The sequence below is a fragment of the Microcaecilia unicolor genome, chromosome 7 (assembly GCF_901765095.1).
Source record: "Microcaecilia unicolor chromosome 7, aMicUni1.1, whole genome shotgun sequence".
Lineage (NCBI taxonomy): Eukaryota > Metazoa > Chordata > Amphibia > Gymnophiona > Siphonopidae > Microcaecilia > Microcaecilia unicolor.
This window is the reverse complement of record NC_044037.1, coordinates 48,173,356-48,317,534: the sequence shown is the minus strand read 5'-3', so window position 1 is coordinate 48,317,534 and position 144,179 is coordinate 48,173,356. Positions and strand designations below refer to the sequence as shown.

Genomic DNA, 144,179 nt, shown 5'->3' with positions numbered 1-144,179 from the left:
GCCCTCCATCCACCCTAGTCCAGTGACCCTCCTGTCCCCTGCCCTGCCCTGCATGCACCTAAACTCAGCGATCCTCCTGTCCCCTGCCCTGCATGCACCCATGTCCAGCAGTGACCCTCCTCTCCCCTGCCCTCCATCCACCCATGTCCAGTGACCCTCCTGTCCCCTGCCCTGCCCTCCATCCACCCATGTCCAGCAGTGACCCTCCTCTCCCTTGCCCTCCATCCACCCTAGTCCAGTGACCCTCCTGTCCCCTGCCCTGCCCTGCATGCACCTAAACCCAGCGATCCTCCTGTCCCCTGCCCTGCATGCACCCATGTCCAGCAGTGACCCTCCTCTCCCCTGCCCTCCATCCACCCATGTCCAGTGACCCTCCTGTCCCCTGCCCTGCATGCACCTATGTCCAGCAGTGACCCTCCTGTCCCCTGCCCTGCCCTCCATCCACCCATGTCCAGCAGTGACCCTCCTCTCCCCTGCCCTCCATCCACCTATATCCAGCAGTGACCCTCCTCTCCCCTGCCCTGCCCTGCATGCACCTATAGCGACCCTTCTCTCCCCTCCCCTCCATTCACAAATGCCCAGTGTCTCCCTTCTCTCCCTTGCCACCCCCTCCCGAGTTCGGCGAATTCAACTCCCTCCCTCCTCCCTCCCTCCGGATCCGCTCCCTTACGTCAGTGACTTCACAAATTCTTCGGGGTCGCTGCAAGCGCTGACTCTCCCCCGCTGGCGCTGCAGGTTCGCGATTCAAAATGGCCGCCGAGACTTACAAGGGCGGCCTCCAAGATTTCGGCAGAAGTCTCGCGAGGCCACCTCTGGAAGTCTCGGCAGCCATTTTTAAAATGCGAACCTGCAGCGCCAGCGTGGGAGAGTCAGAGCTTGCAGCGACCCCGAAGAATTCGTGAAATCGCTGACGTAAGGGACCGGATTGGGAGGGAGGAAGAGAGCCGGCTCACGCAATTCAACAACCGGCTCGCAAGAGCCGAGCAAAGTTAACAACCGGCTCTTGCGAGCCGGTGCGAGCCGGCTCCAGCACACCACTGCTTCTGAGTCTGTTCCCTTTCATCTTCATCCTATCCTTGTTCCAGAGCTTCCTTTCAATTGAAAGAGACTCACCTCCTGTGCATTTATGCCGCATAAGTATTTAAATGTCTCTATCGTATCTCCCCTCCTGTCTTTCTTCCAAAGTATATATCACCTCTCTGACCTCATGTGCAACTTTCTTTAAATTAGTCCCCTTATTTTCTAACTCATCTTACTCTCTTACATATCTATATGTTCCATCTTTGCTTATATCCTATGCTATCTATGAAAATGTTTTATGATGTATTGTGTTAATGTAAGTAGTATACTATGCCATACTTTATTTTAATATTTGTACTACTGCAGTGGTGTACCAAGGGTGGGGCGGGCGGGCGGTCCGCTCCTCGCCGCTGGAGGGGTGCTGAGAGCAGCCACGCACCTGTCGGCTCCGCTGTTTCCCTGCTCCCTCTGCCCCGTAACAGGTTACTTCCTGTTCTGGGGCAGAGGGAGCAGGCAGCCAGCGGAGCCGAGAGCTGCGCGGCTGCTCCCAGCAGCCAAGAATGCACCTGGGGAGAGGTTGATGCGCTGGGAGGGGTGTCATTGCGCCGGGGGGGGGGGTGTCGTGATGCACCCGGGGGGAGGGGGATGCGCATCGGCGATCTGCCCTGGGTGGCAGCCGACCTAGGATTGTCACTGTACTGGTGTAATTGTCTATTGCTTATGTTTGATTTATTCAAAAAGGTGGTAAATAAATCTTACTAAATAAATACATATTGAGATCTTTAAGTCTGTCCCCATACGCTTTATGAAGAAGACTACTGCCCATTTTAGTAGCCGCTCTCTGGACTGACTCCATCTTGTTTAGAACTTTTTGAAGGTGTGGTCTCCAGAATTGTACACAATATTCTAAATGAGGTCTCACCAGAGTCTTATACAGGGGCATCATCACCTCTTTTTTCCTACTGGCCATTCCTCTCCCTTTGCACCCAAACATCCTTCTAGCTTTTGCTGTCATCTTTTCTACCTGTTTGGCCACCTTAAAATCATCACATATGATTACACCCAAGTCTCTCTCCTCTTTTGTGCACAAAAGTTCTTCACCCCCTAAACTGTACCATTCCCTGGGTTTTTGCAGCTCAAATACATGACCCTGCATTTTTTAGCATTAAATCTAAGCTGCCAAATTCCAGTCCGTTCCTCTAGCTTCGCTAAATCCTTCCTCAGATGGTAATTTTGAAAAAGAACCCTAAACGAATGCTATACTTTACATTTTTGTTTACAAAAATCCATTGTTCAAATGTGATAGACACTTTGTGAGGTTGTACCACTAAAATAATCTGGCTGCTCTTTACATTATACATCTTTGCTTTCAGCTGACTTCCAGGACCCAGTCTTCTAATGCTAAAGTCCAATGCCTGAGAGACTTTTGGCAATACAGCTACCGGCAGTTGTAATTTTAAGCTTATTCCTTTATGTTATAGTAGTGGAAGAGGCCTGTGAAAAATGATGTGCAGTCATCATCTTCTGAGGCTTGAACTGTGCTGTCCCTTCTACTGCCCCTGATCTGGCTGTTCTTGGACTCATGCACTGATCAACAGATCCTTCATTGCAGCTCATGGTATGATGGTGCATAGCATTGTGTGCTATATATCATCCACCCATGCATGTGCTCTGAAACATACGTGATGCTCAGAAACCAACTTGTCATGATATATTTAGAGATTTACCTCATAATGACTCTGAGTGTATTTGAATTTACTGGCTGCTTTGCCATTTGGATATCAAATAAAGTTTAATTGTGACTTTTGGCTTTATCCCTGTTCTAGAAGAATAACACTGTTCATAAGTCTAGTCAGGAAATCTCAAGGTGCTTTTGTGAGCATTTTGTTTACTGCATTTCACCTACCTTAAGTAATCGGACTTTATGCTCTGGCAAAGCTCAAGTTGGTCAGTCACACCATGTTCTCTAAGGGACTCTTCTCTAATTTCCAAGAAACACTCTCTCCCCTCCTACTCTCCAGTCTTGCCTATAGACACCAGTGTTTTAAATTGTGCCCAGGATGTACGATCTGTGTGTGGGTGGTGTCTTGTTGATGTGTGCTGCAATGGTGTGAACACATGCACATTCCACTGGCCTTCAACAGATATCATCCGACAGCAAGCACACTATCCCCAGGATTATATAAAGTTAGATGCCCAAATTGCTGACTAGGGCATAAATTTGTGCACATAGAGGCGATACTGAGACAGTGGGAGGCAGCCCGGCTAACTTCCGCATTTGGCGGCAACCCAGAAATTCAAAGCTGGGGTCGTATCCAGCTACCAGCATTGAATTTCCAAGGTTTTTTTGGCCACTACAAACATAGCCGTTTAAGTCGATATTCATCAGCTAACCTGCTAAGTTATAGCGGACAAAAACAAATCTGTTATTTATTTGGGTCTATCTGGCCACTAAACTTAGCCGGTCAGCCAATGAATACTGGCGTTAACTGGTTATGTCACGAGACATAGCCGGTGACTGGGCTAGCCGCTAAATGATAATATTCTGCCGAGATTGCCAGCTATCTCATGCTGAACATTAGCACTTAGCCAGCTTAAGGCTATTTAACTGCCCAGGAGCCGTTTCTGGTCAGTTAAATATTTTTAAATATTGGCCGGATAGCTTATAGAATAGAGACAGTTATGTGCCTAATGTAATTGTTAGATTAGGTGCCAATTGGCATTAAGTACCAAAAATAACCCTAAATTAGTGCTAATTAGCACTAATTTGTAGTTATGTGTGGAACTGCACTTAGGCGCTATTCTATAATCATGGGGGCCCTTTTACAAATGTGTGCTGAAAAATGGCCTGCAGTAGTGTAGACGCATGTTTTGAGTGCACACAGAATCATTTTTCAGTGCACCTGTAAAAAAAATGCTTTTTAAAAATGTTTGCCAAAAATGGACATGCGGCAAAATGAAAATTGCCGTGCGTCCATTTTTGGTCTGAGACCTTACTGCCAGTCATTGACCTAGCAGTAAGGTCTCATGCGGTAAACAGGCAGTAATGGTCTACGCACGTAAAATGCCAATTACCGCCGATTACCACCCATGCATCAGAAAATAAAAATATTTTCCAACACATTTAGCGGATGTGCGCACAAGGGCCACGCGGTAACTCAAAATTGATGTGCATTGGGCGCGTGTAGGCACCTATGTAGCTTAGTAAAAGGGCACCTTAGCACCTAAATGCTGTAGCACACAACTACAAAGGGAGCGGGCCCATGGGCGGATCAGGGGTGTGTCTTGCAATTGCATGCATAAGTTACAGAGTACTATCACTTACAGGTACAACTGCTGTCTTTAGGCGCCAGCACTTACACCAACCTTTGACATGGCATAAGTCTTGAGCCTAAAGTCAAGCGCTTATATGCTGATTTACACCCTAATCTATTGCACCCTATTCTATTGACATTACAGTATTGGCACTTAGGGGTGAATTCTATATATGGTACCAAAAAAATCGGCACTGAAAAAAGCGTGCTGCCTTCACTTCTGGTTCGCCGCGACTTGGATGAGAGGGGAGGGCAGGGGAGGGAGCGTGCTTAAAGTTAGATGTGGTTTATAAAATAGTGCTCATGCCCAGGATTCACGCCTAACTTTAGGCATGGCTACTTGCACCAACCGAAATGTGGTACAAATGTATGCACCTAAATTAGGCACGTTTCCACTGTTTTTCTGGAACACCCTTTATTCTATAATTACACTTGTTAATTTTAGGAATGCCCCCATTCAGTCCTCCCATTTCCGCACCCCCTTTTTGAACTTGTGCATAAAATTGAGGTGCCAATTTCAAGCCAATTATCAGTGTTAATTAGCTCATCATTCAGTTTAATTGTGTGTGCAAATTGATCATGCGCCCAAATTTGCACGCATAATTTTTAGCAATTTTTATAGAATTAGGGGGTTAGTGTCCATATTTTTGACACCTAATTTTTGGTACCCTTTGTTGAATCTACCCCTTAAGAATACTACTTCTCAGCTATGTTCATTCAGAACTTCAGACTGTGACCAAATTTCAAGAAGCGGATCAGTGGTTTTCTGCAGTTGAGTCTCATTTTGAGAATATTGAATCTAAGCTTCTTGTAACCCTCTAACGTTTTTGCTATTAAAGGTAGCTTGTCTATTCATGCAATCTTTAGAGAACTCTTTCAGGTCATATAACTTGACATTTCTAAATTTTCCAAAGACATACTACTTATCTACAGAGATGATTTTGAGTCAGTATTTTAAGGAACTATGCTATACTGAAAATCCATAATCCAGTGACAATACTGTATGTGAAATAAGATTAGAGGAATATCGTAAAAACAATTTTAGAGTTATGAGTCCAACTTGGTGGAACTGCTTGCCTGTATCTTTAAGACAGGTTCAGAGCGTTGCCTTTACAAAGGACTGAAAACATTTTTATTTCAACAAGCTTTTAATGAGTAATGTTTAGTAACTCCTATTTATTTTGGAGGGTTATTGCTTGATATTTAATTTAACTAAGGTTGATTTTGTTTATTTTAATGTCAGAAGTATATGTTTTATTGTATTGCTTATGTTTTTAACTTTACATGGGGTCTTTTTACTAAGGTGTGCTGAAAAATGGCCTGCAGTAGTGTAGACGTGTGTTTTAGGCGTGCACAGAATTATTTTTCAGCGCACCTACAAAAAATGCCTTTTTAAATTTTTGCCGAAAATGTGCGGCAAAATGAAAATTGACGCGCATCCATTTTGGGTCTGAAACCTTACCGCAAGCCATTGACCTAGCGGTAAGGTCTCATGCGGTAACTGGGCAGTAATGGTCTATGCGCATCAAATGTCACTTGACACGTGTAACTGCCACACATCAGAAAATAAAAAATATTTTTTGGGCGTGTGTAGCAGATGTGCACCAAAATTGAAATTACCTCAAGGGGGGGTTAGGTCTCTCAGGGGTCCTTTTACGAAGGCGTGCTGAAAAATGGCTTCCGGTAGTATAGGCACGGGGTTTGGGCGTGTGCCAGTCCATTTTTTTAGCATGCCTGTTAAAAAGGCTTTTATTTTTTTTTTGCCGAAAATGTACGTGCGCCAAAATGAAAATCGCCACGTGTCCATTTTGGGTCTGAAACCTTACCGCAAGCCATTGACCTAGCGGTAAGGTCTCATGCGGTAACCGGGCAGTAATGGTCTATGCGCATCAAATGCCACTTGAGGCGTAACTGCTGTGTATCAGAATAGAAAAAATATTTTTTGGACACCCGTAGCAGATGCCTTCCAAAATTGAAATTACCTTGAGGGCCATGCTGTAACCAGACCGTAACTCCAATTTGGCGTGCGTTGGGCGCACATAGGTGCCTACGAGGCTTAGTAAAAGGGCTCCTATGTTACTATTGTAAGCCGCCAAGAACTTTCTTTATTGTCCAGGGTAGTAGATAATGCAAATAAATAAATAAATAAATAAAGGAAGTACTATCTTTATCAAAGCTGAAGGAAATAGTTCTGTTGACTTGTTATTACCTTCCTACTAGGAGAATTTTGGTAAAGAAGCTGGAGGGTAAGCCAGAGGGGTTAGATCTCTCAGGGGTCCTTTTACAAAGGCGTGCTGAAAAATGGCTTGCGGTAATGTAGGCGCGGGTGTTGGGCGTGCGCCGATCCATTTTTTAGCGTGCCTGTAAAAAAGGCCTTTATTTTATTTTTTTGCCAAAAATGGACGTGTGGCAAAATGAAAATTGCCACGTGTCCATTTTGGGTCTGAGACCTTACTGCCAGCCATTGACCTAGCGATAAAGACTCACAGGGCAACTGGGCAGTAATGACCTACGTGCGCCAAATGCCACTCGGTGCGTGTCCATTACGCGTGCCCAAAAATAAAAAATATTTTTCAGATGAGCGTATCTGACGTGCGCCAAAAATGAAATTACCGCAAGAGCCATGTAGTAGTTGGGCGGTAACTCCATTTTGGCATGCATTGGGTGTGCGTAGACACTCGGCTTAGTAAAAGGGCACCTGGGTTTTTTGAGAATTCCCAGATAAGCAACTCTTCTGGTCAACTTTCAGAGCGAGATGAATAAAACTGCAGTTCTAAAAGGCATATTTTGAGAGAGATAAAAAGGAATTATCCAGTTAGAGTCTCCTAACTTCCTAACGATGGGGCCCTTATACTAAAGGGTGTTATGCCCTACTGCATGCTTAGCATGTGAAAAACAGGCTACTGCAAAACAGGGTAACTGTATGTTTGCCTGTTTGCATACGTTAAGCACACATTAACTATTTTTCAAAAATAATGTTGTAGAGGGGGTGTGTCATGTGTGCAGAATAGGCATGGAAGCATTAACCAGCTAGCCTGTTCAGATTACCACACGCCAGGGGCGTATCTGCGTGGGGCCACAGGGGCCTGGGCCCCCGCAGATTTCGCCCTGGCCCCCCTCCCCGCCGTCAACCCTCCCCCGCTGCTTACTTTTGCTGGCGCCGAGGTCCGACCCGCAATCTCCGTTTTTCGTCTTCCTCCGTGGCCATGCTTCCAGGAAGTAACGCTGCAGTGCTGATTCGTTGAATCCAGTTCGGCGTCTGACGTCAGACGTCGAACTGGGGTCAACGAATCAGCACTGCAGCGTTACTTCCTGGAAGCATGGCCACGGAGGAAGACGAAAAACGGAGACTGCGGGTCGGGACCTCGGCGCCAGCAAAAGTAAGCAGCGGGGGAGGGTTGACGGCGGGGAGGGGGTGGAGAGAGGCGGCGGCGGCGGCGGCGGGGGGGGGAGGGAGGCAAAAATGTGCCCCCCCTCTCTGGCTCTGGCCCCCCCTACCGCCGGATTCCAGATACGCCCCTGCCACACGCTAACTGGCTAACGCTGAATTAACATGGGAGCACTTAGGTCCTCCTAAATAGAAAGCAGTATGTGCTCTCATGCTACTTCTTTTGAAAGTCCCACACTAGTTAGAAACATTAGCATGGGACCTGCAAACAAATAAAAATAAAAAAAGGCCTAAATACTGCCATGTACTTTATCCAGGTATTCAGCATCAGTTACTATCCAGGTACTAGCACTGAATATGTGAATTTCTTTCGGCTATGGTAGCTGGATTTAAAAAAAGAAAGAAAAAAAGAACTATCAATTTGGCTTAATACTGAGCTGCATAAGAATATTCATAAGTACAGCTACCAAGAAGGATTTATCCATGGAGCGGAGTGCACGGGAAGGGGTGTAGGGAAGGACGAGTGTGGAGAGATACTGGGGAGCAGTAGAGTGAGTACATTTATAGGTTAGTAGAAGAAGTTTGAACAGGATGCGAAAACGGATAGGGAGCCAGTGAAGGGTCTTGAGGAGAGGGGTAGTATGAGTAAAGCGACCCTGGCGGAAGACGAGATGGGCAGCAGAGTTTTGAACTGACTGGAGAGGGGAGAGGTGACAAAGTGGGAGGCCAGCAAGAAGCAGATTGCAGTAGTCTAAACGAGAGGTGACAAGGGTGTGGATGAGGGTTTTGGTAGAGTGCTCGGAAAGAAAGGGGCGGATTTTACGGATGTTGTAAAGAAAGAAACGACAGGTCTTGGCAATCTGCTGGATATGAGCAGAGAAGGAGAGAGAAGAGTCAAAGATGACCCCAAGGTTTTGAGCTGAGGAGACAGGGAGAATGAGAGAGCCATCAACAGAAATAGAAAATGGGGGGAGCGGGGAGGTGGGTTTGGGGGGGAAAATGAGAAGCTCGGTTTTGGTCATATTTAATTTCAGGTGGCGTTGAGACATCCAGGCAGCAATGTCAGACAAGCACGCTGAAACTTTGGTTTGGATGCAAGGTGAGATATCAGGGGTAGAAAGGTAGATTTGGGAGTCATCAGCATAGAGATGGTAGGAAAAGCCATGGGATGAGATTAATGAACCAAGGGAAGAAGTGTAGATAGAAAAGAGGAGGGGACCAAGAACAGAACCCTGAGGTACGCCGACAGGCAGAGGGATAGAAGTAGAAGAGGATCCACCAGAGTGAACACTAAAGGTGCGGAGGGAGAGGTAGGAAGAGAACCAGGAAAGGACAGAGCCCTGGAATCCAAGTAAGGACAGGGTATCGAGAAGTATGCTGTGATCGACAGTGTCAAAAGCAGCGGAAAGATCAAGAAGAATGAGGATGGAATATTGATCTCTGGATTTAGCCAGTAATAGGTCATTGGAGACTTTAGTAAGCGCAGTTTCGGTTGAGTGGAGAGGGCGAAAACCAGATTGTAGTGGGTCAAGAATAGCATGTGAGGAGAGAAACTCAAAGCAGTGGCGGTGAACAGCACGCTCAAGTAATTTGGAGAGAAAAGGAAGGAGGGAGATGGGTCGGTAATTAGAGGGACAAGTAGGGTCGAGTGAAGGCTTCTTAAGGAGAGGTGTGACCACAGCATGTTTAAAGGCAGCAGGGACAGTCGCAGTGGAAAGTGAGAGGTTGAGAATGTGACAGATAAAAGGAATAAGAGCAGGAGAGATGGCATTAAGAAGGTGGGTGGGAATGGGATCAGAGGAACAGGTGGTACATTTGAGGAAGAAAGGAGAAGTGTAGTTTCCTCAATAGTAACTTCAGGAAAGGAGGAAAGGGAATGAGGGGAAGGAGAGAGAGGGGAACGGACTAGTGGAGGGAGAGGTGGTGAGGTAGAGAAAGCAAGGTTTATCTTTTGAACCTTGTTGTGAAAGAATTCAGCAAGGGTCTGAGGAGATAATGAAGATCCAAGTGATGTGAAGACACACAAGATCTGTGCATGAGAAGGCACGGACATTATTGCTTCCAGGGTCCTGAAGGGACTGAGGAAGAATAATTCCTCTTCTCAGCTAGAATCTTCAGTACGTATTACAGAGGAGAATGGAATGTATTAATGTGTAGCTTTGGAACATATCATTACTGATTCCCAGCCATTTGGAGAATAACATACGAATGAGAAAGCTCTCAGTGGAGTTTTCCATCTGTCTATCCATCTGCCCTTTGAAAATCTGCACAAACACAGAAAAAATACATAAATTTAGCATTTTCTTTGCTTTCTACACTGTAGGAGTTTTGCACGCCCTTTCCTCAAAAATATCTTGTTTATAGATCTTCTATTTTTTTTTTATCCTCTCATTTCTGTCTTTCATGAGAGCATGCATCTCTTTGCTGTATTTGCAAATGAAGCAGGAAGCAATCTATTCCAAAGTGAAATAGGTTTTGCAACTTAAATTATATTTGCGCCCCATGCAGAGGCACTGGAAAATAAACTTGTTTTCTTCTGCAGTCGCTGATCCAGCACATAACCTAGCACTCCCAAGCTGTATTTATAAAATTTCACAAGCTTCTCAATTTGTGTCAAGATTTCAAAACATGTGCCTGAAGCTTGTCTGATAATCGCAGAAGCAGGCAGGATACTTTTTCAGAGGCATCAAAATAAATTTCCGTTGATGGAGTTGATGTTGATGGTGTCTCTATGGGGATCACTCTCACTACATGGTCAAATGTGTGTAATCATAAATGAACAGCAGTGGAAAAACTCCAAATTCCTGAAACATAACTGGTTTTCTTCTACCAAATCCCGTTTTGACCATAAAGGAAAAGTTGCAGATGTATAACATAGTGGATTCCACTCTGCAAATTTCTGGAGCCAGGGACTGCCCTGAAAAGCCAAAACTCAGTAACTGTTGAGAATGTAAATATGAGAAAAATCAAAAATGCTGATTTCTTTAAATAAATCCCCATGATGTAAGTCTTGACCAAAACTAATACAATGCTGTGTTTTGGCTGAACATATCTCCCACTTGATACTGGGCCCAATATTCGGACCGCAGGAATTAGCGCCCAGATATTCAATGATGGGCTATTTCTGGTGACCAGCATTGAATATCCGGTTTATTTTTGGCCAGTTTGAACTTAACTGGCTAAGCTGATATTCAATGCTGGCCAGTTAAGTTCAAACCGGCCAAAGATATGCCACCTATTGAGCCGGCCAGCCGCTGAATATCGGTGTTAACTGTCTATGTCACACGACATAGATTGTCATCTAACTAGCCACTAAGACCTAATATTCAGCTGAGATAGCTGGTTATCTCGCATTGAATATTAGCATCTAGCTGGCTAAGAACTATTTAACCAGCCAGGTGCTGTTCCTGGCCTGTTAAATGGTTTTGAACATCAGGGGGGACGGACGGACGGACTGTGTTTTTGACTTTTGCTACAGGCTTAAAAATGCATCCAAATGTTAAATGGCTTCCACATTAAGAAATACACAGTAACTACAGGACATTTGTTGAGATAGCTTAGTTTAGACAAAAATGTAAGTTACTGTGTCTTGCTTTTTTAGTCCAGTGAAAATCCGCCAAGGCGGGACGCCGAAATCCCACAAAGAGAACAACAGTGAAAAAGAAGTGGGAAGTGGGCCACTAACTCAAGAGACCAAGACAATAATCTGGGGTCATAAGCATTTTTATTAGTTAAGGACTCGATACAGATCTGTGTTTTGGCCACAGGCCTACTTCAGGAGTCTTAAAAAAGACCTTTATTAAATGTCAGCGTGAACGCTGAATCTGTGAGGTCTTAAAAAGACCTTTGTCACATGCCAGCATGAGCGCTGAATCCGTGCATCTGTGGATAGATGGTGAATTGCAAAGTAAACAAATTGCTTTCCTCTGAACAACCCCCCTGTCTTACATGTTTCTCACCACTTCAGATAACCCAAGTCTGCATTGCACGAGGGAGGGAGCGACGCTGGATCTGGTGCTCACAAATGGGGATAGTGTGTCAAATGTCCGAGTGGGTACACACCTGGGAAGCAGTGACCATCAAACGGTTTGGTTTGATATGATGGCTGAAGTGGAGGGCGGCCACCCTAAACTCAAAGTCCTGGATTTCAAGCGTGCTGACTTTAGTAAAATGGGGGAATACCTGAGGAAGGAGCTGATGGGCTGGGAGGACGTACAAGAAGTGGAAGGACAGTGGTCCAGGCTGAAAGAAGTAATAAATAGGGCCACAGACCTTTATGTAAGGAGAGTAAATAAAAGCAAGAGAAAAAGGAAACCGATATGGTTCTCCAAGCAAGTGGCTGAGAAAATAAAGGCTAAAGAGTTAGCGTTCCAAAAATATAGAAAATCTCAAGAAGAGGAACACGGGGAGGAATACCGGATGAAACTGAAAGAAGCCAAGAGAGAGGTACATCTGGCGAAGGCGCAAGCGGAAGAACAAATGGCTAGAAATGTAAGGAGGGGAGATAAAAATTTCTTCAGGTATATTAGTGAAAGGAGAATGACTAAAAAGGGAATTGTGAGACTAAAAGATACAGCGAAACGCTATGTAGATAATGATGAAGAAAAAGCCAATTTGCTAAATAGATACTTTTGTTCTGTTTTCACTGAAGAAAATCTTGGAGAAGGACCACGAGGGACTGGCAAAAGTACACCTGAGAATGGAGTGGATAGAGCACCGTTCACGGAAGAGAGCGTGTATCAACAACTTGGAAAGCTAAAGGTGGACAAAGCCATGGGACCGGACGGGATCCACCCCAGAATATTGAGGGAGCTCAGAGAGGTTCTGGCGGGTCCTCTTAAAGATTTGTTTAATAAATCCTTGGAGACGGAAGAGGTTCCGAGGGATTGGAGAACGGCGGATGTGGTCCCTCTTCACAAAAGTGTTGATAGGGAAGAAGCTGGAAACTACAGGCCGGTAAGCCTCACTTCGGTTATTGGAAAAGTAATGGAAGCGATGCTGAAGGAAAGGATAGTGAATTTCCTGGAAGCCAATAAGTTGCAAGATCCGATACAACATGGTTTTACCAGAGGGAAATCGTGCCAAACGAATCTCATTGAATTCTTTGATTGGGTAACTGGAGAATTGAATCATCGACATGCTATAGACGTAATCTACTTAGATTTTAGCAAAGCTTTTGACACGGTTCCCCACAGGAGGTTCTTAAATAAACTCGATGGGCTGAAGATAGGTCCCGAAGTGGTGAACTGGATTAGGAACTGGTTGATGGACAGACGACAGAGGGTGGTGGTAAATGGAGTTCGCTCGGAGGAGGGAAAGGTGAGTAGTGGAGTGCCTCAGGGATTGGTGCTGGGGCCGATTCTGTTCAATATATTTGTGAGTGACATTGCCGTAGGGTTAGAAGGTAAAGTTTGCCTATTTGCGGATGATACTAAGATTTGCAACAGAGTGGACACCCGGGAGGGAGTGGAAAGCATGAAAAAGGATCTGAGGAAGCTAGAAGAATGGTCTAAGGTTTGGCAATTAAAATTCAATGTGAAGAAATGCAAAGTGATGCACTTAGGGAGTAGAAACCCAAGAGAGACGTATGTGTTAGGCGGGGAGAGTCTGATAGGTACTGAGGGGGAGAGGGATCTTGGGGTGATAATATCCGAGGATCTGAAGGCGACGAAACAGTGTGACAAGGTGGTGGCTGTAGCGAGAATGTTGCTAGGCTGTATAGAGAGAGGTGTGATCAGCAGAAGAAAGGAAGTGTTGATGCCCCTGTACAAGTCATTGGTCAGGCCCCACCTGGAGTATTGTGTTCAGTTTTGGAGGCCGTACCTTGCGAAGGATGTTAAAAAAATGGAAGCGGTGCAAAGAAAAGCTACGAGAATGGTACGGGATTTGCGTTCCAAGACGTATGAAGAGAGACTTGCTGACCTGAACATGTATACCCTGGAGGAAAGGAGGAACAGGGGTGATATGATACAGACGTTCAAATATTTGAAAGGTATTAATCCGTAAACAAATCTTTTCCGGAGATGGGAAGGCGGTAGAACGAGAGGACATGAAATGAGGTTGAAGGGGGGCAGCCTCAGAAAAGATGTCAGGAAGTATTTTTTCACAGAGAGGGTGGTGGATGCTTGGAATGCCCTCCCGCGGGAGGTGGTGGAGATGAAAACGGTAACGGAATTCAAACATGCGTGGGATATGCATAAAGGAATCCTGTGCAGAAGGAATGGATCCTCAGAAGCTTAGCCAAAATTGGGTGGCGGAGCAGGCGGGGGGAAGAGGGGTGGGTGGTTGGGAGGCGAGGATAGTGGAGGGCAGACTTATACGGTCTGTGCCAGAGCCGGTGATGGGAGGCGGGACTGGTGGTTGGGAGGCGGGAAGTACTGCTAGGCAGACTTGTACGGTCTATGCCCTGAATAAGGCAGGTACAAATCAAGGTAAGGTATACACATATGTTTGTCCTGTTGGGCAGACTGGATGAACCGTGCAGGTCTTTTTCTGCCGTCATCTACTATGTTACTATGTTACTGTTTTCAAGGACATAGGGGGAAAGAAACCACGTCCACTTCTTGTGTTTCTTCAGCATTCACCCCCTTTTCTGTCACTCCCTTCTAGAGACCTGCACGGGAATGGGGTTCGCGCGGGGATGGAAGCAGTTTCTGCAGGATTCCTGTGGGGATAGAAACAATTCCTGCGGGGTTCCCATGGAAGTGTAAGCTACACCTACGCCAGCCTCTCATCTACCAAGTACCAAGTTCTTTGAGTGTTGTCTCCTCCTCCTCCTTGCTTTAACAGCACAAATGCGAAAAGTCTTCCATTAAGGAGGTGGAAGAGACACAAACGATGAAGGAATTCAAAAAGGCATGGGATAACACAGAGGATCTCTAATTAGAAAATGGAAGTTATAAAAAACCTAAACTTAAATGGCTGCATGTGTGTGGATGTGTCGACTGACACTTAGATGGCAACTCTGGCTGTGATTAACTAGGGCCGATACCGGGCACACTTGTATGGTCTGTGTCTAATATATGGCAATTTGGTTTAGGATGGGCTGTAAAGGGCTTAGACAGCAACTTCAGTGGCTGGAACATGAAGACAGTGCTGGACAGACTTTTACGGTCTGTGTCTCACAAATAAGACAAATAGACTAGAGTGGGCTTCGACGGCAGCTATTGTGACTATTGGACAGACTGAATGGACCGCTCAGGTTATTATTTTCCATCACTTACTATGTTACTATTAATCCTCTTTGCTTCCGGGCTGATGCGCAGACCACAGCTCTGACACAGGCACAAGCATCGGATGCCACCTGACCTACTGGCACGTGCATGTGGTGACCTCTCAGCACATGCACGTGCCAGTAGGGAGCGTAGCTAGGTGGGGCCACGGGGGCATGGGCCCCCACAGATTTAGCCCTGGCCCCCTCTACTTTCGACCCCCCCCCCCCCGCTGCCGACCCTCCCCTGCCACTTTCGACCCCCCCTCCCGCCGCCAGGTTCCCAACCCCGCCAGCTGAAGTCTTCTTCAGCGTCAGTCTCCGGCCAGCAAAGGTACCTGGCGGCGACGGGGGAGGGTCGGCGGGGAGGGGGGGGGAGAACATGGCGGGGGAGGGTAAAAAATGGCGGGGGGGGGGGTCAGCAGCTGGGGGAGGCGGGCTAAAATGTGCCTCCCCACCTCGGGCTCTGGACCCCTCTCCTACCGAGGTCTGGCTACACCCCTGCTCAGCACACAGTGCCAGTGAATCAGAGACAAATCTTCAGTGCTTTTTTTGTAAGAAAAAAGGTACCAGTACTCATTTATGGGCAGGGCCACCACCTATGGCTCCACCCCTGATAGCCACACCCATGTTAGCCACACCCCTTATACCAACCATGGCATATATAAACAGGCATCATTGAAAATATTATAACAGTATAGGAGAAAAAAATAACTTGAATTTTTTCATTATAAATAATTTCTGCAAGATGTTACAGCTCCAGTATACCCAGCGCAAAATAAGATAGCAGATGTAAATTCTCAAATTGGTTGTATTCCAAACACTAAAATGAAAATAAAATGATTTTTTCTACCTTTGTTGTCTGGTGACTTTGTTTTTCTGATCATGTCATTCCCAGTCTCTGATTATGCTGCTCCCTACCTGTTCCCTTAACTCTGTTTCCAGGGATTCCTTTCCATTTATTTCTTTACTTTCCTCCTTTCTTCTTCAATTCTTGTTGAGGATGGGTAAAATTCCAGTGGGGACGGGTGGGGATGGATATGATTTCTGTCCCCATACAACTTTCTACTCCCTTCTCCACACACTCCACTCCCCTAACATTAACCCTTTCTCATACCACCCCATGCATCCCTTCTCACCTCCTCCAACATTCAGTCCCTTTCACACCACCACCATTCACCCCCTCTACACCTCAGTAACATTTCAGCATTCTCTCTTCTCCAGGGGTGTTCTGGTAAATTTTTAACAATGGGCTCTCTCTCTGGGCGTAGCCAGCCCTGCAATTTGGGGGGGGGGGGGGGTGGCAGGGGCAACACATGCCTCTCTACCCCCCTTGTGCAGGCACGCTAGGCAACCTTTGGTGGCAGGGATGCCGAGCCCCACCAGCCAATAAATGAACTGCCACCACTCCCCGCTCTTTTCAAATTCCCTGTTGAATCTTTCAGCAATTTGACTTAATCACTGAAAAATTCAATAGGGAATTTGAGAAGAGCGCTGTAAAGCAGAACCATCACAGTTTTGGATATTATTTGGAAGATTTCAGTTTATCCCTCGATTACTGAAGGAACTGATGAATACTGAACTTTGAGATGGACAGATTCGGTACAAGTTACTCAATACTGGAATAAGCTAGTCTCCTGTGGAGTCTATTTGATTTACGATTACTCCCATCAAGTTCTGTTCAAGTTATCTATTGGATGGATGAATATTGTGAGACATTTATGTGAATAGGTCTCTATGGCATGTAGCTGCATAAATTCATTTGCTGTATAGTGAATGTAATATACAAGTATGTACATATCATCACTTCAAGGGAAAGAATGTGACAGCATTTTAGTTAGGATAGAGGGTGAATGATTGTGAGAGTGCGTATGTGTGGATTTGATACAATCAGCAAGGGGAAATTGTATTGGCATGATTATATACAAGATTTTATTAAAGGAATAATTTTGGAAGTAAATAAAATTGTATAAAAAAGAAATTTTGTGGTTACTTCTTTAGGGAGGCAATCAATATGCATGATAGATTTTGCATACACTGCATTATTTAAATATATTTTATGCATGTTCATTAGAAATATTCTGAAAGCTCAATTGGTTAGGGGATGGGAGGAGGCCAGTTTGAACACATCTTGCCGCACACCAGTGGCAGTAATGCTCACCTGCAGTCCCAGTACCTGCAGCACTAACCTGGCACTGGGTCAGGTAAAATTTAAATATACTTGTAACCTTATCAGGCTCATTTTCAAAAGAGATAGACGTCCAAAAAGTGAAATAAGTCAGCATTTGGACGTTTATTTCACAGAAATGTCCAAATCAATATTATCAAAACATCTTTTTGGATGTCTTTCTCTGAAGTCCGTCCAAATCTCAAGGGGGCGTGAAAGAGGTGTGTTCAAGGTGGGACTTGAGCGTTCCTAAGACATGGATGTCTTTCAGCGATAAGACTAAAACTTAGACATTTTGAGCTAGACCTGTTTTTATTACAAATAGCTGCAGTGGGAACTGAACCCACTTCCCCAGGATTAAGGTCTGCTGCACTAACCACTAGGCTACTCCTCCGCTCAACACAAGAGATGCCCCAAATGACCAGATGACCACTAGAGGGACTCGGTGATCACTTCCCCTTACTCCCCCAAATCACAAAACATTTTTCCAAACAGCACTTTCAAAAGGAAAAGATAGACTTTTTTTTTGTAGAACATGACCTTTCCTGTTCTGATTTTAGACGTTTTACAAAAAACATCCAAATTCAGACAGATGTCATATCCAAAAGTGCCCCTTGTGCATTTGACTTGCCCAAAGTCACAAAGAGCAGCAGTGGGAATTGAACCCATGTTGCCAGGATCAAAGCCCAATGCACTAACCATTAAGCCACTCCTCCTCTGTTTTGGATGTCTTGCATTTGGACGTTTTTTTTATTCGAAAATTGACGAAAAAAAGGATGTCCAAATCACAGACACGCCCAAATCACAGGACATCCTTGGTATTTTCGAAAACGAAAGATGGACGTCCATCGTTTTCCAAAAATGACCTTCTTCTCGCCTCCAAATTTGGACAATCTTTGTAAAACGTCCAAATTCCGACTTAGATGTTTCTTTTGAAAATGCCCCTCCACGTGTTATAATTTGTGCTTTCCAGTTCCCTTAGGTCTTCAAATGCACACTTAATGGGTCCTTTTACCAAACGGCAGTAAAAGGCGGCCCACAGTGGCACTGGTGCGCGGGATTACCATGCACCAAGACCACCTTTTACTGCCATGGGTAAAAGGTAATTTTCTTTAAAGGGCCAGTAAATGGTCATGCGCTAACAAAACACATTGGCATGCAGCCATTTGCTGGAGGAGCCTTTACCGCATCCTATTTATCAGACATGGTGCTGACGATTACTGCCAGGTACACCCCCTCCCCAAGTGCTAGAAAAAATTTTAAAATTTACTAGCACTGGAAACAGCACACACTGGAAGTCGGAACTATCGCCAGGCACCTGCACAAACCCAGCAGTAAGACCGATTTTACCATGCACAAACTGGGCAGTAACCTTACCGCCGGGTAATAAAAGGGCCCCTTACATGCCTCATCTCAGTTACACCAGAATTGACTATTTTCTTGATTTCAAAGTCTCTTCTTCCTTTTGTTACTGAATCCTCTATTCTAGGTACTCAGATCACGCTGCCATTTCAGTTACTATCTCAGGAGTTACCCCACCAGGTAGGGGCTCTTTTTGGTCTGCTCAGAGAGGAATCTTTCCTCTCTTTATTAAAACAATCCACTGCAGACTACTGTGCAAATAATAACTTTGCTGATTATCCTATAAATATATGATGGGATGCTTATAAAGCTACAATGCGTGGAGTTATAATTAATCATACTGCAGGGATTGCAAAAAAAAAAAAAAAAAGAATTAGATGACCTTGAGAAGAGTATTAGAAATCTAGAAAATGTCTACCTGCAGTCACAAGATAATAAAGTCTACGAAGAGTTGCTTAAAATTAAGTATACCTTCAATCAATATATATAAAAGGCGAGTGTCGTACTCACTCGCAAATGCGCAGTAGAGACCTTCTCTGCCCCGCCCCGTGTCAATACGTGATGACGGGGACGGAACAGAGAGGGTCTGTACTGCTTATTTCTGAGGGAGGGACACCACCGTCTAACGCTCCCCCCACCCGAGTCGCCATCACCACCCACCTTCCACCCGGCCGGGCCCTCGCTCCACTATTGAAACAGCGAGGGTCCGGGAACGCAGCACTGAGCTCTGCTGAGCTGCCGACATCGCCCTTCCTTCTTCTTCTCTGCCTCTGTCCCGCCCTCGACGACGTTACGTCACACGAGGGCGGGACAGGCAGAGAAGAAGAAGGCCGACGTCGGCAGCTCAGCAGAGCTCAGTGCTGCGTTCCCGGACCCTCGCTGTTTCAATAGCGGAGCGAGGGCCCGGCCGGGTGGAAGGTGGGTGGTGATGGCTCGGGGGGGGGGGGGGCGCGAATTCGGAGGGGGAGGGGCAGCAGCGAACTCGGCGGCGGGGGCGGGCCTTTCAACCCCCTCTTCCTATAATAGCCCGTTTTTACGGGCTCAAAGGCTAGTATAATACTAAGTAAAGAGGCAGTTTCATCTATCTTTTTACAAAAATCCTTTTATTACACAGAACATAATAAAGCAAGGCATATGCTTGCACAATATCTTAAAACTAAAACAAATATCGCTCCAAGATTTCTTGTATCAAGGATGCTGGCGGTGTAGCACACTATACTGACTTGGAGATTGTCCAGCAGTTTTTTTGAAGTTCTTCAACAACTGTACAGCTCAGAAATAACTCCTTGTGACTCATGTTTCCAGATCTTTTTAAATAATAATGCTCACCCTTCACTTTTCCCCTGAGCAAAGAGCATCTCTTGATGCAAAATTTACATTGTCAGAAATTTTAACCACTAGTGATGATTTGCCTAAAAACAAATCCCCGGGTAACGATGGTTTTACCGTTGAATTCTATAATGCCTTGGCACCAGATCTTAGTCCCATACTCCTAATACTGTATGAGCGTATGATTCAACATAATGGAGAGATGGGTTCTTTTTTGGAGTAAAAAATTGTAGTTATACCTAAGCCGGAGAGAGAGCAGGAAAATGTTTCAAACTATCGCCCTATTTCTCTTATAAATGTGGATAATAAAATTTATGCCAAAGGGTTAGCGAACCGATTACAAAAGGTCTTACCCTCTCTTATACATCATGATCAAAACAGTTTTGTAACTGGAAGATTACCTTCTGATAACTCTAGATTATTTTGGAACATACTGGCACACTCTATTGATGATTCCCCATTAATTGCACTATCTTTAGATGCTGAAAAAGCATTTGATCGCATTGAATGGGCTTATCCTTTTAAAACTCTCTCCTGGTTCGGATTTAATGATCCCTTTATAAGCATGATTAGGTTGCTTTATACCTCTCCCCAAGCATTTGTCTGTGCAAATGGCATTTCTTCTTCAAAATTCACCCTAAAAAGGGGAACTAAGCAAGGCTGCCCCCTCTCACCACTATTGTTTAATTTAGCACCTGAACCCCTTGCAATCTCCATACAGGCCAATCAGAATATATCAGGTGTTGAGTTACGTGATGAATCATTTAAGTTATCCATCTACGCAGGCGACATATTAATGTATGTAACCACTGATTCTATCCCACCATTAATACATTTTCCAATATCTCAGGTTATGTCGCCTCTCACAAGGGCCCTTCAGCGCCATGGCCTGAACCCCTACATCTATGCAGACGATGTCACCATCTACATCCCCTTTCGTTCTTCCTTAGCCGAAATCTCAGCAGTAATTCAGCGTAGTTTCACCATCATGGACAATTGGACAAGCACATTCAAGTTTAAATTTAATCAGGGAAAAACGCAGTGCCTCATCCTCTCCTCCCAGTTCAAGAAGTCTATTCCGGGCATGATTACTGCTCAGAACATCACCATTCCTGTCGCAGCCAGTTTGAAGCTCCTTGGGGTCATTCTGGATCCCCATTTGACTCTTGAGCTTCAAGTCATGTCTCTTACGAAGCGCATGTTCCTTTCCATGAGGTCCCTTAAGCGTATCAAGCAGTTCCTGCCATTTGACCTATTCAGGATACTTATCCATTCCCTCGTCTTGAGCCACTTCGATTATTGCAATGGAATCTACACCGGCTGCAAAGAACACGCCCTCAAGAAGCTCCAGACTGCGCAGAACACCGCGGCGAGGCTACTATTTGGCAAATCGCGGTTTGAGGCAGCAAAGCCCCTTCGTGAGAAACTTCACTGGCTACCGATCAAGGAATGTATTGTATTCAAAGTCTGTGCTCTTGCCCACAAGATTGTCTACGGGGACGCTCTAGCCTATATGTACAGCCTAATCGATCTCCCGCCCAGGAATTCCGTGAAGTCGTCCCGCACCTATCTCAATCTCCACTTTCCCAACTGCAGGAAATTAAGATACAAGTTGCTCTTTGCCTCGTCTTTTGGCTTCACTTGTCCCCGTTACTGGAACGCTCTACCATCAAAGATAAAAGAGACATCCGATCATAGCCTGTTCAAGAAATCCTTAAAGACCTACCTTTGTGATCGATCTTACTCCTCTACTGCTTGATCTTCTGCATCCGCGTATTCCCCTCCCCTGTTGATTCCCTCTCTTCCCCCCCTCTACTTTCTACCCTGATTTGCACTTGGCTAATTGTGATGTACTTTTCCTTAGCATTGTAAGCCACATAGAGCCTGCCTTGGTGGGATTATGTGGGATATAAATGTTCACAATAAATAAATAAATAAAGTTAACTGGTCAAAGTCTGCTGTCATGCCACTTTCTAAGTTTGTACTGAGATCCAATGTTGCTCAATACCCATTTACTTGGGAGTCCAACAGTTTAAAATACCTAGGCATACAGTATAGCATCACTCCGGAGGATACGTTAAAAATGAATGAATCTAAAATCCTGCAAACTATTAATGATTTACTAAATTCATGGACCAAGTTGTTTTTGTCTTGGGGGGTCAAATTGAAGCTATAAAAATGGTGCTAGTACCGAAACTTAATTACATTTTTCAGTATGGTTCCCATCCTATTTAAAAATGCACTTTATAAAAAGCTAAATGTGTTAATTTCTAAAATTTCTCTGGAAATCTTCTGTGCCTCGGATCTCCATTAAAAAACTTCAACTTCCAAAAAGCCTTGGGGGTTTAAATATACCAGATTTTAAGCTCTATCATTTGGCCTTTCAGGTGTCTCAGACAAAGCAACGGTACTCATCTCTCTCAATCGATACCCCCAGATGGGTAATTTTCAAAAGGGAACAGATATTTCCTCTACCATTGAATCTACTTCCATCCATGAATAGATTTCGATATGCCCCACATCATCTGGTGATAAAAAAACTCAGCATGCTCAGTAAACTCTGTGTTCTCTTTTAAAGTTTAAGTGGTCAAACTCTGTTGAGATTTCTATTTGGTATAACTACGTTTCCGCTAAAAACTTCTCCTAATCTTCGCAAAACATGGTATTTGGCCAATATTTGGTCACCAATGCATTTATTGTCAGGGGTTAATGTTATTCCTTTTCGGGATTTTAGTACTTGTCATAACATTCCTCAGTTGCATAGAACTTTTTGGGAACATCTGACTCAGATCATTGAACGTCTCTATCCTGTGCCACCAGATCGTGAATCCACAAACTCCACTTTCAGCAGTCTATGTCAATCCTTCATGAGCCCAAAGTCAGCATTTAAATTATATGAAATCCTGCAATCGTGAAAACCAAACATATGTTCTGGCCTTACTTCTGCATGGGAAAATGAGTTAAACGTCTCACTGTCCAGTAAGGAATGGGATCTTTTTTGGACAAAAACTATGCGCTCCTCCTTTTCAGCTGCTCTTTTACAGTCTACCTACTTTATTGTTCATAAATCCTACTGGACGCCTGTAAAACTTGCTAAAGTAAAACAAAGTACATCAGATCTATGTTGGTCATGTCACTCTGAAGTGGGTTCACTAGAGCATTTGCTATTTTCCTGTTGTAATCTGCAATCATACTGGCTTTCGGTTTGGGGCACCACTCAGAAGATATTTAAAATTCAAGATACTCTGTCATTTAAAACACTAATCCTCAATGCTTCAACTCCTGGCCTGCCAATTCCTCAAAAATATTTTAAATTGTTCAACTTAATGATTTCCCTTGCCCTCCATCTGATTGCATTGGAAAAATAATCAGGTTGTTTCGTTTCATGAATGGTGGAACCTGCTGTGTTCATATAGGAGATATGAGGAAATAGCTGCCATAAGATTTGGATGTCTCTTCCTTTTGTAATTATTAGATAGCTATGTAATCCTGTAAAAGGGAATTAACTTCCTAAATATATTTTGTATATGCTATTTTATTTTTGCTAGCCCACTGTCACATTTATGGTTTTTTCACTTAAATAATATATGCAGTTGTATGTTCCTACAAATACTGTAGTTTTTTTTTTTTTTAATTAATAAAGTAAAAAAAGGGGGGGGGCCCTTACTAACCTTTCCTACTTTTAATAGCCTGAGCATTTTGTTGTCTGGCTCCATCCTGCTGGAATTCTTTACCAGCGAACCTTCAATCAGAATCCTCCTTCAGGAACGGAGCGATGAGGCACAGGAGGAGCTTTCGCTCCCCCAAACAGATTTTTAGAAGAGCCAATAGCTTTCTCTGCCTCCTCCTCCTCCTCCTCCCCTCCACCTCCCCCTCCCGCGCGAGTCTTACACCTACTCCGAGTCCTGTCTCTTCCGCCCACTCTCGCCCATCCCCGTGGTCGCTCGTTTTTAAAGCCCTGCCCCTGAAGCGTTCTCCTTCCTCTGGCACCGGCGATTCACATAGCCAGCCTTCTGCCAGCGTCGGGGCCTGTCTCTCAGACGTGTCCCGCCTCCTCGAATGCAACTTCCTGTCTTGCGCAGAGGTGGGAGGCGTCTGAGGGAGAGGCCCCGACGCTGGCAGAGGGCTGGCTATGTGAATCGCCGCTGTCGGAGGGAGAACGCCTCAGGGCTTTAAAAACGAGCGACCACGGGGATGGGCGACGGCGGGCGGAAGAAACAGGACTCGGAGTAGGTGCAAGACTCGCACGGGAGGGGGGAGGAGGCAGAGAAAGCCATTGGCACTGCAGGCATTTGGCGCTTAAGCGCTATATCTTCTAAAAAATCTGTTTGGGGGAGCGACCGCTCCCCCCTTGCGCCCCACCTAGCTACGCCACTGGACTTGGCTGCTATTTTAACAGCTAATCCATCCTTCATTGAGAGGGCCGGTCGCTGGATCGGAGCGTCCGGATCGCGTTTTGTTTGTTTATTTTTTTTTGCCTACGGCGGCCTGCCAGCTGGAGGGTGGAGAGGGTTTGATTTGTACTCAGACTCTGCCCGGGAGAGGGAGGGGGTGTAGGGGTGATAACATTGGTTCTCCCCTAACCCTCTCCATTCAATGGCGTCCGATAGCGACACGGAGGAGTTCTACGATGCTACTGAAGATGTCAACATGGGCTCGTCCCCCGCGGTGTAAGTATATAGCTCCTGCAGCGTCCCCTGTCCTTCGGCTCATTGCTTTGTTCCTTCAGTTTTTAGCTTCTTAGGAGATGTATTATTGTTTTTGTTGTTGTTTGTTGGAGGGAGGGAAACAGCCTACAGAGTATAGTTAGGACAAAAAGCTGCAGAGCAAGTGTGTGTGTTACTAATGTAGCAGGACAGAAATCTGCTAGAGCTGACATCAGTGTTAGATATACCAGAGTTCAGAGCAGATATTTGGAAGGGGGCCCCAAAGCTTGTTATTGGGCACTGCTTTCCATAGCTTTGAGCAGGCTTGAGGCTGTCTGTGATATGGGGGCCCAGGGCAGTTGCCCTGTTTGCACCAGCCTAATGCAGTCCCTGTGTACTGGGAGAAGTTTTTCTCTCACTGGATACGCCATATCTCTACTGTAAGCATTTGTGAAAGAACTGATATTTTGTAGGTTTATCTTCAAGCTGGTGGATATGAGCTTTTAAGGAATCACATGCTTTCCTTCTGAACTGAAGATGACTTCTGTTTGCGTTCTGTAATATCTTTTTTTTTTTTTTTTAAATCTACAAAGATTATTGTACGGCCTCTAGACTGCTGTACTGAGGGATCTGTCCAGACATTCTTAGGTCCAGTATTGCTGTTCTGTGCTTTTTTTGTTGGTGTTGTTTAATTGCAGCCATTAAGGGAGCAATTCTACAATTGGTGGGAGCCTATTCTGTAATGGCACCTGGGCACCCAGATTCCATTACAGAATACTGGCATAACACAGTATTGTTGCAGCTAACATTTATATGTACGTATCAGCCAGCAGGTGCTTAAATGCTACGAGGGCATTAGTTACACGTGTAAGTGGAAGCCCTGCCTAAGTATATGCCTTCTTGCATTTACTTGCTATGTAAGTGAGGTGCATAGTTGAAAGAGTAGCATTTAGAAACCCTGCTGGCACGTTTATGGTAAGTGTGCACTTACACATATAAGTAGTAATATTTAAATGTGGGTACCTAGTTTATGGAATTGACCTTTAAGAGTTAGTGAGAACTATGTTGTTTCATTAGCTAAATGCAGATTATTTAGCTGTTAGTACACTTATTAATTTCTTACTTGGTTGGGAAGGATCATACATTTTTAATCTAATAGAAGAATGCATGCATTTTTACACTACAAAGACATTTCTTATGTTAGAAAAACTCTGTAGAAAAGATTTTGAAAGTTATAAAGAAATGTGTACCATAAACATCTTGAATTATGTTCCTGGATAATACTTAGTACATTTAAATAGGCAGAAATTTAGTAGTTACATGTGAGTTGTGACTTGGACACTGTTTGCAGTATTCTACATGTACAGTAGGGTTATGTAAAAATTAACCAGAATGATTTTTTAATTTACATTATTTGATTACATGCCACATCAATTCAGGTTCAGATCGAACTATATGAATAACCTAGTACCCAAAAAGCCCAAAACAGTAAGATCCCTGACAACAGATAGCTTACCTCTAAAACCTACTCTTGCGCAGAATCTCCACATTTCCTCTCATACAAACAGAAAAAAAAGCTCAGAATTCTGTACTAATGAGTAAGAAGCCAGGCCAAAAGAGGTAATTCTTTACTAGTCTAGAAGGGATGGAGTATCTACAACAAGTACACTGCAAATCCAATGTATATAGAACCTGCTGAGAAGACCTCAGTGTCCTAGAGGGAGCATAATAAAAACTTGCAGTTTGTGCATAGGTAACTTATATTCAATCAGATAAAATGTGACCACAGTGTGTAGTTAGTTAGTATTATATTGAGATAGTAGTAATCATGGCTAGCCTATAGAGGCCTAAGCATGTAATGCATCACTAACAGGCCATATAAGAGTCTCTCTGAGCATCTGGGAAACTCCTGGGCTAATACTGTGTAGCCATTGTGACACATCAGTTGTATGGGCAAAATTTTAAGTTTTTTTAGAGATTTCTACTGATAACTCGAACATGCAGGATGAAGATTTGGGAGACTTGAAGAGGGGTGAAGAACTTATTCACTTGATACCTACAGAAGGAAGAGAAAGACCTGAAGTAAAGTAGAAAGTATAGTCTTTGGGATTCCGGAATCTTGCTACTCTTTGGGATTCCACACAGAATCTTGCTACTATGGGATTACGGTATCTTGCTATTCTTTGGGATTCTGCATGGAATCTTGCTACTCTTTATTCTTATCGCTTATTTGTCCTGCTTGTCCTAATTAGATTGTAAGCTCTGTTGAGCAGGGACTGTCTCTTCATGGTCAAGTGTACAGCGCTGCGTGCGTCTAGTAGCGCTATAGAAATAAGTAGTAATAGTATGTTGCAGTTAATGAAACCACCATTCCTTCTGTTGTATGTAGTGAAAAATCAGAGCTCTGTACAATAGCTTCAAGAAATTATTATGCTGTGATGTACTGGCACCAGTGATTCTTAAACTCATTTTATTTATCTGTTCAGAATGCCCACCAACTCATTGGAATTCTTTATATTTACAGTTTTAAAATATTTTTCAGTGCTGCAGTAATCAAAAACTATTGCAAAAATCTTTTGTCTACAAAATCTTGTGTACTCCTTATTTAGGTTGATTTTGTAACTCTTTATTATTCCAAAAATGAATAATTTATTTGTAATATCCGCATAGAAAATCTTTATAAGCCCTCTTTGTTGTATCTGTCATATTGTAGTTCTACAAGCGTGTGATTAAAATTCTCCAGTCCCATCACATTATAAACTGTGGTAAAACAAGATATCAGTTACATAGTTGATAATAGCAGAAAGACCAGTTTACCCAGTTAGTAATAAGGACATGAATAATTAGTCAGACTAAGGATGTATCCCAGCTGCTAGCCATAGAGCTTGACTGCTTGTAAAAATTTCATTCATTCAAGAAGGATGGTTATTTGGAAAGGCTGTTTTCTAGGAAAACTAGGTGCCCTGTTTACTAAGTTGCACTAGTGTTTCTATCGCGTGATAAAAATTAGCATGCACTGTGTAGACACCTATAGGAATACTATGAGAATCTACACAGTTAGCATGTCGACATGTTTTGGAGTGGCAGCTCTCTGATCAGGTGTTTGCTTTGATCACGAGCTGTTGGGGAGTTACGGCTATGGACCTCATGGCGCGCGGGGCCATTGCCAAAGTGCCTCACTTTTTCAGCAGAGGCAGGGATCCCCAGGCTCTGGGTTTCGATGCATTGCTTCAGCCTTGGCCTCTGGTGGATCTCCTCTGTGTTTCCGCCTTGGCCCATATTGGGCAGGATTTTAGGTCGGGTGGCTTGACATCCGGGCCGCGTGGTTCTAGTGGGTCCAGATTGGCCCAGGCATCCGTGGTACGTGGATCTTGTTCGCTTTCTGATCGACGGTCCGTGGCGGCTGCCTGCACGTTGGGGGTTGTTGCATCAGGGTCCCATCGTTATGGAGGATCCATCCCCGTTTGGTCTTACGGCATGGCTATTGAGGGGGCGAATTTGAGGGAAAAGGGTTATTTGGACAGAGTGATTGCCACTATGCTGCGAGCGAGGAAACACTCCACCTAGATGGTGTATGCGCGAGTGTGGCAAACTTTTGAGTCTTGGTATATGGCAGCAGCGATATCGCCATTTTCGGATTTGGTGGCTTACATCCTGACATTTTTGCAGGAGGGCCTAGAGAAAGGGCTGTCCCTGAACTCACTAAAGGTTCAGGTGGCAGCTTTGGAGTGTTTCAGTGGCCGTTTGGGGGGCTCTTCTCTTGCCTCTCAGCCGGATATTGTTCATTTTTTGCGGGGAGTTAATCATCTGCATCTGCCGCAGAACTCAGTGTTTCCTACTTGGAATCTGAATTTGGTGCTGTGGTTTTTGCAACACTCTCCTTTTCAGCCTCTGTCTCTTTTGTCGGTTAAGGATTTGACATTGAAGGCGGTGTTTTTAGTTGCAATCTCTTCAGTGATGAGTGTTTCCGAGATTCAGGTTTTGTGTTTTACGGGCACGGGTCACTCTGCGGACAGTTCCATCCTTTTTGCCCAAGATTGTCTCGCGATTTCATATGAATCAGCAACTTTGTCTTCCGTCATTTCGGAGAGAAGACCATCCTTCTGAATTTCACGCTATCAGGTTTCTGGATGTGAAGCGGACTATCATCAGATATTTGGAGGTTACAAATGACTTCCATTCCTCTCTGTTTGTGCTTTTTGCAGGTCGTAAAAAGGGGCAGCAAGCTTCTAAGGCTACAGTAGCGCGTTGGGTGAAGGAAGCTGTTGCTTCAGCATACATCGCTTCAGGGAAGGATCCGCCGGTGCAGCGGCGAGCTCATTCCACTAGAGCACAAGCGACTTCTATGTTGGAATCGAGGTTGGTGTCTTTGGAGGAGATTTGTAGGTCAGCGACTTGGTTGTTGGTGCATACTTTTGCAAAGCACTATCGTTTGGATGTAGCGGCAAGGGCTGACGCTGCGTTCGGGGCTTCGGTTCTGCAAACTGGGATCTCTGGGTCCCGCCTTACTTAGGAACTGCTTGGGTACATACCACCAGTTTCTGGATTGATCTGCAGGACGCTATGGAAGGTAAAATTGTTTCTTATAATTTTCTTTCCATTAGTCCCGACAGATCAATCCAGAGTCCCGCCCTGGAATTTTCTGCTTATCTTGTTCGTTTGGTGTATGTTTCAAGTTTGCAGTTATTGTTCAAGTTGGGTTATGATTGTTCGACAGGAGTTGGAGCGAATCTTTTATTACAGTGAGCTGTATGAGTTCCTTCCGCTTTTTGCAGTGGCAGGGTCTGTTTAAATTGTCTGAAGACAGAAGAATAACTCTATTGGGCGTTGAAGGTCCACTGGCTTTGGTATCGACAATACGGAGGATTGGGTGGCTACACATGACCACATATAGGGAGCCTCAGAAGTTCTCTCTATCTCCACCTGCTGGCAGAGGGACATAACCCACCAGTCTCTGGATTGATCTGTCGGGACTAATGGAAAGAAAATTATCAGGTAAGAAACATAATTTTACCTTTGTATTCACTACCTCCACTGTAGGGAAATCCATCTTATGCATATATGTGTTGTGGCTATCGTGAAAACTTGTCTGGCTGGGTATGTCCTGAGGACTGGCCTGGCATAATGACTGGTGCTCCTTGTCACCCAATGACTGAACACAGCCTCCTTGGCCCTCCTCAGCCCTGGACAGCCTGGAAAGTGGAAGATCTAAACCAGGAATCAAAACTTGATGTTCCATGTGACAGTGCTACTGAATGTTGAAACTTAGCTACCAATCAGAAAACCACGCCTAAAGTTTTTCTAGATCACTTTTTATTCCATCTTTTCTCAGCTGTATCTACTGTATTGTAGATTTTAGCGCCATCTATAAAGAGGCAATTTTTTTTCTGAACTCTTCTGCAGTACCATTCACAAAGTTATTGCACAGACCCAGCTATGGGGACAGTCCCTGCAACTCCATTTATCACCATGCTGATCTATTCCCCAATCATGTTGTAATGTAATCCACCATTTTAGGACCTAGTACTTATAAGCCTCCTACTATATGTAGGAGAGTATCTGAAGTTGTACTGTAATCCAAGTATACCACATCCAGTACCTGCCCTGGTTGCATTCTGAAAGAGATCAATAGCAAAACATTTTAAGGCTTTCTTAATTAGAGACATTTTCAACTTAATAGATCTGAAAAAGTGGGGAACTTGAAATGCTTTTTTGACAGTACATATAGTTTACATTCCCAGACATTGCCAACTTTTAAATGATATTTTTCCCCTTGAGGACCTTGACATGTATTTGTTCCTTCTCAGTCTTGCTCCATGGAGCAGTGCATCATACTGGGGAGCTATGTTCCCACAGCAGCCGTGTGATAGGCTATGAGGAGTTAGAGGGCAATTTTGTGTGTTACACAAGGAAACTAATTCTGAAGCAACAGAGAAAGTAAGGGCTAATTATTCTTTATTTTAGTGTTCATCATTATATACCTTTAGGAAATCCTGCTTATGGTACTACTTTCAAGTCCTGTATCAAGATAGGAAATTTGAACATATGCAGCGTGTGAACTTAAACTACAGTCAGCTAGTTCAAGTGGTTGATTGAAGTTCTGATGCAAATAAAGCACACACAATTTTGAAATCATTGGCCGCATTGGGTTTCCTTGTTTTGTTTCTGTTGCAAATATGCAGTGGTGGAAGTTGGATGGACCTTTGGCAGTGTATGTTTGTTGGAATGGTAGTGCTGTTTTGTCCTGCAGGAGAGAGTACTAGAAATATTCATCTCTACGTTATATTTTATTCAGTTCTTTCATTTATTCTATTAGATTCTTCTTAGTATATTTAAAAATTTTAGAAGCCCACCTATAGTTCACTGGGAGTTAGGTACTAATAGTGTTTATTAGTCCTGTTAAACATGCAATATTTACTGCAGGGCTCATTGCATAAATGAGCACTAAAGTAAATAATATGCACTAACCAGATTAGCATGCATGACCCCTACTATGAACAGAAAGTAATATAAACAACAGCATTGACCTTGAATGAATTGTATGTGTAAGATCTAATTTTCACTAAATGTCTGTTTGCTCAACTATGAGTAAATATGGTTGACTTTCTAAGGTAATGATATCCTTCCTTTCCTGTTTTTGTGAGTAAGCACTAGCAAGTGCATTTTTTTAAATTGGATGTAGTTTTTACTAGATTGTAAGATGCTTAGGTGGTTTGTACTGTTAGGTGGGATAGAAAATCTTTATTAAATTTAACTTGCATATAAATGTAATCTTTTATTTTACTTTGATTTTAATTGTGAATAACAAGAATAAACTCCTGCAATTTGGAGAGTGAAATCAGCAAGTGCTTAGCTTTGTCTTCTGACTGAAAATTTGTATGGTACTCTCAATGCAATATTGCCAGCTGTCTTGCCAAGTGAATGTCCCCACCTGACTTTAAATTCATGGAGCCTGTAAGCCTTCCTGCTGCTATACCTATAGATTATAATATTCAATTCTCAGAAGTATCAATGTTTGCGGTAAAAGCCTGAAAGGGGTTATATCAAAGAATTTCTTGTTCTGAGCTTTTTTAATAAATAAAAAGATTTGTATTTACTTAAGCATTGTATTAGGCCAACTCCTTTTGAGCCATTCAGTACCTTTCATCTGAAGTACTCATCTGAAAGGTCTCATTTTCACAGATTTAGTGAGCTCCAGGCAGTTTTATGATAGAATGATGGTTCTACTCATCCAGAGTTCCTTCCAAAAGTGGTGTAGAAGTTCCATTTTAACCAGTCAGTCATCCTTCCATTATTTTTACAAGGTTGTATGCCCACAAAGGTGAAAGCTCACTGCAAGCTCTGACTTGTGAGAGCCTTGGCATTTGATGTGGAGCAGACTAAAATCCATAGAAAGTCCACCCAGCTTTTTGTTTCTTTTGACCCTAACATGATGGGAGCTTCCATTGGCAAGTGCACACTTTCTAATTGGCTACAAACTGCATTTTCTTTATATATATATATATATATATATATATATTTTTTTTTTTTTTTTTCAGGCAAGTTGGACTCTTTTGAGGATAGTATCACAGCTTATAATGTTAGAACTTTGGCTGCATTGGTAGTCCATTTGAGGTGAGCCTGCATGGGTGAGATTTGCAGAGCTGCAGTATCTGTTGACACATTCACATCTCACTGCTGTTTGGAACAGAACTCCCAATGCAACAGCAAGTTTGGCCAGTCAGTCCTTCCTTCAGAATCTCTTTGGGGTTTAGAATCCATCTCCTCTAGGTCCATTCCTTTCAGTTATAGGCTGCCCTCTTCCCACAAAAAACCAGTCTTGGAATCTGCCTGTTTCTGTACCATTACTTATATTGTCCCCACTTTTTTTCTGCTGACAGCCTGTAGCCGGAAAGTCCCGTATTGTAAGGACTTGCTGTCCTGCTTGTCCTTAGTGAAAAACAAATTACTTACCTGTAGCAGTTGTTCTCTGTGGGCCTTCACACTACAGTGCATAGAGGGGTGTCACCTAAGAGTGCCAGGTACAATCCTGGCCACCTTGGGCAGACTGAAGGGAGTGGAGGAGTGGCCTAGTGGTTAGGGTGGTGGACTTTGGTCCTGGGGAAATAAGGAACTGAGTTTGATTCCCACTTCAGGCACAGGCAGCTCCTTGTGACTCTGGGCAAGTCACTTAACCCTCCATTGCCCCATGTAAGCCGCATTGAGCCTGCCATGAGTGGGAAAGCACAGGGTACAAATGTAACAAAAATAAATAAAAGTAAATATAGGTCTTCATACTACAGAGCATAGAGGGGTGTCACCTAAGAGTGCCAGGTACAATCCTGGCCACCTTGGGCAGACTGAAGGGACCATATAGGTCTTCATCTACCATCTTTTACTGTTATATATATGTTTCCACCTTCCTTTGGCATGTTCAGTTATAAGCTTTAAAAAAATGGACTGAAGCAATTCTGTGCAACAGTGGTCTTTGTGAAGTGGTATATATGCACGGAGATGCTACTCAAAAGCTTCTTGAATCTCTTAAGGTGGAGTAGCATTTCCCACACTGGGCTCTCCGTGACATCACCCATGTTGTAAGGACTTGTATCTTGCTGTCCACAGAGAATAGCATCTACAGATCATTAACTTGGTTTTTCACAGCATTGACCGCAAGTCCATCATAGTATTTAATAATCCCTTGTGCCCACTGTATTTTTAGAACCCTCAGTCTTTAGTTACTTGTTTGACTACATGGACATTAATCTATCAAATTCACTCTATTGCTATCTTCATGCCATGCAGTAAGCATTGAAATGATGCCCCCTCCTAAACAGGACATGTATTCATTTGTTGTATTCTTAGAGAAAAGACAGTTTACACATATTTACAAGTAATGCCCCTGTTGTGTTCTGGAAGCTCAATAAAACATTTATAAACCCAGGAGAGCAGCATGATTTCTTAATATTTGGTCCTTTCGATGTACTAAGAACTTTAACTACTTCATATGCTATTGGAATAGGAAATGTAAGTTAATAATAAATTTGTGATTGCTAAAGGAATCTTGTACTTAACATCCAAAGTAACTTATTTAGCCAACTGAAATTATTCCCCTGCTTGATCCAGGTTGGTCTTGTGCCTGCTTAATTTTTAAAGAATGTTCATTGCAGCTGTGGGGAGCAGGAATCTGTACTGTCATCATGTCCTTCAACATCCACTTTGGGAAGCCCATGTTGTAGTGCAAATTGCTTTCAGTAATGGCAGGAAACTTCTTCATGATAGTTGAATTCACATTCTGTTTGGATTTAATACTTATAAATATTTTCATTCTGGTTAGTAATGAGGCCAGAATAGTTTTTGGCAAATTCTGACTTAAGGGGTGATTCCACATTTATGTATTTAACTTTATGCAGCTCATTGCTCAGTAAAAGGAAAAAAGACATTTCTTTGTGATGTGACTTACTTTTTTTTTTTTTTAGATGAACAGTTTGACAGGAGACAGAATGCAATTGCATGGTTCTTTTTGAAATCCTGATGACATTACTTATTTGCATTACTTATGACTACTGTGTTTCATCCATACTTAGTCATCGTGTTCCTTTTGAACAGGATGTTTTTCTACTTAATTTTCTGAGGAGAAAGCAATTGGCAATATATATAAAATTATTCCTTTATCGTCTCTCCAGACCGGCCCAGAATGACTAATGGGTTATGCACGCCTACCAGCAGGTGGAAACTGAAAAAACTGATTTTGAGCCAGCCAAAAAGAGCCCTGCTAAGCTCCCTGGAAGCCTCAGTATTCTCAGTCTCCTGCAGGTGGTAGATATGGTGAGCCCCTTGGCTCAAGGATTTTCTTTTTCTAATTTCTGTCTTCAGAGCAGTGCAATGTAATTCTGGAAGAGGCATATAATTCTCTTAGTTTTGATAGGAAACTTAGTTTTCTGCCTTCCTTTCCTCTTTTCTGCATCTGTGCACCATTTGTTTAATATGCTGGCAGAGGCTGAGGCCTGTTTGGGTTCTCTGTTGCCTCTGGGGTGTTAAATTTGGGTGGCTGGGTCCTTCTCTCCCTCCCATCCCCAAGCTTTAACTGAGTACCTGTGGGCCCAGGGTGGACTTTGGTCCATAACTGGCCTCAACCCCTTCGCGGGAAGGATGTTTGCAGAGCCGTGGAGAATAGCCACTGTTTCAAAGTAAAAAAAAAAAAAGACACAGTTCAGCACGGTTGTTTTCAGCAGGGAGGTGAAATGGTGTTAGCCTGCTATTGTGGCTATCTCCCTGCAGTCTTGGGCTCAGGATGGTGTTCAGGGACTCTTGCTGTGGCAGGCAGTGGGCCTGATGTTCAGTTTCCAAACAGGGTACTTTCTCAATGCTTCAGTCGGTTTTGCATAGTGTAGCATCGGGTTCATTCAAAGTCGGAGTGAAAAAACAAAACAAATAGCAAACTCTGAATAAAACAAATTTCTGACTCTCTTTCTGCTATTGCAGGGGTATCGAATATTGCATTTGGCTCGGGAACGGGCTCTTTTAGGCGAGAACTCTGCCATCTTGAATGCGCTGGTTGTGGCGTTGGAGCTGGCCTGGCGGCTTTTGTAGCAGGCTGCTGTTTTCCCTTCAAACTCTTCTGTAGTGAGGTGAGGATTCCCCAGGGGTTGATTTCCTCTGCAGTTTGGTCTCTTGGTGGGGAGACCTTCGTTCCAATCTGTCAACCCCGGTAGGAGGTGCATCTGGGACCACTTTGGCAATTTGGGAGGATCAGCTCTTGGAAGACTAGCATTTTGAATATTCTGGGGCACCTTAGTCTTCTCTCAACATTTTCTCTCTGAAGGTGGTGAGTGTGATTCAGAGCGGAGGTCTAAAGGTACTGTGTTTTGGTAAGGTGTGGGTAGCTCCTATACTGTGTGTGGGAGTCCCCTGCTTAAGAGGGGATGCCATCTCTGTCAGGCCCATTCCCTAACTTAGGGCCGTCACGGTTCTTGTGCACATTGCAGTTGGCTAGCTCCAGCATTACCCTTCTCTTGGTGCGGTTCACTGGGGTTTTCAATTTTTCCTCTGTATTGTGAATGCAAAGGGAAATATCTGGTGAGCAATGCTTACATCCTGGGTCTTTTTAGATAACAGAATCTGACTGTTAAAATAGCAAATCCCTAATTTAGCTGAGTGGTTAATATTTGTGTCCCTTTGTATTGTTAGCTGGAATTGTAGTCTTTTCTGCTGGCTTCGAGGGTCGTAGTTTACATTTGGGGTCTGATTTAACTGGTTTTGCCTGTGCTTTATTCTCTCCAGTTTTCAGCAGGAAATGATTATTTACCTAGGGTATATTGTCGTTAGCCCTTCGTTTTTGTTTACTCCTGATTTCTATCCATTTGCACATGATATTTGCACCTGAATTTTCACATTTGGGTCCAATAGCGGAACTTGTACGGCATAACTGTCCAACTCCTGATTTCAGCTCTCCTGACTATGACCTGAAATGTTTTGGATAACTTAAGTAAGGATTTTAAGGTAGTTTCTCTGTTTTGCTAGAGAATGAGCATAGCTTGTCTTTATTCACTATACAGGAGTTCTCTTTGTTCTTTAGTAATCTGTTTAACTTCGACTATAGTTGGATGGGAGTCTAAAACTGGTTCTCTTTTACGTATTGTACCATCTTTTTCAGACGCATTTAGGGGACGGGAGAAAAGCATATATCAATAGGAGTCTGTGAGGGCAGCTCACTTTCTCTTGTTCTCTATATCTGTGAGTGAGACTCAGACTTTTCCTTGGGTTCAAGAGTGCCAGAGTGCACATCATTCATCATTATGGAGTTTGTAATACCAGGTGCATGGGATAAATTGCAGGTGTGGTTTTTTTTTTCCCCCTGTCATCACGACTTTGGTCTGCTGTTCTATGTATACTGCATTTGAAGGTTTCAGTTCATAGGTTGTCTTGAGGGAACTGTAATTTTGCTCATCTCCATGATTATTTTCTCCATCAGCACTTCCTTTCTATTTCCAAGAGGGAGTTCATAAATATATCTGTTTGCAGATGGTGGCCTGTCTAGACTCAAGTCGCCTCTTTCCTTGCCTGTTTGTCATCTTTCATTATTTAGTACCCTGGTTGAGACCACAGTTCTTTCAGAATGTGGGGAATGACTGCTGCCTTCTGGTGGTTCTTCCTCTTCTGAATCCACTAAGTCACAATTATCCAAAAGATTGGGCAGTGCTCCCTTCACAGTACTATAGTGAATCCCCTAAGTCTCCGGAGGCAGTTAAGGTTCCTTTCATGCCTTTCCTCCAGAAGCAATACCTCCATCGGTTGTACTCTTAATGCCTTACCCTTAGCTTTCTAAACCTGTTCTAGGTGCAAGCTATAGACCTAGGAAGGTGCAGCAGAAGGAGCACTTGGATCTTTCTTTCTTTTTGTCAGCCAAGTTTTCCTGTCAATTTGAACATTTTTTTCTGCAGGATACAAGTTTCCTAGTGACTTCTTGAATGCTTGCAACCTTACCAGAATGTCGTGCTTGAGATTTAGGTGGTTTTTCCTCAGGTTGGAATCTGATGTTGGCTTCTTATTTTCTTATTGACCTTGTATCTGGGGTCATTTTGAGAATTGCATTTTGATCCCATGAACTCGGCTTGTTTTTTTTCTACAGGTCTGTCACTACTTGGATGTTATCTTGACTCCGGGTTCCTGCTAACCCAGATGACGTTTCTCCTTTCAGAGTGGTCACCACAGTTGTGTTCCTTGGAACGCAAGGCTGCTGGTTTCAGCTGATTTGCACCTGGGATGCACATCTTTCTGTTGCAGGGTCCACTCTTGGAGTCAGCTGGGGCACGCTCTCAGGTTCCTGAAGTGCAGTGATTTGTTGTTGTTGTTACATTTGTACCCCGCGCTTTCCCACTCATGGCAGGCTCAATGCGGCTTACATGGGGCAATGGAGGGTTAAGTGACTTGCCCAGAGTCACAAGGAGCTGCCTGTGCCTGAAGTGGGAATCAAACTCAGTTCCTCAGTTTCCCAGGACCAAAGTCCACCACCCTAACCACTAGGCCACTCCTCCACTCCTGTTGCAGTACAAGTTTCAGCTTTTCTTCAGCTGCCATGTTCATCGGTCATTGAAACAATGGTGTTATTCTTGTTGTCTGCCGATGGAGATGTCTGCTCTCCTCATAGGTTTGGTGGTCAGTTGCCTTGAGAAGCTGTTAGCCTCCCTGGTAGGTCGGGGAGTCTCCTGTTTGATTGCTCTCCCTTGCTTTCGGTAGACCGGGTCATCTAGTGAATGGAGAGGCTTGGTATTTGGCTCTGCCGTTAGTTCCGGTTTGCTTTGAGCCATCCTTGTTTGTGGTACTGCGATGTCCAGAAGTGGAGTCATTACTTCCTCTTTTCGAGTTGATAGTTCTTTTCTTCCAGATCCAATGGCTATGTTGGTCCAGTTCATTTATGTCTTTTGGTGTTACGACAGTGGCAATTTTGTGCTCAGGAAGTGATGGTAAAGGGACTTGCTTCTGGGCATTACTCTTCTTTTTTGCCTTCTGTTATATATTGGGACGTTCCGGAGATCAGTGTGATGGCCATGGGGTTGCCTGGTGCCGTTCTGCAGGGCCACATGGGACGTTCAGGAGATTCTTGATTTATTCTTTGTTGTAGAATGGTTGGATTGGGGAATAGCCTTTCTTTCCCTTTGGCCAGGTGACAATTCTGGCTTCTTTCAGGATTCCCCTTGGGAGGCTGATTACGAGTCTTTAGGATGGTATGAGGTGTTATTCTCTTCAGTCTTTCGAGGGGTCCTTTCTTCACTCGTTCTTTCAATCTTAGGTTTTTCACTCTGCTTCTTCCTCTCTTTCGCCTTTTTCTCTTCCTTCTTTTTCTTTTGGGGGCCCTTCCTCTGCAGATGGAATTTTTTGGTTCAGGGTCATTTTCGTATCTTTCATCATCAAAAGGTCTGGTTGTCCTTTTCATGGTCCTTATTCCTCTAGGCTTTGCCTGGGTTTTACAGGATCACCGTTCCTTGAGTAAGTTGGTTCTGCATACAGTAGTGTAGCTGCCCCTGCGTGATAGGGGGAGAGTGATGAGGCCCGAAGGGGTGTCAAGTGACCTTTGTTCGGTCACTTGAGAGCTCCTTTGGTTCTCCAATCTCAGAGATTTTTTTCGTCGCTTTTCATGATGAGACAGGTTTCCTCTTAAATGGAGCATTCTCCAGTGCCTTTGACGAAGGTCAGCACTTCTGTGCTCAGGGATTCCTGACATCTGTTGTTCAGGTTGTTGAATAGATGTCCACTTTTTTGGTCAGGAGCAGGTTGCAGTGGTTCTGGTCGGTCCCTCCCGTGGATTACTGCTCTGGTATTTCCCATGAGTCATTCTGGGCCGGGCCGGAGAGACGCTAAGGAAGGAGAAATTAGGTCCTGCCTGCTAATTTGCTTTCCTTTAGTCCCTCCGGACTGGCCCAGATCCCTCCCTATGCGGTCTTCTGTTTGGTTCGGTGGTTTGATACTTATGATAGTTCTGTTCGTTCTTGTCTCTGTGGGGAGCTATTTGGAAAACAACAAACAGTAAAGAGACCCATTACTTAACCGGTACTAAGTGGTTGCACATAAGTACCTTACTGATATTGATCTCTCAATTTGGTGTAGTTGCGCTATTCAACAGTTGCCAGCAGTGTCGCTTTGTAGGTGGCTGTGTAAACTGACTGACGCACAGATGTCTGGTTTCTGTCTTTCCTGTTGCTTTGATACATGAATACTGAGACTTCCAGGGGGCTCAAAATCAGTTTTTCAGTCTCCACCTGCTGGTAGGCATGCATAACCATCAGTCATTCTTGGCTGGTCTGGAGGGCATAAAGGAAAGCAAATTAGCAGGTAGGACCTAATTTCTCCTTAAAGCACAGTGGCTTATGCAATTGAAAAACGTAAAGGAGAGAAGATAAGAATAAAATATTGAATTAATTATGATACACAAAGCAAGTATCAAGATCTTAAATCTTCAGTTTGAAGAAGATCAATAGCCAGGAGAGGGGAGATAGGAAAACACTTAAATACCTCTATGGCATAAATGCACAGGAGGTGAGACTCACTTTCAATTGAAAGAAACCTCTAGAATGAGGGAGCATAGGATGAAGTTGAAAGGGAGCAATCTAATGAAATAAGTCTTTACGGAAAAGGTGGTAGATGCATGGAACAGCCTCCTGTAGAAGTAGTGGAGACAAAAAATGTCTGAATTCAAGAGAACATGGGACAAGCATGCAGGGTCTCTGAGAGAGGAATGGATAGTAGACATTATGAATGGGCAGACTTGATAGCCCATATGGTCTTGATTTGCTGTCATTTTCTTTCTTTCCCCTCCCCCCCCCCAAACTTTTAATTTTCTGCATTCATAATCCAAAAATTGATAAAGAGCAATATAATGCAGAAAATATAACAAAATACCAAACTCTCAACAAGAGTGCATACCAATTCAACCAGCATTGGTTATTATACATAGCATAATTTTGTAATCATGGACAATAATAGCTTTACAAAAAAGAGCCTTTTATATTTACCAATACATTTAAGGTTTCTTAGCTACCACGCCCTTGACTTGCTGTCATTTTATTTTCTCTATGTTTAGAAGGTAACATGATTAATTTTGCTTACCCCTTGGAGTTTTATTGCAGTTTTGTTTGGACTAAAATTGTTTAGATGCAAGTATGAGAAAACTTAAATTAAATAATAAATAATCGAATTAAACCTGTACATTGAATAACCATTCCAAAGGTATTGGAGGTCATACTTGAGAATAAAATTAAGGAGTCATGGTTTGAATGGAAGAGTATCCCTGTGGTTTATTTATTTATTTAAAACAGCAGGCTGAGAAGTCTAGATGTCGGGTTCCTTGTGACCTTGACCAAGCTACTTTAGTATCCTCCTGCTTCGGGTACAAGCTTAAGCACTCTGTGTTTGGTCTATTAATGCACATTAAAGGAATAAATACACGAGGAAAGACTCCAAAGAACATTAAGCCACATTTATTATAGGAAGAATCCTAAATATGCCTTTTGTTCTTAAGTGATTATACATTGTAAATTTGGGGGGGTGTCTAGCTAATTAGGGTCCTTTCAGCATACAGAAAAATATTTTATTGGTGTTTTTCATGAGGCATGTTCCATTAGTTTTCTGGTTGAATGAAAAGTATGCATTTGTGCAATTAAGGAGTCCACGCCAAAAATCTACAAAAACTGAGTGGAGTATTCAAGGCAGGCAAGGGGAGAGATGAGCAAGTACTAACAAGTAAAATTTTTCTTGTGTTCAACCAATAAACATCATTTTAGTTGATGTGTTGATTTTTTTTTTTTGTTTGTTTTGCATTGGGATGCTTTATTGGGGTTCATCTGTTAAAACCTAAAATTAAAAGCCCTAATCATAATAGACATATTTTTTTCAGAGTTAAGTTTTTGAGTAATTTGTTTTTTGAGCAATTTGTCTTTTGTATTTTAAATGTTTTTTTGAGTTTTTATTTTTTCCGTTTCCCAACAGGTCCCCAACCAAAGTTGGATTTCCAACATTAAAGGTAAGTTTTTCTTATGTTGTTCTCTTTTTTTTTTTTGATTTATTTGTTGTACATGAAGTAATATAGTATCCAACACAGAATTTTTTTTAAGGAACTATATGCAATGTTGAAGATATTAATAAGAAATTGTGAATTTTTTGTATGTGTTAGTTTGATGCTATGTTAAATGTTATCTGCTACTTGAACTGTTAGCAGTAACATATTAAGGGGCCCTTTTATTAAAGGGTGGTAGGGCTGCTTTGGCGTGCGGCAAATCGGGCCTAGCCCGGCAGTAGTCCTGGCCTCTGCCGCTCGCCAACTTGGCACTAGAAAATGCATTTTTATTTTCTAGCACCTGGGGCTTACCCAGCAGTAATTGAGCAGTACCACACACTGCCCTGTTACTGCCAGGGTAGCACGGAGCCCTTATTTCCTAAGTGGGTGGCTGTAAGGACTTCCCTGGGAAATGGCCACGCAGCAAGTGGTTCATTTACTGCAGGGCCATTTCTCTTTTAAAAAAAAAAAAAAGAAAGCCTTTTACCTGCTGCGATAAAAGGGGGGCCTCAGCGCGCACACAGCAGCGCTACCACAGGGCCCCTTTTACCGCAGCTTTGCAAAAAGGGCCCTAAATCATTTAAAGTTATTTTGATGTCTATATGTACACACACACACATATCTATCATCTATATATGTGTGTGTGTAGATATATAGGGAGAGGTATAGTTATGATAAATGGTGTAAAAGTTTGGCACTTGCTGAATAAATTATGACTCTTCCTTCCATTAGACATGTTATAGGAATCACCTCTTTTTGGCATAGTCATTAAAGTCAGTTTGAAAGTACAATCATGTTTGTGGAATCTGGATTATTTACGGAGGAAGGGCAAAATGTGATAAGTTTCCCTGATGTAGCAGAGGGCAAGCCAAAATTAACTTTAGCTGATCAAACGCCTTGCTACTACCCAGTCAGGTAATTAGAATGTTGACATCTGTCAGGTCAATAAATTGTAACTGCATTCCTGAGTTTATTAAGAAGGTCAAGAATTACTGCATTCCTATAGGATTTATTTTATAGAGTCATCAACATTTTTTTATCTATAACATAGCTACTGGCTGTTTTCTTGTTTCATCATGGAGTGTGTTTCAATTATATCTTTTCTTTTTTTTTTTTCTTTTAATTGGTGCTTTTGAAAAACAGATGGAAACAGTCACTACTTGCTGCCTTTTACATTAATAGCAAACCAGTTAAACACCGGTGAAAGTCTCCTAAGACATAGTCTAGATTTTAATGACCTTGCTACTAAAATTTGTTAACTAACCCATTACCCTCCAATACAGCCTCCACTTGTAAACCCGAAACTTGTACAGCCATAATAACATTGACATTACGACCGATTATACTACCATCATAATACCCACCTTCCATAAAACCCGTTCCTTGTCATCAAGCAGATGCAGCCATTACAGATCGGTTGTGTCCCATGTATATATATGGCCACCCTTGCTCTCAGTAAAATACAGGTCAATGGCTCAGGCTAAAGAGCTAGGCCTCTACAAGCAAATGGCTCATAATAAGAGCTGGGCTTCTCTTAAAAATCCAAAGTCATCTCTGATACAAAATACATTTTTCTGCAGCACAAGCTGAACTGAGTTCTCAGGGAGCTGGCACGGGAGGGGGTCTTTTGCTCTTATAAACATGCCTGGGACTGGCATCAGTGAAGAGTCATGAAAGATGTTTTGGGCTAATGAAAGTAGATAAGGGGTAGATGTACGTAGTTAGAGAGTACTCAGAGGGAGGGGGAGCTGAGAATAGCTGAGAAGAGCAGAATGACCGATGAAGTCATCTCGCCACCTGTGCTTTGCACCCCTTTTGTGTATAGTTGGAACCTGGGACCTAATGAAGTCACCCTTATCGGTTCCTTATCAACTGATAAGGAATAGCAAGTTCTGCTGACAAAGCTGGATCCCATTGGAATCCATTGGGTTGGGACAGTATAAAGGAAGCACCCCGAGAAGTGTAAGACGCAGAAGGAGAGACAGAGAGAGAGAGAGAGACAGACGCAGATACAGAGGCAGATGCAGATGCTGATGGAGGAGAGCTGATGTGTCATGTGATTCTGTTTCACTGTATGATTGACTGAATTGCTGGTATCCTCATTATTGGGTAATGTATCAATGCTAATTAATACTAATAAACTATATCTCTTTAACTAATTGAAACTGGGTTCCTCTTTAATTACAGACTTAGCTACGGCTGAGCCTGTACTGAACTGCCATGAGCAGATTCAAGGTTGGGAAAGCTAGATATTTGGAGGGCATATGTAACTTTGCCCAGAGAGATGAGGCGGGCCACTGCTTCCGCTGCTTGATTAGCAAAGGCAGATTCAGAGAAAATAAACACCCATCAACCAGCAGAGGGAGATAGAGAGCACACTTTTTTCAGTGCCTCATACCAGCTTGCTCCACTGCCTCTCTTCAGTATTCTCTATCTCCCCTAGCAGAGTGGCTGCAGCTTCTTCGAGCTCCATCTAAAATCTGCCTGGAGGTTGCTCCTGTGCTTTTGCCAGTTGTTAGGTGTGTTGGAGGCTATAGCAGCTTCACTTTAAAGGCACATAGGTTCGCCTTTTCCCTGCCTTACCCATACCTCCGTGGATGTGGACACATTGCTTAGCTTTCCCTGTCCTTCCCCACCAACAGTGGATGCAGGCACATAGGTTCGCCCTTTCCCTGCCTTTCCCACTCACCTGAGCCTCCGGAGTTCTATTTACCTCTGCTTTCCTCACAGCGTTAAAAAAAAAAAAAAAAAGTTGCGTCGCGCTTTGGCGCTTAAGAGGTTTTTCCTTGCCTTTTTCTGTGGGACCGGAGCTGTGATACTCGGTCCAGTGAGGTAAGAGTGTTTTCTGACTCCTCCGGGGTGTGCCCGTGATCGGGGCGATTTTGGAGTGAACCGCCATTTTGAATTTTACCGCCATTTTTGGCGATGGCTGCGGAGACAGTAAAGCGCTGTTCCAAGTGTGGCAAGCGCAGATCAGCAGCGGGGCTCTGTAAATCGTGCTGTACAGACATTAGAGCTGGCCCGAGCATGGCGAGCGACGATTCTTCGCGCTCTGAGCTGGCAGCGGGTGCCATTTTGAATTTACCACATGGCGCAACCTCCGTTGAGACGGAGAGTCCTGAGCCCGGGGGGAGGCCTCGGAGTGAGGCTGATATGGGAGCTACTAGCCCCGGCAGAGATCCGGGTGCCCAGGGTGAGTTTTTCTCCCCTGATTTTGTCTTACTAATGCTTAAAGCATACATGCTTAAAAGAGCTCTCCCACAAAGCCCGGCACGGGCCTCTTCTAATGCCCCCCCCCCCCCCCCCCCCCCGGTGGATTCTAGCCTGGGTATGCCCTCTGAGGCGTTATTCCCTGATAATTGGCAGAATATGAAGCGCAGAAGGGCTCATTCCCCTTCGGAGAGTGCTGCACCTCCTTTTTCCCCCCCGTGGTTGGGCTGCGAGGATTCGGAGGACTCTGGCAGGCCTTAATGGTCTGAGGAACCAGTCTGGTGCAGAAGTGATTCAGGATCTGGACGATCCCTCCGCGGTGAGGATTTTCCACCGTGATGAGCTACCAGCGCTTATTTCTGATGCCCTGCAGGCTCTCTATTGAGGACCCTGCCAGTGGCACAGCCTCCTCTGTGAATCCTAGGATGGCTAGTACCAAAAAGCCTGCTCGAGCCTTTCCTTTGCATGACTCCATCCAAGTGCTTATTTCGGCTCAATGGGCTGACCCCGAGGGACCTTTGAAAGTTTCCAGGGCTATGGGGCATATGGCTCGCTTTGCTATGCCTAAAGTGGATGCCCTAGTCACAACTGTGATGAAGAGAACTACCCTCCCGGTTGAAGGAGGTGTTGCCCTGAAGGATATTTAAGACCGTAGACTGGAATCAGCACTTAAACGGTCATTTGAAATTGCAGGTCTCACTATTCGGGCGTCTGCATGCAGTTGTTATGCTGCTAGAGCCTGCCTGGCTTGGTTGCAACAGGCAGTGGAACAGCCCGGTGATGGAGCGGAGCCCTTTTCAGATGTGGCTCCGCGGATGGAGTCGGCCTTGTCCTTTCTTGCTGACGCCCTTTATGATGATGTCAGAGCTTCGGCTAAACACATGGCAGTAGCAGTGGCGGCTTGCCGTCTTCTTTGGCTACGGCATTGGGCGACGGACATGGCCTCTAAGCAAAGGTTGATGAAGTTGACCTTTCAAGGCCTTCTATTTAGTGAGGAGTTGGAAAAAAAAATTGTTAAAGGCCTGGGAGATCCTAAACCCCAGCGCTTGCTTGAAGATAGGCCGAGGCCTTCCTCCAAGGGCCAGGCGGTCCACTCCTCTTATAGACCTCGCTTCCGTGAAGCTAGAAGGTACCGCCCGGGGCGTTCTGCTGGGTTCACTTCTCATGCCCGTTTTTCAGCAGAGGAACTCCTTTTGCTCGGACAAGCGTTCCGCAGCCACCGGCTCTAGGCCTGGAGTTCAGGGGCGACCCTCTCAATGATGGTGCGCCGGCCCCCTCCTCACTTCCTGTCATCGGAGGACGTCTTTCCCTCTTTGCCGAGGAGTGGGCCAATATTTTCTCAGACCAGTGGGTTCTGGACCTGATCATAGATGGCTACAGAATAGAATTCAACGCCTCAATAAGAGACGTGTTTGTGGAGTCCCGATGTGGTTCTGCCGCCAAACGGGCGGCGGGAGAGGAGACTTTGCAAGGTCTGATTCAGTTAGGGGCCGTGTCCCCGGTACCTCCCGCCAAACACGGCTACGGCCGATACACCATCTACTTTGTGGGGCCACAAAAAGGTGGGTCTTTTCACCCTATTCTGGACGTAAAAGAATTAAACAAGTCCCTGAGAGTGCGGCATTTCCACATGGAAACCCTGCGCTCCGTCATTGCTGCGGTACAGCCAGGAGAGTTTCTCACGTCTCTAGACCTGAAAGAAACTTACTTGCACATACCAATTTGGCCCCCACACCAGACGTTTCTGAGGTTTGTGGTGTTGGGAAAACATTTCCAGTTCCGGGTCTTGCCTTTTGGCCTCGCCACAGCTCCCTGAACCTTTTCGAAGGTAATGGTGGTAGTAGCTGCTTTTCTCAGGCGAGAAGGTATCAGGGTTCACCCGTACCTAGACGACTGGCTCATCAGAGCAGATTCTGTAACAGAGAGCTATCAAGCTACAGCCAGAGTGGTCTCAGTACTTCAATCTCTAGACTGGGTCGTCAATATGGCCAAAAGTCACCTGACCCCTTCGCAATCTCTAGAATATTTGGGGGCCAGGTTCGACACAGACTCGGGCTATGTATACCTACCCGAGCTAAGGCGGTGCAAGCTTCAGAATCAGGTCCGTCTGCTCCTGAGGATGCCCCGCCCGCGAGCTTGGGACATTGTCCAGCTGCTGGGATCGATGACAGCCACATTGGAAGTGGTGCCCTGGGTGAGAGCGCACCTGAGACCTCTACAGTATTCCCTACTTCAAAGATGGTCTCCAGTATCTCAGGATTATCAATGCAGACTTTCTTGGCTCCCTGCGGCCCGACTCAGCATGGAGTGGCGGCTGTCAGACAGCATGCTGCGGCGAGGAATGCCGCTGGCACTCCCCGATTGGTGTCTAGTAGTGACAGATGCCGGCCTGAAGGGCTGGGGCGCACATTGCAAAGGGAAGCATGCCCAGGGTCTATGGACACCCAAGGAGTCGGAGTGGTCCGTCAACCGCCTGGAGTTGAAAGCGGTGTTTCAGGCGCTTCTGGCCTTTCAAGTGACCCTGGAAGGATTGGCTGTCAGAGTGATGTCGGACAACACGACAGCAGTGGCCTACATAAATCGACAAGGCGGCACTCGGTGCAGAGCACTGACCGCGCAGGCCGAACAGATTTGCCACTGGGCCGAGCTGCATCTTCAGTTTCTGTCGGCAGCTCACATTGCAGGTCAGAGCAACATGCAAGCCAATTATCTAAGCAGGCATCAGATCGATCCAGCAGAATGGGAACTTGCAGACGAAGTATTCCTGCAGATATGTGCCATATGGGACAAGCCCGTGATGGATCTTATGGCGACAAGTTCAAATGCCAAAGTCCCGTGCTTCTTCAGTAGACTGAGAGATCCTCGCTCGGCAGGGTTGGATGCCTTCACTCAGCCCTGGCCCCGGGCCTACTATATGTGTTCCCTCCGTGGCCCTTGATAGGGCGTGTGCTCATGCGGTTTTAGCTGCACCCAGGAGAAGTGGTCCTCATCGCCCGGATTGGCCCAGGAGGTCTTGGTATGCGGACCTCCGACAGATGCTAGTGGAGGCTCCCCTTCCTTTACCTCTGGTACCGAACCTGTTGTCACAGGGCCCGGTAGCCATGGAGGACGCCTGCCGCTTTGGTCTTATGGCATGGCGATTGAGAGGGCGCAATTGAGGGACAAAGGCTATTCAAACACAGTCATTTCTACTCCTGCAGGCCTGCAAGAGTTCCACTTCCGTGGCTTATGCCAGGATTTGGTGCCAGTTTGAGTCTTGGTGTGCTTCAAAAGCTATCACACCCATGCAGGCTCCTGTCTCGCCGATTCTGGACGTTTTGCAGGATGGTGTACAAATAGTCTTGGCCTGTAATTCCCTGCGGGTGCAAATGGCAGCATTGGCCTCCCTTCGTGGTAAGGTTGAAGGCGAGTCTTTAGCTGCTCTTCCAGATGTGGCATGGTTTCTTAGTGGGGTTCTTCGGCTCCAGCCTTCCGTGCGAGCACCCTGTCCAGCTTGGAACCTGGGGCTAGTTTTGAAGGCCCTGCAGGCTTCTCCTTTAGAGCCGCTTCGGCGAGCATCGGAGAAAGATTTGACACTAAAGGCCGTTTTTCTTGTGGCCATTACTTCGGCGAGACGAGTGTCAGAGCTCCAGGCGCTGTCCTCTAGAGACCCATTTCTGCAATTCTCAGAGTCCGGGGTTTGGACCATGTCTTCCTTCATGCCTAAGGTGGTTTCAGCGTTTCACCTAAACCAGCCTATTTTCTTGCCCTCCTTTGATAAGGAGGAGTTTCCAGAATCTTTTGGGTAGTTGCACCTGTTGGATGTTCACAGGACTCTGCTGCAGTATCTGCGAGTTACTATCTCTTTCAGGATCTATGATCATCTGTTTGTTTTGCTATCAGGTCCTCGCAGAGGGTCTCCAGCGTCTAAAGCCACTATTGCCCGCTGGCTCAAAGAAACTATCTTTTCAGCTTATCTGCTTGCCGGCCGGTCTCCGCCTGTAGCCTTTAAGGCGCATTCTACCAGAGCGATTTCTTCCTCTTGGGCTGAAACTGGAGCACTCTCTCTTCAAGATATATGCAGTGCAGCAACATGGGCTTCTAAGCTCTCTTTTGCCCGACATAACAGGCTGGATGTGGCTGCTAGGAGGGATGCGCATTTTGGCGCACAAGTGCTAGTGCGTGGTGTGACCTGTTCCCACCCTATATAGGGATTGCTTTGTTACATCCCATACGTAATGGCTTCATCTGCTTGATGACAAGGAAGGGAAAATTAGGTTCTTACCTTGGTAATTTTCTTTCCTTTAGTCATAGCAGATGAAGCCATGAGCCCTCCCTGTATGATTGTCTGTATGCTGTGAATCTGTTTCAGGTTCTGTTCTTGTTTCCTGAAGTTCCTTCCTTGGGAAAAAGTTGGAAAACAGTCTTCAGGATTCATGTTCACTTATAGGAGGATGAGTCCATTCCCTCCAGTTTGTTTTGGAGGATGAGTCCATTCCCTCCAGTTTGTTTTGGAGGATGAGTTTATTCCCTCCAGGAGGATGTTTTCATTCCCTCCTTTTGAGTTCATGCCCTTGTTAAGGGGCCATCGTTCGCTGTGAGGAAAGTTCATGTTATTCCCATTGCGGTTTGCCATACTGCTTTGGAAGCTTCAAATACTGAAGAGGCAGTGGAGCTGGCTGGCCATGAGGCACTGTGAAACGTTGAGTGCTCTCTATCTCCCCCTGCTGGTTGATGGACACAACCCATATGTAATGGCTTCATCTGCTTTGACTAAAGGTAAGAAAATTACCAAGGTAAGAACCTAATTTTCCCATTTTCTCTTAGTTGGTAGCCAAGATATCTCATTGAAACCATCTTCTTTAGTATTAAATGGTCTAAATTACAAACTGTCTTGGGAGTCTCAGATAAATGGTCTTGTATAAAAAATGTTTTTGAATGATTATAAGTAACTTAAGATGTATCTGGAAATATTTCACTCAAGAAAAATTTCAGCCGTTAGTACACTAAGTCTTAATGAAACTCGATTACTGCAATATGATATATCTTGGCTGTACAAAACATTTACAGAGAAAACTTGGAACGGTTTAAAATATAGCAATTCGCCTTCTATGTGACTTAAGCAAATTCAGTAGTCCCTCCTTGTTTTGAAAAGCTCCATTTTACACCTTTATTTTCTTATCAGGCTTCAAAAATCTGGAATTCTTTGCCAATCTCTATAATCTTTTTATCAGGTTATTTAAGTTTTGTAAATCCATTAAAGCCGTTTTATTTAGAAAATATGTGCTGTCTAGCTGGCTTAATTATATATGATTGCTCTTTAAAGATTGTAGCCTAGACTAGATTTCAAGTATAATTGTATAATTGTAAGCTCCCAGTTTTGTGAACTGGTTATATTTTAAATTGCAATCCACTTCAAACCTATTTCAAGATGTTGAGGGGAATATAACACCAAGGTAATATAATAATACTGGTTTATATTAAACTCCCATTAAACTTTTGACTTCCACGATGTACTAAAATCTCAAAAGCAAATGGTTTAGGCACAGAATCTTACACTGTATGAAGCTGCTCCTGCAATCTAACTTTTATAAAATCACCAGGAATAGCTGGTATAAGAGAGGGAAAGGAAGTGTGTCCAATCTATAGGTGCTTCTGATGCCAGGCTTAGAGACAAGTGTATATGAAGGCGTGGAGGACGGACTTCAGGAAAGGTCTGGGGAAGAAGAAATGTGAGCAAACCTGTATGGTAGTAAAGGCCCTGAATGCCTTTGCACAACTGCAGGAGAACAGATATAAACTTCTTTGTAGGATGTATACCACTCAGTGTGTTTATATTATTATTTCCCAACTTGGTCCTGGAGGCATACCTCACCAGTCTTGTTTTCTGAATATCTATAACAAATATGCCCTTGATTAATTTGCATATACTAGGTCTCTAGAGTATGGCAGTATGTCATGCATTATTTATTGTGGCTGTCCTGAACATTACAAGTAGATATTAAATTTAGCATTCTGTCTTAGACATTATACTAAGATTGTTTTCCGTGGAGTTTAAAAATCATTTTTCACCTCATCAAAGTGCTACATAAAAACTTCCTAAATAAGAAGGTGAAACAGTAAATATTATGATTTTTTTCTTCTCTTTATGTTTAAGATAAACTCAGCTTTTTTTGTTTTGCAAATTTATAATAAGAAAAAAATGAGCTATAGTCTTGTCAAAAGTTAAGCATTACTGTATGAAGGAGAGCCAGTAAATGTGGGAAACAAGTAGTGTTTTGATGTGATATTTGAATTCACCTTATTTATTGACTTCCCTTCGTATTGAGAGATACAGTACAAATCCAAAAATCTAAACCTTTTCTGGGAAATACAGCTGTAAAGACACAGGCATGGGACCATTTTCTTGCGTGCATCGCTCCTAGATCTGCTGGTCCCACTTCCTCCAATACAGGAAGTTTGTCATGGGAGCGGGATTGGCAAACCTAGCAGTGACACGCACAGGGAAATGGTCCCGCGCATGTGTCTTTACAACTGCGTTCACAAAACTGATTGAGGACAACAGCAAAAGGGTAAGTAGGAGGGAGGGGAAATACTGTACAGAGGACATTGAAATTGGGATGCAGAAGAGTACTCTGAATCTATGCTATTAAGGCTGGGAATGCTTGGAATCTTGAGTGGAGGTTGAACAAATAGACTCTAGAGGAGGGGGGGGAAGCAGTTCTGTTGAGGCCAGCAATGTGCTATGAAAATCAATAAACGTTAGACTTCACTGGAGAGAGACAAGCCATGCTGGATGGGGAGAAAATAGAGAGACTGGGTGATGGTGGATGGGGAAGACAGAGAGAGAGATACTGGGTGGAGGGACGAGAAACAGAAAATACCTATGTTTTCTATGACCCACTGTAATTTTAAGTTTTTTTCTTGAAGGAATCCAAAAGTTGTGGATCCTTTGTTATTGTGAAACAGACTGTAGAAATAAGTGACTAGGCTATCCTATTTCCTTTGTTTCTCCCCCCCCCCCCCCCCCCCTTGAACAGTACCATCTTCCTTTGGTTTTTGATTCTTAGTCCCCCTCTCCTAATGTGGTCTAATTGAGTGAGACATATTTAACTTTCTTTATATGTTTTCTTGTAAATATGCCCATTCTAATAAATGAAGCATTCTGTGTTTGTTAATGAATAAATCAACAAAATTTGAATTTTAAAAGTACTTCCTGGAAATCCAATCCCCAAGCAGTTCAGATTTTTGGATACCTTTTTTATAATCTTTTTTTGTTGTTGTTTGTTTGTTTTATTTATTACTGAAAACACATCTTTACAAGGTAGCCTAAGATAGTTCATTAAGCTTTTGTCATTTTGATTTTGGAATCTTAGTCATATTGTCCAATGGATAAGCATATTTTGTATGCATATGTGATTTGTTGTGATATGTTATTTTTAACATTTACTGTTACCTTCTTAGGAGTGTAGTTATAGAGTGACATGAAAATGTGACAGTGGTTGAACTACATCCTCCCAAGCACAACAGGGTCTGAATAGCTAACAATGGCACTAACTGCTTTTTATTTATATTTTTTCTGACAAGTATTTTTTAAGATAATGTGTCGTTTACCTATGTTTATGTAGGCGGTTCGCAACAATATGGAAAAATGTGGGGATAATCCAGTCATTATAGAACAGAAGCAAGATGACTCTAAAGAGGTTTGTTAACTATTGTTTAAGTGGAATATAGAAGTTTTTAATATGTACTGCCTGACACCTGGTAAAATTCCCTAGAGGAGCTATTGAATCCCCTGCCCCTGCTAAGTCACCTCTCTTCATCCTGACTCTTGTTACCTTCTTTCCTGCATATTTGACTCTCCTACCATTCTTACCTCTAATCCTGCTACTGATACCCAGCTCCAACTTAAACCCACACCCAGCACATAACATTCTCTTGCTATGCCAACAACTTCCTTCTACCACTTACGTTCTCTCTCTCAACCTCGTATGCTGACCCCTGTCCCCACCAGTCAGTATCTTTTTCTCTTCATCTCTCCACCCCCTAGTGCGCACTCCAGCTTTTTTTCTCCCAAAAAGAGGCAGGGAGGGAAGAGCTTTGGAGGTGTTTTTCTGCACTTTTTTTTGCACTCCTTCCACATATGCTGTCAGTGGTTCTTTCTCTACACTAGTGTTTCCCAAGTCCAGTCCTGAGTACTCCTTGCCAGTCAGGTTTTCAGGATATCCACAATTAATATCTCTCTCATGAACATGTGTTTATTTTTTATCCTGTTTCATGGTAGTCCTCTTAGGTTTCAATTTACTGTTTTCATGTTTACCTCATTTGTTGTATTTATTTTTATACTTGGTCATTTTACTATTGTTATGCTGTTAGCAAAATTATAAGTTTTATGTTACTGTACCTGCTGTACACCGCCTTGGTGAATCTCTTCATAAAGGCGGTTAATAAATCCCAATAAATAAACATAGATTCATGTAAGAACAAATTTGGTGTAACACCAATTCTTCCCTCACAGCTTTGGGCTTTCACTTCGTAATCCTTAAACCTGAACATTGCAATATTTTTATTTGGGGTTTTTGTTTGTTTTTTTTTAGCTTTACAGGGTTTCCTTTTTCCCAGCCATTTAACTGAACTAGCAGCAAGAGAGTATCCACTCTTATCACCCTTAATTCCACTTCTTCTAAACACAGCTTACCTTGTCCCAAATACAGGCAGGTGTGTGCACTAGCAGTGCTTAGTTTAAACACTTTTCTAAACACACTTTGCCTTTCCCAACATCCAGGCAAGTTCTGCGCTAGTAATTCTCAGTTTAACATCAGCCAACATCACCCTTGTCTTCTTTCTGTTAGAAGCAATGACATACCATAACAAACTATTTTAATACCTTTCAAGTATTTAAACATCTGTATCATAGGTCCTGTCCATTCTTCCCTCTAGGCTACACATATTCATATCTTCAAGTCTCTTCTCATGTGTCTTATGGCGCAGGCCCCATATCATTTTTATTGCCTTCCTCTGGACTGCTTCTAGTCTTTTTATATCCTTAGCAAGATACGGTCTCCAAAACTGAACATAATACTCCAGGTGGGGCCTCACCAACAACTTGTACAGAGGCATCAACACCTCCTTTCTTCTACTGGTTACTCCTCTCACGATACAACCTAGAATCCTTCTGGCTACGACCACCTCTTTGCCACACTGTTTTTTTGCTTAAGATCCTAGGACACCTTCACCCCAAGGTCCCTCTCCCCTTCTGTTCATATCAGCCTCTCACCTCCTAGGACATACAGTTCCCTTGGTTTTCTACTCCCCAAATGCATCACTTTGCACGTTTTTTGCATTAAATTTTAATTGCCAAATGTTAGACCATTCTTCTAACTTTTGCCAATCCCTTTTCATGTTTTCCGCTCCCTCCGGGGTGTCTACTCTTTTACAAATTTTGGTATCATCCACAAAATGTCAAACCTTACCTTTTAATCCTTCGGCAATGTCACTCACCAGTGTGTTGAACTGATCCCTGAGGCACTCCACTACTCACCTTTGCTTCCTCCAAGTGAATTCCATTGACCACCATCCTCTGGTGCCTGACAACCAGCTTCTAATCCAGTTTACCACTTTGAGTCCTAACTCCAGCCTTTCAAGTTTATTTAAGAGCCTTTATGAGGGACCGTGTCAAAGGCTTTGCTGAAATCCAAGTAAATTACATCTAGCACACGTCCTTGGTCCAATTCTGTGGTTGCCCAGTCAAAGAATTCAATCAAATTTGTTTGGCACGATTTACCTATGGTAAAACCTTGTTGCCGTGGATCTTGTAACTCATTGGATTCCAGGAAATTCACTATCCAGACGTTACTTAGTTTACTTAATATCTGTTACAGCAAATATATGAACCTTAATAATTTTCTTTTATATTTTATTATCTTGTTGTTTTAGACGATACGTTTACGATCACAATTTTTACTATGACATTGTTTATTGATATTGTAGCATACCCTTATTGTGTAAGCCACATTGAGCCTGCAACTAGTGGGAAAATGTGGGGTATAAATGTGTTAAATCCTTTTCTTCAGCAACACTTTCATTACTTTTCCAGTAACCAAAGTGAAGCTTACCGGCCTGTAGTTCCCCACATCTGCTCTTCTCCAATCCCACGGAACCTCTCCCGTCTTGAAAAATTTGTTAAACAAATCTTTAAGAGGATCTGCCAGAATCTCTTTAAGCTCCCTCAGTATCCTGGGATGGATACCATCTGGTCTCATGGCTTTGTCCATCTTCAATTTTTCAAGTTGTTCATAATCACATTCTTTTGTGAACAGTGTGATATTCACTCCATTCTTATTTGTACCTTTACCAGCTGATTGTGGTCCTTCTTCAGGATTTTCTTTCGTGAACACAGAACAGAAGTATTTGTTTAGCACATTCGCTTTTTCATCATCGCTCTCCACATAGCCGTCCACAGCATCTGCTCCCAATTCCATTTCTAGCCTTCCTGCCTTTCACTGATATACCTGAAAAAATGATTGTCTCCCTTCCTTGCATTCCTAGCCATTTGCTCTTCCGCCCCTGCTTTTGCTACATTTATCTCCCTCTTGGCTTCTTTCAGCTTCTCCTGGTATGCTTTCCTATGCTCTTCTCCTTGAGTTTTCCTGTATTTCATGAGTGCCACCTCTTTTGTCTTTTTTTTTCTCAGCCACTTGATTGGAGATCCATATTGGTTTCCTTTTCCTCTTGCTTTTATTTACTCTCCTCACGTAAAGGTCAGTAGCCATTTTAATAGCTCCTTTCAGCCTGGACCACTGTCTTTCCACTTACACCTTCCCATCCCTTCAGCTCTTTCTTCAGGTATTCCCCCATTTTGTTAATATGTTTGAAATCCAGGACTTTGAGTTTTAACTGGCTGCCCTCCGCTCTAGCCATTATATCAAACCAAACCATTTGATGATCACTACTGCTCAGGTGGGCATCTACTCTGACATTAGACACAATTTCCCCATTTGTGAGCACCAGATCCAGCATTGCTCCTTCCCTCGTGGGATCCATCCCCATTTGTCTGAGCAGAGCACTTTGAATTGCATCCACTTCCTCCCTACTTCTTTCCGATTCTGCAGGTGCAACTTTCCAGTTCACATTACCCAATAACAGCACTTCTCTTTTCTTTCCCAACATTTGAACATCTGCAACCAGATCTTTACCAAGCTGCTCTGATTATATCGGAGGTCTGTAGACAACACCCATGTGAATAGAGGTTCCGTCTTCTCTTTTCAAGGCAATCAGTATTGATTCATCTTTTCCGCAGATCCCCTGTATTTCATTGCTTTAATATTGTTTCTGACATACAGAGCTACTCCTCCACCTGACCATCTCTATCCTTCCTAAATAGATTTTAGCCCGGTATGTTTGTGTCCCATCCATGGTAATCATTGAGCCATGTCTCCATGATTAGCGACAACATCTAAATCTGCCTCTTTCATCTGGGCTTGCAGATCATGAACTTTGTTACTTAGACTGCAAGCATTTGTGGTCATTGCTTTACAGCTACATTTCATGTCAGTCTCATCTTCTGTTTATTTTTTTGTTTGGTCTCACCTACTGTGGTATTACTAAGATTGTTGTTTTCATTGCTTGGGAAATACTATTCTACACCTTTTTGAGTCTCGTCTAAAAACCAACTCTTATGAGTTCAACTTAGTGCAATTAGTGCTTACCATCACTGGACAGACTCTACCATGTTTCCCCGAATATAAGACACTGCCTTATATTAATTTTTGCGCCCAAAAAGGCGCTAGGTCTTATTTTCAGGGGATGTCTTAATATTTCGGGGAAACACGGTTGGCCCGGCCACCTTCCCTCCGTCGCTCCTGCAACTACCGGTAACCCCCCACCCGAGGTCGCCCCCCCCCCCCCACCCGAGATGGCGCTCCCACCCGAAGTCGCCGGACCCCACCCCCCTCCGTCGCTCAGAAACTAACCTGAACTTAAGCCTCCTTTCACTTTCCTTCCAGTTCGCAGGAGCAGCAGGGCAGGGCAGGCCTCTCCTTCCTTCCGAGCCCCACCCTCGCCTGACGTTACGTTACGTCAGGCGAGGGCAGGAAACAGAAGGAAGGAGTGGCCTGCCCTCCTACTGCTGCTGCTTGCTGCGAACTGGAAGGAAAGTGAAAGGAGGCTTAAGTGCAGGTTAGTTTCGGAGCGACAGAGGGGGTTGGGGTCCGGCGACTTCGGGTGGGGGCGCCATCTCGGGTGGGGGGGGACGACCTCGGGTGGGGGGTTAGTTTCAGAACGACGGAGGGGGGCCCGGCGATCTCAGGGGGGGGACCCTACTTACCGGGAAAAACAAAACTTTGCTAGGCCTTACTTTCGGGGGAGGCCTTATATTTTCTAAGGGCACCAAAAACCTCGGTAGGTCTTATTTTATGGGGATGCCCTATTTTCGGGGAAACACGGTAGTTCACTTCATGAGTGATTTGCTTTTGACAGAGCCCCCTATCAAATTTTTGCCTTTATCATGGGAACTCAATATCATACTCACTCAGCTGATGAAAGCTCCTTTTGAGCCACTGGATTCCTGTCATCTGAAGTACTTGACCTGGAAGGTCCTGTTTTTGCTGGCGGTTACTTCTGCTTGCAGGGTCAGTGAGCTTCAGGCCCTAGTTGTAGATTCATCTTACACAAAAGTTCATCATAGAGTAGTTCTCCACACGTACCCTAAGTTCCTGCCTAAGGTTGTATTGGAGTTCCATCTGAACCAGTCGATCGTTCTTCCAACATATTTTCAAAACAGCATCGAGAGCTTCTGCCGTGGTGATTGGCATCCACAGATTCACCTGACTGCAAGCCTCAGACCTTCAACAAGGCATGCAGGAAAAGCTTGCTGGGGTGCTGTGCCTTGGAGAGACTCTTCAGGTGGAGGAGTCTGCTACTCTCATCAAGCAGTATAACTGCATCCTTAGAAGTTTCTACAAGCCCACTTCCAACCCAGCCTTCTCCTTCAGGAAGTATTGCGCAGAAGGTAACAGAGGTCCTATTACACTCAGCTGTAGGTATCCTCCACCTTCCCACACCTCCCAGTATCAACAGGATTCTTGCTCTTGTCCCAGACAGTAGACTCGAGCAACTGTCTTTCCTCCACAGCACCAACATGATTTCCACTGTGGAGAAGATTGGGTGAATCAGCAGGTATTAGCTAGGCAAAAGGCAATTGCTGAGAATGCTGGACCACAAAATATTAAGTTTGTCAATCAGATGGCATGTCTCCATTTGAGGCAAAATCAGTGGAATCAGCCTGTGGGGAATCTTCAGGATACCATATTTGTCACTACTCCTCTGCTGGACTCGCTTTTCTCTTAGACCTGTGTTCTTCATTGCAAAGCCTGGAGGCTGCTCCCATTGTTTTTCTGTTTGTTTTTTCTGCTGCTCTGCCTGTCTACCTAGTCTCAGGACAAAAAGGGAAAAGTGGATGAGGGGAAGAGCCACATGCTTGAAAGATAGGCATTTTTCAGTAGACAAGAGAGAATGCATTTGGAAATGCTAACAGCCTTGAGGATATTCTCAGTAAGGACCATCAGATAAATTTCATAAAGCTAAGAGGAACAAAGTCATCCTGGTTCAAACAAACCAGGTGGCCATGTATTTAATAAATAAGCAGGGAGGGATGAGTTTGGCCTGCATCTTCTCACAGTTCTTTTTTTTTTTTGTAAGTGAAATGGCTTTTGCTCTTACTGCTGTACTGTATTTTACAGTCTACATTATCCTTTAAGTTTGCTCACCTTCCATTAGAAATCTGTGTAAAATTAATATATAGCTATTAAACCATTTATCAGAGCTATAAGCTATTTTCATTTATCTCTCCATCCACCCCAAAAAATAAAAAAAAACTTGTGTATGTAAAAGCTTGCATTATCTCATTTTTCATTTCCTCTCCATACCAGTTTTTAATTGCAAATTAATTTATTAGGATATGTAGTTGTGCTTTCTTTTATTGAACTTGTTTTTGGTTTAAGGTCCTGAAAGTTACTTAAGAAATGTATTAAATTAGTCCAGTAAACAAGTATCACCTTTTTTTTTTTTTTTTGCTTTATTTTTTAAGATTGAATTTTATTTCTGTGTTTTTGAATTAACACTGAGGAATGCTCAATATTGTCCAATTCTCTTGCCTAGAAAACAGTGTAATAACTGATAAAATGTTGGGGGTGGGTTATATATTTGTCTAGCTTATTGGTTGCTTTTTAATACCAGATGTCCAGTGAAGGTGAGAATGGTGTCAAACAATTGATTCATTGGATTGCATATTTGGTGTTCTGTGAGTTCTTATGATGTATAATTTCATATTTTTAAGAGAGACTTAATGTTGTTGTTTTGGTTTTTTTTTTTTTTTTTGTAAGATTATTGACAGTATTCTAGAAGAAAGCCAGAAGTCAACTGAAGTGGAAGATGGGCATTTGAGCGCCGCTGATGATGAAGTACATGATGATCATATTTTGAATACCAGTACTTTGAGTGTTGAAACAGATCTTCTTAAAAATATTCCTGAACTTTTAATTACTGAAACAACAATGCCAGACTATATCAAAGACTCTCTTCATAAAAATTCTCATAAGGAAATTGAGAGTAATTCTGAAAAGCTTTACTCACCTTTAGAGGATGTCTCAAAGATCCCAATAGATGAAATTACTGAATTAGCAGACATTATAAATGTTACTCAAGAGTATCGCATAATAGAGACAAATAGTACTTTTGAAAAAAAATTAAATAATGGGGAAACAGAATTAAAAGACAAAGAACTGGAAGAGCAGATGGTCTTGGATTCCTCACCTGCCAAAGATTTATCTACCACAGAACAAATGCCTCCTGTCAAACCCCCAAGACAAATTACTGTAGAGCCAGATATAGTTGCTAGCACAAAGAAACCTGCTCCAGCCCGTCCTCCACCTCCGGTAAATGCTCCTCCTCCTAGACCACCTCCACCTTCAAGACCAGCCCCACCACCACGAAAAAAGAAAAGTGAATTAGAATTAGAGGTTCAGAAGTCATGTTTAGAAGGTCAGTATACATGTGGATATAATAAGCTTACAAATTCTGTTTTTCTGTGATCTATAAATGTGCATTAGGTACCTTTTCTGACATGGTGTGTTTATTTTATATATTTATTTATGTGAAAAATTTGTAGCCCACTTATCCACAAATCCAGGTGGGTAACAACATTACCAACAGAGAATACACATCAGCAAAGCAGAAATAACACAAACTTATAGCAAGAATGATTCTGTCATAGCCTAAGCACTATCCATGCAAAGTATTTTTAGATAAGTGTCAAAATGAAATATGCAAAATGTTGGCAGACTCCTGTCTAAACAAATGAGCTTTGTTGCTTACAAAAGCTCCAATAGTAGGAATTTACCTTAAATCTAATGTGGGTGCATTCCATAATGCCGGGCTTGCAGCACCAAAAATTGTTTAGATACTCTTCCAGTGTATTTGCCTGAAGAAAGGTGTAACTAAAAGACCTTTCTCAGCAGAGTGTAAGGATTTTGGTGGGTGGTAAATTTTCAATAAGGTTGCAGAAAACAAAGGTACCCTCTGACTCAATAATTTAAAAAAACAGCAATAACAAATATACCAAATAACAGGGAACCTGTTGCAGATCAGCCAAAACTGGAGAAATGTTGAAGCGTGTTAAACCAGATATTTATTTGTAACATTTGTATCCCACATTTTCCAACCATTAGCAGGCTCAATGTGGCTTACATAATATCGTAAAGGTGATCGCCAGGTCCTGTAGATGTTAAGCAAATACAGTTTAAATTAAGGGTCAGGAAAGGTAAGGGTATACAAGTACAATAAGGGTCAAGGAAATAAGGAATATATAATGTCCAATACGATGTAAGGTTTTGATGCATTGCAGAGTTGAGGCATTTAAGTTGGGCCAGTAGGGTAGACCTTGCAAAACACATAGGTCTTTAATGATCGCCTGAAGTTTAGATGGTCATGGATCGTTTTCACACTCTTTGGTAGTGCATTCCACATTTGTGTACCTAAGTAGGAGAAATTGGATGCATGGGTTGATTTGTATCCGAGTCCAATGCAGCTTGTATAGTGGAGGTTCAGATAAGTACGTGACGCTCTGGTTCTGTTTTTGGTCGGAAGATTTATCAAGTCAACCATGTATCCTGAGGTTTCACTGTAGATAATCTTGTGAACTAAAGAGCAAATTTTAAAGGTAATGCGTTCCTTGATTGGGAGCCAGTGCAGTTTTAATCGGAGAGGTTTAGCGCTATCGAATCGTGTTTTGCCAAATATCAGCCTGGCAGCTATGTTTTGGGCTGTCTGGAGTTTCTTCATAAGCTGTACTTTACATCCCGCATATATTCCATTGCAGTAATCTGCGTGGCTCAGAACCATTGATTGTATCAAGTTACAGAAAATTTCTCTCGAAGTAAGGTCTTATACGTTTAAGTTTCCACATAGAATGAAGCATCTTCTTTATAATGGAGTTAACTTGGCTCTCAAGTGTAAGATGGCTATCAATAGTAACACCTAAGATTTTGAGGCTATCAGAAATTGGAAGAGAATAAACAGGAGTGTTTAGGGTTGTGGGTTTATAATTATTGTATGGGGATGAGAGGGTAAGACAATGTGTTTTTTCGGTGTTTAGCTTCAGTTGAAATGAGTTAGCCCATAAATCCATGATGTTCAGACAGCGCATGATTTCATTGGAAATTTCAGAAAGGTCATGTCTGAAAGGGATGTAAATTGTGACATCGTCTGCATAAATGAACGGGTGAAGGCTTTGACTGGATAAGAATTTGGCCAAAGGGGACATCATTATATTGAAGAGTATTGGTGATAATGGGGGAACCTTGAGGTACTCCGCAATGTGCATTCGACAGTGATGAAATGTTTGTTTTTGATTTAACTTGGTATGTTCTGGTGATTAAGAAACCCTTGATCCAATTAAGTATATTTCTTCCAATCCTGAGGTGATCAAGTAAACGCAAAAGTATATTGTGGTTTATCATGTCGAATGCGCTGGACATGTCGAATTGGAATTGTGAATTACCTATGGCAATTTCATGTTTGAATTTAGCTAAAAGAGTGACTAGAACAGTTTCAGTACTATGGAAGGGGCAGAATCCTGACTGTGATTCATGTAGTAATGAGAACGTGTCCATATATTCCATTAGCTGTTTGGACACCATGCTCTCCATCAATTTAACTACTAGTGGGATGGATGCGACTGGGCGATAATTGGTGAGGTTGTTCGATTTTTTTTTTTTTTTTTGTTACATTTGTACCCCGCGCTTTCCCACTCATGGCAGGCACAATGCGGCTTACATGGGGCAATGGAGGCTTAAGTGACTTGCCCAGAGTCACAGGGAGCTGCCTGTGCCTGAAGTGGGAATCGAACTCAGTTCCTCAGTTCCCCAGGACCAAAGTCCACCACCCTAACCACTAGGCCACTCCTCCACTGTTTAGGTACTGTGGTGAGTAGGATGTTGCCAAGTTCCTCGGGGAAGAGACCCTGTTGGAGCATGTAATTTAGATAAGTAAGGTCTTCAATGAAGCACTTGGGGGCAGATTTAAGTAGATAGCTAGGGTAAGCATCCAATTTACAATGTTTATTGGAGAATTTCCAAATCGCTTGGGCTACAGATTCAACAGTGATCAGAGCAAATTTAGATCACTAACGGTTAGCTGGAAATTCTTCATAGGTTGGGTTCAGACCATTGAAGTAATCAGTCAATGATGTGTTGAGGAAGTGTATTACGTAATTTTATTTTATTTTTTTCCCTGACGTAGTTGGCAATTTCATCTGCAGATGGGAATGTCTGTGTTATTTGTTGTGATTTGAGTGGTATCTAGTAACTTGTTTACTAAATGAAATGTCTTCAGATCTTTGTAGTCTGGTCCTATTTTAGATTGGTAATAGGATCTTCTTATTGTATATTTGTATTTTCTTTGTGTTTGTTTCCATGCATTAAAAGTATGCTCGTCCTTTGATTTTTTTTTTTTTTCCATGCTCGTTTGAGTTTTCTGGTTAGTATTTTGAGTTTTTTTTTAGTTCATCATTGAACCAATGGATAACATTGTCTTCGTGAAATTCTTGTATTAAGGGGAGCAATTTCATCTAATACGCTGATACATCTATCATCCCAGTCATAGTAGATGACGGCAGAAAAAGACCTTCACGGTCCATCCAGTCTGCCCAACAAGATACACTCACAAGTGCTACTTTTTGTGTATACCCTACCTTGATTTGTACCTGTTCTCTTCAGCGCACAGACCGTATAAGTCTGCCCAGAACTATCCCTGCCTCCCAACCACCAGCCCCACCTCCCACCACTGGCTCTGGCACAGACCGTATGTCTGGCCAGCACTATCCCTGCCTCCCAACCACCAGCCCCGCCTTCCACCACTGGCTCTGGCACAGACCGTATAAGTCTGCCCAGCACTATCCCCAGTCAGAGAGGTTATGTGTGGAATCCGTTCGAGCTTTCCATTCATTGTCATATATCTGTTGCCAAAATTCTATTGGGTCAATTCAGTGGCGTTCCGACCCTAGCTGATACCCGGGGCAGATCGCCGATGCGTTCCCCCCCCCCCCCCCCCCCGGGTGCATCCCGCTGGGGGGGGGGGGGTGCCGCGGCGCGCGCCTGTTGCCCTATCTCCGAGTTCACAATTCGCATGTGTTCACTGCTTCCTCTGAGTCTGCCCCGGAACAGGTTACTTCCTGTTCCGGGGCAGATTCAAAGGGAGCAGTGAACATATGCGAATTGAGACAGGGCAAGAGGGGCGGACCGCCCCCACCATCCCCCTTGGTACGCCACTGGGTCAGTTTGGCCTCTTGTGCTATAAGTTCTATGTACTGGTGTATGATATAATCCCTTCTTCCGCCAATTTAATGAAAGGTTTAGTTTATGATGGTCAGACCAAGGAATTTCTGACCACTTAAAATCTGACACTAATATGTTGTGGTTAGTGGATAGATTGTTAGAGAAGAGGTCCAGTGTACGCCCTTTCATATAGGTAGCATGCAATTGTGGGAGTAAGAGATCCCAAGTGTAGAGGAAATCCATACAATCTCATGTACTAGTAGAATTGATGTCTTCTAGGTGAAGATTTATGTTTGATATACAGATGTTTGATATAAAGTCCATAAGGTTAGACTGACATTCATTCCAGTTGCTGGGAGGTCTATAGAATAGGATACAATTCAGGTGATCGTCCAGAAGTTTATTATGAATTCTGATTGAGGCAATTTCTAATTGGGATGTTATGGACTCGGCAATGATTTCAGTGGTGAAATGGGAGCGTTTAAATTAGTGCCAGGCCTCAGCCTCTCTTTTTTCCTTTCTGGTCCAATGAGTAATTTTATATCCTGGAGGACAAAGGTCAAGGATTATGGGGTCTTTCTGACTATGGATCCAGGTTAGAGTAGGTCGAGGTTTTCGGAGGTGATCCAATCTGTTATTGTTTTATTTATTACGGATGTGGTGTTAATGTAACCTACTTGAATATTGTGGTATGGGGCTAATATAAAAGGAGAAGTGTGAATTCTCATAATTTGTCGTGCCCTACTTAGTTGACTTTTCATACCATTTTGGTGGTGACGTCCATGTGTAGGTACTCTTCCTTTAGTATGATGGTTCTTAATTTGGTGAGATATGGAGTGTTCAGTCTTTGGTGATTCACTATGATGGGTATGATATTATCTGAGAGTAGGGTAGAAAGTGATAGTTGGAGCAAAGATAGGAAGTATAATGCTAGGAGTGATTTGACAATATTCATACTGGTGTCAATTTAGCAATTGGTATATAGAACTCAGTCTGATGGTCAGGAGTGACAACCTAGGCACAGAACAGCTGGACAAGTGTGGTAGACGCTTTGGTGTTAGGAGAATACTGAAACTCCAGACAGGTTACTTGTGGTTCATTTGTTTTTAAATCACAGTCTTAAGGATCATGAGTCCTGACTCCCTAATTCGTTAAAATCTCTAGAGACACTGGAAGGTCGATACCAACAGCTGTTTGGTCTGTGTGAAGCATAGATATAGCTGGGCCCTGTCCGAACGCTTCCTCGTGGTGCCCCTCTTGCTCTCCTCGTCTGTCTATTCCAGCCCCCAGATCTGCTAGCGTGGTGCTCCGTTCTTCCCACGCCAATCAGTGCCTCACACAATGTTCAGCTAATTGGGAAGAGGTGCAGGACGCAATCGGAGCCCAGGCGGTGCTCAGCAACTGGAGATCGGCGATGCAGGGGATGATCGCGGCCCAGCGGCACAGCTGAGCGGCACTCAGTGCAGGCGGAGTTCGGAGACGTCAACGGCCTGGCAGAAACGCCGCAAGTGGACAAGGTCAGCTGTTCACCAGGGTCGGGGCCGACCAGCAGCTCATCAGGCTCCTTGCAATATTCTGGATGCAGCAAGGTGAGCAAGAGCTTGTCCAAACTCTGCGCCACCCGTCGCTGCACCCTCAATACGATCGGGCCAATCCGCGGTCAATCCGCTGTAACATCGGGTGGTTGCCAAGGACGGCCGGTCAGCAGCCCAACAGGCTCCCCATGGCACTTTGGACCGAGCCAGGTGAAAATCCAGCGAAAAACAAGCCAATCCGTGGCTAAATACCGGTTGATCACAATGAGGGTCACCGGAGCTAACAGTTCCCTCGACCCTCTAAACAGCGGCCATTTTCGAATCATACGTGTGACATACCTGTAATGCATGTAGTAAATGTAATGGCAAATCTAAATACAAGACAATCTACACAAAATTTTTAATACCAAACTATATAGAAAAAATTCGACTGATGATTAGACTGAAGAAGCCATAATACTGAAATAAGTTTTTGCTATATATGATGGTCCATAAATAATGTTCCAAATAGTTTGGTATAGAGAGTTTGAGAGTGGAGTTGTTTGGGTATGAATTTTAAACCTTAATTCCATTATGTAGCTTCTAACTATTCCAGAACCTGTGAGATATTTGTGTCCGTCAACCAGCAGGTGAAGATAGAGAACTGAAAACTGAGCTGAGACATATCCGTCTTGGCATCTAGTCCATCTCCTCAGTATTTTCTGTCTCCAGCAGGTGGATGGACACACTTCACAGCCTCTGGTTCTGAGTGCTTTGCTGGTTCCCTCTTCTTCTGGAGTTGTCCTCCTAAGAATTGTGGTGATTGGAGTTTTTTTTGACCCTCATCATGCAGAACAAGGATCCCTTCTGCATCCCAACCTCCAGTCTCTGGCCCTCGTGGCCTGGATGTTGAGAGCTTAGAATTTGCTTCCTTGCATCTTCCAGAGTCTTGCTGGCTTCCAGGAAAGACTCCACTAAGAAGTGTTATTCTTTCAAATGTCAAATGGAGGAGGTTTTCTGTATGGTGTGAGGGCAAGGCCCTAGATCCCGTTTTCTGCCATACACAGACCCTGCTTGAATACCTTCTACACCTTTCCAATACCAACTCTGTAAGGGTTCTCCCCAGTGCAATTAGTGCTTATCAACATCATGTTGAGAGTAAGTCCATCTCTGGACATTCTCTAGTTCGCTTTTGACAAAGGCCCCTATCGAACCTCCCCCTGTGTAATGGGACCTCAACGTCATTCTTACCCAGCTGATGAAAGTTCCTTTTGAACCACATGATTCCTGTCATCTGAAGTACTTGACCTGAAAGGTCGTATTTTTGGTGGCTGTTACTTCAGCTTGTAGGGTCAGTGAACTTCAGGCCCTAGTGGTGGATGCACCTTATATCAAGTTTCATCACAACAGAGTAGTCCTCCACATGCATCCTAAGATTGTGTTGGAGTTCCATCTGAAGTCGATTGTCTTGCCAATATTCTTTCCTAATCCTCATGCCCATCCTGGCGAAAGTGCACTGCACACCTTGGACTGCAAGCGAACATTGGCCTTTTACTTGGAGCGATCTAGGCCCCACAAACGGTCCACCCAGCTTTTTATTTCTTTTGATCCCAACAGGATGGGGGTCGCCGTCAGGAAACTCATTTAACATTAACAACAAAACTTGTATTCCACCATATACCTTACGGTTCACTGTGGATTACATTACAAAAGATACTGAACGTTTCCAGGAAATACAGTATTCATTCTTCATGTTCGTATACACTTGGTAACTAACCCGAGAAGAATAATATAATACCCTAATCTAATCATTAGTATTCAGAACATATTTCCTGAATAAGTTTTGATTTCTTTTCGAACTTGAGTGTAATTCAGCAGAGAGCAAAATAGTTAAAACCTAATTATCAAGATGGGCAGCTTAAAATGAGAGAGACTGTTCAATAACCTGGATGTTTTCAATGTCTTCAGAGCAGGAAAAGCAAACAAAATTATTGATGGAGTAATCCTAGGCTTCTGCGAGAAAATAAAATGTTCCAAAAAATTCAGTGGTGCTAACCCGTAGAAAGTCTTATGAACGAGTCAAAAGGAATAGTTTTCCTAAAATACTGAGAGACACTATCATATCTCTTCAGAGGATATATCAAACGGAGTGGACCCCAGATAAATGATGTTACAGAAGTCTAATAGACTTAGGGTCAGTGATTGTACTATAAGGCAGAAGTGTTCCTGTTCAAAATATTTACGGACCCTCTGAAGGTTATACATAATGAAAAATGCTGTTTGAGTGAATGTGTTAACCTGAGATTTTAAAGATAATTTAGGTCTTCTTTTACAAAGCCGTGCTAACAGTTCCCAGGTGGCATATGAGAGGAAGTACATAGAAATTAAATGGGCTTCCTCATTTGCTGCACCGAAAATCTGTAGTGAGGCTTTGTAAAAGAAGCCCTTAGTTTGTAATAAACCCCCCAGTATTCTTATAGAAGATGAAAACTGGTAAGTAACCTGATCGATCCTCACACTGTTTTCCTCTACATCTGTAGAGTAACTGATCAGCAAGAATTTAGTTTTTTCTGAGTTAAGTTTAAGCTTATACATTTTCATCCATGATTTGAAGGTGTTAATGATGTTTTGAAGTAAATCTGAATGAAGTTAAACTAAAGAGGTTATTGGGACCATGACTGTTATGTCATCCACATAACTATAAAAATAAAGACACATAGCTTTTCCAATGCGTGGCGTAATGAATACATATAAACATTAAAGAGTAGTGGAAGTAATGGTGAACCCTGAGGAATTCTTCTAGGGTTACTCCTTTTCTCTGAAAAATTGCCATTGTAGAATCTGTTTTAAGAAACCAGCAAACCAATCATATACCTTTTTCATTTACCTCTAGACTTTCCAGTATTTGAAGAAGAATCTCGTGATCGTCTAAATCAAAGGCAATGGATAGGTCCAGCCATAGCACCGAGGCCTTCTTTCCTTCACAATGAAGTTTATGAATATTATCAACAAATGATCCAATAGCAGTCTTGGTGATAAAGCTTGACCTAAATCCAGACTGAGAAAAATGTAAAATTATGAAGCTCCAGATATTCTGATAATTGAAAAACCACCACTCCCCCCATAAGTTTACAGAAAAGGACGGAGGCTATTGGCCTTTAATTAGAGATTAAATGACTAGGTTCTTTATTGTTGTTCATTATAGGAGTAACAATAATTTGTTCCAAATTAGAGAGAAAATTCCCTGAGGCTAAAGAAGATTGTAACCAGTTTAACAGCATAACTTTGAATTTAGTAGATGCAGTTTTCATAATATATGGAGGACATTCTCTAATTGGCTGGCAGATTGCATTTCTTTCACTTATGCCCAGACTGGGCCAACCCTTGATGGTCATTTCAAGGCTCACAGTGTCAAGAGCCGTGGGTATGTCGGTATCCCACTTGAGGTCAGCCTCCATTGAAGAAATTTGCAAGGCTGCGACTTGGACTTCGGTCTACATATTCACATCTCATTAGTGCCTTGAGCAGGATACTCGACTCAACAGTTGGTTTTTACGGACAGTACTGCAGAATTTGTTTCATTTGTTTTTTTTACAGACAGTACTGTAGAATTTGTTTGGGTTGTAGAATCCGACTCCACCCTCTTAGACCCCATTTTGTTCTGTTCCAGGCTGCACTCTCACTTAGTTTGTATATAGTTTCAAGTTAACCTATGTTTGACCCAGGGGCGTAGCTAGGTGAGGGCCCTGGCCCCCTCTAATTTTGACTGCCGCCGCCACCCCTCCCCCACCACCGCCAGGTACCTTTGCTGGCGGGGGTCCCCAACCCCCGCCAGCCTTAGTCGTCTTCAGTGCCGGTCTCCGGCACGTTTGCTGATCTGTGCTGTGAGTCCTGACTGACGTCCTGCATGCACGAAAGGGAACCAAAACAGTCAAGGTTCAGACCACCGTAGATTCCTTGCTGGCATTCTGGGCCATTGTTCCAATTCCCAAGGCAGATGCTCCCTCTACTTCATTGTCCCAAAGAAGTAAGGCACCTTTCATCTGGTCTTAGATCTCGAAGGTCTAATCCGCTGCCTCATTGCATGGAGACACGTAAGAGCAGTCATAGCCTCATTTCAAGCAGGAGAATTTCTCACCGCCCTCAATCTCGGGCGTACTTGCGTACACCCATATGGCTGCCTCATCAGAGGTTTCTATGTTTTGTAGTGTTAAGCTGTTACTTCAGTTCAGGACTTTGCCCTTTTGGTCTTGCCATGGTTCCAAGAATGTTTATCAAAGTTGTGGTGATGGTGGTGGCGGCGGCATTCCTTCGGTGCCAGGGAATCAGAATTCACCCATATGTCGACCATTGACTCATTCATGCATCGTCCTGTTCAGATAGCATGGCAGCTACAGACAAAGTTGTCTGTCTTCTGCAGTCCATTGGGTTAGGTGATCAATCTTTGGAAGAGTAGACTAACTCCGTCTCAGACCCTGGAGTATCTGGGCATTCTATTCGACACAGCATGGGAGAGGATCTTCCTCACAGAACCCAGGAGGTTGAAGCTGGTTCAGCAGATTTGTCTTCTCAGTCAAGGCAGGCCCAGGATCTGGAACTATGTCCAGGCTTTGGTTCAATGACAGCAACGTTGGAAGTAGTTCTATGGGCATGGGCTCGTATGCATCCTTTACAGGAATCTCATTAGCTGCTGGTCTCTGGTGTCACAGAAATATGACTTTCATCTTCCTTGGATGCTGGTTGCCAGACAGAGTATGCAGTGGTGGTTGTTGCCCATGAATTTAACAGTCGGTGTGCCCTTTCCGATAACACAATGGGTGGTAGTGACAGCGGATGCCAGCAAGTCGGGTTGGGGAGCTCATTACAAGTTCCATCTTGCACAGGACCCTTGGACAGAACAGTAGTCTCTGTGATAAATCGCGAGGAGCAGTGGGAATGCATTATGTGACTTTTCTCCCTTGTATGGGCACTGGTCTGAGTTTTTTCCGATAGTTCTACAGCGGTGGCTTATATCAACCAGCAAAGCGGGATCCGCAGCTGTCCAATGTGTTGGAGGCATCCTTCATGAGTTGGGTCAAGAAAAATCTTCTGTGCTTGTCGGCAGCTCACATCACTGGGTCCTTGAATGTGGAGGTTGACTTTCTCAACAGACACTCCTGACTCCCAGGAGAATGGAAACTATCCAGCTAAGATTTTCAGCTGGTAGTGGACCGATGGGTTCTCCGTTTCTGGACTTGATGGTGATGAAAAGGAATGAAGTGCCCAAATTCTTCAGCCGTTGGTAAGAACCGGGCTCAGTGGGGATCGGTGCCCTACTGTAGCCCTGGCCTGATACACATCTATTATATGTCTTCCCTACTTGGCTGATGGTAGGTCACATGTTGGAAAGGATTGCATTGCATTGGGGTCAAATAGTTCTTGTAGCCCTGGTTTGGCTGTAGGGGCTGTGATACATGGACCTGATTCAACTGCTGGACAGGGATCCTCTCCCTCTACTGCAGGTATATGGCCTACTGAAACAAGGCCTGGTGCTCATGGAGGATCTGTGCCCCTTTGGTCTTTTGATTTGGCCATTGAAAGGGCTTGGTTGAGCCAAAAACTTATTCTGATTTGGTCATTGCTATCTTACTTCAGGCTCGAAAATGCTCTACATCCATGGCGTATGCGAGGATGCGGAGTACATTTGAGGGCTGGTGTTCTGAGTGCGGACTTTCGCCCATCACTGCTCAGATTGCGCACATCCTAGCGTTTCTCCAGGCAGGCCTTCAGAAAGGATTGACATTGAGTTCCTTGAAAGTTTAGGTTGTGGCTTTGACTTGTTTCTGAGGCCGACTGCAGAAGATTTCTCTTGTGACTCGCCCAAATATTGTTTTTGTTTTTTCAGGGAGCGGCGGCCTCCCTTTCGTACGTTGTGTCCGGAGTGAAACCTTAATTTAGTCCTTCGGACTCTTCAGAGGCCTCCTTTTGAGCTAATCTGGAAGTTCTGCTTGAAAGATCTTGTACTAAAGATAGTGTTCTTGGTGGCTGTTTTATCGGCACATAGGACTGTTATGACTAGCTTTCACTACTTTATACCATGTTCGAAGTTCTAGGGTAACACTTTTACTCCTTTTATTTCTGGAACAATCATGAGCACTCAGTTGAATAACTTAAATAAAATGGTTATTATTCTCTTTCCTTGATGTAAACTGAAGTAGTAACAGCAAGAAAAATTGAGTAATTTTTTTGTTGTTTTAAAACTAACCCTCCTGTTTACTAAGCCGCGCAGCAGTGCTGATGGGCTGTATTGGCATTAGCACATGGCAGCTGCTAGTATGGCTTAGTGAACAGGGGGGTAGGGTAAGGTTGTAGGCCAGGATGTAAATGTTACATCTGATCAAGTTGTTTGGAGCTGCTTATATTCATAGGTAACAACTGCTGGTTACGTCTACTGTTTTATTGTAAAGCTGTAATTTTGTTTAATAGTAAAATCTCAAATTCAGTGTTTTTCAATTTTCTTTTTTGCAATATATAGTTCTATAGAATACAGAAGTAAAATGAACTCTTTGCATCAAGAATTTTCTGAAAATTTAAAATCTTGTGTAGGTTTTGGGTCCAAGATGAAACTTTTTATATCCTTAGGAAATACTGTCCCCATTGTCATTACAGTTAGAGGCCTTTTTACTAAGCCACAGTAGCACTGGCGTGTGGCTCTAGCGCATTAAAAAGTACTACTGTTTGCGGGAGGCATGCCCAAGGGAGGAGAGTAGGTGTGCCCTGAGCTAACTGGATAACACGGGCAAATTGCTGTGCACTGCCCGATTACTGTGGCAGTAGCATGGGAACCCTTACTGCCAAGTAAATAGGTAGTGGTAAGGGCTCCCTCAGTAATGGCCACGTGCTAATTAGGAAATTAGCGTGTGGCCATTAATGAGGGATATAGCAAATGCAGCCATTTGACTGTTGTGCTAAAAGTGGCCATATTGCACAGTAAACGCACACGCTGTCAGCAGCATCGGCCACATTTTAGCGTGGCTTAATAAAAGGACTCTTTAGTGAAAGATTCACTGAAAAGCAACACAAACATTAATCTTAAGTTATAAAATCTGCTTTGTTGAATTATCAAATGATAAATTGAATGAAGCCTCCAAGGTATAAATTATGAAAGACATTGCCTCCTGACACTGATCATTGCTTAAGATTATACAGTCTTAGTTGGCTCTAAAGAAGCTAATGTTTGTACTTCATTGTACGTTATTCAGTTTGTTCTTTAACATTAAATCTTTTACAGTTGCTAGGGACAGTTTTACTTCTGATGGTCTCCTGTCTCCAAATGCTGCCACAGAGGGTATGGCCAAAGATTCACAACATTCTTTGGATTTAGCTAGTGCAACCAGTGGAGATAAAATAGTTACTGCTCAGGTTAGTATGCTTTGTGCTTTTTTTTTCTTTCTTTCTTTTTAAATTATAGTTTTTGAGAATATATCACAACATTCTTGGGAATGTCCTAGTCCAAGAAGAGAGTATCAGAGCATAAACCAAAACATATAGTTGAGAAACAAAACTAACACAGAAAAGAGTATACAGCAGACAGTATATATATCTATCTACAACCCATTTTAACCAGAGAAAAAAAGACACATTATTTAACATCACCTTGCTGAGAAATGATTTGTTCTAAATAAAATGTCTCTAAACGTTCAGGATCCAAGAAAATATAGGAATTGTTTCCATTTGTTACCAGACACTTATAAGGAATTTGAGGGAAAAAGAAACTCCTGTTTCTTTATGCTTTTAACTTGTAAAATATCTTTGAGAAACCTCTAATCCTTACGTACAAACACTGTGCCAGTCTCCAGTTTTAACTTGACTTAAGTATTTGTACAATAATAGTATTTGTACAATAATTTTATGCAATCCAATTTGCAGGAAAATGGAAAAGCAGCAGATGGACAGATAGCATCCATAGCAGTTGAAACTCTTGGTCCTCAAAGACCCCGCTCTAACTCTGGAAGAGAACTTACCGATGAGGTATGTATTCAGTCATCTACTAATTTAGGTTAAAATATGTAAAACGTGGGAAAAGTACAGAGGATTACTGTGTGTGCGTGACTAGTGCACATTCCACAAATCTACAGTTGATTCTAAGCTGATAGCAAAAAAACCATTGTATTCATGATCATCAATTTTGGATCAAAAATAACTGGTAATCATGAATACATTGCTTGATCTAATGACATTTGCCAGCTGACAAGAACAGTCATGAATATGTAGTGTGTTTTGCTGTTGGTGCTTTGGTTCTATCATCATGTCCCTTGTTACTGTCACTAAACCCTCGTTATTGTCATTTAGTTGATATTACTTTATTAATTTGAATGATTTTGTGAAACCAGATTCTTTGTTCAATAAATTTATTTACTTAGCACAGTACATTTATTGTTGTTTTTACTAAGCTGCTTTTAAGAAGAATTCCTGCGGTACGTATACTGTCATAGATGATAGTGTGCCAGGTAACATATTAAGGACAGTTGTTAAAGAATTTATTAACAGAATGAAAAAAATTAGCATACTGTATCAGCTGCTCAAGGCCTGATTTAAAATTTTTTAGATGATAATATTAGCTGGTCTTTGTATGAAAGTGTTGAAATCTTTCTTCTGATCCTCTTAGTAAATGGAAATGCACAATAGTATTTTCCTATATTCTGTTCCAGGTTTCAACAATGTATTTTATAAATAAACCTGTATTTTTATTTATTTCTCACAGTGCTGATTTTGTTATGGTGCAAACCCAAACTTGTTGCTTAGATTGACTTTCCTGGCTAGTAAAGACCTGATGAACCTGTGAAAGGTTTTGAATTGGGGCCTCATTGATTGATGAACTTAATTGATTTTTAGAGGATAACTTTTTATATAGATTAGGTCAGAAAATGGGCATAGTTCATAGTATTCTCTTTAAAGACTTTGTGATTGTAATTTACTATGTAAGCCGCATTGAGCCTGCAATGTGTGGGAAAGCGCGGGGTACACATGTAATAAATAAAATGCATTCAGATAAAAAGCAGCTATTTTTAGAAAAGGTGCAGAATGTGCAGTTTTTTCCAACATAAGTATAAAATCACAAAGCAGTACATATATGTGGTAACACACACAGTTTAAGAAGCTGTTTTATCAAAGAACGTGTTCAAAGGATGACATTACTTGGGAAAGGGCTTCTTGTTTTTTGTTTCTATTGCAGACACAAAGAGGTTACAGCTAAACATAAGCATACAAACATTTGAAAATAATGGCAGATGAGGACCATATTGCCCATCAGGTCTGTCCATCCATACCAACTATTAACTAAGCTCTGCAGTTCCTTCCTGTCCCTTAGAGATCCTTTGTGATTGTCCAATGCTTTCTTAAATTTGGATACAGTCCTCATCTCCACCACCTCTTCAGAGAGGCTATTCCATGCATCCAGCACCCTTTCACCTTCATCTTATGCTCCCTCATTCCAGAACTACCTTTCAATTTGAAAAAAGGCCTACCTCCTATGCGTTTGCTGTAGAGATATTCAGATACCTCTATCACAGCTCACCTCTCCTGATTTTCTTGCAAAGCATACATATTCAGAGTTTTAACTCTGTTATGGTACGTTTTATAAGAAGACCACTAATAGGCTGTCACTTAGATCTACATAAACCCATAGGTTTGTAAGCATAAGTACTCTTAATTTTTTCCACACTCCTTAGCACTTATTGCCATATCCAGCATAACAGTATTATGGATGCGATATGAGCCCTTCTAAGACTAACTGTTCCCATATCCCCCCCCCCCCCCACTCCAATCCAGTAAATATACGCATGGTAGTAAAACATCCAGACATCCATATTCAGCCTCATAGCACTGCTCAGCCTGAGTCATTTTTACAGTTATAACTCCAGGAGGGTATGGTATTCCTTTTTATTCCCTGGGAATTCTTGCAGCAAAATGGTGCCAACATCTGCTTGAAGCATCCAGTGTGCGGTGGTGGCCAAAAAAGCAAACAGGATGCTAGGAATTATTAGGAAAGGGATGCAAAATAAGACCAAGAATATTATAATGCCTCTGTATCGCTTCATAATGCGACCTCACCTTGAGTATATGCTCAATTCTGGTCGTTGTATCTGAAAAAAGATATAGCGGAAATAGAAAAGGCTCAAAGAAAAGCGACCAGTATGATAAAGGGGATGGAATTCCTCCCATATGAGGAAAGACTAAAGAGGTTAGGGTCCTTCAGCTTGGAAAAGAGATGGCTGAAAGGGGATATGGTTGAGGTCTGTAAAATCCTGAATGGTGTAGAACAGGAAGAAGTGAACCGATTTTTCACTCTTTTAGAACGTAGAAAGACCGGGGGGGGGGGGGGCACTCAATGAAATTACATGGAAATACTTCTAAAACAAATAGGAGGAAATATTTTTTCACTGGAACTCGCTGACAGAGGATGAGGTAACAGCGGTTAGCGTATCTGGGTTTATAAAAGGTTTGGAAACGTTCCTGGAGGAAAAGTCCATAATCTGTTATTGAGATGGAAAGTGGGGGAAGCCACTACTTGTCCCGATATTGGTATTATGGAATGTTGCTACTAATTGGGTTTCTGCCAGGCACTTGTGACCTGAATTGACCACTGTTAGAGGCAGGATACTGGGCTAGATGAATCATTGGTCTGACCCAGTATGGCTATTCTAATGTTCTTAAGTTATCCAAAACCAAAATGACCTTCACTAACAAATTGAAAATTCATTCATGTTGCCTTTTTGATACCTTCTTGTCCAGCATGGGTTCATCATCCCCTAACAGCAGTAAACTAAGACATAAGCATCGCCACACTGGGACAGACCTAGGGTCCATCTAACCCAGCACCCTGTCTCCGACAGTGGCCAATCCAGGTCACAATCACCCAACAAGGTCCACGGAGCAAAGCATTTTGTACTGCTTGTCCCAGGAATTGTGGGTTTTGCCCTACGTCCATTTAATAACGTTCTATGGCCTTTTCCTTCAGGAAGCCGTCCAAACCTTTCTTAATAAGCTAACCGCCTTTAACCACATTCTCTGGCAACAAATTCCAGAGTCGAATTACGCGCTGAGTAAAGAAAAAGTTTCTCTTATTTGTTTTAAACTTACTGCACTCCAGCTTCATTGCATGCCCCCTTGTCCTAGTATTTTTGGAAAGCGTAAACAGACACTCCATATCTATCTTTTCCACTCCACTCATTATTTTATATATCTCTATCATACCACCCCTCAGCCGCCTTTTCTCCAAACTGAAGAGCCCCAGCCGCTTTAGCCTTTCCTCATAGGAAAGTCGTCCCATCCCCTTAATCATCTTTGTCGCCCTTCTCTGCACCTTTTCTAATTCCACTATATCTTTTTTGAGGTGCGGCGACCAGAATTGAACACAATACTCTAGGTGTGGTCGCACCATGGACCGATACAGTGGCATTATAATATCCTCATTTTTGTTTTCCATCCCTTTCCTAATACCTAACATTCTATTTGCTTTCTTAGCCGCAGCAGCACACTGAGCAGATGATTTCAACGTATCATCAACTATAGTTACAAGATACTGGCATTCTTATAGCTTCCTTTGTTGAGGCACGTGCCTTGGACCATAACCCATTTAGATGAACACACTCCAGAAAATAGTACAGAAATGGCCCCTCATGTGACTTGCATTTAATACTAGTAACCTCTGCCTTTATCTGTAAATTTCCTCCCTTTTCTCTGAATATATGAGGCCTGTGAATAATTTTGAACTACATTTCCTGGAAATCCACATTCATCGTGAATTCCTTTTATAACTGCTGCTCTTTGATTTTCCAGTATAGAATGTTGATAGTGTTTAGAAAAGGCATTTTTTGCATTTAATCTAGATAATGCAGTGCTTTGTGAATCACAGACTTGTTCGTTGACGATCTCCTGTAAAACCCAGATTAAGTTGAAAAATATAATTCCTTATACTAAATTTACTGCTTGTCAGGTTATTTGTGTGATGTAAAGGCTCTCTTGGCTGCTTTTGCAAACCTTAAAAATTTCATGTGGTGGTAGGAATCTAATAGAAACTTGAATGCAGATTATTACATTTACTGTTATACTTTACTACAGGAGATTCTAGCAAGTGTCATGATCAAAAACCTTGATACTGGTGAAGAAATACCATTGAGCCTAGCAGAGGAAAAGCTGCCAACAGGCATTAACCCCCTGACTTTACATATTATGAGAAGGACTAAGGAATATGTAAGGTATGGCCAGAATCTGGTTCCAGGTTATATTTCTTCATATATGTAATCTAGTTATAGGGGGGGGGGGGTCTTGCTTTATCAAGTTTTAAAAAATATTTATAAACATAATTTGGTCTACTATGTAAGGAACGGCATATTTTAGATGAACCAAACATTTAGGCTCTTTTTGATAATGAATACCTGTCAAAGACATAGAATTTTAAACGTTTAATGTTGAGTGATTTCTTGAAGATTAGTGGGTTTAATTTCAATGCTATAGTTCCATAATTCACATGCATATTTTATTAAATAGCATCATGAATCAACAACACACGTGGGTGACATCATCCAACTTCACCAAGACAGAGTAGCGCTCTCAGTTCAGAAAGAACTAGAAAAATGCATGGGGATCCTTCAAATTAAGGACCAAAAAATAGTCTCCTCTGCACAGATGTCCGCCAGCTCTGCCGGTAAAAGTCAAGTCTTCTAAGGAGTGATCTGCAATCTGTCGACCGTAATGTTTCATTTTGCAAACTCTGTCACCAGATGCCTTCCAGGGAGAGCTATGTGGACTGAATTCTATTGGGAGGAAAGTGTTTCAGAATTCTATGTTAGTTTCCCCACATATATTCTTACCAGCTCTTCATGAGCATGTACTTGAAGTCCTTAGTAAACTGAGTGGCAAAGTTTGCAGATACTGTACCATCTGAGAAGGCTGCAGAGCTCCGCCAGTTAATAGCCAAGCAGCAGGCATTCCAAAAGCACATGGCACAGGCAGTTTATGATGCTTTTGATGTGGTATTCAGGACCTCCGCTACGGGTATAGGAATGTTCAGACTCACTTGGCTACATGCTTTTGACCTAGAACTAGCTGTTAAGGAGCAGCTGGCGGACCTCCCCTTTCAGAGTGACCACCTTTTTGGTGACGAAATGGAGGAGGTTGCTGACCTCATCATGCACCCCGATACCATCAAGTCACTATCCCAGCCCACTCCTACTCCTCTTTCGGAGATTTTCAGGCACATGTTGAGATTCAACTACTGTCAAGGACATAGGAGCCCTCCTACCTCCCACTCCTCCCAGTCAGCCCAAAACTTTCACTTCCTCCCGAAGCAGAAGAGGGCTCAAAAGTCCCAACCAGCTCCCCCGTCAAAGCAGGGGATGAGCTTTTGACTGGCTCTAGGAGAGCATAACTGCAGTAAGTGACCATGCCAAACTTTTGGGGAATTGGCCTAAGACTACAATTTCCAAACACTATAAAGATTATTTCACAGGGCAATGTACTTTTCTAGAGGATGTATTTGAAGATTTTCAACATACCAAATACTTGGCACAATTTATGGTTATTTTAGAGACTCCCTCTCCTGTGGCTCATAGACAGCGAAGGGAGAGAGAATTGAACATTGCAATTTCAGCAGAGGACTGGGAAGAAATGGAACAGTCTTTAGCTAAAATTGCCATAGCCTCCAGTGTCAAGGAGAACAGTGTCAAGATACTATACTGCTGGTACTTAACACCAGATTGTCTAAACAAGTGGTTTCCACAGTTGTGTCCTGATTGTTTGAGGCGATGTGGTAATCAAGGTACTTTGGACCATATATGGTGGACATGTCCTAAAGCACATTCATTTTGGAATTTTGTACAATTTCAGATCTTATGGATTAGAGGTCTGAGGATTCCATGAGATTTTCCTGCTCAACAAGGACATTCCTGGATTTTGAATGCGACAGATTACACTGGCTGGATATTTCCTTAATGGAACTAAGTTGACACTGGTGGCAAATTGGAAGGAATCTAATATTCCATCCTTGAATCTATCTTTAACTAAACTTAGTTATGTTTACCGAATGGAGAAATTGACTGCTATACGTAGAAAAGCTGATCGTAGATCGAATCAGATTTGGGGGGGGCTTTGAAGCATACTGATTTTCTGTAACTGATAAATCACTTCCCTTGGTTCTATTTGCTGTACTTAACTCCTACTTTGGATCTACAGTGAGAGAACTCTTCCCTCCTTTGGTTATTTTGCAATTTGGGTTGGGTTTTCATAATTACCTATAAATAAGGAGGTACTACAGGATTTATTTTTATTTGGCCTTTGTTTGCCATTGTATCTCATTTTGTTGTACTTAAATTGTGCAAACTTTAATAAAGACTAGGCCTCATAGCCTCCACTGTGTGTGATACCCGTGGCATGTCTCCCATTTCAGATCAGCCCAATTGACCCGAGCTTCCCTATAGTCTCAGGTCTTTGGGAAATTAGTGGATGTCATCAATGTCACTCCTACACTGCAGGAGTCTCTCTTTTGGAGTATAATTTGGACCAGTTTAACGTAGGGACTTCCTGTTACATAATAAAATAAAAAAAAAAGTGACAATGCTGGACAACCTTCCAGTAGGAGGGATGCTGATTTTTTTTCCAGGGAAGGTGATCCCCTTGTAATCTCAGACTAGTGGGTTCTCAGAATAGTCCATATGAGTTACACCCTTCATTGGTGTAGACTCCCTCCAAATTGCCCACTTAGAGCAACAAACTTCAGCTCTTAGCTCTAGGAATTGCTTTTACAGGAGCGCACTTCCCTTTTACAGGCCAATGTGGTTGAGCCTGTTCCACCAAAGAAGAACGAGAAGGGATCTTACTCCCAAGTACTTCCTGATCCCCCAGAAGACAGGATGATTTTGTCATTCTAGACCTAAGGGCTCTGGAAAAGTATCTGGCCAAAGAAAAGTTTAGGATTGTTTCCCTAGGCACCTTAATCCTCATGATTCAGGAAAATGATTGCTTATGTTCTCTGGACTTAAAGGATGCTTTTACCCACATTCAGATACTTTCCAGACAGAAAACATCTCAGATTCAAAGTAGGGAAACACCATTACCAGTACCGTATTCTGGCATTTTGCTTCACATCGGCTCCCAGAGTTTCTACTAAATGTCTCACAGTGATCACAATATCGCTACACAGATAGGGAGTTCATGTGTTTCCATACCTGGATGATTGACTAGTGACGAGCACATCAACGGAAGGAACTCAGGAATCTGTTTAGTTGCTGAAGCTACTTAGGTTCATTGTGAACTACCCAAAGTCCCCCCTGCTCCTAATCCAAAGATTGGAGTTTATAGGAGCCCTGCTAGATATGGTTCTTCTGGATCAGTACACAGATGCCCTAGTCCTCATTATGCTTCAGGTCCGACAGAATCAGCAGGTCACTGCTCAACAGATTTTGAGATTGCTAGGCCTCATGGCCTCCACTGTCTGTGATACCCATGGCATGTCTCCATTTCAGATCGGCCCAGTTGACCCTAGCTTCCCTGTAGTCTCAGGTCTTTGGGAACTTAGTGGATGTCATCAATGTCACTCCTACACTGCGGGAGACTCTCTTGTGGAGGATAATTTGGACCAGTTTAACTTGGGGATTTCATTCCAAATTCCTCACTCCTATTTGAGGAGTTTTGATGTTGATGATGGATACGTCCAACCTGGGGTGGGGAGCTCATGTAGATGAGCATCACACTAAAGGTCAATGGTTCACCCAGGAAACTCAGTTGCACTTCATCCTCCTGGAGCTTCAGGCAGTGTGGAACACTCTAAAAGCTTTCAGAGATCGGCTAATGAACAAAATGATTCTCATTCAAATGGACAACTTTGTTGCAGTGTATTATATGAACAAGCAGGGAGGCACAGTATTGTACCTCTTGTGTCAGGAAGTGCTCAGGCTATGGTCCTGGGCTTCTGAACACAACATGGTGCTCTGAGCCACTTACCTGGCCAGGAAGAGCAACATTCTGGCAGACAGGAAGAGCAGAGTAATGCAACCACACAAGTGGACACAACATGTGTGCAGCCCAGAAGATCTTTTGAGAATGGGGCACCCTCTTGGTGGATCTCTTTGCACTCATCTGAACAGCAAAGTTCCTAAGTACTGCTCCAGTTTGAGGTCACATAGCAGACTAGCCTTGGATGCCTTTCTCCTTCATTGAGTGACAAGTCTTTGGTATGTGTATCCTCCCATACCTCATAGCAAAATTTCTACTGAAACTCAAACAAGACAGAGGAACCATGATTCTCATCACACTTTACTGGCTGAGGTAGATATGATTCCCTCTACTACAGGAGTTGGTCTCCAGAGAACCGTGGGGACTAGACTGCTTTCTGACCCTCAGCACTCAAAATGAGGGATCACTTCTACGTCCCAACCTCCAGACCCTGGCCCTCACGTCTTGGATGTTGAGAGGTTAGTAGTTGACCCTCTCCACCTCCATGAGGGTGTCTCTTGTGTCCTACTTGCCTCTAGAAAAGATTCCACTAAGAGGTTACGTAATTTTAAATGGAAGAGGTTTGTTTGATGTGAGGGCAGAGCCCTAGATCTTTTTTTTTTTTTTTTTTTCCTATGCAAAAAAAAAAAAAAACTGCTTGTGTACCTTCTACACTTGTCTGAGTCTGGCTCAAGACAAACTGTTAGGGTTCACCTCAGTGCAATTAACACTTATCAGCGTGTGGAAGGTAAGCCCAACTCTGTACAGCATCTAGTTCAATTCATGAGAGGTTCATTCCAGCAGAAGAAAGGAGGTGTTGATGACCCTCTACAAGTCGTTGGTGAGACCCCACTTGGAGTATTGTGTTCAGTTTTGGAGGCCGTATCTTGCTAAAGATGTAAAAAGACTGGAAGCGGTGCAAAGAAAAGCTACAAAAACGGTATGGGATTTGCGTTGCAGACCATATGAGGAGAGACTTGCTGACCTGAACATGTATACCTTGGAAGAAAGGAGAAACAGGGGTGTCATGCTACAGATGTTTAAATATTTGAAAGATATTAATCTGCAAACAAACCTTTTTGGGAAATGAGAAGGCAGTAGAACTAGAGGACATAAATTGAGGTTGAAAGGGGGCAGATTCAGGAGTAATAGCGGGAAGTATTTTTTCACGGAGAGGGTGGTGGATGCATGGAATACCCTCCCGCGGGAGGTGGTGGATGCATGGAATACCCTCCCGCGGGAGGTGGTGGAGATGAAAACGGTAATGGAATTTGAATGTGCATGGGATAAACAGAAAGGAATCCTGTTTAGAAGGAATGAATCGTAGCGGAGATTTGGTGGTGACGATTGGTCACTATTAGATGTGACTGACTATGGATTAAAATGTCAATAGTGAAGTTTTTTTTGGTGGAGAGGGGAGGGCAAAGGAGGCACCCTATATTGTAGCAATAGCATTTGATGTACAAGTTCCCTTAACTCCATGTGTCCTACCATGTATATTATCCCCTAACTCCTGTGTCTCATCCCTCTCAATAAAGCATTTGAACAGACATGAGAACAAAAGCTCAGCATACTCATGTCGCTTATTTGCCCAGTTTGTGACACCTGACAGTAATCTTAGAATGATTTAGTGTTATACTTTAAGGGGTAAGGCGTGCTTGTCTGACATTGCTGCCTGGATGTCTCAACGCCACCTGAAATTAAATATGACCAAAACCGAGCTTCTCATTTTCCCCCCCAAACCCACCTCCCCGCTCCCCCCGTTTTCTATTTCTGTTGATGGCTCTCTCATTCTCCCTGTCTCCTCAGCTCGAAACCTTGGGGTCATCTTTGACTCTTCTCTCTCCTTCTCTGCTCATATCCAGCAGACCGCCAAGACCTGTCGTTTCTTTCTTTACAACATCCGTAAAATCCGCCCCTTTCTTTCCGAGCACTCTACCAAAACCCTCATCCACACCCTTGTCACCTCTCGTTTAGACTACTGCAATCTGCTTCTTGCTGGCCTCCCACTTAGTCACCTCTCCCCTCTCCAGTCGGTTCAAAACTCTGCTGCCCGTCTCATCTTCCGCCAGGGTCGCTTTACTCATACTACCCCTCTCCTCAAGACCCTTCACTGGCTCCCTATCCGTTTTCGCATCCTGTTCAAACTTCTTCTACTAACCTATAAATGTACTCACTCTGCTGCTCCCCAGTATCTCTCCACACTCATCCTTCCCTACACCCCTTCCCGTGCACTCCGCTCCATGGATAAATCCTTCTTATCTGTTCCCTTCTCCACTACTGCCAACTCCAGACTTCGCGCCTTCTATCTCGCTGCACCCTACGCCTGGAATAAACTTCCTGAGCCCCTACGTCTTGCCCCATCCTTGGCCACCTTTAAATCTAGACTGAAAACCCACCTCTTTAACATTGCTTTTGACTCGTAACCACTTGTAACCACTCGCCTCCACCTACCCTCCTCTCTTCCTTCCTGTTCACATTAATTGATTTGATTTGCTTACTTTATTTATTTTTTGTCTTAGATTGTAAGCTCTTTGAGCAGGGACTGTCTTTCTTCTATGTTTGTACAGCGCTGCGTATGCCTTGTAGCGCTATAGAAATGCTAAATAGTAGTAGTAGTAGTAGTAGTAACAGTATACCTATTTTTAGGTTCCAAAAAAGCGCCTATTCTATAAAGAAAATTATACACCTATTTTCTTTATAGAATATTAATGTAGCAGGACAAATATGCGCCTATATTTTAGGCACTACCCCTTACACCAGCCATAGAGCTGGTATAAATGCTTGCATTTACATTGCCAAGAAATGAATGTAAATTATAGCATTCTATAATTTACATATATTACAATGCCCTGCCCATGCTCCACCAAGATATAACTCTATATGTCCAACTGCAAACTACATACCATTGTTTTTGGTGCCTAAAATATGCACACTGTATAGTAGGCTTCCCCCCCCCCCCCCCCCCCCCCCCCCCCCCAGTGTATAGACAGTTACTTTTAAAATCTTTTTTAGTGGTTTTTATTTTATTTTATTTTTTACCTAGACTTATAATTGGTGTTCCTCTCTTTATAGTACTGATGCTGCACAGTCAGATGATGAGGACAAGCTTCAGCCACATCAAACTGATTCTGATGGTGGAAAGTTAAAACAAAAAACGTAAGAGACATGTTTTAATGACTACTACTTATTGGCTGATGCATTTAAAAACATGCTGTGTCATACTGTGCATCCTTCTTGTTACGTATTTTTTCAGATGTGGACTCTACTTCTTTTACATAACATAAAATGCTACTGAGTGAGCTGCATATTTCAGAGCTTATGTTGTAGAATATTTCAGCATGGTATATAGTTGCAGGGTGGGAATATATAGACAACATAGAACAGTGGTGGGGTAAATTAAAAAGTGCCATTCTAAAGGCTTTATGTTAAGTAAGGAGAAAATACCATTATAATTTCAGGGGTGGTGATACGAAAGAACAATTGTCTTGGTGGTCAATGCTTCCCCTGTCCCTCATGGGGTGGATAGAGCTCTATCGAATGATAGTGTTCCCATGATGGTTATATGTGTTATAGGCTCTGCCATTGCGACTGGCAAAACGGATATAATGGCACTTAGGAGGCTGGTGGTCAAATTCTGCTGGGGGGGGGGGGGGGGAGTCTAGGATGAAATGGCAACACCTCATAGGGAACTGGAGACAGGGTGGGCTGGGATTGCCGGATATCCAACTGTATAACCAAGCATGTCTTATGAGACATCTGCAGGACTGGTCCTAGGTACAACCACATACACGGATATGGGGATGGAACGCGCATTTTTCCATCCTTGGCATTTGAACTATTTACTACATGTTGAAAGGAAAGCTGCCAGAAAGAATAAGGGACAGTGTATTGCTGGGTCCATTGTGGCATATGTGGAGGGAACTATTACAGCGCTGGGGTCAGGACCCCACTGCTAGTGTATTGATTCCGTTAACTGGAAATGACACTTTCACCCCCGGTAGAGAGAATGTTGTGTTTCGTAGACTTCAGGAACAGGGAGTGGAATTGTTGGAAAATTTTATTCAGGACGACGGAACCTTGGTACCAGTGGAGGATTTTGTGCAACGGTGGTCAGGGGGACCGGCGATAATATTGGCCTATCATCAATTAGCCAGCTACATACATAGCTTATCGAAAGAAGGACCGTCTCTGCGATTTGGGAGACAGCTTCTGGAATTTATAGAGGGAGATGCATTGGGTCAAGTCTCGGTATCCTGGTTTTGCAAAGAACTAGAGAAGGGACAACCAGAAAGACAAGGTCTAGAGGTGGCTACCGAATGGAGCGTTGAAGCACAGCAGCCAATATCTGAGCGTTACATAAAACAATCACTGAAAGGGATATCGGGGGTAGTTCATAGTGCAGAACTCCAAGAATGCCAATCCAGGTCAGTACACAGAGCCTATTTGTCTCCCAGAAGGGCATTTCAAGCAGAAGTCATAGAATCTGATCACTGCCTAAAATGTAAGCAGGGAGGTGCTACATTGACACACTGTATGTGGCAATGCAGACGTATCATCTTTTTTTTGGGGGGGGGGGATTACGTAACTACTTGAGTGGGGTATTAGGGCATCAAAATTGATATCACCTTTGTTAGAATGTTATTTGGTAACCCTGGACAGTGGGGGGTGGAGACACAAGGAGAACGACTGTTTCTGAGTAAATCTTGCATAGTGGGGAAAAAGTGTATCCTTAATCATTGGGTAATGGACATACCTCCCTCCCAGTGGTACTGGAAAAATAAGCTCCACCAACTCATGCTCTGGGAAGCGAGAGGGGCACGATTGAGACCAAGAAGGCAGGTCAGGTTTCTGAGTATTTGGCAGAAATATATAAATACGATATCTCCACGAGCATGCAGTCAAGTACTTAATGGGCTACCATAGGGTAGAGGAGGAGACCAGAACTGATAGGTTATGAGATATGGAACAGGACAAGGAGGGGAGGGGGGATGAGGGGAGGGAGGTAAAGAGTACACACTACTAGATTGCGAAGGCCTGAATGGTGGAGCTTTTATTTGACAAGCATTGTTGAAGTTAAAGGTACACCTTAGTGAAGTTGTAATACCAGGGTACAACATTGACTGAATAAGCAATTGGCTACCAGAGGAGAATGGGGGAGGGGGGGGGGGGAATTGGGAGGTTTAAGTTGTAATATTAAAATTCAAAATTGATGCATGTTAGCAAATTGTTGTACAGCCACATTGAGGTTTGGTGTTTATTCTCTGCAGAGCTATGTATGACAAAGTTTATTTTGTTGCAGCATCAGTAAAAAAAAAACATTTAAAATAAATAATTTCAGGGGTGGTGGCTATAAGGTTAGGGCTGAGAAGTTAGTATTCAAAATGTACAAAGGCTGTCAGAGGACAGGGGTGAGTATAAAGATATGGTATGGAAAGGACAGGGGGTGGAACAGTAAAACTGAACCGTGAAATTGAGCGGAGTGTTGGAGCAATGCTCCCCTTATCCTGGGTACCTGCATGGCCACATACATCTTTACCCACTCCATATCAGTAGGATGTAGTCATCCATAATACTGACAATGGAGGCAGAATATCTGAATTATTAACTTCAAAGTACATTCCAGTCATTTTCTTGGATGCCTGTAGCTGATCAGCTGAGCCCAAGTGGGTTTTCCAACCTACACCCTGAAGTAGGGGTTAAGAGGTAGAAGCAGAATTTGCTTGCTTACATCTGTTCAGGCTGCATAGAGTAAATAAGCTGGGTCTTTTCAATGAATTTAGAAACTAATTTGTGTCTTATATACCGCTAATATCCCCCGTTCGGAGTTCAGTGCGGTTTACATACTAAGTGGGCTTAGGTTGGATACAGTGTTGTATGTGGAGCATCTATTGAATATAGTTTTACAAACAGATTGATGCCATCTAATAAGTTTTTAATCTAGAGTGTGAGAGTAGTCAAGGTGTTTGACTTAATGATTTTTGAGGCTAATGAAGGCAGCATATGGAGCAGTGGTAGTCATGTAGAAGTTTTTGGGAAGAAGGCTTTTAGCCTCTTTCAGAAGATGAGGTAGTTAGTTTTAGATCTGATCTCAGAGAGGAAAGTGTTTCATAGAGAGATTCCTGATACAGGGAAGTGGTAATAGATGCAGAGGATCCTTAGTTGTGGGGAAATGTAGAGAAAACCAAGGTTTAGGTTCGGTCTATGATTATATAACAGGACACTTCAGCAGGCTTTGTGGTCTTACAATTTTTTTTTTTAAATAAAAAAAAGCATAGCACTTATTAATCTGCTTTAGGACCAGCCAGATGTATTCTGGTTCAGACAGTCTTGAGTATGAACTCTGTAGGAAGGGGAAAAGGCTGCTAGTATGATGGCAAGTGCTGCTAAAGCTGCATCATGGAGGAGGAAAAATACCTGAACCTTGAGCTTACAAGAGCTCTGAGTCGCACAGGAAAGGTGTCTGAGGAGAGAACAGTACTCAAATGGGAAAAATCTAAAAGTTCTGCTATGTATTTCACAAGTAAATTGACCCATTGACAGTCACATGTAAATCTCCTAAATTATTATATTTATTATCACATCACATGCGGTAGAAAGTATATAACCTGTTCTGTGTCTTCAGGACGCAGCTGAAAAAGTTTTTTGGGAAATCGGTGAAAAGAGCAAAGCACCTTGCTGAAGAATATGGTGAACGTGCTGTTAATAAAGTTAAAAGCGTTCGGGATGAAGGTACGTTTAGTTGCTAAATCATGAAAAAACAATAGTGAATTCAAACGTAAATTTGGGCAGAAATGAGCTTTACTTTGTACCTATGGATTCTGGTAGAGGAACCTGGAGAAAGAACCCTGAAGCAGCTGTAAGAAAGACATTTGCTAATGCTTGTTTTGTCTGTGTTTGGATGAATCATCTTAAACTTTTTAGGCCTATGTCTACAGTTATGAATGAAGAACATCGCTCCATCTCTGATTCATACTGTGTAGTTATTACCAGTGAGAAAACTCTTAAGTATGTTTTAATGAATATTTTCTTCCGTGTTTGATATAGTTTTTCATACTGATCAAGATGATCCGTCTTCTAGTGATGATGAAGGAATGCCATACACAAGACCAGTAAAATTCAAAGCTGCACATGGCTTCAAGGGACCTTATGACTTTGAACAGATTAAAGTTGTTCAGGATCTCAGTGGTGAGCATATGGTACGTTTTTATATTTTAAGATACCACTAGATTTTTTTTTTTTTGTTACATTTGTACCCCGCACTTTCCCACTCATGGCAGGCTTAATGCGGCTTACATGGGGCAACGGAGGGTTAAGTGACTTGCCCAGAGTCACAAGGAGCTGCCTGTGCCTGAAGTGGGAATTTTCTCACATTGAATTGGTATTTTGAGGTAATCCTGACCCCTTGCTTTTCTTCCCTGAGTTATAGACAGCCATTATTGCAGCACTGCTGATTGATGGAGAAGCGTATATGTTATCAGCTAGTCATTTGATAATTCAGGGCCTTGTGATACAGCAGGGCACCTGGAGAAATCACCATTACCTTTTCTTTTCCCAAGATCTGAATAGATTTCTTCTTCGGTCAACCAAACGATGCCAGTAGCTTACTCATTAATTAGTACATTAGCTGAAGACTGAGTTTTAATACTGGTTTCAGATTTCTGAGTATTAAATAGTATCTACACCTCTTCAACAAATGTTACAGTTCAGTCACTCAGCTCTCATAACTTGGTCCCCATATCCAGCTCACAAAGAAAAAATGAATGAAATAGTGAAAGAAAATTAATGAAATAGAAGCTTTCGTACAGGAAAGGTTTTTGTTCTGAGGTAGAGAATTTGAAACACTTTATTTACACTGTCACTTAAAATATTTGAGGCAAATCCCCCATTGTGCAGGTGCCTTCCTGACTGACACACGAGCGCAGGACCTGCAGTCTTGTTTTCTGTGGAGCAGAGAGGTTGTGTGCTTGATCTTGGCGCAAAAAACATGTTCCTTTTGGTGCCTTCCCTTTTTTGAGGTATTTTTTGTTCGTGTTTTTATCTTTTTCAGTCATAATTTATATAGATTACTAATTTTTTATACATTTTTTTTTTTCAATTTTCGGTCCAAGGGGCCTCTGAGCCCTTGCTGCCTGGGAACCATCAACCTTTTTCGAGTGTTGGATTACTCGAGCTCCCTGGGCCATAGATCCTTTTGACCTTGTGTTGCCTGTTTTTCCCTCCATGTCATTGAGGGTACTGAGTGACCTTAAGAAGTGTACTTGATGCAATAGGATTATTTGAGGCAAAGACCCCTATAATTTGTGTGTTCAGTGTCTAGGTCAAGACCACCAAGACATTCACTGTAACCTCTGCCAGCGCATGCAAGCAATACCCTTTAAAACCTGCAGACTCCAGTGTGAAAAGTTTTTTGGCTCTGCATGGCACTACATTGGACTCTATGCTGCAAACGCGTCAGGACTCTGTCCTTCATCGGTACATAAGTAGTGCCATACTGGGAAAGACCAAAGGTCCATCTAGCCCAGCATCCTGTCACCGACAGTGGCCAATCCAGGTCAAGGGCACCTGGCACGCTCCCCAAACGTAAAAACATTCCAGACAAGTTATACCTAAAAATGCGGAATTTTTCCAAGTCCATTTAATAGCGGTCTATGGACTTGTCCTTTAGGAATCTATCTAACCCCTTTTTAAACTCCGTCAAGCTAACCGCCCGTACCACGTTCTCCGGCAACGAATTCCAGAGTCTAATTACACGTTGGGTGAAGAAATATTTTCTCCGATTCGTTTTAAATTTACCACACTGTAGCTTCAACTCATGCCCTCTAGTCCTAGTATTTTTGGATAGCGTGAACAGTCGCTTCACATCCACCCGATCCATTCCACTCATTATTTTATACACTTCTATCATATCTCCCCTCAGCCGTCTCTTCTCCAAGCTGAAAAGCCCTAGCCTTCTCAGCCTCTCTTCATAGGAAAGTCGTCCCATCCCCACTATCATTTTCGTCGCCCTTCGCTGTACCTTTTCCAATTCTACTATATCTTTTTTGAGATACGGAGACCAGTACTGAACACAATACTCCAGGTGCGGTCGCACCATGGAGCGATACAACGGCATTATAACATCCGCACACCTGGACTCCATACCCTTCCTAATAACACCCAACATTCTATTCGCTTTCCTAGCCGCAGCAGCACACTGAGCAGAAGGTTTCAGCATATCATCGACGACGACACCCAGATCCCTTTCTTGATCCGTAACTCCTAACGCGGAACCTTGCAAGACGTAGCTATAATTCGGGTTCCTCTTACCCACATGCATCACTTTGCACTTGTCAACATTGAACTTCATCTGCCACTTGCACGCCCATTCTCCCAGTCTCGCAAGGTCCTCCTGTAATCGTTCACATTCCTCCTGCGACTTGACGACCCTGAATAATTTTGTGTCATCGACGAATTTAATTACCTCACTAGTTATTCCCATCTCTAGGTCATTTATAAATACATTAAAAAGCAACGGACCCAGCACAGACCCCTGCGGGACCCCACTAACTACCCTCCTCCACTGAGAATACTGGCCACGCAATCCTACTCTCTGCTTCCTATCTTTCAACCAGTTCTTAATCCATAATAATACCCTACCTCCGATTCCATGACTCTGCAATTTCTTCAGGAGTCTTTCGTGCGGCACTTTGTCAAACGCCTTCTGAAAATCCAGATATACAATATCAACCGGCTCCCCATTGTCCACATGTTTGCTTACCCCCTCAAAAAAATGCATTAGATTGGTGAGGCAAGACTTCCCTTCACTAAATCCGTGCTGACTTTGTCTCATCAGTCCATGTTTTTGTATATGCTCTGCAATTTTATTCTTAATAATAGCCTCCACCATCTTGCCCGGCACCGACGTCAGACTCACCGGTCTATAATTTCCCGGATCTCCTCTGGAACCCTTCTTAAAAATCGGAGTAACATTGGCTACCCTCCAGTCTTCCGGTACTACACTCGATTTTAGGGACAGATTGCATATTTCTAACAGTAGCTCCGCAAGTTCATTTTTTAGTTAATACTCTGGGATGAATACCATCAGGTCCCGGTGATTTACTACTCTTCAGCTTGCTGAACTGACCCATTACATCCTCCAAGGTTACAGAGAATTTGTTTAGTTTCTCCGACTCCCCCGCTTCAAATATTCTTTCCGGCACCGGTGTCCCCCCCAAATCCTCCTCGGTGAAGACCGAAGCAAAGAATTCATTTAATTTCTCCGCTACGGCTTTGTCCTCCTTGATCGCCCCTTTAACACCATTTTCGTCCAGCGGCCCAACCGACTCTTTGGCCGGTTTCCTGCTTTTAATGTATCTAAAAAAATTTTTACTATGTATTTTTGCTTCCAACGCTAATTTCTTCTCAAAGTCCTTTTTTGCCCTCCTTATCTCCGCTTTGCATTTGGCTTGGCATTCCTTATGATCTATCCTGTTACTTTCAGTTGGTTCTCTTCTCCACTTTCTGAAGGATTGTTTTTTGGCTCTAATGATTTCCTTTATCTTACTGTTTAGCCACGCCGGCTGACGTTTAGTCTTTTTTCCCTTTTTTCTAATACGTGGAATATATTTGTCCTGAACCTCCAGGATGGTGTTTTTAAACAGCATCCACGCCTGATGCAAGTTTTTTACTCTGCGAGCTGCTCCTTTCAGTCTTTTTTTCACCATTTTTCTCATTTTGTCGTAATCACCTTTTCTATAGTTAAACGCTAGCGTACTTGATTTCCTAGTTTCACTTCCTTCAATGCCAATATCAAAACCGATCATATTATGATCACTGTTATCAAGCGGCCCTCGTATCGTTACCCCCTGCACTAGATCATGAGCACCACTAAGGACTAAGTCTAGTATTTTTCCTTCTCTTGTCGGCTCCTGAACTAGCTGTTCCATGAAGCTGTCCTTGATTTCATCAAGAAATCTTATGTCCCTTGCGTGTACAGATGTTACATTAACCCAGTCTATATGCGGGTAATTGAAATCCCCCATTATTATTGTGTTGCCCAGTTTGTTTGCGTCCCTGATTTCCTTTAACATTTCCGCATCCGTCTGTTCGTCCTGGCCAGGCGGATGGTAGTACACTCCTATCACTATCCTTTTCCCCTTTGCACATGGAATTTCAATCCACAGTGATTCCAAGGAGTGTTTTGTTTCCTGCAGAATTTTCAATCTATTTGATTCAAGGCTCTCGTTAATATACAATGCTACCCCTCCACCAATCCGATTCACCCTATCACTACGATATAATTTGTACCTCGGTATGACAGTGTCCCACTGGTTATCCTCCTTCCACCAGGTCTCAGAGATGCCTATTATATCTAATTTTTCATTTAATGCAATATATTCCAACTCCCCCATCTTATTTCTTAGGCTCCTGGCATTCGCATATAGACATTTCAAACTGTTTGTTGTTCCTAAGTACATCATGCTTAGTACTTGACAGTATTAATTGGCAATCTTTTGTCTGATTTTTTATTGTTATTTAAAGATACCCGATCTACTACAATCTCTTTTGCAACCTCACTATCAGGATACTCTATCTTCCCTGTTATGGTGATATCTTTGAAAGATACCTTATCCCGAACCATGCTCTTTTGAGCGACTGTCGGCCTTCCCCCCATTTCTAGTTTAAAAGCTGCTCTATCTCCTTCTTAAACGCCGATGCCAGCAGCCTGGTCCCACTCTGGTTAAGATGGAGCCCATCCTTTCGGAATAGGCTCCCCCTTCCCCAGAATGTTGCCCAGTTCCTAACAAATCTAAAGCCCTCCTCCCTGCACCATCGTCTCATCCACGCATTGAGACTCTGGAGCTCTGCCTGTCTCTTGGGCCCTGCGCGTGGCACAGGTAGCATTTCAGAAAATGCTACCCTGGAGGATCTGGATTTCAGCTTTCTACCTAAGAGCCTAAATTTTGCTTCCAGAACCTCTCTCCCACATTTTCCTATGTCATTAGTACCCACATGTACCAAGACAGCCGTCTCCTCCCCAGCATGCATCGAGGGACTTGCAGCGCAAAAAGCCTAAGAATAATCACTATCGTTCTCCCTCCATACCTCCCCTGAACTGATATCCTTGATGCCCGGGAAATGTCATGCCGCAGTGACTGCTCGCCTTCTGTCCAGCTCATATCACATCAAGAGCCTTGGAGGTCTTCCAGATCTCCTATGCCTGCACTGGCTGTCTCTCAGGCTGCGTCCACACCGCTTTCTCAGCCATTACCGATGCCTACCCTTCATGAGGAAATCTTGTCTATGGTCAAGGAAGAGCTTTCAGTGCTACTGCAGTCACAGCTTACAGAGTGCTTGCATCAGCCTCAGCCCAGCCTGTAGATACATCGGGGAGACAGTCACGAGAGAATTCCCACACACTTGCTCGATATTGACCATTGGGGGCAACTTGCACTCAATACATCAGCAGAAGATCTTTCTCTAACTTCAGAAACTCTCATGCCTCGACGCAAAGCCGGCGTTCAAGTCAACACTGTCTTCCCCATATTCCTCATGAGCAGTACTTCGAAGGGTCAGACTCAGACCTCTCCTGGGAGACAGATCAAGATCCACAGGACTTCTCAGATAAGGAATCCTATGGCATTCTGTCTGATCCTTCTCCACCTCAGTGGCATAAGTCTCTCCCAGAAAGTATATCCTTCCAGGCTTTTTGTCCATGAGATGGTGCTAGCTATACCATTTAAACTAGAAACAGAGGAAGAACCTCGTTCAGAACATTTTGAAGTTCTAGATTATGACTCTTCACCAAGAGAAGGTATTATAGTTCCCCTTCATTCTGTTATGAGAGGTACTTTACTTAAAAAAAACACTGGGGACCCGTCTGACAGTTCAGAATGCCCCAAAGAAAATTGACACAATGTATAAGATACAGAAATGTGCAGGGTTTGAGATAACATTCTTTAGTGGTAGAGTCCGCTTTGAAATGCACTCATAATGCTAGATCTCTTGTCTAGTAGCTAGGATTGGCCACTGTTGGAAACAGGGTATTGGGCTTGATTAACCTTCGATCTGTCCCAGTATGGCAGGACTTATGCTTAATATATTACATCTTGCCACTCAGGAATCCCATTCGACTCATATCTGCTCGACAGATGCTCTACCTCCTTGGTCTCATGGCTTCAACTATCTATGTAATACCATTGGCTCATCTTTACTTTTGAATTCTTCAGTGGACATTCTCCTCTCAAGGGTCCTAAGCCACGTATAACTCCACAATTGCACCACTCTCTACAGTGGTGGATGGTATCCCACAATCTTACCCCAGGCCTTCTGTTCCAGCCCCCTCCATATCACAAGGTACTCACCATAGATGCTTCCATGATGGGTTGGGGAGCTCACCTCAATGGTCTCCATGCACAGGGTTCTTGGTTCCCACAAGAGCAACAACATATCAATCTACTGGAATTATGAGCTGTTTGGAATGCTCTCAAAAACTTCCAGAATCGTATTCTCAATCTAGTTATTCTAGTTCGCACAATCAAGTAGCAATGTTTTACCTGAACAAACAGGGAGAAACCAGAACTTAACCTCATCTGTCGTCAAGCAATCCAATATGGACATGGGCAGTTTCTCGAAACATCTTAATAAGAGCTGTTTATTTAGCTGACAAGCAGAATGCCATAGCAGACAAACTGAGTAAAGTCATTCAACCTCACAAATGGTCTCTCAGCATTGTCAGATATTCCAGGAGTGGGAAATCTCAGCGATAGACCTGTTCACTTCTTCTCAGTACAAACTTCCCTTCTTCTGTTCCAGTCTCTATGCTCGCAGCTGTATAGCCCTATATGCCTTCCTTCTATACATTTTTCCCCCACTGCCTCTCATAGAGTACTACTATTTAGCATTTCTATAGCGCTACAAGGCATACGCAGCGCTGCACAAACATAGAAGAAAGACAGTCCCTGCTCAAAGAGCTTACAATCTAATAGACAAAAAAATAAATGAAGTAAGCAAATCAAATCAATTAATGTGAAGGGGAAGGAAGAGAGGAGGGTAGGTGGAGGCGAGTGGTTACAAGTGGTTACGAGTCAAAAGCAATGTTAAAGAGGTGGGCTTTCAGTCTAGATTTAAAGGTGGCCAAGGATGGGGCAAGACGTAGGGGCTCAGGAAGTTTATTCCAGGCGTAGGGTGCAGCGAGACAGAAGGCGCGAAGTCTGGAGTTGGCAGTAGTGGAGAAGGGAACAGATAAGAAGGATTTATCCATGGAGCGGAGTGCACGGGAAGGGGTGTAGGGAAGGATGAGTGTGGAGAGATACTGGGGAGCAGCAGAGTGAATACATTTATAGGTTAGTAGAAGAAGTTTGAACAGGATGCGAAAACGGATAGGGAGCCAGTGAAGGGTCTTGAGGAGAGGGGTAGTATGAGTAAAGCGACCCTGGCGGAAGATTGAGACGGGCAGCAGAGTTTTGAACCGACTGGAGAGGGGAGAGGTGACTAAGTGGGAGGCCAGCAAGAAGCAGATTGCAGTAGTCTAAACGAGAGGTGACAAGGGTGTGGATGAGGGTTTTGGTAGAGTGCTCGGAAAGAAAGGGGCGGATTTTACGGATGTTGTAGAGAAAGAAACGACAGGTCTTGGCGGTCTGCTGGATATGAGCAGAGAAGGAGAGAGAAGAGTCAAAGATGACCCCAAGGTTTCGAGCTGAGGAGACAGGGAGAATGAGAGAGCCATCAACAGAAATAGAAAATGGGGGGAGCGGGGAGGTGGGTTTGGGGGGGAAAATGAGAAGCTCGGTTTTGGTCATGTTTAATTTCAGGTGGCGTTGAGACATCCAGACAGCAATGTCAGACAAGCACGCTGAAACTTTGGTTTGGATGCAAGGTGAGATATCAGGGGAAGAAAAGATTTGGGAGTCATCAACATAGAGATGGTAGGAAAAGCCATGGGATGAGATTAATGAACCAAGGGAAGAAGTGTAGATAGAAAAGAGGAGGGGACCAAGAACAGAACCCTGAGGTACGCCGACAGGCAGAGGGATAGAAGTAGAAGAGGATCCACCAGAGTGAACACTAAAGGTGCGGAGGGAGAGGTAGGAAGAGAACCAGGAAAGGACAGAGCCCTGGAATCCAAGTGAGGACAGGGTATCGAGAAGTATGCTGTGATCGACAGTGTCAAAAGCAGCGGAAAGATCAAGAAGAATGAGGATGGAATATTGACCTCTGGATTTAGCCAGTAATAGGTCATTGGAGACTTTAGTAAGCACAGTTTCGGTTGAGTGGAGAGGGTGAAAACCAGATTGTAATGGGTCAAGAATAGCATGTGAGGAGAGAAAATCAAGGCAGCGGCGGTGAACAGCACGCTCAAGTAATTTGGAGAGAAAAGGAAGGAGGGAGATGGGTTGGTAATTAGAGGGACAAGTAGGGTCAAGTGAAGGCTTCTTAAGGAGAGGTTTGACCACAGCATGTTTAAAGGCAGCGGGGACAGTCGCAGTGGAAAGTGAGAGGTTGAGAATGTGACAGATAAAAGGAATAAGAGTAGGAGAGATGGCATTAAGAAGGTGGGTGGGAATGGGATCAGAGGAACAGGTGGTGCATTTTGAGGAAGAAAGGAGAAGTGTAGTTTCCTCAATAGTAACTTCAGGAAAGGAGGAAAGGGAATGAGGGGAAGGAGAGAGAGGGGAACAGACTAGTGGAGGGAGAGGTGGTGAGGTAGAGAAAGCAAGGTTTATCTTTTGAAACTTGTTGTGTGAGAATTCAGCAAGGGTCTGAGGAGATAATGAAGGGGGAGTTGGGGGAGGGGGCACCTTGAGGATAGAGTTCAATGTGGTGAAGAGAAGTCGAGGATTAGAGCCAAGAGAGTTGGTCAGTTGGATATAATAATCCTGTTTGGCACGTAAAAGAGCAGATTGGAAGGAGGTCAGCATGAATTTAAAGTGTAAGAAATCAGCAAGGGCCCGAGATTTCCGCCAGAGGCGTTCGGCGGAGCGGGTACAGGAACGTAGGTAGCGGATATTAGAAGTCAGCCAAGGTTGGGGTTTTGTACGCCTTACAGGGCGGGTCATCAAAGGTGCAAGAGTGTCTAAGGCAGAGGATAGAGTATTGTTGTAAGAAGAAACAGCCTCGTTGACAGACGTGGATGGTGCCACAGTAGAGAGGAGGTTTGAAACATGGGAGGATAGAGATGAAGGGTCAATATCGTGAAGATTCCTAGATAAATTAGATAGGATAGGACGGGACTGGGAGGGAGGAGATTTAAGTGTGAAAGTTATAAGATGGTGATCAGAGGAGGGATGATCAGAGGCAAGGAAACTAGAAGGTGAACAGTTGGAGGAGAAGATGAGATCAAGACAGTGACCATTTTGATGAGTGGGGGAGGTGGAGCATAGTTGGAGATTAAAGGAGGACGTTAAAGCGAGTAACTTGGAAATATAAGAGTTGGAAGGATCATTAGCAGGAATATTAGTCACCAAGGATGAGAGAGGGGGAGGAAGGATCATGGAAGAAGGCAAGCCAGGCATCAAAGTCACTGAGAGAGGATGAAAGGGACTTACCAGGGGGACGATAAATGACCGCTATTCGAAGAGGCAGAGGAGAGAAAAGGCGGATAGAGTGGACTTCAAAGGAGGAAAAACAGTGAGATTGAGGTGGAAGAAGGGGTTGAAATCCGGAGGAGGGAGAGAGAAGTAGTCCAACACCGCCCCCACGGCCAGCAGGGCGAGGAGTATGTGAAAATAGATAACCGCCATGGCACAGGGCTGCGACTGAAGCAGAGTCATCAGGGCAGAGCCAGGTTTCTGTTATGGCGAGCAGATGGAGGTGACGCGAGATAAAGAGGTCCTGGATATAGGGGAGTTTGTTACAGATAGAGCGGGGATTCCATAGGGCGCAAGAGAAGGGCAGAGAAGAGGAGGGAGTAGAGGAATAGAGATGAGGTTAGAGAGGTCACGGTGAGATCTGTAGAGTTTGGATAATAGTTGGTGAGGAGGGCCAGAACTCTTCTCAAACTGTGTCGAGACCAGGGACCCATGATTCTACTGGCCTTGTCAAGTCTGGTTCCCTTTTCTCCTTGAGTTGCCGTCGAGGGAACCATTTAGGTTAGATCCTTTTCCAACCTTAACTCAGAATAAGGGATTCCTCCTTCATCCAGACCCTTGCTGTCTGGCCCTGACGATTTGGTACCTGACAACAATGAGTTGCATTCATTGAGCCTCCTTCACACACGAACTCAGTGAGAGTACATTTGAGCACCATCTGTGCCTTTTGTACTAAAATATGATGATAAGCTAATTTCAGTTCATCCCTTGATGGTTAGATTCACGAAAGGTTTATTTTATACCAGACCTCCTATCAGACCACCTCTGGTGCTGTGGGATCTCGGTGTCATCCTCACTGCTCTTGTGAAACTTCCCTTCGAACCACTTTGTTCCTGTTCTCTGAAGTACATAGACTAGGGAACACTCAATGAATTTACATGAAAATACATTTAAAACAAATAGGAGGAAATATTTTTTACTCAATGAATAGTTCCTCTCCGGAACTTGTTGCCGGAGGATATGGTTACAGCGGTTAGCGTATCTGGATTTTAAAAATGTTTGGATAAGTTCCTGGAGGAAAAGTCCATAGTCTGCTATTGAAACAGACATTGGGAAGCCATTGCTTGCCCTGAGATTGGTAACATGGAATGTTGCTATTATTTGGGATTCTGCCAAGTATTTGTGACCTGGATTGGCCACTGTTGGAAACAGGATACTGGGCTAGATGGACCATTGGTCTCAACCAGTCCATTGTACTACCTGTCTTCTTTCCTAAACCACATTCTTATCCTGGAGAAGCAGCACTGCATACCTTAGATTGCAAACATGTTCTTGCATACTATCTAGAACAAACAAAATCTTATCAGAAATCCTCCCAGCTTTTTGTATCCTTTGATCCTAATAGATACTGAATTCCCATCACCAAACATACAATCTGTTCTCCGAGGACAAGCAGGCTGCTTGTTCTCACGACTGGGTGACGTCCGCGGCAGCCCCCACCAACCGGAAAAAAGCTTCGCGGGACGGTCGGCACGCAGGGCACGCCCACCGCGCATGCGCGGCCGTCTTCCCGCCCGTGCGCGACCGCTCCCGCCAGTTCCTTTTTTTCCGCGTCTGGAGAGAGTCGTGCCTTGCCGCTCTCTCTGATTCAGCCGCCGGATTTCGATCGCGTTTACGCGGATCGTGCTTTTCTTTGTTTAACTTTGTTTAGTTACCGTCCGGTTTCTTTTTAAAAAAAAAAAAAAAAGAAACCCTGCGCGTGTGGAGCACGCGCTCCCTTTTTCCCTCGCTTCCAGCGGGGACGCCACATTGCGGCCTAGTGGCCGCACGGTCGTTTTCCTATTCGTGGTGTGATTTCAGCCACCATTGACGACTTTGACTTCGCCGACGCGATTTTTCCGTCGATGTCCTCAAGGGTCCCGAGTGGTTTTAAAAAGTGTGGTCGCTGCAGCCGGCCGATCTCGCAGACCGACACCCACGCTTGGTGCCTCCAGTGCCTCGGGCCGGAGCACAATATCAAGTCGTGTTCCCTGTGTCTCGGTCTCCGGAAACGGACTCAGGTTGCGAGGCAAGTTCTGCGGGACCGTCTTTTTGGAACTTGCGCCGGCCCCTCGACGTCTACCTCGACGGCATCGGTATCGACGCCCGGTCCTTCGGTACCGGTATCGATGCCCGAGACATCGGCACCGATGGCATCGACCCCAGGAGAACAGGTCCCGTCGGCCCGCTGGCGAGGGTAGAGGTGAGCGGCCGCGTGGGCAGTCGGCCCCGGTCACTCCCTCAGCCCGTGGCCCTCGGGACCGAACCCTGTCTGACCCGGCTCCCCGGGACCGAGGGGGATCGTCCTCCTCCTCCTCCATACCTCCCGGCGCCGGTGACGCGCATCGGAAGAAAGACAAGAAGCGTCGTCACCGGTCGCCCTCGGTGCATCCGGACATCGGAGAGGAGGCGGCGCCGAAGCGTCATCGTCGAGAGGAGAGGTCCCCGTCGGTCGTGGAGGTACCGACGCGTCAGGGTTCCGGCACCTCGGTGCCGTCTCCTGGCCCCCATCAGCTTCTGGCACCGACACTCCTACCGGCCCCACCGCCTTTCCCGGCAGCGGGCCTGGACGAGTGCCTCAGAGCCATCCTTCCGGGGATCCTGGAAGGGCTGATGCGCCAGGCTGTGTCGGCGCCGATGTCTGTGGCGCCGGTGAGCTCTAGCCCGGCGCCGGGGCCGTCGACACCGCCGCCGCTTGCGGCGCCGGTCTCGACCGCCACGCAGGTGGAGTCCCCGTCGACGTCGATGGAGGGAGCTCCGTCCCCGCCGGCGCGGGAGTCCACCGCTCGACGACACCGAGACCTCGGTGCCTCGACGTCGAGCCGGGCCCGGTTCAGGACTCAGCTACATGAGCTTATGTCCGATACCGAGGATGAGGACTCGTGGGGGGAAGAGGAGGACCCTAGATATTTCTCCTCAGAGGAGTCTACGGGCCTTCCCTCGGACCCCACGCCTTCACCAGAGAGGAAGCTCTCACCCCCCGAGAGCCTCTCCTTTGCCTCCTTTGTGCGGGATATGTCTATCAGCATTCCCTTCCCCGTGGTCTCTGTGGAAGAGCCGAGGGCCGAGATGCTCGAGGTCCTCGACTATCCATCGCCACCTAGAGAGTCCTCCACGGTGCCGCTGCACAATGTCCTCAAGGAGACACTGCTTCGGAACTGGGTGCGACCGTTAACTAACCCCACCATTCCCAAGAAAGCAGAGTCCCAATACAGGATCCACTCCGACCCAGAGTTAATGCGGCCCCAATTGCCCCATGACTCGGCGGTCGTGGATTCTGCTCTCAAGAGGGCACGGAGTTCGAGGGATACCGCCTCGGCGCCCCCGGGGCGGGAGTCTCGCACTCTGGACTCGTTTGGGAGGAAGGCCTACCAATCCTCCATGCTCGTGACCCGCATCCAGTCATACCTGCTCTATATGAGCATTCACATGCGGACCTATGTGCAACAACTGGCGGACCTGGTCGAGAAGCTCCCGCCGGAGCAGTCCAGGCCTTATCAGGAGGTGGTCAGGCAGCTGAAGGCGTGCAGAAAGTTCCTGTCCAGGGGTATCTATGACACCTGTGACGTGGCATCTCGTGCTGCGGCCCAAGGTATAGTGATGCGCAGGCTCTCATGGCTGCGTGCCTCTGACCTGGACAACCGCACCCAGCAGAGACTGGCCGATGTCCCTTGCCGGGGGGATAACATTTTTGGTGAGAAGGTCGAGCAGATGGTGGACCAACTGCATCAGCGGGAAACCGCTCTCGACAAGCTCTCCCACCGGGCGCCTTCAGCATCCACCTCAGCAGGTGGACGTTTTTCCCGGGCCCGGCAGGCTGCACCCTATTCTTTTGCAAAGCGTAGGTACAACCAGCCGGCCCGAAGGCCTCGTCAGGCACAGGGACAGCCCCAGCGCGCTCGTTCCCGTCAACAGCGTGCGCCTAAGCAGCCCCCTGCGCCTCCACAGCAAAAGCCAGGGACGGGCTTTTGACTGGATCCATGGGAACATAGCCGCCCTCAAAGTGTCCGTACCGGACGATCTGCCGGTCGGGGGGAGGTTAAAATATTTTCACCAAAGGTGGCCTCTCATAACCTCCGACCAGTGGGTTCTCCAAATAGTGCGGTGCGGATACGCCCTGAATTTGACCTCCCTGCCTCCAAATTGTCCTCCGGGAGCTCAATCCTTCAGCTCCCATCACAAGCAGGTACTTGCAGAGGAACTCTCCGCCCTTCTCAGCGCCAATGCGGTCGAGCCCGTACCACCCGGGCAGGAAGGGCAGGGATTCTATTCCAGGTACTTCCTTGTGGAAAAGAAAACAGGGGGGATGCGTCCCATCCTAGACCTGAGAGGCCTGAACAAATTCCTGGTCAAAGAAAAGTTCAGGATGCTTTCCTTGGGCACCCTTCTACCAATGATTCAGAAAAACGATTGGCTATGTTCCCTGGATTTAAAGGATGCATATACTCACATCCCGATACTGCCAGCTCACAGACAGTATCTCAGATTCCGCCTGGGCGCACGACACTTTCAGTACTGTGTGCTGCCCTTTGGGCTCGCCTCCGCCCCACGAGTGTTTACAAAGTGCCTCGTGGTGGTGGCGGCGTACCTACGCAGGCTGGGAGTGCACGTGTTCCCATATCTCGACGATTGGCTGGTCAAGAACACCTCGGAGGCAGGAGCCCTCCGGTCCATGCAGTGCACTATTCAACTCCTGGAGCTGCTGGGGTTTGTGATAAATTACCCAAAGTCCCATCTCCAGCCAACCCAGTCTCTGGAATTCATAGGAGCTCTGCTGAATACCCAGACGGCTCAGGCCTTCCTTCCCGAAGCGAGGGCCAACAACCTCCTGTCCCTCGCTTCGCAGACCAGAGCGTCTCAGCAGGTCACAGCTCGGCAGATGTTGAGACTTCTGGGTCATATGGCCTCCACAGTTCATGTGACTCCCATGGCTCGTCTTCACATGAGATCTGCTCAATGGACCCTAGCTTCCCAGTGGTTCCAAGCCACCGGGAATCTAGAAGATGTCATCCGCCTCTCCACCAGTTGCCGCACTTCACTGCTCTGGTGGACCATCCGGACCAATTTGACCCTGGGACGTCCATTCCAAATTCCGCAGCCCACAAAGGTGCTGACGACGGATGCATCTCGCCTGGGTTGGGGAGCTCATGTCGATGGGCTTCACACCCAGGGTCTGTGGTCCCTCCAGGAAAAGGATCTGCAGATCAACCTCCTGGAGCTCCGAGCGATCTGGAACGCGCTGAAGGCTTTCAGAGATCGGCTGTCCTGCCAAATTATCCAAATTCGGACAGACAATCAGGTTGCAATGTATTATGTCAACAAGCAGGGGGGCACCGGATCTCGCCCCCTGTGTCAGGAAGCCGTCGGGCTGTGGCGTTGGGCGTGCCAGTTTGGCATGCTCCTCCAAGCCACGTACCTGGCAGGCGTAAACAACAGTCTGGCCGACAGACTGAGCAGAGTCATGCAACCGCACGAGTGGTCGCTCCATTCCAGAGTGGTACGCAAGATCTTCCGAGAGTGGGGCACCCCCTCGGTGGACCTTTTCGCCTCTCAGACCAACCACAAGCTGCCTCTGTTCTGTTCCAGACTTCAGACACACGGCAGGCTAGCGTCGGACGCCTTTCTCCTCCATTGGGGGACCGGCCTCCTGTATGCTTATCCTCCCATACCTTTGGTGGGGAAGACCTTACTGAAGCTCAAGCACGACCGCGGCACCATGATTCTGATAGCGCCCTTTTGGTCCCGTCAGATCTGGTTCCCTCTTCTTCTGGAGTTGTCCTCAGAAGAACCGTGGAGATTGGAGTGTTTTCCGACTCTCATTTCGCAGAACGACGGAGCGTTACTGCACCCCAACCTTCAGTCTCTGGCTCTCACGGCCTGGATGTTGAGGGCGTAGACTTCGCTGCGTTGGGTCTGTCGGAGGGTGTCTCCCGGGTCCTGCTTGCCTCCAGGAAGGATTCCACTAAAAAGAGTTACTTTTTCAAGTGGAGGAGGTTTGTCGTTTGGTGTGAGAGCAAGGCCCTAGAACCTCGTTCTTGCCCTGCACAGAACCTGCTTGAATACCTTCTACACTTATCAGAGTCTGGCCTCAAGACCAACTCAGTAAGGAATCACCTTAGTGCGATTAGTGCTTACCATTATCGTGTGGAAGGTAAAGCCATCTCTGGAGAGCCTTTAGTCGTTCGATTCATGAGAGGCTTGCTTTTGTCAAAGCCCCCTATCAAGCCTCCTACAGTGTCATGGGATCTCAACGTCGTCCTCACCCAGCTGATGAAACCTCCTTTTGAGCCACTGAATACCTGCCATCTGAAGTACTTGACCTGGAAGGTCATTTTCTTGGTGGCAGTTACTTCAGCTCGTAGGGTCAGTGAGCTTCAAGCCCTAGTAGCTCATGCTCCATATACCAAATTTCATCACAACAGAGTAGTGCTCCGCACCCACCCAAAGTTCCTGCCGAAGGTGGTGTCGGAGTTCCATCTTAACCAGTCAATTGTCTTGCCAACATTCTTCCCCAGGCCGCATACCCGCCCTGCTGAACGTCAGTTGCACACATTGGACTGCAAGAGAGCATTGGCCTTCTACTTGGAGCGGACACAGCCCCACAGACAGTCCGCCCAATTGTTTGTTTCTTTCGACCCTAACAGGCTAGGGGTCGCTGTCGGGAAACGCACCATCTCCAATTGGCTAGCAGATTGCATTTCCTTCACTTACGCCCAGGCTGGGCTGGCTCTTGAGGGTCATGTCACGGCTCATAGTGTTAGAGCCATGGCATCGTCAGTGGCCCACCTGAAGTCAGCCACTATTGAAGAAATTTGCAAAGCTGCGACGTGGTCATCTGTCCACACATTCACATCACATTACTGCCTCCAGCAGGATACCCGACGCAACAGTCGGTTCGGGCAGTCGGTGCTGCAGAATCTGTTTGGGGTGTAAATCCAACTCCACCCTCCAGGACCCGAATTTATTCTGGTCAGGCTGCACTCTGTTAGTTGTTCCTCGTAGGTCAATTTTCTGTTATACCCTCGCCGTTGCGAGGTTCAATTGACCTGGGTTCTTGTTTTGAGTGAGCCTGAGAGCTAGGGATACCCCAGTCGTGAGAACAAGCAGCCTGCTTGTCCTCGGAGAAAGTGAATGATACATACCTGTAGCAGGTGTTCTCCGAGGACAGCAGGCTGATTGTTCTCACCTACCCTCCCTCCTCCCCTTTGGAGTTGTGTGTTTCATCTTTTGCTAGTCATTCAACTGGCGGGAGCGGTCGCGCACGGGCGGGAAGACGGCCGCGCATGCGCAGTGGGCGTGCCCTGCGTGCCGACCGTCCCGCGAAGCTTTTTTCCGGTTGGTGGGGGCTGCCGCGGACGTCACCCAGTCGTGAGAACAATCAGCCTGCTGTCCTTGGAGAACACCTGCTACAGGTATGTATCATTCACTTACTTGGTTGGCTGACTGTATCTCCTATATGTACACTTAGGTTGGGCTGACTCTCGAAGGCTGGGTCACTGCTCATAATGTGAGAGACATGTTGGCCTCAGTGCCTGTATTCAAGACATTTGCAATATGGCTACATGATCTATCCACACCTTCACGTCTCAATACTGTCTGGAGCAGTATTCCAGGCAGGATAGCCAGTTTGGACAAGCAGTCCTGCAGAATCTTTTTACTGTTTAAAATCCAACCCCACCCACAACCCGTTATTTCCACCAGGCTTATGATCTACGTAGTTACAAAAATTCATCTTTCTGTGAGCCTGGTAGCTAGTGAGTCCCAAATGTGAGAATATTATGCCTGCTTGTCCTCGGCGAAAGCTAAGTTACTTACCTGTAGCAGATGTTCTCAGAGGACAGCAGGCGTATACTCTCATTTCCCTCCCTCCTTCCCTTGGAGGAGTCATCTTAGCTTTAGCACTGTACTGCTGATCCCATGCTTGTGTGTGAGGCGGGAAGACACCTGCGCATGTGCAGTGGGGCACTGCCTCAAAGATGTTTGACCGTGCACTTGCCAGTGTGCACACTGGGCTCTGTGAGTCACCCATATGTGAGAATATATGCCTGCTGTCTTCGGAGAACATCTGCTACAGGTAAATAACTTAGCTCTTTTGCTGTAAGGGTTATCTATTTGTTTGGCGATTTTGGAATATTAACCTTTATTTTATTATCTTGTATTATTTTAACACTGCAGGAGATAGTGTGACAGGCACATCTTGTAAAGTTTGTTGCCTAGGCATCCATATGCCACTAGTTACCTCCAGATCATTAACAAATTGTTTCCAATACTTGCATACCCTCCTGTAAGTTAGACCATTGTCTGGATATATGCACATACAGAAGACAAGTCATGCAGTGCCATATTATTTTTTTTTTTTTGGGGGGGGTGGGGGGGATGATAACTGAGCAATGAAAACCAGTGCAAAACAGGACCAAGGGTTTTATAAAAGATAATGAAACATCCATGGACTTGTTTTGGCCATTCTTCAATGTTTTGTTTTGTTTTTTACGTTGCTTTTAACCATTTTTCCATTCCTTGTTGCCTAAACTCACAGTGTGACCACCACCCTTCCTCTTCAGCTACCCATTTCATTCTCATCCAGAATTCATTAACACTTTGTGCAAAATCTCTGCCCTGGAGTATGGAACCACCTCTTTCCCTCTTGATATTAGTGGCACTGGCCTAATTCTGGAGTACCACAGCATACATGCCAAAAGCTAACAGTGACAACATTTGGCAGAGTACCTTGTTTTCTGCTTCTCAGAGCCAGATAACAGGGGTTAATATACTAAAAATGCATTAACATTAAAGCATGTACTAACCTTGGGAAGAAGAGGCACTACTAAGAGACTTCCCCCATCTCGCCCCCTGTTTGCCTGAGAGTAAGAGGTATGGGCTGGCAATGAGCACAAAGTTGTAGGGGAGCGAGAAAAAGAGACCCTGGCCCCTCTCTAAATCTGTCCTGGGGCCCATGCACCCAATTAGGTTTTCAGGATATCTGCAATGAATATACATGAGATATATTTGCTTGCACTTGAGACTTGGTATGTTCATATTTTTCTCATGGATATTTATTGTGGATAATCCTAAAAACTCTACTGGCTGTGGGGTTGCTAGAATAGGTTTGGGAAACCCTGCCATAAGCACCCCCTTCCCCCTCCCAATCTGTTGGTTCAGCATGCAGTCCTCTTATAAATAAATGTGTGTGTTTGGTACACTGGCCAGAAAATATTGTTATTGCTGACCCTTTCCACAGAAATTGTGAGGTTAATAATGGGATTGAATGCTCACGAGAGCTGAGGAGAGAGTAACTAAAGCAGAAACTTACTTCACTAGTTTTAAACTATAATCTGGCTAGTTTCATGAATGCTACTGTTTAACTCTGTTTTTTTTCTATGCACTTTGGATAAGTCTACACACCACCTGTAGTGTGGGATAAATTGGTGATTTAAAACTGGTGCAGGTTAGCAATTTGGATATCTTGTTATCTAAAATTTCAAGCTTCAAATCAGACTAAGGAGTCGAGAAACAATTTTGAATATATTAGTGCAATCTTTTCAGTTCTGTTTCTTCTAGAATAGGCCAGTGGCCATGTGTAAAACTTTTGGAGACCTATTTACTAAGGCATATTAGCTATTAACATGGCAGTTAGCATGTGCTGATTTTCCATGTTACCTGCAAGGCATATTCCCTGTCCATTCCCCTCCTTTGCATATTAACTGCTAACTATAGCAGTGCAATTAATTTCACCTGGTGTGGCTCTTTGCATTATTTGCCATTCAGATAACCTGCAATAAAGAAACTAAGAAACTATCTGCATTAATTGAATGGCAGGAGTCTTTCCAGTTACTGTGCATTAATTTTGGCCATTAACCTATGGTATCTGTAAAATTGTATTCAGTAAATAAGACCACTTCTTCTTTGCTTGCCAGTAATGGTAGTTCTGATGTGCTTCTTGCAGGGAAGTATGTGTCTTGTTTTGCTTTTTTTTTTTAATCATTTTGTTCTTATAGGGTGCTGTGTGGACTATGAAATTTTCCCACTGTGGCCGACTACTCGCATCAGCAGGACAGGACAATGTAGTGAGAATATGGGTCTTAAAGAATGCTTTTGATTATTTCAACAACATGAGAATCAAATACAATAGTGAAGGTAATTTTAGTTCTTCTACAACATTGCTTGTTAATGGCAAGTCAAAACTTTGCTCTTTTATTGTGATTTTGATCTTTTATTAAAACATATTTTTCAAACCTCTGTAAATACGTTTTTTTTTCTTTCTATTTTGTGGTTTTGTTTAAGGACGTGTGTCTCCCTCACCATCTCAGGAAAGTCTGAATTCTTCCAAATCTGATACTGATGCAGGGGTATGTATGTATGTTGAATTGCAACCTGAATGTGTATAATGTCATATTTATTGTAAATAATTAGTTGCATGTTGAATTATTACATTAATGCATCCTGCAGCTGTAAATTATTGCTGACAGTAAAGCACTGATACAAATTACTGCTACCTGACTGTAATACAAGAGGCAGCTTATTTTTATTTTGCTTTAGGCATACTCATGTATTTTTTATTTTTTTAAATGCTGCATATGGATGGACTTGGTGCAGAGAGTTTTGTTTTGTTTTTTGGAGGGGAGGTTGGAAGAGAGGGAATTTAATCAATGCAAAATTTCCTATATTTAGCTGTGGCCATACACCCTAAGCAGAAAAAAGTAGGAATGGACAAATGGAGAGGGGCATTTTTGATATGTCTAAGTTGGACTTTGAACGTTTTGCACTCCCAAATCCAAATAGGGAATGTGGCCATTTTTGAAACAGCAAAACGTTTCTTTTATTTCTTTTTTTTTTTTTCTTTCAAAAATGGCCACATTCAAGATGTTGACATGCTCTGTGTGTTTATCTGTTTGTGCCATTTTCGGGAAAAAAAAAAAAAATGTCCAAATGAAAAACATAGAAAATCATGCCATTGGGATGTAAGAGGAGCAAGCATTCTTAGTAGACTGACCACACAGACATTCCAACAGAGCAGTGGGGCACCCTAGGGGGCACTGCAGTGGTCTTCATATAAAAGCTCCTAGGTACACATCTAGCTGTTACACCCTTATATTTTATTCTGAGCCCTCAAAAACTTACTGTACCCAACTGTACACCACTACAATAGCCTTTATGGGTGAAGGGGTAACCTATACGTGGGTACAGTAGATTTTGGGGGAGTGGGGGAGGGCTCACACTTTCCACCACAAGTGTAACAGAGTGGGATATGGGCCTGGGGTCCTCCTCTCTATAATGCACTCCATTGACCACTACACTACTCCAGGGACCTGCTTCCTGCTCTAATAGACCTGGCTATAACATCTGAAGCTGTCATGGAGGCTGGTAAATAATGTTTTTAATCACATCTGTGGGGGGTATGAGGGGAGGTCAGTGACCATTGGGGGGAGTAAGGGGGGGGGTCATTCCTGATTCCTCTCAGTGGTCATCTGGTCATTTAGGGCATCTTTTTGTACCTTATTCATTTTAAAAACAGGTCTAGACCAAAACATTGAGGTTTCAGCCCTAGACGTTTTCATTTTGGTTGTAAAAAATGTCCAAGTGTAAGGAGTGCCCTAAGCCCACCCTCGACTTGCCCTCCTGTGATTTGAAGGTCCCAAAAAACAACAAGGCAGATGATCTGCAAACTCCAAGATGGAAATAACAAGAGCAGATCAATAATAGATACACATAAACTGTTATTCGTTGCATAGCAAACTCAGTATATCACCCGACACTGACCATGTTTCGTCCAAAAGGACACAATAGCAGCATGTCCAAATGCTCCTCCAGCGATCGTGAGGAGCATTTGGACACTCTTCTATGGACCTGGAAGATGGATTGCACCTTTTGAATAGCATTTGTTCTGGTTTATTTAGAACGCTGTGGTTGACACTTGTCATCTGACATTTTATACTGACGATTAGCCCATATACCACTTTGTATTTTTTGCCAATCAAGTCCACAGTATAGCCTCTGACGCAGCCCTTTTGAGTGAAACGCGGCCAGTGTCGAGTGATATACTGAGTTTGTTATTCAACGAATAAAAATTTATGTTTATCTATTATTGATGTGCTCTTGTTATTTCCATCTCCTTTGATTTGAATGCACTGCAGACCAATTGCGTATATAAATGTCTGCAAAATAGGTTTTGAAAATATAAATTTGGATGTTTTGAGAAGAAATTCGTCCAAATTATGCTTTGACACTTTTTGGATGTTTTTCTCTTTCGAAAATGAGCCCCATGCTCTTCCAGTAGGATACAAGTAACACACTTAAATATATAAAAAGTCTTATTGGCAGATATCAACTGTATCAGGATTGTATGGGAACAGGTGATCAAGGGTCTCGACATAGATCTGTGCTTTGGTGCCACCATGCCTGCACCAGGAATCACAATCTACATAAAAACAGGGATCACAATCAAATATGAAAAAAGGATCAAAAATAATACATACATACTTGTACAACACAAAAAAGAGAGAGTGCTAAAACAAAGCACAATGTAAACATCATCATGTGTAGAATAGCTCAAATTAATAAAACGGTTGAATATATAATATAAAATATAATTAATAACTTAAATACAACCCAAATATATATAAAAATAAGTATTAAAAATATGCCATATCATACATATAGACAATAAATATGTAGATTATAGCATATCATACATATAATTAATAAAACTATGTATCCATAATCGTTCTACACAGTGTGTTGATATTACGATGTGTGAATGTAAAAGTCTAAAATGGAAAAGTCTATAACAATAAGACAGTATGCTCATAGTCTTACTACTTATGTGCCAATATTACAATCTGTGAATTTGAGGACTTATAAGAAAAAGGGGTGTAAATTGACTGACCTTATGAGAATCCTGCTTTGCTAATGCACGTCATAAATTACACCAAAACACAACATCAAAATGCAGCAACAAATGTGTGACACATACATAATAGAGACCCTAAATAGATCATAAACTAAATCAGCACTACTTATAAAACACTATGAACATAAAAGCATGTAAACACAAGGAGAATAATTTATACAAGCAAAACAATATATACTAGAAGCAATCAGCCCTAAGGCACAAATTGTAATAACCCTTATAGAAATATTAATTTGAAAGTAGAAGCTACCAAGCCAAAAGAAGGCCATTGGCAATCACCGGGCTAAAGCTAGAAAAAAGGGAAGGAGTCTTATAGTTCCAGTAGGAGCCGAAGCTCATTAAGGGACCCTTTTACAAAGGTATGGCAAGCCCATTGTGGTCTTGCCATATGCCAATTTGGCACTATCGCTGTGCTACTGCAAGAGCCCAGCAGTAGTGCCTGCACCCCACTGCACACCATTTACGGTGCGTCAAAGGTGGTTTTTTTTGTTTGTTTTTTTTAGTTCTTTGGTCTGTATTGGCATTGCCACGTGGCAGCCACTAGCACAGCTTAGTAAACAGGGGTGAATGTCTCTTGTACTTCATAGTTTTTATTTCAAGCAAAAACGACAGGTGGAAGGGATGTTTTATGTAAAGTCTAACGTCGGAAAAATGTTTTCCCATCCTTTTTATTACACTGTGAGGGGCATTTTCAATATAACATCTAAATCCAAAATCCAGTAATGAGCATTGACATTTTTCAAACCAGAAGAATGTCCAACTTTTTGTTTTGAAAATTTCTATTTGCTAGACATGTTCGTGCTCAGGGTATCTGTCTTTTAGGAGCATTAAAAAAAAAATCCAAGGAAAGAAAAAACACAAAAACCAAGCCATTGGGATGTATGGGAGGCCACCATTCTTAGTAGACTGGCCACATAGACATACTAGCAGAGCAGTGGGACACCCTAGGGGGCACTGCAGTGGACTTCTCATAACATGTATATGCTGGAAGAGAGGAGGGAGAGAGGAGACGTGGTAGAAACGTTTAAATATCTCAAGGGCATTTATGTACAGGAAGAGAGCCTTTTCCAAATGAAGGAGAGCTCTGGAATGAGGGGGCATATGACAAAGTTAAGAGGGAATAGGCTTAGGAGTAACCTAAGGAAGTATTATTTCACAGAAAGGGTGGTGGAGGCGTGAAATGGCCTCCCGGTGGAGGTGGTGGAGTCGAGGACTGTTCCATAATTTAAAAAGGCATTGGATAAGCATGTGGGATCGCTTAGGAACAGGTAGAATTGGGGGTTACAGAGGATGGGCAGACTGGATGGGTCATATGGCCTTTATCTGCCATCATATTTCTATGCTTCTAAATGGTCCCAAGTACATATCTCACCATTACCCCCTTATATGGTGAGAAAACCCACCAAAAACCTACTGTACCCAATTGTACACCACTACAGTAGCCCTTGTGCCTGAAGGTGTCTCCTATATGTGGGTGCAATAGGATTTTGGTGGGTTTTGGAGGACTCACTTTCCACATGTGTATCAGAGTGGGATATAAGCATGGGTCACCTTCTCTATAGTCTACCGCACCAGCCACTAGGGTACTCCAGGGACCTTCTTACTGTTTCTTTCACATCTTTGGGGGGGGTGGGGGAGATAGAAAGGGGTCAGTGACCATTGGGGGAGTGAGGGGAGGGTAATGCCTTAATCCCTCCAGTGGTCATCTTGTCATTTAGGGCACTATTTTGTGACTTAGGCATGATTGAAACAGGTCTAGACCAAAACGTCTAACTTTTAGCCCTGGGCGTTTGTGTGTTGTTCCATTATGACAGAAAAACATCCAGGTTTTGGGAGCACGCCCCCCTTGTCATTTGGACACACTGCAGAGAAAATTGTGATTTGGATGTTTTTCTCCAAAAAAAATGCCCAAATCTCAGTTTATGCTGTTTTTGAGATGCTTTTCTGTTTTGAGAATGAGCTGCTTCTGTATATTCTCTGCTTTATTTTAAATCTCGTCAGGGTTTTGTGGTTCTTTGAATGGTAGGTCTCGCTTCATACACTACCACCTTTTGTACTTCCATTTTGAATATTTCCTTCAAACTGATTTTTGAATATACAAGAAGCATGGTGAATTTTGCTTTTATATTCATGGTTCTGACTTTCCTAAAATATTTGAGTATAGTAAAAATTTTAAGTTAGGCTGCTGTAAAAAGTTGAAAGCTTTTTTTTTTTTTTTTTTAACCTTCAAAGATAAGGAACACAAAAAGACATTTACACCTGCTCAGGAGCAGGTGTGAATGTACATGGCTGTGTTTTAGCTATGACAGATTTTGTAAGGTTATTTTTATCTATTTGTCTTTATAGTATAACCTTGAAATAGGTGCCTACTTGGACTCCCAGCATAAGTAACTTATTATAAAATTATCCTTTTTTTGTGCTCTGTTCTGATGGTTGTGCAATATTTTATGTGTGGTTTGCATTTTGTACAGGTTTATAGTGGAACTGATGAAACGGACCCAGATGATAAAAATTTACCATTCCGGCAGGTGCCATTTTGCAAGTATAAAGGACATACAGCTGATCTTCTTGACTTGTCATGGTCCAAAGTAAGGAATGTTGTGTGATTTTTATATTTCAAATACTTTTTCTTCTCACCATTCCTTTGCTAGAACCAACATTTTGATTCTTTGTATTCCAAGTTTGATATATTATAGGACAATGTGAGTGAATCTTTTGCCAACAACATTTCAAGTACATATTGCTGGGATTCCTTGCTTTAGAAAATTATATTTAAAAAAATAAATAGAAATTGCCTATTGAGATACATTGCCCTACAATCTTCTTCAATTTCACAGCAGACTTAGTCATGTTTCCAGAAAAATGAATGGCTCATGGTAAGGTCCTCAAAATTCCTACTCAAGTTTTTGTTGAAAACAAGGGGTGGAAAATCCCTGTTGCAATCAAAATTTAATTCCTTTGTTTCTGCTGGATATGGTTGGGTTTCATTAGGTTTAACAGCTGGTGCCTTGGCAAAGGTAGAGGAATTTTAAAAAATTTTGAGACAGACTATGGAGGAAAGGAGAGAGAGGAAAATTAAAAAAAAAAATTGCAGCAGCAAAAATCTACCATAAGGTGAAGAAACTTTTTCAAAAACTAGGGGACTCTACTAAGCTGCACTTAAAAGTGGTGTTGCGGTATCAGTAGCATAGGGCTTTCCCACATTCTGAGGCCACTTTTAGCGCAACTGTAAAATAGGCGCATTTTCAATTTCTTCAATTAATGGCCACACGCTAATTTCCCAGTTAGCATGTGGCCATTAGTGCAGGAGCCCTTACCAACACCTATTTACTATGCGATAAGGGCTCCCATGCTAACCATGTGGTAATTGGTTAACACATGGTGATGCAGCATTGCTAACCGATTTGCGCTGTGAATGTCTACTCTCTGCTCCCCCCCAAAACGGCCCCAGCGCTAAAAATATATATAATTTTTCCCCCTTTTAATTTCAGCGTTTTTTTATTGACAGTATAAAGGCAAGCACATCCACAGTTGAATACACAGAGATTCAAATAGGGAAAAAATACTCAGTAAGGACAAAATGATATATTCCGTCATCAAACATTTAACATTTTATCCCCACCCCACTCCTCTATTTAAGTTCAACACTTTAAACACATTCCTTTTAATAACTTTCAACTGTAATTATCTAGCTGTATAAACTGTAGTCCGTCCTTAATCACCTGTTGCATGATGCTTCTTTCTTTGTGTTTATTGCAAGGAAACCCTTTTTTATTGATAGAATCAAATGAACAGTGGTACTGAGCATATAACCATTTTTGCATGTCTATATTTTTTATTTTTTTAACACATGGGATGCCTGAGTGCACCCCGTGGTAGAGGATTTTAACCTGTGATAAGCACATGTTAATGCTTACTGCAGCTTAGTAAAAGGACCTCTAGGTGTCCAAGAACTAATAGAAGCTGGGAAAAAATATTCTCCAAGGACAAGCAGGCTTCTTGTTCTCACAGATGGGTCGACATCCGCGTCGGTCCAGGAAACGGCAATTTTGCAAGCAAAAATAAGAGTTTTTGCCCAGTCTTTTGGTGCGTGAATCACGCACACCACACATGCGCGGATGACTTCCCGCCCGTTGCGCGAGCGTGCCCCTCAGTTCTTTTTCTGTCCGCGACGAGGTGACAGGATGTTTTCTGCTCTGCTCTGCTCGTTCTTGGCCCAGGAACAGAGTCTGACGACTATTTTTTTATTGTCACTTTCTTAAAAAAAAATATATATATATATTCTAGTAGTTACTTTTAGTATTTTTTCCCTATTTTAAGTTTACTTTTCGACGCGGCTGGCCTTTAGGCTTCACGGTCTGGTTTTCTCCCTTTTTGTTCCTTTTTTGGCACAATCGCGTTGTTTGATTTTGCCGAAGCCGTTTTTCCTTCCATGTCATCGAAGACCCCCAGCGGCTTCAAACGTTGTACTTGGTGCAACTGGACCATCTCAGGTACCGATACCCACGCCTGGTGTATCCAGTGCCTTGGGCCCGACCATAGCCCAGCCGCTTTGTAGTCTGTGTCTTCGTATGAAGAAACGGACGCAAGCTTCTCAAGAAGCCCAACGTGAAAAGCTGCTTGGGGCTTGGTCCGGTCCTTTGACATTGGTACCGAGGTCGGCGGCGTCAACATCGACAGGAGCATCAACGTCAGGAGCAGAGGTAATGGCTGCTGAGAGACTAAACCTCGCTGGGAGCAATGAGGCATCGAGTGGGTCTCCACCTGTCTCGAGGCCTCCTGTTATGCAGGCCCCCCAAGACCGACCTGCATTGGACCCGGCCCCGAGGAGGTGTGAAGATTCCACGTCCTCAGTACCGAGGAGTCTCGATGACGGGCGTCAAGCGAAGGCAAAGAAGCACCGTCATTGATCTCCTTCGACACATGGTGCCGGGAGCTCCGGGACATCGAGGGAATCGGCTCCCCCCTCTGTACAGGAGGTGCCAATGTGTCGGTCTTCTAGCAGCCCAATAACTGCACCCGAGCCTCAATAGATTCTGCCACCAGCTGCTCCTCCGACCCCGCAGCCTTGTCCGGCGGCTCTCGATGAACCCTGCATCAGGGCCCTGCTTCCAGAGCTTCTGGAAGGATTGCTGCGTCAGTCTGCTTCGGTGTCGGGGGGTGCTTGTGCCTTCCATGCCGTCTGCTGCAGCGGCGTCTACCCTTCTCCTGTGGTGAGGTCCCCGTCCTTAGTGCCACCTGCAGCATCGGCGTCGGCTGCCACCCAGTTCGACTCCCCTTCAGCATTGGTGGAGGAAGTTTCATCGCAGTCCAGGTGGGCATCGACATCTCAACATTGCCATCGAGGACGTCGTTCCTCAGCGTCTAGGCAGGCTCAGTCTCGCACTGCCCTGAGAGAAGTCTTGTCCGATACTGAAGAGGAGCGTTCGTAGAAGGACGAGGAAGATCCCAGGTACTTTTCTTCTGATGAGCCCTATGGGATTCCCTCTGAACCTTCCCCTCCACCAGAAAGGAGACTTATCTCCACTGGAGAGTCTGTCCTTTTCTGTCCTTTACCACCTTTGTCCGGGAAATGGCTACGGCTATTCCTTTCCCTATGGAGGTTGAGGGATGAACCCAGGGCTGAGATGCTCGAGGTCCTGGATTATCCTTCTCCACCTAGAGAGGCTGTAACAGCTCCTTTGCATAACATACTGAAGGAAGTCCTTATGCGAAACTGGTCGTTCCCTCTATCTAACCCCTTGATCCCGAAAAAAGCTGAATCCCAGTATCTGATCCATGGTGAACCTGGATTGATGAAGTCTCAGCTACCTCACAATTCCATGGTGGTGGACTTCGCCCTCAAAAGAGCCAAGAGTACTAGAGACTATGCCTCGGCACCCCCAGGCAGAGAAGCTAGGACCTTGGATTCTTATGGGAGGAAGACTTATCAGTCCGCTGTGCTCACCACCAGGATCCAGTCATACCAGCTTTTCAGGAGCATCCACTTGCGGAACTCAGTAAGGCAACTGTCCAGCTTGGTTGACGCACTCGCTCTGGAGCAGGCCATGCCTTTTCGCCAGGTGGTCAGGCAGCAGAAGGCGTGTCGAAAGTTCCTGGCCGGGGTGCATTCGACACTTTTGATGTAGCATCCAGGATCACTGCTCAAGGTATAGTGATGCGCAGACTCTCATGGCTGCGCATCTCTGACCTGGATCATTCGGTCCAGCAGCGGATGGCGGATGTTCCTTGCCGGGGGATAACCTTTTTGGTGAGAAAATAGAGGATCTAGTTGACCAGATCACAGATCAAGAAACATAATGATGCTATGGATTCTCTCTCCCGCCCGGGCGTCTTCTGCTACTACCTCTCGCTTAGACTATTTCAACTTGCTTCTCACAGGTCTCCCACTTAGCCATCTCTCTCCTCTTCAATCTGTTCAAAATTCTGCTGCACGACTAATATTCCGCCAGTGTCGTTATGCTCTTATTAGCCCTCTCCTCAAGTCAGTTCCCTGGCTTCCTATCCATTTCCGCATACAGTTCAAACTCCTCTTATTGACCTATAAGTGCATTCACTCTGCAGCTCCTCAGTACCTCTCTACTCTCATCTCTCCCTACATTCCTCCCCAGGAACTCTGTTCACTGGATAAATCTCTCTTATCTGCACCCTTCTACTCCACTGCTAACTCCAGACTCTATTCCTTTTATCTTGCTGTACCATGTGCCTGGAATAGACTTCCTGAGCCAGTACGTCAAGCTCCATCTCTGGCCGTCTTCAAATCTAAGCTAAAAGCCCACCTTTTTGATTCTGCTTTTAACTCCTAACCCTTATTCACTTGTTCAGAATCCTTATTTTATCATTCTCACTTTAATATTCCCTTATCTCTTGTTTGTCCTGTTTGTCCTAATTAGATTGTAAGCTCTGTCGAGCAGGGACTGTCTCTTCAAGTGTACAGCACTGCATATGTCTAGTAGTGCTTTAGAAATAATAAGTAGTAGTAGTTGTTGTTTGTCTCTTTTGATCCCAACAGGAGGGGAGTCACCATCGGAAACACACAATCTCCAATTGGCTACCAGACTGCATTTCCTTCACTTATGCCCAAGCTGGGCTGTCTTTAGAGGGCCGTGTCACGGCTCACAATGTTAGAGCCATGTCTGCGTCAGTGGCTCACTTAAAGTCAGCCTCTATTGAAGAGATTTGCAAAGCTGCAACGTGGTCATCAGTCCACACATTCACATCTCACTACTGCCTTCAGCAGCTTCCTGACGCGACAGTCGGTTTGGGCAGTCAGTGCTGCAGAATCTGTTCGGGGTTTGGAATCCAACTCCACCCCCCCCCCCCCCCCCCCCCCCCCAGGCTGTTTTTTCTTCTTTTCCAGGCTGCACTCTGTTAGCTGTTTTATTGTTTCAGGTCAATCTATGTTACATCCTCGCCATTGCGAGGCCAAATTGACCAATGTTTATTATTTTGAGTGAGCCTGGATGCTAGGGATATTCCATCTGTGAAAACAAGCAGCCTGTTTGTCCTCGGAGAAAGCGAAGATACTTACCTGTAGCAGGTATTCTCCAAGAACAGCAGGCTGATTGTTCTCACCAACCTGCCCACCTCCCTTTTGGAGTTGTAACTGGTTTCCTTTTACTTTTTGACTTAACTAAGGGGCACGCTCGCGCAACAGGCGGGAAGTCGTCCGCACATGCGCAGTGTGCGTGATTCACGCGCAAAAGACTCTGGGCAAAAACTCTTTTATTTTTGCTTGCAAAATTGCCGTTTCCTGTGCTGACGTGGACGTCAACCCATCTGTGAGAACAATCAGCCTGCTGTCCTCGGAGAATACCTGCTACAGGTAAGTATCATCGCTTTTGTGGGCTTTCCTATGCTTTTATTGTTTTTTTTATTTTTTTTTTTACACGGTTCCTTTGCTTTACACCACCGCTCCCACTGCAGCCATTTCCTTACTGTGGCCTTGAATAAGGATGTGCAGGGAGAAAAATAAGTTTTTCAGAGTCCCCCTTCCCTCGCCCCCATTTTGGCCATTTTTGTTTCTCTCTAGCACACACTGTTTCATGTTAATATGTGCTAAGGGTAATAGCACATGGTAAAATTAAAATGGCACAAAAAATAAACATGCCTAGCCTACAGCAGTAGCAGCTCTTGAAGCAGGCTATGATGGTGGTTTTGTGACTCGGGCTGTGTCTGGCTACTGTCTATTTTAATTGTTCTGTTGAATAAATATACTTAAAGGACTTTTCTTCTGATCTGCTCTTTGGTCTCACTACTTTGGATCTTGCAGATTACCCTTTTTATTTGTTTTGCATTTGGTAAGCTCTTTGAGCAGGGACTGTCTTCTATGTTTGTGCAGCGCTGCGTATGCCTTGTAGCGCTATAGAAATGCTAAATAGTAGTAGTAGTGGTTTTGCATATGTGTATTTTGGCAAAACAGTTGGTTTCTGTGTAGGAACTGTATTGTTTTGTTGATGCATGTTTCTCCTTGTTGGCCAGCAGATGGCGATTGTTTTCATTAAAACAGTACTAGAAGTGACAGTTCGTTTTCTTTTTCCTGCCTGTGAGATAATTAGTCTTAGTTTGGAAGTAGAGGGAGAAAGATGTCTCTGCTCAGACCCTGTGATCAGTTATATTCTGTAACTGGCAAGCAGCTATATTTCCTGTACTTTCCAGGCACTATTCAGGTAGTGATAAAATGTTTAAATTATAATTAATCCTATTTCAGTTACCTGTTATTGTGTGCACCCATCTGTTTTATAGTTCACTTTTCTTTTATGAAAATAAACATAATTGTTTATTTGCTCTGTTTGTGTGGACCGACTTAAGAATCCTGGTGGTTTGGGTCTGTGGGTGCTTTCTGGGAACTTTGGGACCTCTGGGAGTGTGGCCTCCAGTAACCTAGAAATCACTGGGAATAATTTGAGAGTGGGAGACTTGCCTAGACGCAGTTGTGACCCAGTTAGTAGGAGGAGGGTGCTAGTGTAGAGCACAAGTGGCAGGTGCAGGCGAACCTGAACTGTGCTGGGGAAAGACCCTCCAGGTGGCCGCAGGGTTAGCCCCAGGCAGTGACTAGGCGTTTCATGACATGTATTTATTCAGAGTGTTGTATTTTTAAATAAAGGGCTCCCATGTCACAAGTAATTTAAGAAATTAGTATTGGAATACAGAATTTAGTGTGTGAATCCAGTATAATTAACTGTTATATCTTGTTTATGTTTATGGAGTAGTAAATTCAGTAGTTTCAAAGAATGTGGAATAGAGTTCACCTCAAATAACAATTTCATTTTGCTCTTCAGAATTACTTTTTGCTGTCCTCTTCTATGGACAAGACAGTCCGATTATGGCACATATCCAGGAGAGAATGTCTCTGTTGCTTTCAGCATATAGACTTTGTCACTGCAATAGCCTTTCATCCAAGAGTAAGTGGCTTGTTCATATCTTTGGGGTTTTTTTCAGTGAATTTTAGTTTGAACTTTAGTCTAAAGTAAGCATTTCTTTAGACAACTAGCAGAAAAGAGTAGTCTTGAAATATTTAGGAGCACAAACTGTAATTTAATGTCCATTTGCAAAGGATTGAAGGAGAGTAGCTAGTGTGTAGTGTACAACTTCTACCTATTTTTTTACTATTGCATGGATCAGATTTTTTTTCTGCATGTACCCATGGTAAAAGACTATTTTATATTCATTTAAGTTATGCTTCTAAAATATTCTGTTCTCAGTATATGGTTCTCACAGATAATGAGTGCAATGAAAATAGGAAGCAAGGTGCTTTGTGTAGAAAACCTGGCATTGTGGCTCAAGTTTGGTTTTTTTTGTCCCTACAGGATGACCGGTATTTTTTGAGTGGGTCCCTAGATGGCAAACTTAGGTTATGGAATATCCCTGATAAAAAAGTGGCTTTATGGAATGAAGTAGATGGACAAACTAAATTAATCACAGCAGCAAACTTCTGTCAGAATGGCAAATATGCAGTGATTGGTACCTATGACGGCAGGTGCATCTTCTATGATACAGAGGTGAAATACTTTAAAAGCATGTGTTCCTTTTTTGAGCCCACAGTTTCCTCATGCTGTTTTGAGCTTTCAGGGATGGGATTCTGGCAGCATGAAGCTTTATGCACAACTGTCCATGGAATTTCCCTTTATTTTGTATCCATCCCCTTACAACTTACTTTAATCCATTGCAGTGAGAGCCCTCAGTAGTGAACCACATGCCAGGTCTCCTTCCAGAACCCTGTGATTATGGACTCTAAATTTTGGCTACTGTCTGTTGCCATTGCACAATGACATACTATTTCTCTTCATCTCTCCCTCCACCAAAAATAAAAAGACTGAACATTTGTCTCTTTAGCATCCCCAGCCAACCTGGGGAACCAAAGACCTTATACAGATATAGAACAGATTTTCCTCTTTATTGTTGCGCATAGCATGGTTACTGAGTTTCCAGGCTGTACCAAAACTGATTTTACTTGGTACATGTCATGAAACGCCTAGTTACTCGCATAGGGATAACCCTGCGGCCAGTTAAAGGGTCTATTCCCAGTGCAGCTCAGGTCCACCTGCATTTGGGCATGTGCTCTGCACTAGTACCTTCTTCCCACCGACTGGGTCCCAACCGCCTCTGGGCGAGTCTCCCGCTCTCAAGTTATCCCCGGTGATTTCTAGGTTTCTGGGGCCACCTGTCAGTGGTTCCACAGTTCCCAGAAGATACTCACAGACCCAACACACAAACCACCAGGATTCTTAGTCCAGACAAGCAGAGTCTATAAACTAAAAAGGTTTATTGTCATAAAAACAGATGGAAAATAACAGGTAGCTGAATAAAACTATCTAAACATTTTATCACTACCCGGATGGTGCCTGGGAAGTACAGGAAATATAGCTGCTCTCAGGTTACAGGATATATCTGCTTACAGGGTCTCAGTAAAGAGGTCTTTCTCTCTCTACTTCCCAACTGAGACTGGGGGGAAAAAGCCGGTACACCTTGGCAGAATTTGAGCTCCTGGGCCATTCAGATCCTAGAATAACATTTTTTAAAAAGTAGCTGGCCACATCATTGCAGGTTACTTCCTCTTTGTGTTAAACTAAAGAAGGAACAGACAGTCATTTCTCTGTAACAGCTTTAAACTTAAAACGTGCACCATCTGCTGGCCAAACTAGAAGAATACACTTCAAGAAATATGTATACAGTTTACATGCTTACAAACACACTGTTTTGTCACAGTACACTTTGTTCTTGTTGTCAGAATGAAAAAAATTTAAACATATCATTGCTAGCTGAAATTCTCTGTTAATTCCAATTAAGATGCTGGCCAGTGGAAGTCAGTAAATGCAGTATACATACATTGCATGGCGCTGCAGTGCTGTGTTCAACATTAATCAAACTATGTGCAAATTTGTTTTACAGACTAAGGAATATCTATGATTAAAGCAGGCTACTATCTTATCAAAATACTGTTTTCCAGATACACCATTTCTTTCTTATGCATTCTGTGGCCTTGAGTAAGATCAGCTCTCTTTTTTTAGTTGTCTACTTTTTGTCTTATTTCTGGCTTACAAATTAACTCTTGCCTTATGTGGACACTGGGCCAAAATTCATATTTACACTGTATTTTCTTTTCTACTTAAATTCTGATCTGTTTGACAGTCAACATATGTTGTTGTTTGATACACATGTCAGATAATTTTTCAGATAATGTTTTTTAAATGTGCATCACTGTTGTTGAAATGTAACCATTAGCAATACAGCTATTACATATATTAAGGTACATTTTTTTTTCTTAAGCATTTGAAATACCACACTCAGATACATGTACGTTCGACCAGAGGACGAAACAAAGTTGGAAGGAAAATCACTGGCATTGAACCTTTACCTGGAGAAAATAAGGTACTATATTCTTGAGCAGTCTATACACATGAGTTGCCTATTTTATAAAGGTGTGTGCCTTTTAAATATAGGCTTGTACAGTGACCTTTAGTAGTGCCCATATGTTCTCACACAAATTTATACCTTCTCTGAAGGAAGAGTAAATGTATGTATATGCATGCATATTTAAAAAAAAAAAAAAAAGCTGACCTACATCATAACTCTGCCTAAGCTATGCCCCTGTGTACCTATAGAAAAAGTATGCGTACTGAATGATGGCATCTACTTTTACACTGAGTGTATATCCATGGATAAATCTTAATAAGATTACCCCCTCAGGGGGAAATAAGCCATATTTTAGCCACGTAAATAAGTGGCAAGTGTTTGTTTCTTACCCTTCCCCCCCCCTCCCCCAGTATATGAAGGTAAAAATATGTGCATGGTTTCACAACGTGTGGTTTATTTACCCAGACAAAAAAAGCAGTAATGTTGGGAGTGAATGCGCACACAGATTTCATTTTGGAATCTTCATATGTACTTTCCTGCTTATACTTTGCACCTGAATTGCGTGCACTGGACAGAATTTGAAAAGGAAAAACTGTGCAAGGAGAGTGCTGTTTCTGGTCCATTTTTTATATGTTTGTTTCCTTTTCATACTTCAAAAATAGCTGACCTGGCTTTAAGAACAGAAGAAGACTTTATCATTTAAAATACTAAATCGAGTAGAACTTAAAGGTTCAATATGAAGAGTATTTTATTCAGACTCATAGGTTCTCTCTAGTTTTGGGTATTTATGATGAATACCAGGATAAATGCTTTGTATTTCCAATTCAAATGCATATATTCAAAAGTGCTTTTCTTTAGTGCAGTTGACATCCTTGAGTTGTGATGTACAATTTTAGCTGAAAATTGACTTCCAGGAAAATTAACACACAATGTCTAAAAGACCCAGATATCTATTTACTACATCTTTTGTTCCTTAAACTTGCTTTTTAGCTAAAGTTACTACTGAGCAACCATAACTCATTTTATAAATGACTGTTTATTAAGGCACTCGGAGAAGACATACGTAACATAGTAGATGACGGCAGAAAAAGACCTGCACGGTCCATCCAGTCTGCCCAACAAGACAACTCACATGCGCTACCCCCCCCCCCCCCCCGTGTACACCCTACTTTGATTTGTACCTGTGCTCCTCAGGGCACAGACCGTATAAGTCTGCCCAGCACTATCCCCGCCTCCTGATCTTGACTAAGCTCCTGAGGATCCATTCCTTCTGCACAGGATTCCTTTATGCTTATCCCACGCGTGTTTGAATTCCGTTACCGTTTTCATTTCCACCACCTCCATTTATCAAAGGAGCTTTACATAGATAAAATGCATTTTGTCCACATTTAACTAGCTGCCCAAAAATCTTGTGTCAATCCTGTACTTTTAGCCCCATTGTGAAGAGGCATTCCTGGGATGTGTGTAAGTCATAGGAGATGAGGTACATTCTGTAGATTACATTTTCAGACCTATGCATGTACTTTTTTTGAGTAAAATTCTACTCAGAGAAAAGGTGACTACATACTTTTGTATGCACAGCAAATTTCAAACCAGAAGTGCTCATATACTTTCACCTTGAAAATTGATGCAAATTCCACATGTAAAAGGTACATGCAGTTTCTGTTCCCCTGTATGGATTACTGTTCATATAGTAACTGTTTTTGTGTTAACATACTTTTTTCATTAATTTAATTTTCTTATAGATACTGGTGACATCTAATGATTCTAGAATAAGGCTTTATGACTTAAGGGATTTGTCTTTGTCTATGAAATACAAAGGTTATGTTAACAGCAGCAGCCAAATCAAAGCAAGCTTTAGGTAAGATCATAACAGCAGTAATATGCACACAGTAATAGTTTGATTTCAATCTGGTTTCATAAAGTATTTGATCATGATGAATGGCTTTGAGGGATTTTACCACATTTTAAACTGCACTACTGTTGTAATGAGTATTTTGTTTGGACTGTTTTCTTGCCATTTTAAAATTTACACTACAGGTATTCCAGTGGGTCCATGACAATTCAGTACACTTTGGAGATGCCTGGGTAACATTATTTCCTCAGGATTTCTGCTCTCCTGGATGATTGGGGATGGAGGTGCTGTAGAAATGGCATTCACAGCCTGGAGCAGGAAGTTGGTCATTGCACAGTGCTGACACCTAGTGGTGAGATTTAGTGCCCATATTGGAGAGCGTCTACTTGAAGACTGCTGCTAAAATGACAGGGCTAAGTGAGTTGAAAGGGGATGAAAAATAGGAGATAAATCCTCAGATAGTTATACATGAAGGTTCATAATGTAAGATTTCGGGCCTAGCCCTGGTTCCAGTTATACTAGAAGCTCTAAGGAACAGGAGAAAACTGTTGGGTCAAAGCCCAAAACTCATAGTGATGATGGAAATTCTACTTTTGAGCTTTAGTGGTTGTGCTGACTTCATTTTTACTCATCTTCCAAATCAACTCGATGGCATCCCTTGCTTCTAAAACTGTTAAATGTACATTATGTGAATCAGGGGCGTAGCCAGATTTCGGCAGGAGGGGGGTCCAGAGCCCGAGGAGAGGGGGCACATTTTAGCCCCCCCCCCCCCCCCCCCCCCCCCGCCATTGCCGCCGCCACCACCATCAACAACTGCTGTCCTTGGACAACACCTGCTACAGGTAAAGTATCCTAGCTTTGTAGCAGTCCGGAACAGAAAGTTTCTCATGTCTATGAATCTTACGGAAGCGTGCCTGTATATTCCATTTGCCTGGCTCATCAGTGGTTCCTACGTTTTGCTGTCTTGGTACAGCATTTTCAGTTTTGTGCGCTGCTGTTCCATCATGCAACAGCTGCTCAGGCCTTTTCCAAAATAATGGTGATCGTAGCAGCAGCTCTGCGCAAGAAGGTTATTCTAGTGTATCTCTGTCTGGATGATTGGCTGATCAGGGCAAAGTCTTGCCAGGAGAGTGAATGGAACACAGCTTGGGAGGTGCAGTTTCTTGAGCATCAGGGCTGGTTAGTCAATCTCACCAAGAGTCATCTCTCTCCTTTGCAGTCCCTTGAATACCTGGGGGTCCACTTTGATATGGACTTTAGTCAGTACAGATTCCAGTCTCGGTGGCTGGGGAGCCAACTGCCTCGGCCAGGTGGCCCAAGGGGGTTGGTCAATGGAGGACACACAGTGGTCGATCAATCAACTGCAGACCAGGGCAATTCCTCTCTCTAGTGGCCTTTCAGCGAATTCTCCAAGGCAAGGCTGTAAGGGTGCTCACCAACAATGCCACAACCATGGTGTATTTCAGTTGTTGTGGCAGTGGAAGCCTTCAGCCTCTTAGAATGGGCAGAGGCTCACTTTCAGATCTCTCTGCAGCCCATGTAGCTGGCATGGACGACGCATAGGCAGACATTTTAAAAGGACACATGTTGGATCCCAGAGAATGGTTCCTGGCTCAGGAGGTCTTTGAGACGGTGATTCATCGTTAGGGTCATCCAGAGCTGGACTTGATGGCAACAGCAGCCAGTGCACAAGTTCCTTTAGTCACCGGACGGAAGCGTGGTTGGAAGGCATCAGTGTGCTGATTCTTCCATGGCCAAATTACACCCTGTTTGTGTTTCATCCATAGTTGTTAATGGGTCAGACCATACAGTGCATAGTCGCATCTTGGCCTGGTGATTCCAATAGCACTGGTTTGGCCCCGCAGGCATTGATATGGGATCTGATGCACGTAGTGGTGGACAGCCTGCTACATCTGCAGGGGATAATCAGTTTTCTGCAGCAGGAACCAGTGGTGATGCCAGACCCATCCTTGCTTACAGCATGGCTCTTGAGAGGGCGCATCTAAAGAAGAAGGCGTACTCTTCCCGTGTTAAAATCATGTAAATGTTCTACATCCGTAGCTTATGTGAGGATCTGGCATATCTTTCAGGCATAGTGTCAGAGTAGAGGTTATCAGCCTTTCTGTGCATCGGTGGTGAAGATTTTCAAATTTCTCCAGGATAGTTTGGATAGAGGTGTAGTGTTGGCCTCCCTGAAAGTGCAGGTGGCGACCTTAGCCTGTTTCTGCGGCACGGTCTGGGTTAAGTCCTTGGCATCCTTGCCAGAGCAGCCTCCATTGTGTCCTTTGTTTCCTCCATGGTGCCCAAACCTGGTTTTGGTGGCCTCTCCGTTTGATCCTCTGGCCTCTTCTACACTGAAAGAATTGATACTGAAGGCAGTCTTTTTGGTTGCAATATCCTTGATGCGTAGAATCTCTTGTTGCAGGTCTTGTCATTCAAGAGCCATTCTTGGTATTTTCCAGAGGAAAGGTTACCTTGCAAGCCTGTTACTTCTTTTGTGCCCCAAGTGGTTTCGGATTTTTGTATGAATCAGTCTATCCCCTTTCCCTGTGTTGGGAAACGTGTCTAGTAATAAGGAACAGTGTCAGGTGGCTCATCTGGAATTTAGGCAAGTGCTGCTGGAGAACAGAGGGGTTTCGCAGGTCAGATTATTTAGTTGTGCCGTTTGGTTGCCCTAACAAGGAGCGGCAGCATCTAAAGCCTCCATTGCTAGATGGATCAAGGAAGCAATTGCCTTAGTCGGTCTCCTTAAAGCTTGCTTGATGCTGTGTGTCCTCAAGGCTCACTCCATGAGGGGCATGGCATCTTGTGGATGGAGAAGAGTTTGATTCCACTGCAAGATATTTATAGAGCAGGGGTGTGGTCCTCTTTGCATTTATTTGTGAAGCATTACAGAATTGATAGGCAACAGCAGGATGCTGCCCGGTCTCAGGGGGTCCCACCCTTAAGGTTACATTTTTGGTACTTCCCAAGCGTCTTGACCAGTCTGTATGGCTGCAAAGGAAAAAGAAATTAGGTCTTGCCTATTCATTTTCTTTCCTTTAGGCCCTCCAGACCAGTCAAGAACTTGCCTGGTATCTAGAAGAAGACAGACATGAACATGGAAATTCCTGTTTGGGAGATCATTGGGACCTTTTCAATATGGCGTTTTGCTTGCTTGTTCTGTTACAGTTGTTTCTTTCAGACTATTACTTGGGTTATTCAAGCACTTATAAGTTTAAAAAAAAAAAAAAAAAAAGGATAATGTCTTAGTTTATTCTTGGACAAAAGTAAAATGCAGAAGAACAGTATGAGGTGATAGGACATATCGCAAAGGAATGTGTGGTTTTTTTTTTTCTTTCATCCTTATTAGTGAAGATACTGGCTGACTGGGAACTGCAGTGTTCATGTACAATTCTCAGTCAGTGTTCTCCCTTATATATGGTAGGGAAGCCCCAATCAGCGTGCCGCCATTTTGAAGGCAGCGCTGGACGAGGAGGGAGCATGCTACTCCCTCCTCCATCAAAAGGTATGGGGGGAGGGCTCCACTAGACCACCATGGATCATGGGGGTTGAGGTGACAGCCCACTTGGGCCACCAAGGCTTCTATTTTGGCTGTTGGGGGGGTAGGGGGGCTGGAGATTTACCGGATGTTCAGCCATCAGGCCTGGATGTCGGGGCTGGAGGTCTGGCGGACCTCCAGCTCCCCATGTCATTGTTCCCAAGGAGGGGTGTGGGGGCTTGCAGTGCTTCTGGGGGGGGGGGGGGGGGAGGTTGGAGGTCCTGCAAGCATGGAAATGCATGCTGGACAGGGCTTCCCATTCCTCCCCAATGCTCCACAAACCCTAACGTCAGCGGGTTTACTGCGGGAGCAGCGCCAATGTTTGACGTGGTGCCCACTGAGCATTGGGGAGGAATAAATAAAGCCCTGTTTAGTATGCATTTCTATGCTCATTGTGTTCAGAGCCAGCGAGCATGTTGTTACACGTGCTCACCGGCTCGGATCATTGAGCGGAAGCAAATGCAGGTGCTAGTACGGCGCTGTTGGCCACTAACATCCGTGTTTGCATCTGATCATTAGGGTCTCAGTGCATGAAAGCTTGTGTCACCTAAGACCAATGTGAGCAAAAACTGCCTCAGGTAGAAAGTCAAGAAATGTGCAAATGAAAGCTTCAGGAGTACAGGAACATTTTAACAAGGGGAAAAAATGTGAATTTACTAATACAAGCAGCAGTAATTAAAATAACAAGTGCTTGATTTTTTTTTTCTTAAAGCCATGATTATACTTACATTGTCAGTGGTTCTGAAGATAAATATGTTTACATCTGGAGCACTTACCATGACTTAAGCAAGTTTACTTCAGTAAGAAGAGATCGTAATGATTTCTGGGAAGGTATTAAAGGTAAAAAAAAAATCTCATTTTCTGTATTTATTAATATTGATAACTGTAAAATTGGGTATAGTTCACTTAGAGTTGGTGATTTAAACAGCTGCTAAAATTGAATATGTGGCAGAAAGGAGATGAATAGAAAAGTCTAGTATATCAGTAATTATGAAGAGGCTTATCAAGTTTAATTGGGCATTCATTTCTTCTAGCAGCAGTTGTCGATTGACATTCCTTCTATATGCAGATAAGTGCTTTCATTTAGATTATCTTTGGAAGTGTGCCACAACTAGATTATACATGAAATGATCAATGTAACGCTTATAAGGATAATATCTTAAATCCTTTGTGTGTAAAATTGGACTACCTAGTAATTTATAGTTTATTTAAATTTGCTAATTCACTGTAGCTACCAAGGCAAAACAGACCAGTGTACAGACTAAAATTCTGATTTGAAAGAGAAAAGAACTCCATTTAACGATAGGAAAGAAAGGGAGGCAAAAAAACATAAAATAATTAATAAAAAGAAAGACATAAAATAGTACAGAGTAGTTAGCACTTGGTCAAAAAAAGTCTTGGAAAATGATTTTCAAAAATGTGACAAACAGAAGTGTTGTTAGCACTAAAAAAAAAAAAAAAAAAAGGTAAAGCACCAGCAGTTGATCTTAGATTAGTGCAAGTAAACCTGCACAAGTAACACATATTTATATGTGAATTTGAGAGGAGTTTGTTCTCCTTTCAGTTGTTTAACTCTCTTTAATTAGGTGCTGATTTTTTTTCTTCTCTTTACATATATAGAGGTGCTAGACTAGAGGTTACAGGGCTGTATTACAGGCACCTGAATAATTTCTAAATGATATGCTGAAAAGCAGTTGTAAGCTGTGTTTTATAACTGAAATTATACAATTAGTGATGTGTACTTTAGCTGGACTGTTTTTTTTGTATACTACCTCTACCAGAATATGCTATTAAGACTTTGTGTGTAGCAAAGTGTACAGCACACTTCTCACGGTTTCATAAATACTTCCGTACCCAGTTGAAATGCATGAAGTGCTGTTTTCATTTAATTTTAAAATTATTATTATAGGAGCGTATAAAATTAAATGAAAAGCAGCACTATAAGCATCTATTTAGCAGTATCCATAAAATCCTATAACATTATGGGAGTGAGAGGAGCATATTCTTCAAATGGGAAAGCAGCTAACGTAGCACAAGTGTCCACAGGAAGGTTTTATAAACAGTATCACTCTATTTAACTGCCATATGTGCTGATGCACAATGACATACATGGTTAGGTCTCCTGTATCACCAAAAGAAAAAAGCAACACTGGGCCTTCAAGACTAGGACAACAGGAGTACTTTATTAGCCAAAGACCCGACACGGGCCGTGTTTCGGCGCCAACAAGGCGCCTGCCTCAGGGGTCTATTAATAAAAACATATAAATACATCAATAAAATAGGACACACAAAATAAATAGTGACAGCATCGTATTGATTACTAACATAGATAATATATAAAATTAGATTAAAATATATTAATGATATTAATATTACAGACAATTCAAAAGATAGACATATTGATTTAATAACTTATGTAAAATTACGATGTTCTAGCAACCATATAATAATAATAGAGACAACTCCAATCAGTTTTAAGATATAAGCAGACATATATGTCCACATATATATACAAATATATATCCAGGATTGTAGGGGCTAGTCATATTTATATGCTCTTTGAAGGCATGTATCATATAGTAATTCTAATAAATAGGATAATGTAGTTTGTCTGATCGGGCTATAACGTCATCGATGTAGTTGGTAATGTATTTATATATAAAAAGTCATCATTAAACAAGCTTACCAAATTGTAGATATAACAATCGTACCGAGTTCAAGTTGTAAATGCCTACAAAATGAATAGACAGGGATTGAAAAGATATATATTTAAAAGAACCAAGCAGATACTCATGGCCCCCTCAGAGAGGGAACGGTGTCTAAATATGTAAGGTTTTAAAGCTGTTTTAAACACAGGAGTAACACACATTCTGTTTTGTCATGAGGCTTCAGCTTAGGTATAAGCTGTCCTCAACCAGGAGGTCATGTTTTTGCTCTTAATCCTTGTCCTTTCTTTACATATGGCCATAATCTCTTCCTGTTGAATGTTCATGCCTACATTTATCGTTTTTAGAGGATAGTTAGTTAAAATGATGCAGTAACAGTGAAATTCCATGTCTCACTTTTGTAATTTGATTCAGGCTTTTGATACTTCTTTTGAATGACACCAGATACTAATTCTAAAGTTAAAATATTCTTCCTTTATTAAGCACACAATGCAGTTGTGACATCTGCGATCTTTGCACCAAATCCAAGCCTGATGGTGTCATTGGAAATTCCATCTGAGAGACCAGAAGCTGATCACAAGGGGGATGACACTGAATCATCAGATACCATACCTTCCGGTAGGTACATAAAACCACTCACGCACTGGGAGTGGAGCGAAAACTAGTTGTTCATGTGCTGGAAATAAGTTCACTTTAATGTCTAAGGCAAGCTGTAGCAAACCTGATTGATGGTTATTTACATACATTTTTGAATGTGCAATTGTTATGCTTTCATGATAAATATGTGCCATAGACTGAGTTCATGTACAAGAAAAATAGAATAGCAAAGTTTTTTTTAATTTAATGTTTTCAAATATTACAACAAATTTGCATTCAAACTCACATGAATGTGAGGAAATACAACCCACAAATACAACAAAGGGAACAAGAGAAAACCAAAATAAAGAAAATCTAACAAGCTTAATTTAATCCACAGGAGCCAAGAGAAGAAAATGTTCCCCCAAAGGAAATAAAAAAAAAAAAACAAGCAAACAAACTAAGGCTAAGGAAGAGATCTAACAACCAAAGCCATCGTTTACAGGATTTTTCTTCTTTAGCAATTTTGGGGGTTCAAAGAAAATATTGCTTATAGTTTATTCATACTTTCTATACTGCCTTGCAGATCAAGGCAGTATAAATCTAAAATCACAAACATAATAAAAGAAAAAAAAACTACAAATTTGATAGGAAAGAAATAATTTCCATGCACATAGATCAATCAGGCTAAGGGAAAATAGAAAAGAGAGGGCAAAAGAATAGGGCAGAAAATCACAAATTGGGTTGGAGGAAGGTGGGGGGGGAGGGAAGCCTGGGAGAGAGAGGAGGAGGAGGAAGGAGAGGGTTAGAGAAGGAATAATCCCAGTGAGATAAGACTGCAGACTACCTAGGCATGGTCAAATGAATGCTGGAAAAGCCAAGTTTTTAAAGCAGATTTAAACCATTTAAAGACACAAATCATCTACAGGAAAAATTTAAAAGGAAAGTAACTCCCAGGGAAAGAAAATATAGGGCTAAGGGCAAGGAATTCCCTCTTCCTTTTGTGAGTGTGTCTAGAAAAATCAGGAAAACTTGGAACATTCAGTTCCCAAAATGTTTCATTAATATGACAATATAATAATCGGGTTTTCATTAAATTCAGTTTCTTTATATGTCACATATATATAGATCAGAAACTATATTAGTTCAAAATTCACAACTAAACAATTCCAAAATAAATTATTAATGATGTGTGTGCTCAGTTTTTTTAGGTGTATATACATAGACTCAGGAGTCAAAGAGTAAAACACCTCATAGACATCATAGCACGCCCTGCCTCCACCTAATAAAGGACTGTTCAAAGTCTTTGAAAAATTGCAAAAAATATAAAGATGTTACTTAGCTTTGAACCATGAACTTAATCCAAATGCTTGACGTGTATGAAAACTTTCGATATGACTTCCTGGTCAATGCAATACTTTTATCGTGCAGCTTATCTTCAACCCATCACAAAACAAAAATCAAACAGTTTTCTGACAAACATATAAAATCTATTCCTATCCGTCTCTAAAGCAAAAGTCACAAGAAGAATGTGATGTGCTCAGTTGTCACGTCTGTTGAGCCTTCTAGGAACTTCGTAAGTTTCAAAGCTGATTTTCCAGAGTAGTACTTTAGTCAGGTCTTGCTTTCTCTCTTCGCCATTTAGAATAGTTTGCTCCTACCAAAACAACTGTTCCTAGATGAACTTCTCTATGCTTTCTTTGTCATGCTAGACTATTGTAATATAACCACATTGCTTCACCCAACGTCTCCAATTGATCAAAAACATAGCTGTCTGGACTCTTTCCCATACCTATAGATTTGATCGTGTTACCCTTTTACTCATTCGGCATCATTGGCTCCCTATCATTTTCTTTATTCAGTTTAAAGTGTAGCTCTCACAAAGCTTTGCATACAGGTATCCCTGCCTGTCTCTCTACTCTGATCACTCCTTATGTACCATCCAGAGTCCTGTGCTTTCAATGATCAGCGTCTGTACATCCCCAGATGCAATATGACTTCTCTAGGAATCATGCATTCTTTTTGCATCACTTCAGCTGCTATATATCTGGAACCATCCTACACCAAACTTAGATCATCTTTGAAGATTCACTTATCCTTGCAGGTCTTTGGCTTGCAGGTGGTTGATGGTACTACCAAGAGGGTCAACTGAAACCCCTAGTCTCTTTCCCTTTGCTGATTGTTCCTTGCAATATCTGTGACTCTTCTCGGTTGAATACTTAATTTGTTTGATTTGTAGTTATCTTATTTAGCTTTAACATTTCTGCTACACACTTTCCTGTATTATAATGGTGTTCCGTTTTCTCAGCATTTTTGCTTTGTACACTGCATTGTAATCCTTTTAGGAAAGGCAGTATAATAAATCTAATAAACCATATTCTTGCTTGAGAGCTGTAATACCCCTATCCTTAATATTCATCACATTTAAAATCCTGGAGCTCAGCTTCTTTCAGCATTCCCACCTTAGTGGTTTGCTGCTCCAGACCCAAGGAAACAGTCCAACTTCTCTTTCAATAAGTTTGCATCTTTAACTACTGATTTAGATGTTAGATGGAGAGAAGTGTGCAAATCTTGAATAACATTCCATGGGGACACTTTGTTCACTATAGCTGGTTTATCAACCTGCTAGGACCTCCACCAGCAAGTTCATCAACCCTTATAACTGCTCTCCTGGAACCAGGCTGCTACAAAGCTGAAAACATTCTCAAAGAGAAAAGTCACTGTGGGAACCCCTCCATTACCAAATACTGAAGAGTCAGCAGCAGCATTTAGCTCTCCTTGTCCCAGCATGCTAACCTTGCCAACATTGCTTCTGGGTTGAGGTGGAGCTACTCTTGGGAGGGGACTGAGCAAAGTTTCTTCCAAGCTTACGTTCTGTCAAAAAGCCGGCAGGCCCCGCTGACATGGTAGCTCTCTGTTCCAGTGGCTGAATCCTAAAATGTTCTGGCATCTGGTTTGATACTAGATTACTCCCAGAACCAGGAGGAAAGCCCTGGGACTTACAAGGGAATCAAGGCAAACAGCAAGAGAACAGAGAAAATCAAGTACTTGGGAGCTCTCACACATATTCCAGCCTGGATGTCATCTTGATTCCTAGCATTAAGGTTTTTAAAATAACCCAGAAGCAGGTAGCTCATGATTCAGAAGTCTTTTTTACTAAGATGATATGTGAGGTACATAAGGTTGTTTGTTTTTGTACATTAGAGATAAAATGCACTGTGGCATTCCAGAATCATCTTGTTTCTCATAGATGTGTCTTTCATATCTTAAGCTTTAATGTGCTTCTTGATTCCTTTTACTTCCACTCCCAAGTATCAAGATGGCCTTCATGGTCCAGAGGAAAGCAACCAAAGTGATGAGAGGTCTCCATCAGAAAATATAACAAGAGACAGAGGGGCTGTGATACAGACATTTAAATACTTGAAAGGAATTATTGAAAAACAAACCTTTTCCAGATGAGGAGAAGCTCTAGAACTAGAGGAAATGATACGAAACTACAGGGAGGTGGGGGTCAAAAACAAAGGAAACATTTTTTTCTCAGAAAGAGTAGTTGATACCTTTAGTTCTCTCCTGAAAGAGGTGTTGAAAGCAAAACTGGTACTGGAATTCAGAAAGGAGTGGGGATATACTCTGTGGCTCCCTAAAAGACAAGGGGATATGAAACGAGCATCTGTTCTGAAAGCTTTTGCCATGAAATTATAGTAATTTTATTTTGTTATAATTATTATTGTTGTAGTTCTGGACTGATGTCCTTTTCTTATGCTGTTAATCCTCTCTGAACCTAAATTTAGGGATAGAGCGGGCTGTAAGTACCCATTATCAGCATCATCCCTTGGCAGTCAGACTGTAGTGAAATAGTTTTCTTCTACTTTGATGTCTTAATATAAGGCTGCAAGCAGTAAGCAGATACGCTCCAAAAATCATCTGCTGTCAAGGACTTGAAATATTCAACAAATGAGATGAAACACAAGAGCAGAGTGGCCCTAGCTAAAGCCTTTGTATGCATCCCAGAGGGCTTTGATATGATGAAAATTCTTATGCTCTAAATCAAGCCAGAAACCATTCTAGATCTGATGGAGAAGATCACAAGCAGCAATTAGCAGTGGAGTCTGAGAGAATGACACATGGACAAAGTTTGTCCCTGCCATGTTCTCACAGTCTTTGTCCCTGCGGGCTCTGTCCTCATCTGCACAAGCATTGAACACTTATGATTTTATATTTAAATCTTATTAAAGTATAAAAAGGAACCATATTTTGTACAACTGTTGTTTATAAATCACAAATTGAAAACAATAACGAGCAGCTGAAAGAACCCCACCACCATCCTCTGCCCTTCCAACCCCACGCAAATCCTCCCTGTTAAAATGTCCAGGGGGACAAAATATAACCCGCTTTGTATGCCCTAGCGGGGGAGAAATATGCCATATGAAGCACTGTTATGATTTTTTAATCTGTGGGTGAACAATAGATAATCCACAATCTCAGGATTCAGTCTAGCTCTCTTGTCTTCCACAGTCCTTCCTGAAATAGAAAATGTCCTCTCCAAAGATGTGCTGGTAGCAGGAATGCACAGTTTTGCGAGTTTTGACCAGCACTGTTGCTTGTTTCTCTAAAAAATCAAAACATTGTCGTCTGTATCACTCAAATATAAATAACTGACCAGTTCATTAACAGTAACCTTCAAAAGTTGCTCATAAAACTGCTAACATCTATTTTCATTCTTTTGGATACTTTTTGGGAACTTGGATTGTGGAGGATCCTGAGTTGCTGGTATTGAAGGACTTGAGCCTTCCATTTCCATCTGGTTTTGGTACAGCCTTTTTCAACATTCGGTTGCCTGTGTTTTTACATCATCTGGGAAGATAATTGGATTGCTCTTCAGACATGGGTGTAGAAGAGAACCAGTACTGTGTAGTGGATGAACAGGAAAATAAGTGTCAATTGTTGGAAATGCTCCTTGATGCCAGCAACCATGGATGAATCTGTTGCAGTAACAATAAGATGCTTGAGCAACTCAGCACATGATGTAAGGGCATTGCAGATGGTAGGATTTTGATCAGCAGACAAGACTCTTGTTGACAAATCAAAGGCAGGCAAGACACAAATGATGTCATTTAACAGTGCTTCATTTAAATCCAAAATCAGCTTCTGCAGTTTTTTTTTTATCATTGAATTCAGTTGCCAGTTGTCTAAGATGTAATGTTTAACATATTGATACTAGTATTTTATAAATGCTGTTCCGTCTAGTTGGAACAGCCTGTTTTAAGGCTAGTCTCACTTTTAGAAAGTGACAAAAGGGCAAAGTTTGTCTCCATTCCCGCTGTTAACCATGTATCCCCATCCCCATGTCATTCTCTAGTCTGAGTTATTGCGCACTCACGTATCCAGACCGTCTGCACCAATTTCCATCCTAGCAGCAAGCCCATGCAGGAGGCGGGGGTGGAACCATTGAGTACGAACTGAATGCTGCAGCCATATTCCAGTGGTCAAGGTTCCAGAAAGAGAAGGATAGAGTCCAATTTTTTTAATGTCCCCAATGGGTATTTTTATATTATTACCACAGACAATATTAAGGCATGTCTGTTATTAATTCTCACCTGGAATACATGTATATTTGCACCAGTACCAACTGATCACATTAGGTGTCTGACATCTACTTTTGTTTTCCTTGAGCCCACAAATTTGGAGTAAAGGATGCTTTTCAATAGAAAGACTTGTTATTTTAATATTATGGTCTACAATCTTGACAATTTTATGGTACCAAGGTAGAGTTTATATGCAACGTGGAGCAAATCTTGCCTAAAAATGTGTACAGGGGAGGAAGATTTATTTATTATACAGTTTATACACTAAACTACTAGGCAGTTCACAAAGTTCACATACATAATCAAATAAACTTACATAAAATCAAAAGATAAAATATTCACTAACTCTGACACAAAACTTAAAAACCAACACCCCCCCCCCCCCCCCCCCCCAAGAAATCAGCAAAACGCCTTTTGAAACAGCAAGGCCTTCAGCATAAAATATCTTAAATCTGTACTCTAATCTAATATGCCTGAATGAAGGAATATCTAAAACACACTTTTTTTTCTTTTGACCATAACATTCGAGGTGGACAGTAAATCCTCATGCTTGATACCAACGCTGCAGGGAACTCATTATTCAAAGCTTTATGAATTAAGGTCAGAATCTTACATTTAAAACACCATTTCACTGAAAGCCAATGCAACAACCACAACACTGGGGAAATATGGTCAAATTTTGTAATGTTTAGCAAACTTTTGGCAGCAATCTGTGCAAGTTGCAAGGATTTCAATACATTATTTGAAATCCCTAGGAACAGCGAATTACAGTAATCGGAGGCATAAGTGTTTGTACAATATGTCTAAAATTAGGCCCTGATAACAGATTTTTTTAATCTTCTCAAAACCGTTATAAAAAAAAAAATCCATTTGACTAACATTTTAAAGTGGACCTTAAATGAAAGAAGAATTTAATGTCACTCCAAGGTTTTTGATTTCCCTGACTAATTGAATTACAGAATCGCCCAACTTAAATTCTTCTGGCTATGCAAACTGCATTTAGCAAGTATAGTTGGTCAAAACAGTGCAGTTGTAGGCAAATTAGTTTAGTCTGGAGTATTTTCAGGTAGAAACAATTAATTTAGGGCCTCTTACAAAGCTGTGCTAGCGATTCCTGTTCAGTAAATGAGAGGAAACCCATTCAGTTCCTGTGGGCTTCGTCTCATTTGCTGTGTGGGAATTGCTAGTGCCGCTTTGTAAAAGAGGCCTTTATCTTTTGTTTATTGAGACTTAACTGTATCTATCTTTTTCTGTTTGTTTGTTTTTTTTCTTTTTTAGGTGCTTTGAAATCTGATCATACAGAAGTGCTTTTATCTGCTGACTTCACTGGTGCAATCAAAGTCTTCATGAACAGAAAGAAAACTGTATCTTAAACTTTATAAACCATTGAAATTTCACTCTAAATATCCTACAAGTAAATCTTAATAGCCAATACATATGGAAGCAAATTAATGTAATACAGCAGGCTTACAAAACTTTTTCACCATATTTATTTTTTTGCAGAGCTACTAAACCAGCTCTGGGGTTTACTAAGCCGCTAGCACGGCTGGCTCTGCTAGTGCTGACACAGCCCATTCACTTTGAATAGGCTGTGTCGGCAATACCGGACGGAAGCCACTAGCGTGGTTTAGTAAACAGACCCCCAGGTTTATGGGGATTTTGTGTTGGTAACCTGTTAATAACTGAGCTGATTAGGATAAGGATAGTAATGCCAAGCAGCCATTAAATTCTTATTTTTTTATATTGTCTTTTTGTTATGATTGTGAACATGCACAGATTTCTGCATGATGGTATATTAATATATTCACATTTATGTGTATCTTTTGGGATTACATGTATTAAGTTTAACAGACAAATTAACTTATTTGGTGGCTTCACAGCTACTAAATCTTAAAAATTAACGAGTGTTTATTTTTGTTCTGTTTTATTAGTAAAGTCTAGTTAAAACAAAAATTTATTCTTTTTGTTGCACAAAATTCCAGTTTTGAGAAGCTTCTCAGTTTGTAATTAGCTATTGTTCTGAGGGTATAAACTATACATTTCTGATGGGTCAAACTAAAAAGTATGAATTTTTATAAATTAAGTTAATTTCAGGTCATGTGGAAGTATTTTGTTGTCTTTTTTTTAATGTGTTTCAGAGATTTTAGGTTCCTTTTTTAAGTTTATTTCCTTCTTTGCACACTGGAGTAGTATATTTGTGTGAAGAAGCCTTACTCATTCCTTATTCATGGGCACCAAGGCTGTGCTGATTTGAACTAAAATTTATAGTCTTCAAACAAATTGACTTCTTTTCCAGCTATGTAAAAGAAAATACTGTTTACATATTTTTTTAGGCATTGTTGGTAAAATAAAAAAAAATTGAGGGGAATTTTTTTTTCTGTTTAGAGTAACAGTACTGGATTTTGACATCTCTGTAAATATTGAAAACAGTGGACCAATGAAATAACATTCTGAGTAGTCCAGCTCAAAAGGTTATTGATGGTTTCAGAAAAGACATAACGTATCATTAAAAAATCAGTTACAGAGGTTTGGTAAAAATCTTGATTTCTTCTTAATTGATTTCTGTTGGGTTTTTTAAAACTTTTTGTTGTTTTTTTTCTTGCCCACTTATACTTGTTCTGATGATACATTCTCTTGTTTTTAACTGGCCCACTAGTTCTCTGATAGACCTCATTTCACTATCCTAAGAAGAAAAACAACATGTCTTCTTAGTGCCTCAAAAAAAATTGATATCTGGTCATGTTGGAGGGTGGCCAATGTAACACCGATTTTAAAAAAAAAAAATTTTTTTAAGGGTTTCAGGGGTGACCTAGGAAATTAGAGTGGTAAGCCTGATGTCGGTGCTAGGCAAAAAAGTGGAAACTATTATAAAGAATAAAATTACAGAACACGTAGACAAACATGATTTAATGGGACAGAGTCAGCATGGATTCAGCCATGGGAAGTCCTGCCTCACCAATTTGCTTCATATCTTTGAAGGCTTGAATAAACATGTTGATAAAGGTGAGCCAGTTAATGTAGTATATCTAAATTTTCAGAAGGCTTTTGACAAAGTACCTCATGAGAGACTCCTGGGAAAAGTTAGTCAATGTTCTGGTGTGGATTAGGAATTGGTTATTGGACATAAAACAAAGGGTAGGGTTAAATGTACATTTATTTCAATGGAGGAGGGTGAATAGTGGAGTGCCGCAGATCTCTTTTGGGACCAATGCTATTTAACATATTTATAAATAATCTGGAAATCGGTACAAGTGAGGTGATTAAATTTACAGATGAGACAAAACTATTCAAGAAAAAGCAAAGGTGACAAGAATAGTCCCAAAATAAATGTGGTGCAGAAATGTATTGGTAGGTATCAAAGACTCAACACAAGCCGTATTTCAGCCGTTAGGCCTGCGTCAGAGGTTTACAAATGAAAACAAACAATACTTATACACATCAATAAATTACAATGTAAAACTAAAGGTTAAAAAGCATGTTAAGACAAAAAAACAAGTAAACCAAAGCATAAACCATTAAATAAGTATAACTGAGAAATATCTAAAATAATGATATTCAAATTAGTTTTAAAAAGTTAAAAAGGATGTAAAAGAGAAAACTAGAATGAGTATGAACTTACAGCATCAATTAAAATGTTAATAAATGTTCATCATCATGAAATGTCAATGTAGTGAAGGGAGATACATAATTCATAGCATTGCAAGAGAAAAAAACAACTTTACAAGGCTAAATTGATAAAATGTATAACACAAAGTATATTGAACACTTATTAAATATGCTAAAAACAGTTCTGTTAGAATATAACTGCACAAAAAGTGCTAAAGATATGGAAAGTGAAAACCATGAGTGAAACCATCGCTAAAAAATCTCATAGAATCTATTAAATGTAAGACCACAGAAAGTACTGAAGATATTGAAACCACCTTTGTGAAAAATGTAGATAACTGATCAATATGAATGTAGATACATTTCTATTCAGTATCATAATGTAGAACATCCATATAAATTACATCATTAATACAGATAGTATTAGCACACAAAAAAGTGAATAGTTACAGAAAGACATGAGCTAATGTAATGTTCATAGCAATTACATATAAAGGGACATTTCAAATTAGTACATCATAGTGTTATAAAAACATCTATAATTTATATAAATATATTTAAAATGTAATACATCATTGATAAAAAATGATACTGCATGCACAAATTTCTGTGGCTCACAAATTATATTAACTTAAAAGATAAATACTGTAACAAAATTTGTAAAAAAAAAAATGTATGAATCGGCATGAGCAAAACAATTCTTAAAGAAAAGGTCTCTAAGTTCAGCATTCAAACTCTAGGTTCTACTGTTTTAAATTCAAAAATTAAACACTGTTCTTCATGAAATAAAGGAAGGTCAAGTTTGCTTCAAAACAAAAAACTTTAAATCTTCAATTGTGTGGTTGAACAGATACCAATCAGGAACTAAGGGGGCAGATTATACTTTTCTGCTAATACAACTTTCTATGTTCAAAAATTCTCGTCTTTATCATTCTCTTTGTTTTCTCAATATAAAGAAGATCACATGGGTATACAGTAGCATAAATCATATTGGATGATGTATAGTTAGTACATAATCTAATAATGAAATCCCATTTTCTGAATGAGTGTCTAAAAGAATCAAGGGTAATGCAATGTTTGCAAACCGAGCATTTACCACATGGAGAATGACCTGTTTAATTAGAATATTATTCCTTCAAATCTGGGAGTGCTGAAGGTACAAGTCCACAAGTCTGTTAAAACACTTGTGGACTGTGAAAAATTGCAGAAAGACCTTAGGAAATTGAAAGATTGGGCATCCAAATGGCAGATAAAATTTAATGTAGACAAATGCAAAATGACAAACATTGGGAAAAATAATCAGAATCATAGTTACCTGATACTAGGGTTCACCTTGGGGGACAGCACCCAAGAAAAAGATCTAGGTATCATTGTAGACAATACGCTGAAATCTTCTGCCCAGTATGTGGCAGCGGCCAAAGAAGCAAACAGGATTCTAGGAATTATTAGGAAAAGGATAGTAAATAAGCCCCAAAATACTATAATCTATATAAATAATTCTCACCTCAAAGCTCACTCTGTGGCAGGGAAACACTGAAGCCCTGCACTTAGGCTGTCACCACTCACTATCACTCATGCACCACTCACTCTCACTGAGACCCGCCCACAGCCACGCCCCTTCCGCACATAATTCGCTACCTCAACGTTCTAATGAAGCGCTGCAACTTTCGGTTTTTGAGGTGGCAGAGATCGGAATTTGTCCCCATGCCTGTTTGCCCCGCCCTCGCAACAAACGTGATGACGTCGAGGGCGGAGCAATAACAGTTAACGAATCGCTTCGCTCCACCCTTGACGTCATCACGTTTGACGCGAGGGCGGGGCACACATCGATCTGCAACACTGCTTGAGGCACCCAGGCAGCGAGGGAGCAAATGAGCCAGCCAGCCCCGACCAACGGAGGGAGTGCGGCAGGCAGAAGGTCGGAGGCAGCAAGGGAGCCAGCCAGCCACTCTACGTGGCACTGCGGGGGGGGGGGGGAGCCCACGATCCTGAAGCACGGAGGGTAAGTCCACGAAAAAGGGGAGGGGGTTGGGAAGGAAATGGCCTTGCTAGTGCCCGTTTCATTGGCCTCAGAAACGGGCCTTTCTTACTAGTGCCTCTATATCACTCCATGGAGTGACCTCATCTTGAGTACTGCATTCATTTCTGGTTGCCGTATCTCAAAAAAGATACAGCGAAATTAGAAAAGGTTCAAAGAAGAGCGAACTCTTCGCATATGAGGAAAGGCTAAAGAGGTTAGGGCTCTTCAGCTTGGGAAAGAGACGGCTGAGGGAAAATATGATTGAGGTCTGCAAAATCCTGAATGGTGTAGAATGAGTAGGAGTGAATCGATTTTTGAACAGCCATATTGGCTCAGACCAATGGTCCCTCTAGATGGACCATACATGTTTTTATCTGCCATCATGTACTGTGTTACTATCTCATACATATTCATTGAGAACACCAGGTCTGGAGGTTATCACCTAAATTTATAACAGTTTTTCTTAACCAAGTCCTCAGGGCACACCTACCCAGTCAGGTTTTTAGCATATACACAATTAATTTGCATGAAATAGATTTGCATGCTCTGCTTGTTTGGAATGCAGATCTATCTCATACATATTTATTGTGGATATCCTGAAAATCCAACTTGTCTGTGTGTGCCTTGAGTACTGAGTCGAGAAGCACTGATTTGTAATGCAAAATCATGCATTTGTGTTGCTAAAATCCAAGAGAGTGACAGAATAAGGAATGAAATTGTGATGTGCACAAAACTAGAGTGATCTGGGGGTGATTAAAGCGGATGATGTTAGTGTCAAAGCAAATTGATAAAGCAGTGTCAACATCCAAGAGCTTGCTACTGTAGGTTGAGAAATAACCAGTATGACATGAAAAGCATGCAAAACAACTCATTATTATACAAAATGAATAACAGCTTTAGGAGAAAAATAATGCCTTAAGAGCATCTGCTCAGCAACACATGGCCTAATACCCCCCAATGGAGCCTCCTAAAGGGGGCTGTTGCCTGCATCAGCCTTACCCCTGCCATTAAATAGAACACCACCTCCACCCTTAATCTGTTCCCTAGCACCTAATTGATAATAGGAGACTAGAGATTCCTGTACATATATCCTTAGTTGGCATTTTTACTCCTACCTTTAGGTAGAATTTGGCTTGCTGCTTCTCCTTTCTGATAAGGACATGTCAGTGCCTTATTACACTCCAAAGAAGAGGAAGGATTCAACCTCATCTTCATCAGCGCTGAGGGAGCGCAATATAGGACATTGGCCAGAAGCTGGAGTGTCTCTACATTGTGAACCACTTTGATTACTCTGTTGAAGGGTGGTATATCAAATTTTTAATAAAGACTATTGCTAGGGTTGGAATGGCACTATTTTACAGCCAGGGCAGAAAAATATGGGGATTGCTTCTGATCCTCCACTATCCACCATAGCCCCCCTCCACAACCCCCCCCCCCCCCCCCCGGGGGGGTAGGTGACAAGTGGAGTATTGAGGGGGTGGCATATTTGTATTTGATGCACGGGTTGGGGGGGGGGGGGGGGGAGATGGATTGAGGTTTTCAAGCACTTGCCTTTAACAACATAGTGGCCCCAAGTTATCTTTGCTATCTTTGCATTGCTGCAGCCAGGAACACTTAAAGTTTCCTGTTGCAGCAAGGCAGAGTGAAGTTTACTATGCAAGTTACTAAGGTGTACCACAGGTTAGTAACTACTACCCCTTAAGTTCCCCATTTCTTGAAAAAATAGATATTACATTTTCAGCAGAAACTGAAACTTTCAACACCCCTCATCCATGATCATTCTCTGCTACCACCATTTCTCCCCCTCCCTGGGGCTGACTGACCACCCTGTAGGCCCTCCCAAGGCCTACCTTAAACCCTGATGATGCAGTGGTCGCTTAGGGGGCAGGAATGGAGCCCATTTGTTCCTGCCTGCTGTCACTACTGACAATGTCAAGACTTCCTGCTCCAGCCTCGCAAGACTGCTGCTGGAGGTCATGGCAGCCATTTTTGAGATTGGTACCCATGGGACGGATTTGCATGTATTGCAAATCTGTATTGTTAAAATTAGAGAGTAAAATGTTACTTAGTAAAAACGGGTGATGGTTGGTTAATTGTTGCCATAATGAATATGACTATGCTGAGTCCATTAGAAAACTGCTCTTCAGACTACTGGATTGGATTGGTGTTGCGGCATCATGTAGAAATGCCTATATATTGGTGCTAATCTCAAAATGTCTGCCGGGTTCTCCTGCATCAGTTTTGGCAGCCATCTCGATTCAATAGTGGAAGGGGGCCGCCAAAAAGGCCACTAGACCGCCAAGCTTTGTTAAAGTAGGGCTTATAATGTCAGACAGCCTGGAGGGCCAGGTCTCTGCTGGGGGTGGGGGTGGGGCGCACAGTGGTACATATTTTCTGCTGGGGGGGGGGGGGGGGGGCAGGTGCGGAGGACAAATTGGTTTTGGCTTTGAATATGGCTGAAACCAAGTGGTGAATTTTGGCCGGAACTAAAGCCACTGTTTTTAGTCATCATCTAAGCTCCACTCTTAACATAGTCTAAAATCCTACC

The 144,179-nt window shown here is 43.1% G+C and overlaps 1 protein-coding gene across 2 annotated transcripts; it reads left to right on the top strand.

Moving 5' to 3' along the window:
* The first annotated feature begins 23,903 nt into the window (after nucleotides 1-23,903).
* On the top strand, nucleotides 23,904-137,565 carry WDR44 (WD repeat domain 44). 2 transcript variants are annotated; one of them, XM_030208977.1, is made up of 20 exons: nucleotides 23,904-24,460; nucleotides 40,898-40,931; nucleotides 51,782-51,856; nucleotides 58,535-59,192; nucleotides 71,768-71,898; nucleotides 72,406-72,507; nucleotides 76,600-76,736; nucleotides 83,545-83,628; nucleotides 87,095-87,201; nucleotides 87,517-87,668; nucleotides 107,015-107,153; nucleotides 107,301-107,365; nucleotides 112,398-112,514; nucleotides 119,208-119,330; nucleotides 119,736-119,927; nucleotides 121,696-121,797; nucleotides 123,528-123,643; nucleotides 127,891-128,018; nucleotides 130,328-130,462; nucleotides 137,284-137,565. In XM_030208977.1, the coding sequence occupies exons 1-20, from the start codon at nucleotides 24,387-24,389 to the stop codon at nucleotides 137,376-137,378; spliced, it is 2,766 nt and encodes a 921-aa protein (XP_030064837.1). In that variant the 5' UTR covers nucleotides 23,904-24,386; the 3' UTR covers nucleotides 137,379-137,565. The 2 variants fall into 2 exon arrangements, with proteins under 2 accessions (XP_030064837.1, XP_030064838.1); XM_030208978.1 differs by lacking the exon at nucleotides 51,782-51,856.
* Nucleotides 137,566-144,179: the final 6,614 nt, after the last annotated feature.

Excerpts from the sequence above, each read along its gene's own strand:
- WDR44 (XM_030208977.1), top strand. The coding sequence starts at position 24,387 with ATGGCGTCCGATAGCGACACGGAGGAGTTCTACGATGCTACTGAAGAT. Across the intron at positions 71,899-72,405 it reads ATAAAATAGTTACTGCTCAG|GAAAATGGAAAAGCAGCAGA; the intron begins GTTAGTATGCTT and ends TCCAATTTGCAG. Across the intron at positions 83,629-87,094 it reads GGAAAGTTAAAACAAAAAAC|GACGCAGCTGAAAAAGTTTT; the intron begins GTAAGAGACATG and ends CTGTGTCTTCAG.